The sequence below is a fragment of the Camelus ferus genome, chromosome 27 (genome assembly GCF_009834535.1).
Source record: "Camelus ferus isolate YT-003-E chromosome 27, BCGSAC_Cfer_1.0, whole genome shotgun sequence".
NCBI lineage: Eukaryota > Metazoa > Chordata > Mammalia > Artiodactyla > Camelidae > Camelus > Camelus ferus.
Window position 1 is genome coordinate 3,955,834 of NC_045722.1, and position 119,016 is coordinate 4,074,849.

Consider the following 119,016-nt stretch of genomic DNA (forward strand, 5'->3'; position numbering starts at 1 on the left):
CCACTAGTTTTATTTTAGCAGCAACCCTGGGAAGTAGATTGGCAGGCAAGCTTCCCTGGTTTACAGATGCGACGCACAGTCACGCATCCTTCAAGCCTCCATTCAGCAAACATGGATTGAGCACTTGTTTTGTGCAGGTCAAAGCACTGAGTAGGGGTTGGAATAGGGTTCCAGGTAAAATATAGGATGCCCAATTAAATTTGAATTTCTGATTAAAAAAACGAATCATTCTGTAGTGTAGCTATGCCCCCAATATCATATGGGACGTATTTGTACTAAAAAATTATTCATCGTTCATCTGAAATTCAAATTTCCCGAGTGTCCTGCATTTTTATTTGCTAAATCTGGCAACCCTGCTGGGGACGGAAGGAGGGGATAAAAGGAGTAAGAAACATTTCTTACCCTCAGAACAAGCTCGCAGTCTGGTAGGACACGGAGACCCCAGGCAGAGGGTCCTAATCTGTGTAACCCGCAGGGTGGGAGAGGCGCTTTCCCAGCCTGAACGTGCACAGGAATCACCTGGCAATGTTGTTAAACTGCTCGTTCTGCCTCAGGAGGTCCTAGGCAAGTCCGGAGACTCTGCATTTTCCAGAAGCTCCCAGCGATGTTGACCCCGCTGGTCCCTGACCACACTCTGAGCAGGGAGGGAGTAGAGGGGAGCTTAGAGGCTGCAGGAGCCTCGAGGAGGTACTCGGTCCATCTTTGGGAGTCAGGGAAAAGCTTCTTGGGGGAGATGGTACCCAGGGGTCTTGGCTGGTACGAGTCAAGGGAGGAGTATGGAAAAGATGTGCCAGGTGAAAGGGCACCATTTTTGAGGAGCCCAGGACGGAAGAAAGTCCTGCCCGTTTGGGGAGGGTGGGGTTGTATGTGAATGGAGGATAGGGTTGGAGCAAGCAGTGCTGGACTCTGGGAATCCAGAGATGAATCAGACGAGGTCCTTGCCAACCCAGACTCTACCTCATCTTTTGGGAGAGGCAGACCCACGGACAGACCAGCACAACCCACTGGGGCTAGGGGTGAGCTGGAGGTAAGACTGGAGGAGTGGGGGCCCAGGGAGAGGTCAACTCACTCCTCCATGGAGGCTGGGGGAGGCTGCCAGGATTCCTGGTCACATCGTGGCAGCTACAAAAGAGAAGTCAGGACACTCCAGGAAACCACTCCAATGTCACAGTCACCCACAGAGGCAAGGTGGCCAGAGAGTGCACTGGAGATCCAGCCACTGCTGAGCCTCCCATGGGCCAGAGGCTACAAGCCAGCCATGTCCACTGCGTAGGAGGGAATGGCCTCAGCCTTCTTTCTGCCTTCCAGATTGCACATGGGTGAAGCTCACGGCCTGGAACAAGTCACAACCTGAATCCTAGTCGCAAAGGAGTCTGAGAAATGTGGTATCAAGGCTTCCAGGCTCTGTGATAAAGTGAAAGCATAAGGGAGGGGGAGGGGAGCCGCTGAATGCTGGCAATATTCACTCTCACCCTTCCTGGTGGCTGGGATGAGGACATGATGGAGAAGGCAACTTCCTAGGATGGCAGAGAATCACAACAGAGGTCACAGAAATGCCATGGGCGATGGGACATTTGCAAGGCTGAGAGATAAACTTCCACCTTGTTTAAGTCACCATTTCAGCAGCAAAGCCTGGGTCCTGACACAGCACCATGAAGTGTAAATGAGGCCTCAGAGGTATCGCTTCCAGAATGTGTGGTGTTGACATTCCTGGAGTATCAATTCATATGCCATCGACCGACAAAAGAGCATTCAGGGCTGTGGGTGGACTGGTGCCCAACGTGGGCCACGGAAGCTTTGCTGAGGGAAGTTGAGGGGCACTCAGAGGGAATGAGGGGTTGCAGAAGACTTCTCGGAGGAGATAGAGCTGGAGATGGAGAGGAAGAGAAAGGACTTTCTGGTGGAGGCCACTTTTCTCCCCCTTCCCCAGAGCCGCACTGAGCGGTGAGCCTGCCTGAGAGCTCGAGGGGCAGAAGGAGAGAGGTGTGATGCCACAGTTAAACAGAGGGGCAGGCTTTCCACCTGCAGCAGAATGGAGACCAGATGGGGGCCGAGGAGATGTCTGGGCAAGGGTCTAGGCACCCCTCCAAAGGGAGGAACCTGTGTCTCCGAGACGTTAGCTTCAAGACTCTGAAGACAGGATGGGGATGGATGCGCTCAAGCAATGGGCTCGAGGTCATGAAGTGGTACCTGGTTCTGGCTCGCAGCCTCCCCACCCTGTGGCTCCTCCTCAGGAAGGCACACAGCATTCACCCTTCAAACAGGGGTGCCCCTGGTAGGCCCGCAGCCCGGGGAAAAAGACAGTCACGAGAACCTACGTGCCAGGCACTGGGGTTGTGCCACATCCAACCAGCCATTCCCTCTTCACCCACCTTTAGGAAGAGTGTGTGTTTAGTATGCAGGGATGGGCCTCAGCCAGCCAGGGTCAGGGCTTGTTTAGAGACCGGGCCATACTGTCCAGGGTGGAAGGATAGCCCAGGGCCAGGATCAGAAATTAGACTGGAACAGGGATCAATCTATGATTGGGGTTGGGCTCAGCCTGGGGCCAGGGCGTGACAAGGACCACAGCTCAGTCTGGGACCAGAGTCTGGACTCAGGTTTTGATGGGGAGAGAGTGTTGAACTCGCTGACTCCCTGTGCCTGAGCACAATTTCATTAGCTTCCTGGAAATACACCATAATTAAAGGTTATCAGAGTGCAAGTGTAATTTCTTCATTTATATCATATTTAGCCTTCAAAACCCTTTTTCTTCTAGGCCCTCTCTTTCCCCTTTCCCCAGACTTGTGGTCTAGACCCATTATGCCCTCTGGGAGAAGACGGCAAACAGGCGCAGGGCAAAGCGACCTGCCTCGCTTCTCACAGCAAGTTCAGAGAGAGCTGGAGCCAGGCAAGAGGCCGGCTGAGCAGGCGCCCAGCCCAGGGCAGTCTGGTGCCCTCACAGCTTCCTGCAGCGCTTTGGAGACAAGCCCCAGGTCACCCTGAAACCCACAGGCAGGCGGCAGGCGGGCAGGCGGGCAGGCAGCTGGCTGCAGGAGCTGGCAGCAGGGGTGTCCTGGGTCAGAGCCTTGGGCCACAGCCAAGGCTGTGTAGTTGGGCTGGAGCGGGAGGGTGGCAACTCATTCACACTGCTCTGCAGTGGGCCCCGGGGCCCCGGGGCAGGTGCCAGCGATTTGCTAGTCCTGAGAGACGGAGCCAGGAACCGCGGAGCGGCCAGGAAGGGCAGGAACCCCCTCACCGCCCCCCACCTACCCAGGTCCTCGTGGCCACGCTCAGCCGCTGAAGGAAATCAGAAGTGATGGTAAATGACAAAACCGGGAATGTAATTAAGACAGATGGAACCAGCCGGTGGAGATGACAAAAGCTGTTCCCCAGGCTCTGAGATTTAAAGCAAGGTCACAAGGTGACCTCATCCTGGCCGCACAGCGGGCAAAGAGGAGGCAAGGGAAGGAGTTTGAGGATGGGCACCAAGCCTTGAGGAGGACAGTGAGCAAACTGGGCTTCAGCTACACCAAGAGAGACTTGGGTTGGATACAAGGATGAACTTCCTGAAGATGAGGTGGCTAAACATTGGTGTAAATGTGACATCATCTTCTCTTCCCAAGGACACCTACTTCCCTCCTGGACAGACGTGGACACAGGGGCCTGGACAACCTGACCGCTCCAAGAGCTGTGGGAATAACAATGGCTTTACTGTCAAATGAGGAGTCTGCACAGATGGCATTTGGGAAGAGAACAGAGGGAAGGGGGCTCGGTGTGTAGCAAGTTCCAGAGGGCTTCCTGCAGGCCAGAGTTGGGAGAGTGGGAGTCAGTCAGGCCCCGGGGAGGTGGATGTCATAATGCTTGGATGGCCACATAGGGTGAGACGCACATGGCGGGAGAGGAGGCCTGTGCCCCGCGCACTCTCCTTCCTCCAGGAGCTGGACCATGAGCTCCTCTGGCCCCAAGGCCGCCCCCGCAGTCCTGTTGCCAGAAAAGATGTAATGGAGGCAGGTTTATCCTGCCATCCCCTGACCATCTTTCATCACGGGACACGTCCTTGTTATAGATACTGAGCATAAAACAGGGCAGCAGCACCCCAGAGACTGGGGAGACACAGGGGGAGCACTCCATCATTTCAAGCACACCATCCGTCCATACGTCAGAGACCCGGCAGTTGTGCCTGCAGCTGGAACACTGAACTACCAGACTGGGATTTACTGGTGGGTGTGAAGCCATAATTCATGCCACTCTCCCTCTTAAGGACAGTCTTCCTAAAACGTCTCCATCTCCCTGACTGGCCGTTCCTAATGATCCAAGACATGTGTGTCTGCCTACACGAAGCCCTTTTTGGGGGGTGTTTTCTCTATTATCTCCCCCAACCCCATGGCACAACTGCTCGCCTGGGGGCAGCCTCTGCCTCTGCCCTGGGAGAACAGACCCCCAGCGTCTCAGCTGTATGACGAAGAGGAGATCAGGCCCCGCTCCTGATTTGCCTGCCGGATCCCCTGAGGATGTGAGCGCTCCAGGGGAACCCCACCCCATCACCCCTGGTGGCTCCAGGGGAGCACTGGCAACTCTAGGTCACTCTCCACACCCTCACTGTCTCTGTAAAATGAAGGGCCCTGACAGGATGAGCTCACTGATGCTTCTCCCTACTCGAAAACTGGGTCAGCAACCATGTCCTGGAGGCCTCCGCTCATTTAAGGCAAAGCCTGGCAGAAGGTGGGCTTCCAGGCTTCCAGAGAGAAGCCGGAGTCGAGGACCGAGGCTGCAGCTCAAGGATAACGTTTAGTCACCCCTCACCTGGGGGCCCCAAAGGGAGCTGCTCTTTCCAGGGGGCAGGGGCGGTGCTGGGGCTTCGCTGCTGGTTTCTGCCCCTCTTCTTCCCTCTGCTCTCTTCTTCTCTGTCTCTGTCTCTCTTCACTCTCATCTGATGTATGCCAGCCTCGAACTTTGCATCCTGCTTCCCGCAAACTCCTTGTTTCAAACTGCATGTTTCCAGACTACAAACTGTCCCTGTGCTGACCCAGATGCAAACCATGGTCAGAATCCAAAGCCTTGATCCCCAAATTCTGATTGGTCTTATTGACATTTAATGGCCTTGGAGCCTGTCTTAGCAAGAGACCCCCCTTGGACAAGAAAATACGATGGGAGGCATTCCTCAGCCTGGGCACTGAGCATGGAACGTTCTTAGAAGCTGGGAACCATACTGTAATCTCCTTACTCCACTTTGCACTCTTCTGAGGGCGTAGCTGGTTTTGTCCAAAGCTGTGCGCTCCAGGGCCCTTTCAGAGGAGAGATTGACCTGGGATGGAGCTGTGAGAGGTGAGCATTCACACAGAAGAAACTCTGCGGCTCCAAACACGTCTTAAATACCACAGGTAACGTGGGTTGTGTCACAGAAGCACCTTGTGATCATTTAGAATTTTTTTTGAATCAAAGTATCTTCACATAGTTCAGAAATGAAAAAATATTAAAAATATACAATAAAAGGTTTCCTTTCATTCCTATCTAAGATCCAACCAGTTCCTACCCTCCCACCCCCGCACAACCTGCTATTAATTTCTTATGAAGTCTTCCAGTGTTTCTTTAGGCTTATTACAAGCAAAACCAAACATGTATTCATGCTTCTTCTCTATTTTTCATGAAAGTTAGTATCCTATACGTGCTATTCTGCTCCTTTCGTTTTGCACCTAATGACATATCTTGATCATTTTATTTCTTAATAAGCCCCTTCATGCATTTTCACAGCTGCATAGTATTCCACTGCAGGCTTTATTTCTCATTCAGAATCCTCCTGCATCCAAGCACATTTTGAAGTGGTTTGGAGGAGAGCATACCTTCACCAGAGGATGCTCAAGATAAAAGAGCAACATGACTCATAGCGGTGAGTTTGAATCAGTTTGCATAAGCATTGACTTGGGATGCACAGACCTCTCCCGCCCACCCCGTGCCTTGCCAGGATGCTGATCCAGTAGGTCTGAGATCAGACCAGCAAGCTGCACTTTAGCAAGTTGATTGTGTTCCAGGCATCTATAGCCCTCTCTTTGAGAAGCTCTGTTGAATGGGAAAAGAAGCAAGAACTACATCCTATGCTGAAAATATTGAGGTTGTTGCCATAAATCATTAAATTGAGCTCCAAGGTTCCTGGCAGCTCAGACCCAAGTGGAACCAAAAGGATACAGTGTTCTCCCTGCCAGAACAAAAGGCCAGTTTTTCAGGAGACATAAACACATCCCTGGCACTAAATTCTAAGTGGAATTTATCATGGGAGCCATTACTTAGGGTACATTGAGCTGCACAGCGGGCAGCGTCTTCCCCGACAGCCACAGAAAATGCAGGCACGTTCTTCAGAGTTCCTCTGCAGAAGTCGTGGCCCGGCGCCAAGCTCAGGACAGCTTGGCTCAGGACGGCGCTTCTGCAGGAAGCTCAGCCAGCACTGGCCAGAGAGACGAGAAAACACAGGCCATCAGAGCGAACGTCCAGGACACTTGCACACGGCCAGGAAACCTGAACGGAGGAGCTCAATGTGCCTAAGGGGGGAGAACCAGGAGACGCGCTCCCTGGGCTTCTGAACGCAAGGGGAGGCAGGATCTCTGTCCTCTGTCCCTCGGCTGTGCCCAGTATGAAGAAAGAACCTCTCACTTTGTCTTAAGAAGCTTCTGGAACAGTGGTGGGGGGTGAGGGGAGGATGGACGGCTGTTTCCCCATTTTTCCCACCTAAAGCTCTGAGCATTTCCTGAGTTTTCAGCGATTGGTGACACTTTCTCATTAAGCATACAGCTCAGGGATTGGGACATGGTGATCACTCAATAAATATTGGCACTGACGATACTGATGGAGGAGGAGCAGCAGCCAATGTGTTCTACAGCCTGCTGTCCCTTAGGGTACCTTGGAAACCTCCAGTGTTTTATGGATTCCAAGGGGGCAAATCAAAGAAAGTATGTCCAATATCCTAAACGTGGTCCCTCAACCCTAACTTTTATCTATTCAAACTTAGGCAGGCCAAGACATTAGAAAGCCATTCTCTCTTCTCTCCCCCTGGCTCACTCTCATTCCAAATTGGAAAATGACCTTGGCATTGTGATTGCCATCAGAATGTCCAGGTAACTGAGGCTATGGATGAGTTGGAATAGAGAAGGACACATCTCTGGGGTGCATTTAGCTTACTGGATAAGGCCTGTGACCTGGACAGATGGAAGGAATCATTGTTTCTGTGAGATGGAAGGGACCTAAGGAATTACAGCGGGGATTGCTAGTTATATGCCAAAGTCCATCCTCCTCTTTTTCCATAATGACAGAGTTGTAGCTATCCATCTGGCTGCTCAGCGAGGGACTACATCTCCCAAACCCCCGTGCAACTAAGTGCAGTCAGGGGACCAAATTCTCACCAACAGTGGGTGTGGTTTGTACCACCTCCAGGCCTGGGCCATGAAGCCGTGGAAGTGTGCTTGGCCAACCTCCCTTCCCATGAGCCCCAACTCAGGCATGCCTGTGACCCAGCTGCAACCCAGCAGATAAGTACGACGCCCTGGAGCAGTGGTTCTTAATGTTTAGAGTGCATGAGGATGATCACAGACTGCTGGGCCCTGCCACAAGAGTTTCCGGTTCAACAACTCTGGGGTAGAAACAAAGAATGTGCATTTCTAAAAAAGCTCCGAAGTGATGCGGACACGTTGGTCCAGGGACAGCACTTTGAGCAACAAGGCCCCAAGGTGTGACAAAGAACCTCAATCCCTGAGTGACCACACGGAGCAGAGCCTATGTTCACCTGGAATATTCATCACTGGACTGTGGTTTTTTTTTTTTTAAGTCACTGGATTATTGTTGGGTGTGCATGTTTCAGAGCCCAGCTTCACACTAGTTAACACAGCCATTATCCATTTCACCCCTTTCGAATACAGAAGGAGATGCTGAGGCCTAAGAGAGAAAGGACGTGTCCGAGGCCACACACCCGTCGGGGGCAAGCCAAAATGAGAACCCAGGCCTCCAGCTCCCCGTGGGAGCCCGAGCCCCCGGTAGGTGCTGGGTGTACTACAGCCTCTTTACGTGGTGCGAGAGGCAGAATAACCCCCTCGGCCCCCCAGAGAGGCCTACGTCCTAATCCCTGGAACCTGAGACGACGGTATATTAAATGGCAAGGCGGAATTAAAGTTGCAGATGGAGTTAAGTTTGTTAATCAGCTGACCTTAAAATAGGGAGGTTATCCCAGATGATCTGGGTTGGCCCCACGTAATCACAATGATCCTTAAAAACAGAAGTAGGAGGCAGGTGAGTCAATGTCGGAGTTCTCTATTAGAATGACACGACCGGCATTTCTGGCTTTGAAGATGGAGGAAGAGTCCATGAGTCAAGGAAGGCAGGCAGCCTCTCCACGCTGGAGAAGGCAAGGAAACGGACTCTCCCCAGAGCCTCCGGAAGGGAATGCAGCCCGGCTAGCACTTTGATTTTAGCCAGGGACACCTGTGCCGGGCTTCTGACCGCCCCCCACCCCCAGCACTGTGAGAAATGAATTTATGTTGTTTTACCCCACAAAACTTGCAGTAATTTGTCAGGGAAGTCACAGAAAACAAACCCCTGTGTGAAGCTGATCTGCCCTCCAGAGCCCGGAGCTCCTTGGGGGTGGGGGAGACTCCCACCTCCCTGACAGCACCTGCTCGGGGATGGGTCCTGAGGCAGGAGGGAGGAAGAGGACACATGTCAAGCCATGTGGATAGGGCTGTATGTCCTTTCTTGCTTTCCAAAACCAAAGAGAAAGACCGTGTTTGTGTCCCTGTTTGGGACACCCTCATCTTTAAAATGGGGTTGTTAACCCATACATGTTCAACCATGGGTGATGATTTGTGGGAAGGGCCTTAAAAGTGTCAAGAATTCTTGAAATTAGGAACAGGCGGAAAGAGTGGAGCCTACACGACTGGGCCAGAATGAAGGGAATTATGTCAAACCAGGGACATATGGATTAAACCCCAAAATCCTATATCAAAGTGGACTTCTGGGGCCAAAAGGGAGGTGGGATGTTAGGGCCAAGGGGAAAGGGAACACTAGGGATGTGCTGTCTACCCATCTGGTCAAACAGCCCTGGAGGCAAGAACTGCATGGAATGGCTGCTCAGAGTTCTGTGTTGGGGCCAGCAGGACAGGCATTGATCAGATAGGGAAGAACGTAGCCTATCAATCATTTACACTTTAGTGTGAATTCTGTAGCTGCTTTACCTCTCCCCAAGGGAGAGAGGTACCTATCAGCTTGAACCATTCAGGCAAATGCAAGATTGCATCCCAGGCATCACAGGCCATGGAGCCTTCAACTATGCAGCCACTGCTCTCTTAGTTTGGCTCAGGCATCCCTGGATTCCAGAAATGCATGAACGGTCTTCCCTTCCCTTCCCACCAGGGTGAGCAGTGAATGGCCACACTCAGGAAGTAGTAAGTCCCCTGCCTTTAGGGGCTTCAAGCCTTGGACCAGTTCCTTGGTCCAAGGACTCAACCTTCTGATGCTTGTGTTGTACAGGATTCTTCACAAGCTTGGATTCCAAGATTCTGGGTGAGGGACAGGCACACAGATGCTCTAAGGCCCTACTGCCTTCTCCCCAGAGGTGGGTGTCCCACAATCCTCCCTGGGACCCCTGACCCCTTGGTATGGGGTTACTTTGTGGGAGAACATTGGGGCTGCGGTTCCCAGCCTTGGAGATGTCTCTCCAGGCACCCGGGAAAAGAGCCCTCCACGGTCACCTCCCAGGTTACTGGTTTGCACAGCCTTGCTCCAGCCCTGAGAATGAGTTTAGAGGCAGAGGGAGCACCAGCCTGAACATGTATCTTTCCCATTCCCAAACTCTCCAAACTGCAAGGGGCAAATTTTCCTTCCTTTGGAACCAGAAGGGACTGGCAGCTTCTCTACCATGCCGGCATTGTTTGGATGGGAATTCATGCCAGAGAAGGCTGGTGTGGAATGAAGAGGAAAATAGGAAGGAACTAACATTTAGAGAGTTCCTACCCTGTGCTCAAAGCTGAGGGAGCACATTAAAAGCATTTGTTCATTCTTTCAATCATTATGTCTTCACTAACTACTTCAACAACACATAGTGAGCACCCACCACGTCTCAGGCCTGGCCCTGCCTTTGAGAAATCCAAATGACAAACGCTATGAAGGTTATTTCATTACCTCTCACAAAATCCCTATGATGAAGGTATTATTCTTCCCATTTTATGGGTGAGGAAACTGAAGATCAGGAAGGGTAATCAACTGGCTCAAGTTTACATGATTTGTAGGTGGCAAAGCTGAGACGCAGAACTTGGTCTTCAGTTCCATTACTTCTGCCTCTTCCTATAGTGTGTCTGTCCTCATGTGTATAATGAGGGTGCAGCTCCCTATCTGCAGGGCTGCTATGAAGACTAAATCAGATACAACTGCGTGTTAACCACTGTCGTGATGTGGATACCCAGTCAGTGGTTATGATGCAGTGGCTCTTGTGGCTCCAAGTTCAATGTTGTCTCACTTCCTCACATGTTTGTTGGAGACAGGCTGCCATGAAGCTGGAATTAACAGGAGTTGTGGAAGGAAGGAGGCATTTAAGGGCTTGGGAAAGCCTGGGTCCTGTGGAAAGCAGACATTTATCAGTCTGTCACCAAGTAATAACTGAGTGCCAGTTGTGTGTCCTCAGGATCTGAGAAGGAGATGAAAGACCCAGAAGATACGATCCTCGCCCTCAGGGAACTCAGTGTGGTTGGGGAGGCAAAAAAGACACACACACCCCATGGGACAGAGACCTGGCTATGAGCTCACAGCGTCAAGTGCTCCAGGGACCCAGAGGTTGGCACGAGGAATCAGGAAGCTTCGCGGAGGAGAAAAAACTTGAGCTGGGCCCCCAAAGGATACGATGAGTGAAGAAGAGGCGGTGATAAGAGGCTCTAAAGAAGGCCTAGCCACTAGGTTTTTTTTATTTTTAAGGTTTGAAATGACTGTAGACTTCAAGAAGCTGCAAGAACAGTATAAAAAGGCCCTAAGTACTCATCACTCAGCTCCCCAAATGGTATGGGGGAATGTGGGGACAACTACAGTGATTTCAAAACTAAGAAACTGACATTAGCACAATACAATTAACTAGACTACAAACCTTACTCAGCTTCTACCAGTTTCTGCATGGACTCATTTTTTTTGGTATGTGTATATGTAGAGCCCTGTAAGTTTATCACATTTATAAATCTGTATTACACCACTACAACCAAGATACAAAATAGCTTCATTACCAAAAAAGGAGCTCCCTTGAGGGTGCACCTTTAAATTGCCCACATTATGCTCTGCTCACAGACACCAAGGATGTGGCAGCCCCTGTGCTCCGGCCATCAGACTGGACAGCTCTACTTATCCTGTCCTGCTCTGCCCAGTGAAGGGAGTTGGGGCCTGGGTATCCAGAGGCAGATCTCCTGGTGTTGACTGTAGCCCCCAAGCAGAAACCCTCTGTGAAGAGGCTCATCTTGCTGCTTTCTTGAGGAAGGAAAAACTGAAACTCTGCAATCTTGGACAAACCCCCTGAGATTCAGCACCACGGACAGATCCAGGGTGCCTGGGACAGCACAGAGGGTTTATAACCAAGGCAACAGAAAGGACTGGGTGCTTCTCTGGGTCATCGCTTAATCTGGGGATGGACCAGCCCTGGGTGAATACTGACGCCCTCCCCCCAGGGTCACAGAGCAGGAGAGTAAGAGGACATTCCAGGAGCGCAGATCCCTGCCTGCGCCTGACTCCTCTCCGTTATTCAAGGCGCATCCTAAGTGTCTTCTGCTCTGAGGCTCTCTCCTTGACTTTCCCACCTTGCTGGCTCCCTTCTCTGAATTAATTTACCCCCAAATCTGGCAGAACCATCCAAGGCAGCCTGGGAGCACACCGTGTGCTGCTCTCTGCCTGCTCCCATGTATGAAGATGCACACCACCACCACCACCCCCGCCAGAATGCAAGCTCCTTGAAACAGGACCAATTTGTCCTTTACTTGTCTCTTCCGCCCTCCTTTTCATCCTCCCACTCATTGAAGCTCCACACAGGGCTAGGCACTCAGGGTCTTTCTGGATGATGTAAGCCAGGGGATGACTCTGTCCTCAGTTTAAATTTTCCTTCCAGAATCCCATCCTTAGCACCATTTCTGTCTGGCATTGTTGGCACAGTAAGTAGAGGAGACATATTCAGACTTCAAGTTGCCTTCCAGAACTCCTCAGCCCAGCTTCCTTCTCTTTCTCCAATAATCTGTAAGATCCTTGCCTCTAGGAAACCCTCATCCATGGTCTGTAATTATGCCTGGCTGTCTTCCCCAGCACCTCGTCCTCTGGTGTCACTGAGGAACCTTGTCATGAATGCTGAGCTGCACCGCCCAGGTGGCCCTTACAGCACTTGTTCTCATAGATGCTGGAAGATGGTTCTTTGACAGCTCTCCTCTGTCCACGCTCTATGGGAATTGCCTCAGCTGAAGAAAGTGTCCTTGTCCAAGGTCACATCCCCTTCCCAGGGCATTCAACACCCAATGACTGGTCAGTGACAGGGTATAAGGGCCCAGCTCCCTCACCCCAACTCGAGACAACTCTGAAGGGCCATCCCAGCCGCAGAGCTTCTTCAGGATCAGCTGAGGCCTTCACTGAGACTGCGCTGCGGCCTAACCTCTCTCTCGGCACAATCCTGCTCCCTTCCCTTCCCTGCAAGCACTGGGCCTGAGACTGCTCCCCAGTAAACGTTCTGCATACTGATCATCTCAGGGTCCACTTCGAGGCGAGCCCAACCTGAAGTCTTGGCCCTGTGGGATTAGGCTTCCTGCTGCCACCTCTGCCCACCATCTGCCTACTTGGACCCAGGCCACCAAAGCAGAGCACAGCAGCCTTGCGTATCAGGTTTTCCCCAGTCGCCTAAAGACTGCTCACCCAACTTTCTACAACAGTCCTTGGGTTTGCTTTCAGAAGCAAGCCTTTCCTGATAGTCTCTGGGTGGCCTGGAGTAGTAAAATGGGCTTTGAAGACAAGTTCAGAGTTTGAGCCCCAGCTCTTCCACTAATCAGCTAGGTGAACTTGGGCAAATTACCTAATCTCTTAAGCCACTATTCCCATATCTGGAAGCAGAAATGATAATAAAAACATCACAGGCCTGTTATGAGGATTAAATGTTGCAACATAAGGAAAACTGTTTAGTGCAGTGCCTGGCATGTAAACATGTGCTCGACAAATATTAATTCCCTTCCCTCCTTCTTTTGGGTCTGGGGAACTTTCCACATAATTGTCAGTGAATACTTTTTACTTAACCTACTACTTGAACATCACAAGCACAGATGTGGTATAAGAGGACAAGAGAAGTTTCAAATTTTCTAGGCGATGGAGCAGGGAGGGGGGTGATGGTCAGTCAATCAGCTCAAGTCTCCCTATATGCTAGTCTTGATTTTCATGCTGCTGGAAAATTTTTGGCATCCAACAAAAATTCTTCATAGCAGGCATTTTCATCTTATCCTAAGGGGAAATGGAGTCCAGCCAGACCTCCTTTTAAACCTGGCTGGAGCAGAGGCTCTGCTCAAGACACAGGACCAGCCCTTCTTCCTAAGCAATAGGAGAATGGGTTGGAGAGGGGGTGGCACCTGAAATTGTGGCTGCTTGAGCCCCACAAGTGGGTGCTGGCTTCAGGAAGAGAGGACGTGAGCAGACAAATCAGCCTGTTAAGATCATTTTGTGAAAGTGCAACTCATCCCTAAAATAACAGCACCAAGTATCCAACTTTCCAACCACTGCCTCTTCCCCAAACGCAGTGAGCATCCGCTCCCCTCCACCAGCTCCTTGCTCCTTCAGCCCAATCCCTTTCCCACTCCCCAGGCGAGCAGGAGAGGCCCTGACCTCCCCAGAGCTGAGCCATCTTTTCAGAGCGGCATCCTGTGAGTGAGCTGAGTGTGCAGGGCGGGAGCTGGAGGGGGCGTGGGAGCCTGGGGCAGGAAGCCACACACCCCGTGTACATTCCAGCTCCAGCTGGGTCTTTTCTGTCAACCTTGGCCCAGCACATGCCGTCCTCAGAGACACTTGCACTGGGCTCAGAGAATGCTGAATTCAGCCCCAATTAAGGGGCCATCTCAGGGCAGGCTGCTGGCACCAGCAGCTGCTATTTTGGGACTTGGTGAAGACACTATCTTCTCTCTCCCTCCTTCTCCATCTCTGCTCTGTTTTATTTCTCCCCTCTCTCCTTTCTCCATTTCCATTATCTCCCCAGGTTTTTCTATCTGACGCTGCGTGTCTTTTCATCTCTCTGCTTCTCTGTCTGTCTCCCCCTCTCTGTGACTGTATCTCACTTTACATCTCTCTTATCAAACCAACTTGACACACACTCCCACCTCCACTGCGCCAGGCTGTGCTCTGGGGAAGAAGCAATGTGCAGGCCCCCACCCTAGAGGAGCCCTGGATGTGCTCTGCCTTTCTCTGGCTCTCCCTACCCTTCTCTGCTCCCTGCTCCCCCTGCCCAGGAACTCCAGGGCTTGCTTCTGAAGGCCAAGAAGAAGATTCACATTCCAGCCACCCCTTGGTCCACACGCAGTTTCTGTACCCCAGGACTTCTCCTCCTCTGGGTTCCAGTTCCAGCAGCAAAAGTGCTGGCGTTTCCCAGGTGGGTCTGTGGCAGCACATGCTCCATGATGCCCAAGAAGCCAGAGGCCATGCTACCCCACCATCCTGGGCCCAGGGGGACCTGGTCCAGGGCCTGCAGTGCAGGACTGTTTGGTATCCCTTAGTCAGACCAATAGACATGCCCCTTGTCAATCAAGAGATCCAGGATTCATAGACCAAAGACTCTTCTCTCTCCAGGGGAGAGGGCCCCCTGAAGGGCCCCTGGCCAGCACTACACTGGGTTTAGGAGGATGTCTTGTTTCCATCCTCCCTATCTTTCAAAATGCTAGGCCCAGCTCACTTCCCTCCTTCCTGATCACCCACACCACTGTCTCCTGGCCCAGCTTCCACAGCCCTGGAAGCTTGACCTGTGACCTCAACACTGAGCTCTCCCACCCTGGTACCAGCTGTGGATGTGTCCTAACCTGTGTTCTTTGACACAGGGTGTGGGGCAGGGACATTTAATAGGACACACCTGTGAACTCTTCGAGGTCCTTCCCCTCAAGGACCTTCCCTCCTAGGGCTTCCCCATGTACCAGGAACAGGGGGCACCTGGTAACGTCTCATGTGCATTACTGAATTAGTGATTTTTTAAAATTAGCACCCGTTGTGTGCCAGGTACTGTTAGGCATGTTCAGATGTATCACCTTCTTCGATTTACAGACCAGTCTACTGGGCTTATTAGCCGTGTTCTAGAGCTGAAGGAACGGAATCCCAAAGAGGTTTCCCAAAGTCAACTTACAGGAACCCAGGTCTCCTGACTCTGAGCCAGGGCTTGTTCCAAAACCCGGCTGCTGCCTGTAAATAAAAGAAGGAAAGAAAAGACTTCCAAAGGGCACAGTTCTTCCCTGGGGAATTCTTAACATCCTGGGGCCTCACTGCCTGTAGCAGCTGTTTGAGAGCTGGGCCCAAACCTTCAGGAAGGACAAGCTGGGCCACCTGCACCCTGAGCCAGACTCAGGCCCTGGCAGAGTGGAGAAGCCCTGGCTCTGGGCCAGAGGGACACAGCTAGTGACAGATTCTCAGAGGGAGCCCAGGGGCGAGAGGATCCCGGGGGGAGGAAGGGAAGCTCTGTGGGCCGATGTCAGCCAGAGGTCAGGCGAGAAGGCGCCCAGGTGGCCAGCGGGACAGAGACCTCCACTCCTGACGGAAACAGGAGGCTGGCAGGCCAGGGCTGCTTTGAAGCCCCCCAAGGAGGGGACCTGCGACTCAGTGATCAGCCGGCCCCCCTCAGGCCGTGGCACGAGCTGGGTGTGTGAAGCGGGCTTGGAGGAGGGGAGAGAGCACAGGTCTGGGAAGAGGCTTTGATGCTTCCTTTCTTCAGAGGCTTTTTCAAGATCCCTCTGCTCGTTGTCAGCAGTGCTGTCATGTCAGGATGTACCAGATGAAGAAGAAGTAGGCGGGGGAGGACGAGCTGTGCCAAGCTGCTCGAGGGGGAGGCTGGGGGCCTTGGGCAGGTGCTGTGCAGAGTCAGGGCCTTGAAACCTGTGTGCAGCCCAAGAGTCTAGCACCCTCGCCTCTGGGGGACCCTGGCTCCTGAGCTGCCCTAGTCTATGCCTCACTGTCTTCCAACCAGTGGACAGTCTCCCAGAGCCAGCCCTACTGACCCTGAGACCTCAGGTGACCCCCATGCCCTCGGCTCCAACCTCTGAATGCTAGACCCAAGATGTTTCTGTCTTCGGGGCCACATCTTACAGGTAACCAAGTCCTTATAGTCTAAACCACCTCTCTAATCCACTCCCTCCTCTTTGGTTCCACTACCTCTGTCCAGATCAGACTTTCCTCATCTCCCCCCGGACTGTTGTCACACGTGATCTTCTGGCCTCTGGTCTGCCCCATCCACTCCAGAGCCGGCTTTTGAGCTCAGCTTCATTGCCTCCCTCATCCCACACTGACACCCAAGGCGCAGTGACATGGCCCCTGTCAACCTCTCCAGGCTCCTCCCCACTCTCCCCAACACATCCTCCTGGGTTCAGCCTCATGCAGCCATGGCCATTCCCCTAACATGCCCACCTGCTCTCGCCACCAGGCCTTTGCCCGTGCCATCCCCTCTGCAGAGGATGGATTCTCCCCACTCCCCTACTCAGTCTCTGCTCAGGCTTCACTCTCTTCAGAAAGACCATGCTGCTCTTGGACTCTCCTTGGTGCCCTGTGGTCTTTGTGTCCTGGTCCTTGTCATGCTGGGTTGTCACTGTTGGCAGGAGTGTCTCCTTCAGAAAACTGGGCCTCCTGGAGGGGAGGGGTGTGTCTGATTCACCTCTGTGCTCCACAGCCCAGCACGGTGGGAAGATAAGGAAACAGACAGGTGCTCACCAGTTCCTGCCATCTGGTTGAGGCTGACACACACACACACACACACACAGACACACACACACACACACACACACACGACTACCTGAGCCCTCACAGGACCAAGAAATTGAGCTAAGTTGAGGGCTAAGTCATCAAGGAGGGTTCCCCGAGAAGGCGGGATTTGAGCCAGGTCCTGCAGGCTTGCTCTTCGCCTATGCAGGGATGTGGGTGTTCTGCTAAGCACGGCTGGGCAGAGAATGACTCTGGTGGATCACATTCACGGCCCCAGTGCCTCACCCTCCCTATGGCCACGCCCTTTACCACGTGAATCTGCATTGCTCTTCCCAACCCTACCCTGCCCCTCAACCCTGGGCCAAGCCACGTGACTTGCCTTGGCCAGTGCGATGCCGGAAGACTTGAAATGGGCTTTTACATCAGAGCCCACCTTCTTGTGCTCTGCCATCGCCGCGAGAACATGCCCAAGCTAGCCTGCTGGAGGATGAGAGACATGTGGAGCAGAGCCAAGCCATCTTAGTTGCTCCAGCCAAGGCTAGCTTAGGTGAGCCAGTAGCCAGCCAGCCTCCCGAGACGGGAGTGAGCCCAAATGAGACCCAGAGAACCACCTAGCAGAGCCCAGCCCAAACTGCTGACCCACAGACTAGTCAGTTAAATGCTTATTATTTCAAGCCACTGAATTCAGGGAGGTTGTTACAAAGCATTGTTGAGACGACACAGCGACGAAGGCTAAGGAGCCGGCCTCGGGAGGGGCGGGCTCGTCCACAGTGGTGCCCAGGGCGGGCTGGTAAACAGGGAGTCAGAACAGAGCCCCCCGTCCTTCAGCACTTCCCTCTGCCCCTCCTTGCCAGCCCCCTGGGGTTCTATGAGGCCTCACACATGTTCTGCGTCTCTGCCCAGCCTGTTCTCTCCTCCTGGGATGACTGTCTCTGTCTTGTTCTCTTTGAGTCCTGTTTGCCTTTCAAGGTCAGGTCATGCCCGGGAAACCTCTGTGGACACGCAGCCTCACAGGCGCCCTGAACTTCTCGGGGGTGATGTGAGGCATAAGCACGGAGGCTTCCCTCCTCTCCGCCCCTCCCCAGTCCACCTGTCTGCCTGTAACTCTACCGTGGCTCTTCCTCTGTCACAGTCACTAACCCGTGGGGCTGCGATCGCCCCTGAGCAGTCAGTAGGGCCCCCATTTCCTGGACCTGCCAGGGGGGTTGGCGAGGTGCTGGGAGCTGCCTCTCCTGCAGGCTCCGCTGGACAAGGCTGGGCCCCTGTCCGTCTGAGGAGGGAGGCCTGGCCCATCCTCCGGCAATACACGCACAGACACACGCACGTGTGCGCTCCTGTCTGGCAGCTTCTGCTGGGTCAGTAGGAAGGAACGCTGACGGGCTGTATTTTCCCCACCAAAGCCAGGTGGAAAGAGCAAAAAGGAAGAAAATGGGCCAGGGAAAAACCACCCAGAGAGGGGAAGACCCTTCCCACTCTAGCTTACCAAAAACAAGGATGAGAGACTTCAGAAACCACAGAGCCAACCTGGTGCACACTTAGGGAGCAAAGCTTCGTGGGCTACAGGGCAGGAAGGGAGGCCAGGGCCTCTGAGCTAGATCGTAGCCCCTAGCCAACATCGTTGCTTTCTCCAGCCTCACCCCCAGGCTCATTTTTGGAGCTGGAAGCTCCAGAGATGCTCAGATCGTGTGTCCCCCTGGGACACCAGGAAGGAGCATGGGACAGAAGTTCACAGGGTCTCTGCGGCCAGGGCAGGGGCTGCAGGGTGGAGGGCCGCCAGGCCCACACTCACACCCACCCCGCCCCCAGGGCTTTCAGATACCGTGCATAGCAGGGGATGGGTGCTGACCTGATGCAGAGTCTCCAGCTTTGCTCCTCTGCTCTGCCTCCGTCCTTGTCTGCACCCCCTCCAGCAGGGGAGGCTTGAAGGAAGCACGGAAAGGCTGCAGGTACGAGCTCACTCACTGTTCCCACACCACCTCCCACCTCACCTCTGTGAAAGACAGAGACAGAGATTAAGAGGCTGGAAGTTGAAACCCGAGGCTCTAGCCAGGGTAAATGCCTTGGTACCTCTGTGCCCTGGGGAAGTTCAACTCTTCTTTTAGATTCCTGGGTACCTGAACATTTCTTTTGTGGGTAAGGGTTAATCAAGCCCACTCTGGCCAAATGGCTGCAGGGATGAGAAAACCTTCTGAATCCATGAGGCCCTCAGCACACAGGAGATGTTTTCATTATTGAGACCAGAGAGTGGGCCCAGTGAGCTTTGGGCCTCATTGTGGGGGCTCATGTCGCTCTTTGCAGCCTATGCTTTGAGGAGCACAGCCAGGACCTGGCCCCTCACCTGATGCCCCACTTCATGTGCCCCCAACCAGCCAGGAGTCACCATCCCAGGGCAGGGCTATCAAGGAGGTAGAGAAGGAGGTGCTCGGGGCCTTCCCTGCTGAAGCTCCCACCCAGGGTGTTCATGAGGTGACAGCCACCAGCAGAACAGTGAGAGGCCAGGGAGGAGAGAGTGTGAGTGGGAGCTGAAGTGTGGGGCTCAGACTCTCCAGGAAGGGAGACATGGAGTGGGCTGGCAGAGCCAGGAGGGCTTCCTGGAGGAAGGGAAGGGTTTGAGTTGACCATGAAGGACCTGCTGCTGCAGGGAGCATGGGTCACAAAGGCAGGCAAACAAAACTCCATAGGAGGCCGCCTGTGCCCATGCTGAGAAATAGACCCCTGGCATCGAAGTCCAGCAGCAGAGGAGCCACCAGGGGCTGCAGGGGAGTTGGAGCAGAGGCAGGATGGCACTGATGCCAGGACTGCCCCTTCTGGTTTCGACCTGAAGGAGTGAGCACTGGGCTGATGAATGGGTGCCCAGAACACAAGCCCGCGAGGGACAGACGTCCTGTTTCTGCCCTCGGCCCTGGCCAGAGGGAGGCCAGTTAAGCAGCCCTCGGAAGCACAGGGTGTCCAACTTGCTGTCAGGGTGAAAAGGCACCAGAAAATTCTGCTCTGTCCACAGATCCCCTAGGTCTGTCAGGGCAACCCTCCTCAGAACTAAGCTCTCCACACCCACAGGCCACTTAAGCCATGTGGGTCCAGGGTGGATAGAAGGGGGGTTGTCACACCTAATCTAGAGATGGGAAAACTGAGTCCCAGGGAGGAGAAGGAGTTTGGCCTAAGTGTCAAGGCCCAGGGCTAGAACCTGGCCCTCCTGCTCCTCAACTGAGTCAGTGTAGACAAGCTAACCAGATAACCTGGGTCAGTGTAGACAACTGGATTACCAGAGGCAAAGGAATCCACTTTGGAATAAAACTTACATCCTGGAGATGCAGGAAAAGCACTGTGTGTGCACAAGCCTGCCGCGTGCTGGGCATCGTGCTGCACGCTGCACAGTGCCTGGTTTACAGCTCAGATCCCCCAGGGAGTTCCTTATCCCCAGCTTCATGCCATGGGGAGGGCGGTGGTGAAGGGGCAGAGGCCTGGTGAGTCAGGCAACTTCTCCAAACCACCCGGGAGGAAAGCAGAGCAGGGGTCTGAACGTGGTCTCTCTGCAGCCTTCAGCCACCACCTGGCACACGACAACTGCCTGCACTGTCAGGAGTGGCTGGACCAGGGCGGGAACAGCCGTGCAGGCAGGACAGGCATGGGGGTCCTACTGCCAGCCCCTGCTTCAGTTTGGTTTTCTCATTGCCTCTCCCAGTGTCAGGGCCTGGCACCTCTGGGAACCACTTGTGAGCGTGACAGCAGCAGCTTCTGTCTGCTTCTGCCCCGACGGTCACACTTTCCACGCTAAGCACTTTACATCCACACCCACACGCACACGCACTTTACAAGCATCATCTTATTGAATCTCCAAAACAAACCTTTGAGGTAGGTTCTTTTCAGTTCCATTGTGTAGCTAAGAAAACTGAGTCTCCAAGGAGTAAAGTAACTTTCCACCCTGTCTCTAGAAGCTTGTGCAGTCTAGACTACCCAAGGATTTCAGGTGGAAATAAAGACATCTTTCCAACAGTGGGAGTCGTCTGAGAGTGACATGACCGTCTCTGGAGGAGGTGAGCCCACATCAGTGAAGCTTTTTTGGTGTGTTGGGGGTGGGGGTTATGCACACAAAAATGCTACTTAATAGGTACCTTTTAAAAATTAATATTCAGTTTATTAAGGACATGCATTTAAAAATGTAGCTTTCTTCAGGATTAAGTTCCACTTACTGATCTTATTGTTCTATTTATAAATGTAATAAAATAAGAACAAGACCTTCACTTTTTCTTCAATTAAAGTTTGATTAACTCAAGTTGAAAAAACTAAACTCACTTAAACAATCAGTGCCATTTACAACTTAATTAAATTTGCTTAAACAATTTCAACTACCTTTGAACGTTTAATATACTTGATTTTCCTAAGTAACTTAAATGTCTAATTGAATAAATAAAACCTTTGCATCATGTACTGGAAAAACTGTTGTAAGTCTAATAAATTAAATTTATAAATACAGTGACTTTCACATTCTCTTAAACACTGCAATACTGCTTGCAGAATTAGTCAAATTCTCCCGTACCTTTCAACTTAAAATTACATGTCTACGGGCTTCTGGTTATAGCTCAGCTGCAGTAAGCATGCTTCACCCTCCCTCCCCCACTGATTACAAACGAAAACCCTGGGACAGATACGTACAGCACTGGCTAAGGACTCCAAAAAATAAATACTAGATGGCTGGCTGGGGAGGGAAGTGAACACTCAGAGAATGACCGATATGGAAGTGAGGTGCCTGGGCAGCTTTCCCTCCACCGTGCCCCAGCCTAGACTCCGCAGAGCCTGAGTCCCAGACTGTGCAGTGGGCACAAGCAGAAAGACCTCCAGAGAACCCCTCTCTTTGCTGCCGGGGACCTGGCAGCAGGGTGTGCGGAGAATCTCCATTTTTCTCTTTTACCATCTAGGGTGTGCTGCAGGGAAAGACCGGCACTCCTGCAGGGCTGAGGGTGCAGGATGACACTCTGAGAGAAAATCCTTCTCTCTGGCCCGAGGAACTGAGAAAAGGGGCCCTGGTGGGGAGTGTGGGGGAAATTCTGTTAACGGTTTCTCTTTTATCTTGCTGCTTCACCGTGAAGGTGAACACAGTCAGGGGAATTGTGTGATAATATGGGGAGGCTAAACCCCCAAGTTTCTAGACCAAGGACCAGGAAAAGGACTTCTGGGAGCCTGAGAATGTGAGGGCAATCATGCAAAGCTGGAGAAGGAACTCCCTTAAATCTTGTATGAAGCCCTGGACTCACTCTGGAGCTGTGAATGCACAGAACTGACCCAAAGCAGAAGGCAGGTCAGGACTTGCGGTCTAAAACGAATAGGATTGATCACATAATATTCCATGATATTCAAAATGCCCCAAATTACTCCACATGCAAGGAACCAGGAAGACTTCAACTACTCTCAAAGGAAAAGACAATTAGCAGACGCTGGCCGCAAGGTGGTCCAGATGAGGGATCATCACACAGAGACTGTGCCATCACATAACACACACGTCACATAGGACAGCAGTCTAACTACAGTCCATGAAGTAAGGAAGGATTATCTTGAAATGAATGGAAAAACAGAAACTTTCAGAAAAGAAATGAGAACTATAAAAAAGAACCAAATGGAAATTTTGTAACTGAAAATTCAGTAACTGAAATAAAAGAATTCACTCTACAGCCTCAAGAGCAAAATGAAGATGACGAGGAAAACGCCGGCGAATTTGAAAATAAACTAGTAGGAATTGTCTAATCTGAAAAATAGGAAAAAAAAAAGGGAAAAATGAATAAGGGTTTTGGGGGCTCGTGGGCTGATATCAGAGATTCCAACATTCATGTCTTTGGAGTCCCAGACAGGATAAAGAAAAGGCTTGGTGAAGAAAAACATTAAAGAACTGTCTAAGATGAGACATTTCAGAAGCAGGGCCCAGCCTTCCTTCTTCACAGAGGTCATCCTCACAGCCTCTGTCTGGCATCCACCCACGCAGGCCGAACAGGCAGCTTCCGAGGCAGGAGCGTGCCCCGCCATCAGAGGGGGCGAGTGCCCCGTCATCCCGGAAGAATGAGGGGTTCCCAGGGGCTAGCCAGCTTGTGGCTCTGGGGAGGTCACTTCACTTTGCCTCTATTTCTCGTCTACACAAGAATAGTATCAGTTTCCATAAACGGGGCCGTGACCTTGGGCTGAGCTGCCTGGAGAAAAGGCTGAATGGGGAGCCGGGACCCTGGCTCCTGGCAGCTGCTGCGGGACCCTGGCTGGGAAGGCGTCTCTCCAGTTTGCAGGGAGACTTGGAGGAAGGCCTCAGCGTGACAAGGTGTGGGGCCGCTGCCACCACGGGCCTGCAGTGGGGAAGGGGAGGGCACAGAGAAGATCCTCTGCAGAGACTTTGATCAACAGCCGTGACAGGGACTGTTTCTATTCTCTTTGAAGAGGCAGAGAGATCAACCCTCCTTCTTATCTCAGCCTCTGTGCGCGGTGGCACCACCAGGGAAGGCAGTGCCCGGGCCTGCCGCCTCCCCTCTGCTCCTCCCCACCTCCAGGATGAGACGGGTGAGCAGAACCTGGCCATTTCTGGCCTTCCCCTGGCCTAACTTCAGAAGGGAGGAGAATGAAACAGAAAGCCGTGCCCCAGTAAGAGCCTCCTTGACTCCTTCATTAAATTCCCACGAGCGTCCCTCCTCACCTGGGCACCCCCTTCTTTTCTTCAAAGCCTGGCTTTAAAACATCACGTTGTGCTGAGATCTAAAGATACGAAGACAGGAGGCAGGAGACTGGCTTCTACTTACAGGTCTGCCTTTGATTTGCTGTGTGACCTTGAGCAAGCTCCTGCCCCACTCTGGAGCTTCCTTTCTCTACGTATGAAGTAGAGTTGCTATGAATTTCAGGGCTCGGTTTAAAACAAGACCAGCCTGTTCCCAGGTCAGGGTTCTATGTGGGTTCAGACTGTAAAATTGTCTTTCTCAGATCCTGTGGCAGAAGAATTGTCTCCCGATAACCCCGACGGCCAACTGTTTTCCTGTTTAATCCCATCTGTGCCAGCAGAGCAGCATCCTGAGTCTGCGGGCACTGCCCATGAGAGGCAGGAACAATTCCCATGACAGCGCTGTCCCCAGCTTGCTCAAGGACCACAGAGGGCAGGGATGCTGGCAGGCTCTGCCCCCGGAAGGCTGCGGGAAGAGAGAACGGGGCGCGGGGCAGGGGAGGAGGAGGCACGTCCCGGGACCTTCTGCCCCCCATGTCGCATGTTTATAGTCACACCAGACTGGGGTTGGGAAACCTCTTCTGCCCTGAATGCTGGCTACCGCACGCGGGTGCGGCCCTCCCCAGCTGGACAAGTGACAGTTTAGACACAGAGGAATTAAGATCCTCTACTCATGTTCTGCTCCCTGGAGAGCGGGCCTCAAAGACAGGTACAGAGGCCACAGGCGTCCTGCTCCTCCCAGAAGGACCCGTGAGCTGACGCTGCTTCGGGGCATCCACTCAGTAATAAGCTTCCTGGGTCTGGTCTGGTCTCCAGAACAATCAGGGACCTACTCACTAGGGCAGAGCCAGCGTCCTCAGAGTCTCCCAGGGTCTGGAGGATAGAATTGCTCCAGAAAAGGGAAAGAACAGGGAATGAGGTGGGAAAGGAAAATTTCCAGTGTCCCCGCTCAGTGAGGAGCTGGCGGGCGTCCGGAGGGACCGGGACCTCCTCCTCCTCGAGGACTTGGGGTGTCGGTGCGTCCTCCTTCACCTGCCCAGGCCCAGCTCGGCGTGTCCCCCTCCATCACTGCAGGCCTGGGGCCCCGCTGCACACGGGCCTGTCCTTTGTAATACATACTTCAGAAAGCCAGTTTGGCATAGAAGTGAGGTGCCCTGGGTTGATCTGCGCCATGTTTTGGGAAACACGTGGGCGTGCGTGTGCTGCGGTATGTATCATAGGTGTGTTTGTGTGCACGCTGATAGGGCTGTTTGTGTTTCCATGGGTCTGAATACATGGAAGACTGAATACTGAAGCATGTGGCCCGGCATTTAGGGGTGCCCGTGTACTCCTGAATTTGAGGAATGTTGTGCTTCATTTTGGAGTTTTCATGAAGAGAAAATGTTGAGTGACAGGGGATGTGAACCCACCGAGGGGTGAGCGTGTGGCTAAGAGTGATGACCCAGGGAACCGGCTGCCCGAGGGTGGGGAGGGCTGGGCTCCCGCGGGCCCTTGAGCGTCCTGGTCCTTCTCCTTTGCCTCCTGCTGGCTCTGGCCTTGCTGCCTCTCCTGCACCGGAGGGCGAGCCGGGCCTTTGACCAACAGCCCACCTGAGGTCAAGGGTCAGCAGCAAGCTCAGTGATCCCAGCTGTCCCTGTGGCCCTTGATGCCGGGCCCAGGTGGCCACACCAGACACGAGGGGTTGGCCGAGGCCGGGGGGTCCCAGGAGAGAGTTTCTAGGGAAGTTCAACGTTAGACTGGGTATGCTCTGTAGCAAACAGTAACAACACAAACACCACTCAGACTGCGCTGGGCGCTGCGCTGAGCACTTCACAGACGTTATTTAACCTCATAACAGTACCGTGAAGTACAAACTGTTTCCGCATTTCATAGGTGAGGAGACTGAGCCTGGGAAACTAAATCGCTTGCTCTGGGTCACGCAGCACAAGGTTGTAAGACTGGGGTCTGAGCTTCCGTCGGTTTGACTCTAAAACTCATGCCTCTCTCTCCCCATTCTGATCTGTAGATTATCCCAGAAAGAGGCGGGAATGGGGCTCATTTCCCCCCAAACCACAGATAAGCCTTGATTTCACAGAAGGAGCTTTACAGCCCTGGATTTAAGATCCATGAACCCTGATGGGGAGAATGGAGGGGGAGTGGGCAGAGGAGACAGCAGGTCCTCACCTGGAGAAGGCCCCCTGCTGCAGAGTGACTGATCAGATTTACAGGCCTCGGTCTGCGCTGCTGTTCCTGGAGCCCCGTGTGCGCGAGGTTCCCGCGGCTTGTTCTCGTGGCATCTGCGGGAGGCCTGCTTTGCGGGCACTCCAGGGACAGGGGCGCAGGGACGGGGCTCAGGTGAAGCGGTCAGAGGCACCGCTGGGCACACACAGCTGCTCTTGCCCATGCCGGGAGACACTGCGCATTCCCTTCTTTCTTGGATTTAAGTCGCAGGGAAAATGCATTATTTTTTCATTAAAAATTCATTTTGGAACAGATAGCCTTCAGAGATGTAATTAGCCACATTATTTCTCTCCATTAGCAGTCCCTGGAGTTTGCTGGAATTCCTTGTCCTTTTTCCTCTCCATTTCACTCTTTCCATCCTCCTTATACGCTGGGCTGTGCCACTTCCCCACTGACTCCCCCAACCATCACCGCACACTGGTTCTAGGCTGAATTTAGAGTCTGGACAAGGAGTTGCAGCAAACCCCCTCCTCCCCGCTGGGCCCCTGAGCCAGCGAGGGGCTCAGAGACGCCTTCTGCCAACAGGACAAGGGAGCAGCTCGGTGTGGCGCAGGGCCAGCCAGGCTGGGAGGAGAGCTAGGCAGAGTGAGGAGGTTCCTGGCTCCTCCACTTACCAGCTGGGTAATCCCAAGCAGTAACCTGTAACCTCTCTGAGCTTCTGTTGCCCTTCCAGGGTGGTCAAGGTCGGCGCTGACACACGGAAAGCACCTCCCCTGAGGAATACAGCAGGTGCCCTGTAGAAGGCAGCTGTGGTTGGGACGTCCAGGGACAAGAGGGGGCTTCGGGGGGCCGAATGAGCTGTAGACAGGGCAGCATGAAAGACGCAGCCTGGTCTCACTGAGAATCTGAGTCACGTGCTTGGCGGCGCCCCCGGGCGCAGGCAGGAGTCGGGGAGAACAGTGATGACCACCCCAAGGAGCAGCACCCCTTCAGAGCAGGAGGGAGCTCGCAGGGACTCGGCCTCCGCGCCCAGGACTGAGTGCCTCTCTTCTGCTGACAGTGTGGCTCCCACCCAGAGTTGCTCCTCAGGGCTATTCCTGCCGTGCACGGCAGCTGGGTTGAAGGTGACAGAGGTGTCATCCACACTTGAGTGAAGGGAAGTGGGGAGCATGTAAGGGCTCCCCAAGACAGTGGAGATGGCCCCAAGTGCAGCAAATAACCCCGGGCACTCCAACTAGCTGAGGGGACTGCGGCTGGCTACTGCTCTGAAGACAGCTGTCTCAACCTCCAGCCCCCATCCCTCTGCTCCCCTCACTAGTGACACGTGACATGCAGCTGTCTCCAGCACTGTCGGAAATACTATGCTCTGGGGGGGGGGGGGCGAGGGCAGAAAACCTGCTGCCGAAAATCTAAACCTATCCTTGTTCCCCGCAACGAGGGGCAAAGAGAAAAGAACCACTTCAGCATAAAAGATCGTTGGCACTTAGCAGTGAAATAAAATCAGAATTCATGTGATGTATACCAAGAACTGGCATGCCCCAGTCTAGACGGGCACAGGTAGGAGTCCTTTGAAGGGGCTACCTGGTAACTGTTCAGGGACCTGGCGCATGGCATTTCACAGTTGTGTCACGTCGCGTTGACATGAAGGGAGCGAGTGCACTCAGTTTCTAACACTGGCCTCAACTGGCTTTTATAGTAATCATGGCCCTCAGGCTCCCGGAGAACGGCAGAGAAGCAGAAACTGTCTGGCCCACAGGATCTTTGAACTATTGCACTGATGTTCCTTCAAGCCTCCTGGAAGCCGGCAGCACCTCGACTCAAGTCTAATTTATAGAGATTTTTATGGACACGTCCTGGGCCTTGGTAACACTCACGGTGGTGCTGGGGCTCGGAGCCCACGCCGGGCTCTTCCCACACGCTGCTTCCCTTACTCTCCCGTCCATGAGGCATTATTAGCCCCCCACCCTGGGACATATCAGGATGCTGAAACTTAGAAAAGGTAAGAGATGGTGTCAAACAAATGACACCTGTTACTACCTCCAGGGGAAGAATCTCACTGTGTGGAGGAGAGCAAACACTACAGCGATGCCTTCCACCATCCCAGGATGTCAGCCCACTCTGTGGTTCACAGGTGTGAGGGTCACCAAGAAAGGCACGACTCACACAGGCACTGGAGGAAACAGCGCTTTACTCACACGGAGAAGAGACAGAGCAGGATCAGCTTCAGTGCTAGGTACCAGTCCCCCTCGGCCGGGCAAAGACCCTGTTCCCTCCCCACGGAGCAGAGACACGGCAGTGGGACTGGCCAGGCGCCCTCTGACGCACATGCTCAAGCAGAACAACAGAGCATACGCTGAACCTGGGACGGGGGAAGACGTCCCCACGTGAGGCGAGGTGGCACATCCAGCACGGACAGTGAGGGTGCCCTATCTCCTGGCAAGGCCCAGGGCCCACCCTACACGGCTGAGACGGGGTAGAAAGACAGCGTGCACAACGTGGCCTTTCCCACCAGGCACACCGAGCTCGCGTGGCTGGTGGGTGGCAGGGTCAGTATTTGAACCTGCGTTTTTCTGGCACCAAAGCCCACGAGCCTTCTCACCGCACAGACATGGTAAGTCTGAGATGAGAGAGTCTTTCCCAGGCACGTCTCACCTCTCACCATTTCCGTACAGGAGACTGATGGATGTTTCCAGTATCACTGGGTTTCCCTTGCCTACTTCTTCCATTTAAGAAACTCAGAAGAACTGTACCACAGATCAGCGCTACAAACTACAAATAAACATGCAGTGAGTTGTAAGGCTTAGATCAATAGGCTCTGGTGGGGAGACCCCACGGCAACTCCGGCTTCCAAACCTGCCCTCCCGCCTGCCCACCGCAGCCCCGCAGCCAAGGGACAGCCAGAGCCTCAGAGAAAAGACGGGCTGGGACTTCTTTGATGCAAATTCTAGATCTCTCCAACCCTTGCCCACACTCCAATGCCAAGAAGAGTGTTTTAAAACCTGGGATTCTTGTGACCTGAAGAATCCCCACGTATAGAAATTTAAAGCAGAAAATGGCTCCCATTAAGGAGGATGAAATGTGTAAAAGAAATCGGGAGAATCTAAAGAACTTGGGCACTTAGGCAAGTACACGGACAAGGTAAGGACCATTCCACTCTGGAGAAAATGAGACTGACACATGCAAACCCTTTATAAGAATCAGAAAAATGAGAAAAAGGGATCAGAAACCCTTCTTGCTCCAGCACAGGGTCCTGCAGTCCCATTTGAGTATTAAGCCTCCATGTGGCTGCTATGAGGCTTTTGTAATATGACCAAACTACACGGGCTAATTTGGGGAAGGATTATCATCCACAATGTGCAGACAGGGAGCCAGAGGTGAAAGAATTTCAGTAGATGATCTATGTCCATCACGTGCATTTTAGAAGCCACGTGGGATCTAGCACTCAGATTTCCCAGCTCCCTGCCTGATCCTCAGCTTCTTAGGGCAAAATTACAGTTAATTCTCAGTTGTTGATGTCGTTAATATGGAGGAACAGAGGCACAGATAACCCCAAATGGTGAGTAATGCCCTCCCCATGCCTCCCGCTCCGGACATCTGCTTTGTTAGACTCGGAAGGAAGGCACCCTGCAGTGGCAGGCTGCCCACCCCTCTTCCACCCCTCCCCCCTTCAAAGCCGCCCCACCTCCTGCTCCACAAAGACCTAGAGGCAGCAGATCAAGGGGAAGAGGCTGTCACGCTTTCCTAGGTTGGGATGGAATAAAGAGAATAAAGCGTTTTGATTTAAAAGGCCCCCCCGCAGTGCTGCAAACTAGCAGAACAGTAACAGTAAATGAGACTGTGAATTGTGTCCACTGAAGATTTCCATATGGACTGTGATTCGTTATGTTAACAAGGATGTGCAAGCCAGAGGTTGACTATATTCTGATTTCATGGCTGGGGGATCCATGGCTCAGAATGGGGGAACATCCACATTTGAGGTCAGAGTCCAGATTCCAGTTCCAAGCTCCTAATTCCAATTTGGTTGGTCTAATTACTATCCTCTCCTAATGACTAAGGATGCTTCAGAGCCAGATGGCTTTAACGGCCGGGACCTGAGTAGAAATGCAGGTGATGCTTAAGGTGGAGAACCCGTGGTGCTGGAGCTGAGAGGAGCCAGCTCCTCAGATTCATTCAGCAGACACTGAGCACCTACCGAGGGCCAGGAGGGGGGGCCAGCACTGAGCGGGGAAAGCACAAGGCAGACACTGACCCCGGCCTAAGGAACTCAGGGCAGGCGGGCAGGTGGGGCATGTATAGAAGGCCCTGTCATACGTACAGAGAGGAAAGAAGGATGAGATCTAAGATAGCCTCACTTACTCTCCAGTTAAAGTATTCATTCGGTCACTTGGGCGCTGTCTTATGTGCTCTGGTTACAAAGATAAATGAAACTGATCTGTACCCCTTGAAACTACCATCCAAATACCTGATCTGAGTCACCAAGGAGGGTTTTCAAAATACAGTTCCCCAGGTCCCCAGCCCAGACATTCTGATTCTGTCTCCAGAAGTGGCACCCGAGAAATCTGAAGCTCCTGCTCTCGATGTTCTCCAGGTCTGGGTACTAGTCTGGCCGGATAACAACTGAAGTGAGCCCAGAGGAGGGAGAGCCAAAGATAGGGAGAAAGGCTTCAGGGCCACCTTTCCCAGGGAGCCCTCCTTGACCAGCCCAGTGCACTGGTCTCCATGTCCTCTGATCCCCACCCCCACTGCACATCCTCTAAGTACTATGATTCTTCTGGCTGACTGGTAGGTTTAGTCCCCTTGGTTCTCGGGTGTGTCTTAGCTCCAAAGCTGAGTGCTCCCATGTTCCCAGGTCACTGTGATGCAGATTCCAGGGGGCTTTGTGACACACACTGGCTGGCTCTGTTCCAGCATAAGAGGTCAGAAGAGGCCCAGTTCCTCCTGGGAATGCAACTCATCCCCCAAAGGGAAGATCACCTTCCCCTGCTTAACTAAAGCATCATTCAGGGCTCTGGTCGGAGGCTGCTTTGAAGACAGCCAGCGGGGGCCATGACCACCCTCTCTCCTGAAAATAGCCTTTCTGCCAGGCAGTCGGCCTCCTTCATCCTGGTGGGTGCGCTTCATGGGCCCCAAGTCCCTCTCTCCCCAACCTCTGGTTTGCATTGAGGCCGTTTTCCCCTGTTGGGTGGAGAGGACTAGACCCCTGGGCTGGCCTAGAAGGTGGAACAGGGTAGCTTAAACCTTGGTCTCAGCATCATCACCAACGACAGGACTGAAAAACAAGGTCCCTTTTCACCCTTCTCTCTAAGTTAATTTTTTGCTGTATGTGACATTCTAAATTTAATGAGTCCTGGGTTTTCAAGTTCAGTCCTAAAGATGCTGTGCTTTTACCAACAATTTTGGTATACTGCCACCAGGTGGCAGTAATGCTTCTGTTAGTACTGGTTCCACGTCCAATTAATAAGACACACAATTCATTTGAATTCAGCCTCTGTAGATAGAATTTTCCACACAGTATATTTTTCAAAATCACAGTAACTAATTATAATGACCTTAACCAATCTTGAGTCTCATTAATCACGGTGATTTAGAGAGTGATACATAAAAAAGCAGAAATGCAAAAGGGCGTGCCCCTCCCTGAGTTTAAAATGTTATTGCTTTACTGCAGATTATCACCAGGCCTTCATTTGAATTTTCTTTATACCTCTCTTCATTTCTCTGAACTCAGAGAAGGACAATAATAAAACAACAAACTGTCACATAGCATTTACGATGTACAATGACAGTTCTGAATGCTTTATTTATAGTCAGCCTCATCCTAGCTCTGGGAGGTAGACGATGCTGCTGTCTTCATAGCATAAATGAGAAGATTCAGGCACAGGGACTGAGCAACCTGGCTGCAGCCCCGCAGCTGGCACGTGGCAGCGCCGGTGTTTAAACCCGGGCTGCGGAGTCCGTCTGCTAAATCAGGGGTTCCCCGAGGGTGCGGCCTGAGCCTGCAGCATCTGCGTCAACGGGGGACTTGTAACAAATGCGGATTCTCGAGCCCCAGATCTTCTGAACCAGAATCTCTGGGGTGGGGCCCATCCATCTGTGGTTTAACAAGCCCTCCAGCTGATTCTCACGTGCAGGTAACAGAGAACCATGGGTTTAAGCCATGTTTAAAGATAACTATGCTATATGAGGACACACACCCCACACCTGGGTTGGTAAAAATTACCTGAATAACTTCCAAGTTGCACACGTCCCCCACCCCCCCTCCTTAATCTGCCTGCCCGCCGTGGGCCACCCCCTCTCCCCTTGGTAAGAACCACTGACATGGTTACTGTTGGGAGTATGTCTTGTCCCCCAGGTGAACTGAGGCTTTCTTGGGGGCTCTGTTGCTATGAGTATTCAGAGCAACATGGCATCAAATCCTCGTGGAAAGTTTTCCTTATCCTCCAGTGGCTTCCCTATTTTACTAAAAATACTGGAGAAAATCCTTAAAGCCAACGATGCAGAGGGGGAAGAAGGGTGGGGAGACGTATGCCTCTAGCCAAGGCCTCGAGCAGTAGGAAGCTGTTAGAGTGACCGAACCATTTATGGCCCCCACCTCTGGCCCCTTCTCCAGGGGGAAGGGTGAACAAGGTTCCCCCAGGTTTGCTGGTGGAGAGCTTGAACCTGCTTAGGCGCACCACACAGGTCAGGGGAGAGGTCTGCACCTGCTCTAGCTAGCCGTGCCCTCCCCAGGAGATGAGGACAGGAGCTCCTGCAAGGATGAAGAGTACCCAGCGCCTCCCAGACCACCAGGGCTCCTCCTGGATTACAGGGCATTGCACCCAGCCTGTGGGCAGGGCATTATTGGTTGGTGGAGCAAGGAATGGAGGAATACAAGAGAATGAAGATGGATTTGAGAGGCCACTGAGTTGACGATCTCCATTACTTTGAAGGACCCCAGACACAGATTCTGCGATGTCTGGTGTAGACAGGTGATGTGGACCCAGTGGTGAAAAGAGGGAGGGGACTTCCCGTCAGCCCTCGGCAGGTGGCCAGGGTTTTGGTGCTTGTCCGTGGCTTGCTAACAAATGTCTTAGATATTCTTGTGGGTGGCCTGTAGTTTGCTTGGGTTTGGTGAGAGACAGGGAGGTGGTGGGCAAAGAGAAAAGGAGTTTGCTGGAAGGAGAAGTCAGGGCTTTCTATAAACAAATTCAGCCATGGCGAAGTAGGCAGATGGCCAGCTGTTGCAGGTGGAGGTTCAGTAATGCAAATTCTCTGAGCACTCGGCAGATGCCTTTTGTGATGTTCCTAATTATCTCTGCCTTATTGTGTTGATGCCGTGTCTTTTATTATGGTCTTCTGTGCAAATTACTTTGATGACTCTGCCTCCTTTCATTGTATTTGACCCTTTTTTCCTGTCTTTGTTCGTCATTTATTTTTTCGTCTTCCCATGGCATTTCTCGTTAAGGTGTACCTTGTGTTAACAGCTGAGGTAGGGTGTGTATCGTGTGTATCTTTTACTCAAGCCGAACATCCTTGTCTTTCACACTCCCTGGCGGCCTGGCATTAGGGTTGATCACCCTGGCTCTTGCACCAAACAGCCCTGGTTCGGATCTCAGCTCTGATATTTACTGCGTGACTTCAGATACACAGATGAACCCTCTAGGGCTCTGGTTGCCTAACACGTAAAACAGCGGAACAACTCCACCCACCTCACAGGTGGCTGTGCAGGTCAAACAAGTCTGTAAATATAAGGTGCTTCGAGTACCATCGAGTGCTTTTTAAGTGTTTACAACTAATAAGGGAATTTAATGCATTGATAATCGATTTCTTTGAGTTTCTATCATTTTTATGCTTTATGCTTTTATTGATTCCTTGTTCTTTCCTGCTTTTCTATCTTTCAAAGTGAATAGAAGTAAAATGTCCTGTTCCTTTAAATCTCTAGTTTAAAAGTCAAAAATAAAACAATTTCTTCTGACACCCTCCTTCAATCTAATAAAAAGTTGAATTTGTAGTTAAAAATCTTCCCACAAGAAACACTCCAGGCCTAGATGGCTTCAGTGGTGAGTTACACCAAATTCTGAAAAAAGAAATAATACCAATTCTACACAGACTATTCTTAAAAATTAAAAGGCAGAAATATATCTCTACTTATTCTATAAAGCCAGCATTACCCTGATACCAAAATCAAAGACATTACCAAAATTATAGACCAGTATCTCTCATGAATATTGATGCAAAAATCTTAAATAAAATTTTAGCAAATAATATCCAATGATGTATAAAAAGGATAATACATCACCAGTGGGGTTTATCCAAGGAATGATTTAACATTCAGAATAATTCAATATAATTTACCACATTAACCAACTAAAAAAGGAAAAACTGTATGATCATTTTAATAGATGCAGAACATCATTTGAAAAACTCCAACATCCATTTCTGATAAAAACCCTCAGCAAACTAGGAATAGAAGGGAACTTCCTCAACCTGATAAAGGGCATCTACAAAAAGCCTACAGTTAACATCCTGCAGAATCCTGAAAACCCGCATGCTTTTCCTCTAAGATTAGGAACAAAGCAAAGATGTCTGCTCTCACCACTTTTATTCGACATTGCCCTTGAAGCTCGAGGCAGTGCATAAAACATGAAAAAGAAATAAAAGGCATCCAGCCTGGAAAAGAAGAAGTGAAACTGCCTTTATTCACAAATCATGATCATCTATCTCAGGGTTGGCAAACTTTTTTCGTAAAGGCCAAGACAGTAAGTAATTTTGTCTCTGTGGGCCGGACATCTCTGTTGCGAGTGCTTAACTCTGCCACTGAAGCATGAAAGCTGAAAGCTGCCACAAACAACACATGAGTGAAAGGGCATGGCTGTGTGCCAATAAAACTTTATTTTAGAAAACAGGTTGGAAACCAAATTTGGTCCATGGGTTGTAGTTTGCTGATCCTTGGCCTATGCATCAAATCCTATGGATCTACTGAAAAAAAAGGCTACTGGGACTAATAAGTGAGGTTAGCAAGGTTGTAGGATACAAGATCAATACCTAAAAATCCACTGTATCTGTACACACTAGCAATGAACAGTCAGAAGTTAACAGTTTAAAAATAACACCTTTTACAATAGCATCCAAAAAATGAAATACTTAGGGGTAAATCTGACAAAATAGATGACAAACACATCAAAAAACACCACAAAACGCTGCTGGGAGAAATTTTAAAAGACCTAAATAAATGGAGAAATATTCTGTGTCCAGGGGTCAGAACACTCAATAGTGTTATCAATTCCCCACAAGTTGATCTGTAGGTTTAATCAGATCCCCATCAAAACCAAAGTGTCTTTATTGTAGAAATTGACCAACTGACTAAAATTCATAAGGAAATATATTTCTAAAGTCCATGCAATCCCCCTTCTGAGTAAGGATCCTGGGACACAGCCCGGCCCTGCCTGTTCCCCTCCGCTTCCTGCTGAGTGTGGCAGCCTCTGACTGAGTGTAGGCGGGGAGAACCTGACGGCTGTCGGGGGCGGGAAGCCTGGTTCTGATCAGCTCTGATGACAGTGTCTGGGCAGCTGGGGTGTGGCAGTGTTGGGGTAGACCCTGCTTCCTAAGGTAAGGCCAACATCAAGATTTTTTGTGCCTTCTTGGGCCCGTGTATCCTATTTTGGTTCAGAAGATGGAGCGTGTATGAGTTATTCAAGCAAATTGCTCCATCTGTCCCTACAGAACACCGAACAAGTGGAAATTATCCCAGACGTGGGCCTGTGGGCTCTAATTTTTAATTTCCAGGGCTGTCTTACTTCTAACACCTTTCTACACACGTGGGCAGTGAGCCAGCATCAGCCATCCCCTGCGACCTTGTTAAAAATGCATCATCTCAGGCCCCACCCCAGACCTCAGTCAGAATCCACAGTGTAAGAAGATCCTCAGGTGACGTGTATGCAAATTTAAATTTGAGTCACACACGTGCACATTCAGGTCTATACTAGTGGGAAGTTGGGAGTACACACACCAGACTTGTCCAGTCACCTGCCAAGCCCTGCCCATCAGCACTTCCACGTCTGCAGGTGGCGCTTCACGGTATTTTCTCCAGTGCAAGATTCCTCTAGGAGTCCGCTCCCACTCCAACAGGAATTCAACTCCTAATTATTGTTTTATGAGCATTTTTAATTACTTTGCCTGCAATGCACTCACCTTCCCCCAACACACACACACACACGCACACGCACCCGCACCCCTTATGTTGTGTGAACCAGCCCTTGTGAGGCACTGGTTTACTCTGCTGGGAAAGGTAGCATGGAGCTCATGAATGTGTTTAGTTAGTGCTTACTTCATATTCTTCCATTATCAAAGCAGCATATATTATTATAGAAAAGTTTGAAAATACAAGAAAAAGGGAAAAATTACAATCCTATCATCAAAGAGAATCACTGTTTTGTTTTTAGGTGGGTTTTTTTTTTTCAATCTTTTTTCTAACAGAATTTCTCTAGTGGTTCATCACTACGAAAGAACACAAGGAGCGGGCTCCACAGCACACGACGGACATGCTCGGAGCACAGTGCAGAGGGACTAGACACTGAACACACAATTTTGCTTCCTGCTTTTTCCAGTTAACATTTGTATTTTCCCAGATTATTATTCATTCCTTGTAAGCATCCATTTAAATGCCTACAATATTCCATTGAACATATAAACCACAGTTTACTTAGCTATTCCCTTACTGCACAACATTCAGAGAGCACTAGCATTTTTCATTTTGGTAAGCAGTGTGCGATGAAAATCATTGCGCATACAACATTTTTCTATATACTTTCAGTAATTTCCTCAGGATAAATTTCCAGAAGTGCGTCAGGGGCTGTGAACTTTGATTCATGTTGCAAAATCCAGAGTATATCATTTGAAAAATCACACTTAAAGAAAAGCCAAAGGTTCCTAGCGGAAGGCTGAGGTGACTGTCCTTGCCAGGTGAAGAGAAAACCACCCATTGACAAGACAGAATGGGATGGCTTCTTTGATGAGAATGGTCACTTGGCCAAGTCACGAGACTTCATTTGTGTTAACATCCTGGAAAGGGTAAGGCCCCAAGCTACCTTTGGCCTTACCCTGGACCTGGGGGGCATGGCATTGGGGGAGGGGCCCTTTGGGCAGGCATCTGGGGGGCCCTTGTCCTCTCACCTCCCTCCCCCACCCCAGGGTCTGCACCCCGTGGTGAGGACAGAAGCGTGGAAGTTCCTCACCGGCTACTACTCATGGCAGAGTTCCCAGGATGAGCGGCTCACGGTGGACAGCACAAGGAGGTAGAACGTTCCAGACCCTGTCAGGGAGGGTGGGTGGCAGTGCAGGAGGGCGGGCACGCGCACACCAGCCTGGCAGGTTCAGACTGTCCTGCACACAGACTTCTCACTCTGACTCAGGGCCGGCACCCGGCGGGCATCCGCCCCCTCCCCCAGCCCACCCCCCTAGACCTGCCCAGCCCCATTTACCAGTCCACACACTGCCCGCATGGGCTTGGTCCCAGCAGCTCCTCGCTCTGCCCCCCAGCCCAGCCCAGCCGTCCACCCCTAGGGCCTGTGCAGCCTTCCTGAGGCGGCGAAGATTCACACACGGGCCAGCCAGAGAGTAATCCGGGGCAGCAGGGGATCTAGGGCCCTCCTGGGTAATCCAGAATGATCTCATCTCAAGATCCTTAACTCCATTACATCTGCAAAGACCCTTTCTCCAAATAAGGTCACATTCACAGGTTCCAGGAGGTGGGGTGTGGACATATTTGTGGGGTCACCACTCAGCCTACGACACCATCTCAGCTCATTCTAACGATGTGCACAAAACACTGCCTCATCCAATCCCTCCACTTCTGAGGCTTCGGTGCCAGTGTCATCCCCGTTCTACAGGAGAGGAACTGAGGCTTAGAGAGGAAGGTGACGTCCCCAAGCCCTGACCCTGGTGGCAGACACCCAGTTCTTAAGTTGTGGATCCAGGATTCAGGCACAGTGGTCAGACTGCCGAGCCAGGAGGTTAAACTGTCTGTACGCCGCACTCCAGGGTGCACATCAGAGGACGGTTGGAGGTGGGGACAGAGGTGCCGGGAGGCATCACACGTAGCGGGCGCTTGCCTAGGCAAGGGGGACTCCTGACTCGCCTGGAGGGGGAGGCTGCCTCGTTCAGCCTCAGTTGTGGTCTCACAGGAAGAACTACGAGGCCTTATGCCAGATGTACGAGAAGATCCAGCCCCTTCTGGAAAACCTGCACCGGAACTTCACAGAGACTCGGAATAACATCAGTGAGCCCAGTGCGGGGGAGGGGCGGGCTGGGCAGAGGGCAGGATTGGAAGTCCCTGCCCACCCTCGGTCACATCTGTGGGGTAGGTCCCTGTTCCTGGGAGCTGCCCTGACATGTGTCAGGAATTTTGTCGGCTAAACCTTGGTTAGTCCACCTGCCCATCTCTACCGGGTGTCCCTAGATGCCCAGCACTGTGTACCCCTGGGTGTAGACTGTTCCTGCTGGTTTGTCTACATCTCTTCCCCACTGGCCTTGAGCTAGGTTGGATTTGAATCGAACAGGGGTGGGTCAGAGGGTACAGCCTGGTTGAAGATTTGGAGGCAGGAAAACACCCAGGCAGCTTACGTGGTGGGGAGGGTACAGCCCGGTGGGCTGATGTTTTCACGGCCCTCTTCCCAGGATGTTCTGGGTCCTACCCTCTTGGGCTGAGGGGAATAAACTCAGCCTTGGACCTTCTGCTGGAGGTGATCTGGTGCCACCCCCTCCCCATCCTTTGCCCCCAACCTAGCACATGACATCCAGAAACTCTATGACAAAGACCCCCTGGGCAACGTCCTTATCGATAAGAAGAGGCTGGAGAAGATCCTGCTCCTGAGTTACGTCTGCAACACCCAGGCAGGTGCGCCACTGCCCAGTCTTCTCAGCTCCCTCCTGGGACTGGCCCCACCCCAAGCCCAGGCTCCTCCTCTCCCACCCAGCCCCTCCTCACTGGCCTCCTTCCACCCCAGAGTACCAGCAGGGCTTCCATGAGATGGTGATGCTTTTCCAGCTGATGGTAGAACATGACCATGAGACCTTCTGGCTTTTCCAGTTCTTCCTACAGAAAACGGTGAGGGCTGGGCTTGGCTGAGGGAACCCCCTCATTCCTCAAACAACCCCTTGAGGCTAAGCAGGCACTGGCAGCCCCAGCCGTTTCCTCCAGCCCTGAAACAGCCCTCTGAGTCCCAGAGGAGCCTTTCCTAGAGAAAGGCAACGCCAACCCCAGTGGGGCATGTCCTGGGTGGGAGGTGATGACTGTCGGAGCTGAGAAGGGGGATAATGATACCCTGGGTCCAGCTCTTGTCACACCTTGAGAGGTCTGGCAAGGCCCAGTGTGGGCACCCTCTCCTGGCATTCCGCTCCCAAACATGGCTCTACTCCTGCAAGTCCTCCATGGCTCCCCACGGCCTCCAGAATAAAATCCAATAACCTCAGACAGACATTCAAGGCCTCCGTCTTCAGTCTTGTCTCTCACTGCTACCTTCACGTGACCTGCATCCAGGCCCACCAGGGACTCGTGTTCCCACCCTGTGAGGTTGAGGGCTTCTGAAGGTGCTGTTCCCTGGAACTCTCTTCCTGGAAAGGCTTTCCTCATGATCTGTGAGAGGCTGCCCAGAACCCAGCCCCATCCCTCTCTCCGTCCCTGCAGCGACATGCATTCTGCTCTTTCCTTGTCCCGACTGGTTCAGGCCCATGCTGTGTGTCTGGAAGAATAACTGGGCTCACTGCACTGAGCCACACCTGAGACATCTCCGCATCCCCCCACACACACCCACACACACACACACACACACACACACACACACACACACGTCGCACACAGACATAATGTGTGTGTGTTTGCAGACAGACATCCGCTGACACCCAGACTCATACAGAGACATGGGCCCAGCCTGGAGCCAGACACACACCAGGCCTCCAGAGCTGGGGAGCTGATGACTATTCTCCAAGGGCGCCCCTCCCTCCCGCCCGTCTTCCCCAGGAGCACAGCTGTGTCATCAACATCGGGGTGGGCAAGAACCTCGACATGCTCAACAACCTGATCAGCTTCCTGGACCCCGTGTTCGCCGAGCACTTAAGTGAGCGCCCCCGTCTGCTGCTGGCCACCGCCCACAACCAGGGCGGGCATGGTGGGGCAGCACTGCCCCGTCCTGTGGGGGGGAGCAGGCCCCCGGAGGAGGGTTCATCTGGATGGGGTTGGGCCTGGACAGCTGAAAAGTCCACCCTAAACAGTCTGCAGGGGCAGGTGGAAAAGTGACAGCCAGGTTTTTAAAAACTTCCCAAGGCGCGTTTACCGGCTTTGCGGTGCAGCCTCTCGGGTGGGCTTTTGCTTTACCTCCTGCCCCCTCCACCCCCGACCGTGGCCCCTGACTGGCGTCCCGCCCCTCTCCCCGCAGAAGGGAAGGGTGCTGGGGCCGTGCAGTCCCTCTTCCCCTGGTTCTGTCTCTGCTTTCAACGTGCCTTCAAGTCCTTCGACGACATCTGGAGGCTCTGGGAGGTGAGGGGCTCCCGTGGGGCGGAGGGCAGGCCCCACCCCTTGGGCAGGTGGCAGGGGAGCCCTCTCCTTTGCCTCCCTTTATTGCTGGCTTTGGGTGGAGTTCAGTGGGGCCCCTGCTTCTGCCCTGTCGGAAGACCTCAGGCAGCAGCTGGTCCACCTGTTCATCCGCTCCCACCGCTGCACCTTCTCAGGGCAGGGCGGGCAGGAGGGGTCCGCACGCAGCCTCCCTGCCCTCTGCCTGTGCGAGGGCCTCTTGCTGCTCTCACTCCCCCCGCCACCTCTTCCTCTGTCTTCCCCTCCCCCCAGTGCTGCTGCTTCCAAGCCCCTACTCCTGGAGAAGGTGGGGCCCCCAAAGACAGGTCACACCGCAGTCCTTTGACCCCAACCACAGCAGATGAACCTCCCCCCGCTGCCCTGCCCAGTGGCCGCCACTGCCTGGAGGACCCGACCCACCGCTCAGCCTGGCATTCAGTGCCCCACAAGTCAACCCTCCCCACCTCACCCTTCCCTCCTAGCCTGCTGGTCTCCACATGCTCAAGTCCATGCGCACCCCCAGGCCTTTGGTGACACCCCTGGATTGCTGACTTCCCATCAACCATTGCTTTGCCAAAGCTCCACTCAAACGCTACAGCGAGCTACCCAGTCACTCTTGCCCTTCTCTCTCTCTTCTCACTCCCTGCCTTGCTCCCTCCTTCCCTGCTTCCCTCTCTTGCTCTCTCTCCCTCCTCCCTCCCTCTATCCAGCGAATTCCCTGAAGCCTTTTTCTCAGAGTTCCCTGACAGAAAGCACAATGCCCAGAACCCCAGAGGCTGAATGAACAACTTTAGGGCCGAGCACAGCAGTAGCAGCAGGCCCCATGGGCTGACGGGGCGTGGGCGTGGTGGGAGCCTCCCCACCCCTAGGGCGTCTGCAGCCTCAGGCCACCGCCCAGGCTGAGGCTCCCCCCGCCATCCTGCAGGTACTGCTGACAGGGGAAGCCCTGCAGGAACTTCCAGGTGCTGGTGGCCTACAGCATGCTGCAGATGGTGCGGGAGCAGGTGCTGCAGGAGAGCATGACAGGCGACGACATCCTCCTGGTAAGAGCACCCTCGGGTCCAGCCCCGCCCCACCAGCTCCTCACCCCCACGCCATCCCTGCAGAAGAGCCCTGGGCTCCAGTGGCCCCTCTGCCCCTGGACGGGCATAGTGATGAAAGCTGACATCCCCGATCACTGTGCCAGGCGCTCTGACAGACCAGCTTGTTTAAGCCTCATGACAAGCCTGACCCCAGGGGCTGATAACCACCTCATCGGTACCCCTGTTTAGCATATGGGGAAACTGAGGCCCTGAATGGTTCTTAACTGTCACACTTGACGGACTGACAGTTAACCCTTTGGCCCTAGGGTAATCCTGTTACAAAAGACCTAGAGTTTGTCAACATTTCTGAAAAAACAACTGAAGTCTTTGTTCAAAAAAATTTTATGTGGTACTCCAATCATAAAGCAAGTCCCCTAGAAGCCCATGAAACACTCCATGGGACCTCAGGACTCCCTAGAGCTCAGTGTGAAAACCACATTTACCACATTTCCAAAATTTAAAATTCCAATGGTAAAGTTTCAGGCACTGTGCCAGGCTGGCTGGGGAGAGATCACGAGGCCCCAGAGACCGCCAAGAGCAGTGGCCTTGTTCCCCTGAAGCGGCCAGTTGCGACCTGTGCCAGACTGTGCCCAGGGAGACCTGCTTCTGACCCACCTTCCCCAACACAGGCCTGCAACAGCCTCATCGACCTTGACGCCGACGAGCTGATCTCCGCTGCCTGCATAGTTTATGCTGAGCTCATCCAAAAGGATGTAAGTTACCCCAGTTGTCTTCCTTCTCCTCCTCCTCCTCCAAGAAGCCTTCCCTGATCTCCCAAGCCCAGCCCATGTAGGTGTACTCAACTTCAGAGACGTAGTTTGTGCCACATTCTCTACCACCAACCCATGGGGGTTGTTCTAAGTGGTCGTCCCACCGTTAGCACGTGCACCCCCTGCCTCCCCAGGCAGACTGTGCTTCCGAGAACACGGCCCCGTCCCTCATTCCCTGTGTCCATCCCGGCGGATCCGGCACGGGGCTGGGCACCCAGGGGCTCAGGAGAACTTCAAGGCTGAATGAACTGAAGAAGAGTGACAGACCAATGTCTGACCTCCTTCCTCTACCTGCCGGAACCCTCCTCTCACCCAGGTTCCTCAGCCGTTAAAGGATTTCCTTCTCTGAGGACACTCACAGCGGACAGACGCCCTCACCGGACAGCAGGAAGGTGCTGCTTCACCGTGAGGTCAGGATCAAGTCCGATGGGGCGTTGGGGTGAGGGCGTAGGTAATACAGCTGCAACAGAAACAGCTTGCTGGAGTTGCGGTCTGCGGTGGGCAGTGTGTTTCCGGGGGGCGCGTGAGGGCAGGCGCAGGACTGTCTGACGGGAAGAGAGGCTGCGAGGGCCGGAGAGCGGGCGCCCCGGGAGGGGGCTGCGGGGCTTCCACGCCGGGAAGCAGGCGGTCGGGGTGTAACGGACTTTGCAGACATGAAGGTGAACTCTCTAACAGGCTCAGTCCCTGGGCCTGTCCCCCACGGCTCCCCTCGCTCCAGGCACACCGGCCACACGGGAGGTGGTTTCTCCAGAGCCTCCCGGCAGCCCAGGGGGACACAGCCCAAGCCCCTGGAGAGCCGGCGGCTCCCCTCCTGGTTCCAAAGCCCCCTCACAGCTGCGTCTTCATTCTCAGCCTGGAATGCCACCTCAAGCCAAACTCCCTTTTTCAGCCTTAATCTCTCCAGCGAATGCCATCTTTTCCCTGACTCCAGTCTTTCGCTGGAGCAAAGGCGCTAGCCACCCGCTCCCCTAGACTGTGCCCCAGCCCGACGTCCCCCGCCCAGCCTGCTCATGCCCTGAGAGGTGCCCTGAGGACAGACATGGGGATTGGCCAGAGGGGCTGAACCTACAGAGAGGCTGGCCAGGTGCCCCTATAGCTGCTTGACAAGTGCACACACACACACACACACACACAGAGCCCTGGCCAGCAGCTATGCTTTTTCTGAGGGGGCTGATGGAAGAGCGGGAGGGATCTGTCGGTTTTGCTGCAGATCCGGTCCTCTGCAGTGAGGCACCACCATCCTCCTCTCTCTCCTGCTCCCACCCTGTCACGCTCAGGGACCAGCATGGGAAAGGCACTGTGTCCCCAGTTAGTGTCCGACCTCCTTTTGCTCAGGTAAGAACCTCCCGTCCAGGCCTGGCTCTGAGTCTCTCGGCTGCTGTGCTCTGCCGGAGGGGGTTACACTGAAGGGTGGGGCCCTGTGCCCCCCACCGAGGTCCTTCCTGCGGGGCAAAGGAGCCAGCGTTTGCTGGGAAGGAAGGCACGAGGCGGAATTCACAGAACTGCGTTCCTCCTCACGTTTCTGTTACCAAGACCGTTCATTTAAATGAGGGTTCCTGCACAGAATGCAGCTCTCTGAGAACAAAAGTGTGTTTTCATTTCACCGAGGAAGCAGAGTGACAGGTGTGTGGCTGTGCTACCTGGGCCTCAGTCTGTAGGAACAGCGGACGAGCATTTCCTAGCACTTCCTCTGGCCTGGTGGCCTTAGCTGGCTTATGACTTTTGGTTGGGACACACACACAATGCCAAACATCTATTCCAAAACTAAAAGACTCAAGCACTTGCCTTCTAGGCCAGTGGTTCTCAAACCCGATTTTAAAATCACCAGAGCCTTATTACAAACTCTGCACCAGGAACCCAACAGCTGAAGTTTGGAGGGGAAAGCCCAGAGCCCTCCTGTCTGTGGTCCCCCTCAGGCCCCTCCTTGAAGGTCATCATTTCCTCCAAGGAACCTCCGGCCTACTTGAAAACCTCTGTTGGTCTGAGAGATGAACTGGATTAAGTCTTGACACCAAATGGATCCAGGATCAAATAAATTCCAGGTGATACAGGGATGGAAAAGAAAATCTCGGAAGAGCAGGACGTCCCTACGCCCACCGGCTGTACTCCCGGCTGGTGGGCTGGGGACCAGCGTCTTCCCGCCACGCTGCCACACGTATCGTGGAGCCACACAGGCCCTCCTCCCCTAGCTCATCACTTACGTCACCCGGCGTTACTTTTCTCTCTGGTAAGGTCCTGTGTGGACATTCCTGGGAAGCGTTCAAATCCTAGAGATGAAGTTCCCTTCAGTGTAGAGACTGTGCTGGCCTGAATAAGTTATTAATTCAACAGACATTTATCGAGTCCTTACTGTGAGCTGCCCACTGTCCAGGCACTGAGAACTCCGCAGTGGGGGAAAGAGGAACACAATCCTTGCTTCCACGACACTCACCGCCGAGTGGAAACCATAACAAATGTAAACCTGCAAGTTCCTTCTGTGCTGTAAAGGGAAGGAACGTGGCTCTAGGAGAGGAAACAGCAGTTAGCGTCGGTGGGGGTGATGCCAGTGACAATGGCGGAGATGCGGTGACGATGGCTGTGATGTGGGTAACGATGGTGAATGACATGGGCGTGACGTCAGTGAGGACAGCGGTAGTGGTGTCAGTGATGGTGCGGGGGTGGTAATGCTGATGGTGCGATGGGGCACTGTTGGTGGCAGAGGCGGCAATGCAAGTTCTGTTAGGGGTGTTGCTGGTGCCAGCGGTGAGATGTCACTGATGGTGGCGGGGGTGGGTGTAGTGGTGACGGCGGTGGTGGCACTGCCGGCACAGGTGTGATGCTGACTCCAGCCGCAGTGGAGGTGAAGGTGTCAGCGATGGTGCTGACGGTAGTGCTGACCTCCATTTAGTCAAGAGAAACTGCCCACATGGGCCTTCTCTGTACGGATACTGATGGTGGTGTTGGTGGTGATGGCAGTCATGCTGGAGATGAAAACAGTGATAAACTCGTTCTCAGAAGACTGGTGTGTACACAATTCCCACGGGCAAGACCTAAATGTAGTATTTTTAAATGAGTCGTAGTGGTCCTGAGCATAGACAGGAAGTAAATGGAGGCACCCAGGCCCTATCCAGGCTTTCCAAAACTTGGTCCTAAGGCTGATATGAAAGCCTGGATTGGCCATATCCCTTCTATGACCTCACCCCACTCTCCTCCTTTCACTCCTGTTCTAAACCTCTTTCCTGGAGGTCATTCGTTCCTCCTTCTCTTGCCACCTTGAATGACCCCTGGCCCACTCTTTGTTCCCGGAGACAGGAAAGCGGCTGTCCATCCACCTACAGCCTCACGGAGGTGGCGCGTACAAAGACCCACGTTCTCTGGGCCCCAGAGTCTATGTTTCTGACTCAGGGATAAAGGAGGTGGGGTCGGCACCCGCCTTCCAGCCGGCCAGCAGAGCCCAGTCCTGGGCTGGAGCCCCAGACCTTCGTCCACTGCTCCAGGGGGACGGACACAGCGGGTGCGGCTGAGTGGGAGGGGCCTCCACTGCCCAGGGCTCAACCCCATTGATGTGACCACACTTGAGGCGGGAGCACTGGCCTCTCAAGAGGACTAGGGAAGAAGAAGGGGGTTGAGACAGAAGTGAAGGAATTACAAAAGAAGTTCTAGAAAATCGGGGGAGATAGTGAGATAGGGAATGAAAGGTTTCTTTCTCAACTAACTAAGGCCGTCTTAGGGGCCATCGACAGAGCACCGGTGTTGGCTGAACATGGCAAAGTGACAAGTGGTCCTTGTGCACTGATCCTCAAGGCTGCTGCTTCTCATGGATGTGTTTCCCAGGCCGCTCCCCCATCCCAGCCTCCACACACACGTGTGCACATGTGCGCACATGCTCCATCCACCCACGCTGCAGCCTCGGAGCATCCCTGGTGGTTTCATTGTTACTGAGGTGTAACTATACTGCAAATGTCTGTTTCGTCTGCCTTCCAGAAAAAGGATATTCAGCTCCATTCAGACCAAAGGAACTGTCTACTCCTCCTCCCCTACTGCCCTTGCCACCCCCCTCACCCCACACACACCCCTCAGTCATCACCAAGTCCTGCCACTTATGCCTCTGCACAGACCACTGGCTCAGTCCTGTCACCACTGGGGAGGGAATGTGGCTTGAGCATGCCCTCTGACCCTTTTCCATCTGCGTGGACTCAGGCCAGGGTCTGCGGGTCCGAAGCTCATTAGCACCGCGGCCCAAACTACCTCCTGGTGCGGGACGGGCTGCCCCAGCTTGGGCGCTCCTGCAGCTGTCACCACCAACCCCGATGAGACGCCTCGGGCCCCAGAATGTGGAGCTGCAGCCCCAACCCCAAAAGGGCAGGGCAGCAGGTTTCCCCTGACCCCACCCTCCCACTGACCCCTTGGGGATGCGAGTGTGACAATGAGGAGTGGGCTGAAGCTCCCGGAGGTCAGGAAGGAGGGCACAGTGGCCCCCATCCTCACAGTAACGTAGCTGCACTTGCTGAGAAATGACACTGTCCCAAGCCCGGTGCTAAGCCCATTATAGGCTTCCTCCCCCCATTAATCCTCAAACTCAGAAGACGTGCCATCATCACCCTCTTTTTACTGGTGAGGAACCTGAGGCACAGGACACTCAGCCAGTGATGGCAAAGTCAGAATCTGAACGCTGACGGTTAACCCCAGAGCTCCCGCTGTTACCACCACACTGGTACTGGTCCTGGGACAGCTCCCCGGGTTCACCTCTCTGCCTGCCCACAGCTCCTGCAAGGTGCCACCAGTCTCCTGTCTGGTCCTCTGCCGGGCAGACCCCCATCTCACAGGCCACCTCTTCCCCTGGCCACTGAGGACCCTCAGGTGGGCTGAATGTTCCAGGGCTGGACTCCTTGGGGGCACACGCAGAGGCTCTGTCCCACCTCCTTGGCCTGTCCCATGCATGATACACCTGTTATGACCCCAGGAAGACTCAGGAAGGCCAAATTACAGCCATGTTTACTACAGCTTGTTTTGAGACAGCATTCAGGCTGCCCTGGACATTCCTTCTCCAGGACGGGGGCTGGGCTGGGGCTCTGAGGCTGCAAGGAAATCAGCATGCAGGGCGGAGAGTCAGGAGCCAAGAGGGGCTGCCAGGCCTCTCTGCCAGGCATGGAAATGGCAGCAAAGCCTGGGAGGCTGGAATGAGCCGGACGTGCGAGTCTGGAAGAGAAGCAGCCCTCCTCCCCATCCCGGCCCCTGCAGACCCCTCTCCCGGCCAGCCCCAGGCAGGGAGATAAGATTCAGCAAGACCTAGACGGAGACCAAGACGCGATGGGAGGGCATTTCCAGTCAGTGCCAAGTGCTACCCTGCCACGGGGACCATCAGCCACGTGGCCTGGCGGGGGAGTGGGGTTATTTCTGCGGCTCCAACAAAAGCACTAGCTTCCAAACTGTCTGCCAGCCCCTGGGGCCAGGTGAGCCTACTGTGGGGGGAAGAGTAGCAGCCCCTGGAAATGAGGGAGCTGGCTCGTAGGAGGCCGCAGGAGGCTGAGGGGAGGGTAGGAGGGCAGAGCCACAAGCAGCAGCTTTGATTCTTGGCTGCACATTAAATTCCCAGGGAGCTTTTAATCATAAGTCATGCCCAGGGCCCCTCGATGAAATCGGAATCTCTGGGGGTAGGGCCAGGGCGCTGGTATTTTTAAAACGCTCCTCAGGTGATTCCTCTGTGCAGTCAGGAGTTGAACCCCTGCGCTCATAGCAGACACTGGATGGCAGGGGCTCAGTCGTTTACCACCTCCCTCCACAGGGGATAGGGGGGACTTGCCCAAGGTCACACAGCAAAGAGACGACAGCCGGAAGAGGACAGGCGTGACTGTGCAGGGCACAGTCCTGAACTGACCCTGAGGACCAGAGCTTGTCTCTGCAGCCAGCCCCGCACCATCGGCTCCACCCTGGACCACACCTAAGCCTCTGGCTGCCCTCTTCCCACTGGCTTTTACCTGGACCTCCCCACCTCCTTACCTCCAAGCCCTTCAGCGGAATGACTCTAGAATTAGGCATTCCAAGTTCTCTTCTGAACTGGCACATAAAAGAATCTCTTTAGGGAATTAATAAGTGCCCAAGTCTCAAAGGCCTGACCCTCACCTGCAGTGATATGCAAATGGCACCTAAACACTCACAGTGTCTCACTCAGAAGCTGGGAGCAAATGAAATGCAAATGTATGCAGTCATTATGCAAACAAGGGCAGCCCCGGATTAATGGCCTCCATCCCTCAACCAGACAGCAGCTGTCTCTTCGTGTACAGGCATGGCTGACAGGGAGGCTGAGCTGTCCCGTCAGAAGTACCCTGAGGAAGGGTCAAGGGGAGGGATTGTTCTGAACCTGGCTTGCCGATGGTCTTCTCTGAGAAATCTGGGAGGGGGCGTCTGTCAGGCAGGAGAATGTTCTTCTCCAACAGGCTCCTTGCCCACGTCCCCGGTTCAAAGCCAGGCCCTGATCTCTCAGGGGAGAGTGGTGGTGACGGGTGGTGGAGGTGGCGGAGGTGATGGGAGAGACAATAATGGAAGTGGTAGGGATGGAAATAGCTGAGAAAGTGACAGAGGTGGAGGGGAGGGTGGAGTGATCCTGGCACCAGCGGTGATGACAGAGGTGAAGAGGGGTCTGGAGGAGATGGCAGCCGTGGTGCTGGGGGCGGTGCATATGATGGAAGTAATGGTGGTGGTGGTGGTGGTGGTGACAGTGAGCAAAGGTGATACAGGGTGTGGTGATGTGGCTGAAATGGAGATGACAGAGGTGACGCTGATGATGGTCGCGGTAGGAAGGATGGCAGCAAGGAGGTGCGGGCGGAGGAGGAGGAGGACAGTGATGCAGGTGATGCTGGTGACAGTGAAGATGACGGTGGGGGCGAAAGTCACTGCGGCAGTGGAGGAGGGGCGGGCGTGGCGAAGGTCAGGTCACTGTCTTGACCAGTAGGAGATGAGGACAATGGAGGAGTGACAGAAAAGGCGAAGGTGATGAGGGAGAGCTGTGAAGACAGGATCTCAAAACTCTTAGCTCAGCAGGCGAGGGTGTTAGAGAACCTGTCAGGACAAAGGCAGGAGGAAGGAGAGAAGGAATCTGAGGAAGAGACACGAGGTCTGCGGAGATGGGGGGGCAAGGTCCCCAACCACAGACCTAGACAGAGCTCAGAGACAAGTCCTGACTTCTCTCTCCTTGGCAAAGACTCCGCTACATCACCCAGTCCCCTTCAATGAGGGTGGTGGGCCTGAGGTCTTCAAGTGGCCATTGGGGTGACCTGTGGTTGGGGAACTCACAGCCCCCACTGGGCCTCAATTTCCTTCTCTGTGAAATGGGAGGAAGCGTGAAAAACAAGTGTTCTCTCCTTCCACAGAGACCCGGTGGCTGATCAGCAGAGTGAAGCTGCCTTATTGAGAGCTGGGGAAGCAGGGGTGACGTTGGACACAGCACATGTAGCCGGGCTCAAGAGATTGACAGACATCTTGTCAGGGGACCTCAAAAATGTCCTGATATCGCTCCTACAGCAGGGCCCAGATCCCCTCCACTTCTCCATCACCCTCACCTCACCTCGGTCCCTACAGGGAAGGTCACCAGAGCTGTCTGCTCTGTCTCCCTCCTGGGAGGCTACACCCCAAGCAGGCTGCAGAGTGACCTGGTTTGGTCCAGAGGCCCTGCAGTCAGACTCCAGGGAACAGCTGTGTGGCCCCTGGACAATATACGTAACCTCCCTGAACCTCTGTTTTCTCATCTATAAGGAATAAAAATGACCTACCTTACAGACTATAACACGGATGACTATAAGTGTGTTTAGCCCAGCAAATGTCAACTCACAGAACTGGCAGCTGTTGGGCAGATGCTGCCGGAGTCAGGTGCACCATTATCGTTTATTCTTTAACCCAAGAAGCAGTAGCCACAGGAGACAGGGCCTCTCCAGGACTGTGGCTTCCCACAGCCCCAAGGTACAGCCTCCAGAATAAGCCACTTCCTCCTTACTGTGGAACCTGCACCTGCATGTTAGCCCTGCAGAGGGCGTGCCCCTTCCGTGAGCTAGGACTCCGCCCCTGGGAGGAGGCACCCAGCCTGCCCACAGTCCCTCTCCAACCCCTGTGTTCTGGCTGGGGTGGAGGGGTGGCAGGGGAGCCAAGCCCCCTGGGCCAGAGTTGCTTTGCAAGGCTGGTAGGGGAGAAGGGGGGGACTCTGCTGTTGTTCGTGGCTCTCACTCTGGCTGCAGATTTGCTGGCAACCAGCAATTAGCTTGGAAACATCTCTTGACAGCCCCAGAGCCCTGTGGGCAGGTGCAGTGAGCACCAAGCCCCCTCCACACCCCCTTTCTTGGCTGGGAATCCCCTCCCCACCACCGTACTCCCCACACACACTGTGGTGCAGCGTGATTTGCTGTGAGCGGCGATAACCACCCTAACGGCCCAGATGATGGCCTCCTTCACGCAGGGTGACCCAAGGAGAAGGGAATCTGGATGAGCCACCTCTCAGAATGGTAATGAGGGCCGCCTGGAGAGGATCTGCCTGTCAGCCTCCTCCCAGGCCCAGAGTCTTCACCCGCACACACCGCGCGCTCAGATACACTGTGCATCCGCACACACTGTGCGCTCAGACGCCCAGGACGCTGCCGTTCCCACCAGCAGAGGCACCGGACGCACCAGGGAGCAGCTGCACCAGCCGCGCCCTCCGGCCACGGGGCAGCAGCGGGCCAATTCAGCACCTGCCACGGTCAGGGCTCTGTGTGTCGGAGCCGCCTCTGTTTTCCCTAACCCAGATCTAAACATTACCTGTTTCACAGCGTGAACGACCATCCGAGGACTTCTCCTATGATTTCTACACCCAAGACGAGTAATGTCCAACAGAAATATCATGTGACCCACAAACGTATTTTTTAAGACTTCAATAGCCACATTCAAAAAGTAAAAAACAGATGAAAATGTTTATCTAACCCAATATGACCATAATATTACTATCTGTTATTACAATACACTTCAACTTATCGTAATTGGGATGAGCCACACTTCAAGTGCTCAGTAGCCACACGTGGCTAGTGAGTGGCCCCTGTGTAGGGCAATGTGTGTTCAGACAGTCACTCACACATGTCACCTCCTGGTGCCCAGGCTCAGTAAGGCTGTGCTGACAGACTGGCTCACAGGCCGGTGGCCTCCCGGGGACCCTGCAGCAGCAACGGGTACCAGGAGGTCCCATGAGCTGCAAGTTTTCCACCTTTGATCCTCCCAGGTGGGGGGCCCTGGGAGACTCTGGGGGACCTGGAATCTGCTCACAGCTCAATGGGCCCTCAAGTCCTGCCCAGGGAGCCCCTATTGCAGAGGAAGCTGCCATCTGGTGAGGCCCCACTGAGCACCTGCTTCCAACCCAGTCCTCAGGGCACTCGAGGCACCGAGCTTCTTGCCTGGCCCACAGCCCCATCGGAGCTTTGTGCAGCCCGTAGGGGAAGTTACCGTCTAGAGAGTGAAAGAGAGGGTGAGAGAAGGCAAAGGTCTGAAGGTGGGATCTGGGGACAGGAGACGACAGCGAAAGGGAAACCAGGGAAGAGAAAGGAGCAGCTGTTGACTTTGGAGGGTGTGTGTGTGTGTGTGTGTGTGTGTGTGTGTATTATGTGTGCTGAATGCCAGTCTGGACACAGTGGGACTGTGTGAGCCAGGGAAGGAATGCAAGGAAGTCTGGGTTTGAGGCATGTTAATCTGGAGCCCATGGAGAAGAGGCCTGGGAAGGGAGAGGTAAGGCAGTAACCACTCCAGGGCAGTTAAAAATGTGGACTGGGACCTTCTGTGGTTGGTGCTCCAGGGAGCTCAGCCTGGGGTGGGGGCCTCAGTGCAGAGGTCTGCAGAGAGCAGTGGGCTGCAGGCTTCGAGGTGGCCAACCCAGGAGCCCCTGGGCTCCCTCTGCGTGTGTCTGGGAGGGTCTGGGCAGCTCCCACGGAGGGATTCCAGTGGCTTCTGGAACTGCAACTGTGAGTTGGGTGGGGTTTGTGTCTCTCTCCCCTTCTCTACTCTGGATTCCAGAGTCTGAGGGCTGAGCCGCAAGCCCTGGGCTCCGGCAAAGCCAGCACATCCCCAGCCCACTGCCAGCTTATGCGTGGATTTTGTAAGACTTTTAAAAGGCTGCCCGCTCTGGGCAGATGTAGCCCCTTGGTAGATGGTGCCTTTGGGCCAGGTGAGAGGTGCCCTGCGTGGGCTGGATTTCAACCCCCAACTCCTCCTTGGCCAAGCCCCAGCACATAAACCACATGACCATTTACAGCGGTCCTGCAGGATTCCTAGCTTTAAGGCCAACTAACAGGTGGTAAGTCAATCTTGAAAACCACGAGCAGCTAGAGATGAGACCTTTCCCCTTTGCTCAGGGGCCCAGAGGTACCAGGGGACCGGCTGAGGGGGAGGCGTGGGGGTGGGGGCACAATTGCTGGGCCCAGGGAGTCAGAGCAGCAGGGGGACGGCCCAGGCACAGAGCCTGCGACACCTTGTCTCCTGGGACCCAAGTGGAAACAGCCCTGGGAGGAAGGCACACCAGAGGCTAGAATTCATTTTCCAAAAGCTGAGGCCAAAAGGGGTTAAGTGACCTGTTTAAGATGACACAGCTACTAAGGAAATGGTGGATGGTGAGAGACAAAGCCACAGGGCAGTGAAGAGGCACGAGGCAGACCTAGGGAGCACCCTGACCCTGACCTTAGGCGCTCGCTTCACCTGGCCAAGTACCCATCTGCTCATCCATAAAACACAGGTGGTAGTTAGCGCTCCTCCTAGGATTGAAGCCGGCAGCGCATGTCAAGCACCTACTGACAGTTACAGAAACCCATTTCTCTCTCAGGGAGAGGTGCGGACACACCATGGAGCTCCTGAGTAGATGGGGAAGTCCCGGTGTTAGAAAGCTGTCCACGCACCAGGCCCGCAGACCTAAGGAAGAAGACAGAGAGATGCGCCCTCCACCGCTGTAGGAACCCTTCAGGACCAGGGAGAGCGTGGCCTGCTGTGGGCTCACCGTCCCTCCAGGGCCACATCCCCTGCCCAGGGCAGCCCCCACCAGGAACTGCTCAGCGAGGGTCATAGGGCTCTCTCGGCTCATCCGGGGCCGCTCTGCAGGGCCATCTGGAATCATCGGTGACCCCATAGCCCTTCGGCTGCCTGGTCTGCCCCCCTCTGCTTCCTTCACTCCCTACAGGCGAGGACATGCCCCACTCACATCTGAACACGCACACTGTTACCACCAAGCCTGCTTCCCGGGTGCGTTCACTTCCTCGGGCTGCTGCAACACACCACCGCACACTCGGTGGCTTAGGACAGCAGCCATTCACTCCCTTCCAGCTCCGGAGGCCGGAAGTCTGGAGCCAGTCTCGCTGGACTGAAGTCAAGGTGTTTGCAGGGCTGGTTTCTCCCAGAGGCTCCAGGGGAGAAGTCGTTTCCTTGTCTTCTCTAGCTTCTGGAGGCTGCCTGAATTCCCCGGCTGGTGGCCCCGTTCTCTCATCACTCCAACCTCCGCTTCCACTGTCATACTTCCTACTTCCTCCCTTGACCTCTTCCCTCCTCTCATCAGGACCTTTGGGATTACATCTGGGGCCCACTTGAGAGCCCAGGATAATCCCTCCATCTCAAAAGCCCTCGCTTAATCCCATCTGCAAAGGCCCTGCCGCCAAGTAGGGTGACACTCACAGGTCTGGGGGTTAGTACGTGGGTATCTTTGGGGGGCTGCCTGTGACACCAAGGGACCAATGCAGCCTTCTTCCTTTATGGTGGAGGCTCAGTGTGACACTCATCTTCTTCCAAGCATCCTTTGTGACCCATTCCTGCAAGGGAGTCTGACCCATCAGAGGACGGGGGACAGGGGTCTGCCTGTGAAAGGACTGCTTCTGGAGGCAGTGGGTCCCGAGTCTCAAGGGCGTGTGATACCCGGTTACCAGGAAGGGGTAAGCAGGCTAGGAAGCCTTTAAGGTCCAGGAATGCCTGCCCACTCTTTTCGCTAACTCTGTGCATCCCTCATCTTTCTAGGCGTGGCTGCCCAGCCCGGGCAGAACAGCTGTCTCCTCCCTGACGCCTCCGCTGGTGCGCGCCCCTGTCCTAGGCTATGTGCACAGGCCCTTCTCCTTTTCTTATTCCCTCTGATTCCACCCCCATGCGCGCTCCGGCTCCTGCCCTCTGTCAGGAATGCCCTACCTCCCTCCCCGGAACCCCTGCCTTATGCTCAACCCAGGCATTCCATCTTGAAAGCCTTCCTTGGCAACTGAGGAGGTCGGTCCTCAGGCTCCATGCCCCTCCCTAAGGTGAGCAGGCTGTGAAAGCAGCTCCAAGGAAGAATCAGCCGGGAAGGAGTGGGGCGTTGGCCCAGAGTCCAGCCCCATCAGGCCCAGCGAGACCTTGCCCTGGGGAGGCTGCCGTGGGCTGCTCTGTGCTTAGTAGCCCCCAGGCCCTGCGGGCAGGAAGGAATCCCTTTCCCCTTGCCTGCTAGTAGCTCAAACCAGCTTGCGTTGGTTCGAAAGAACCAAACATGCATCTCTTCCCACTTGCGCATTCAGTGACATGCTGGGAGCCTGGATCAGCCAGGTGAGAGCATCTACACCACGGACATTGGAAATGCCGCAAAGCAAGGGCTTCGTTTTCTTTAGTCACCACTGCCTTTGCCCCGTCCTCACCCCGGCAACCTGTGGCTCCCAGGTGTAATGAGATCCCAAGTGTGTTTGTGGGTTCCTAGCACAAGCTCTGGTTCTGATCTTCCCTTAAGGGCAGAGTCAGCTTGGGGGAGGAAGGTAAAGCAGGCCACAGGACGTCAAGAGAAATGCGGGTAGGAGCCAGGGACCAGCGTGCAGCTGGGAAACCAGAGAAGGGAGGGCCTGGGGCTGGAAGTCAAGGCCAGGTGTGTGTGTGTGTGTGTGTGTGTCAAAGACTCCATGAGAAACAAAGAGACCACAAAGAAGAAGCAAGGAGGGACGAGAAAGACAGAAAGACACAGAGAGAGAAAGCAAATACAGACAGACATCACAGAGGAAGGCAAGAGGACAGGGTGGGAAGGCAAACGGAGACAGAGGCGGAAATGGAGAGGACGAAAGACAGAAATGGAGCGAGCCAAGGGCAGAAACTGAAGGATCCAGTGACAGAGCTGAGAACTGGGGAGTGAGGGCCCAGGAGATGCCTGCTCCTGGTGCACGGGGCCACCTGCTCGGGAGAGAGGCCGGGTCCCCGCGCCCCAGACCGGCCATCGCGGTGGATACCTCCTCAGGTGTCATTCAGCTCCTTGATTCAAAGATGCAAATATTTGATTGCTTCTTCAGTTTAGGCACTAAATTCCTCAGTAATTCAATAATGCATTGCCCAATTACTACAGGACGAGAGATTTTTAAATTAGGTAAAAAATATTTAGGCAATTAAATTGCTAAGTGATTTGATTGTTTCTGAAAGAAATTCCCTCATAAACACACCCTTGAGTTTTTTCTGCTCCCTTGTTAAATCTACCTGTGGAAAGGACGTGCCGATTTCGGGATTTGCTCAGTGGCTCTCCCCAACTGAAGCCAGCACATCCTTGAGGTTAGGGTCCCAGATTCATGCCCTTCCCCTTGCCAGATGGTGTCAGCTGGTGCTAGCTCAAAAAACCAAATTTGCACATCTCTTCCCAATTCTGCGCATCATGCTGGGAGCTTGTAATTGGTCATGGGGGTAGTGTTTATGCCAAGGAAGCTGGCAACTGCCGCAGACCAGGCCTTCTTTTTCTTCCTCACCTGCCCCCACCCCCAGCCATCTAAGGCTTCCAGGTGAGCTGAACTCTGAGCACGCCTGTGGATTTCCAGCATTTGTTCCAGGTCCTGGCTGTAAGCCTCCTTCAGGGGCAGCGCAGAATCCATTGTGGACACATGGTGTCCACCTGGACGTGCCGGCGCCTGTCCCCAGGGTCCTTGTGCCTCCCCTCAAGGCAGCGCGGTCTGGAGGGAAGAAGACTCCGACAAGGAAACCCAGGCCCAGCAAGAGGAGCAGCCAGCAATGTGCCACCTGCCGGGTGGCTGGGGTGGGGGTGCGCGAGCAGGTCTCCTGGGCTGCAGCCTCGGCCGCTCGGGCTCAGGGTCCCCGAAAGGCCACTGGGCTGCTTCTGCACTGAAAGCTTGCGCTCTTATTTGTGACTGTCCACGCCTCTCTGAGCAGCTAAGCCCTGGGGCCTGGTGGCCCTTGGGCTGCCTGCCTTGAAGGCTCTGCGTAGGCAGATTTGAGAGGCCGACCTAAGAGGGGAGAAGGGTGGAGAGAAATGTCAAAGAAGCATCTCATGTGTTGCACTGGGGTGTGAGACCCTCTTCCAGGTCTTTCCACCCAAACTGTCAGTAAACTCCACCTTGCTCTTTAAGTGAGTGAAATGGGGGTGGGGGGCCGTTTAAAGATAAGGATGAGGCTCCAGCCCAACTGGTTACGTGAGGAGGGCGGACAGAGTGGGTGGAGAAGGCGGGCAGGCTGGCCAGAGCCACAGACGTGTGAGGAGAAGGCAGGAATGCACCTCTCTGTTCCTCTGGGAAGCAGGCTGTTTGGGAAAACCAAGCCCAATGCACACCCAGAGCATGTGCCTCGACTTCCCTTTGCGAGGAAGGAGAGGGATGTCCTAGCCCAGGAGGAGGGCCAACTCAGGTCACTTACTCAAGGGGACAGACCTAAGCCCAGCCCGTCCAGGAGGTGGCTGCAGTGCCGAGAAACGGTTCTGTGAATCTGAGCTGTGCCAAATGTTGGTCTATGGACCCCATCACCCCCAAGCTGGAATGGCTCATGTATATGGAGAAGGCACTCTGAAAGGCCTGGAAGATTCTCCTCTGCAAGCCCTGTTCTCTGTCCCACCAGCCCTGATATAGTCAGGATTCCCCTTCATAAAGAGACGCTGACCAGCCATCGTTCCAGGCAGAGCTGGCCACAAGGACCTGACTCAAAGGCGAGGAGCCAGGCCAGGCAGTTGGGCACCTCATTCTCTCTCACTCTCTCTCTCCTCCCAGCCAATCTGGGTCCTCACTCCCCATTAGCTAACTAGCCCTTATTCCTTGAATCCCAGAAACCATCACTGTCCATCAACATTCATTACTCAGCCATTCCAACCAGGAGTCAGTTGCTGCTCCTGGAACTTCACTGGCTGCTCTCAAACCAATTTTGAAGGGGTCAGGGAGCTCTGTATGTAAGAAAAACACAAGTTTGAGAGAGCAGCCTTTAGAAGGTGTGAAATCAGCATGGACTTTGGACTCAGAGAGATGAGGGTTCAAATCTTATCTTCACCACTTCCAAGCTGTTTGACCTCAGGCAAGTTACTTAACCTCCCTGAGCCACGTCATCTTCATCTTATAATGGGACTAATATTGCCTGGCTTGCGTGACTGTTGGCATGGTCAACCAGGATCACAAGTGCAAAGCTTCTAAGCCAAGAGCCAAGACCTGGCACAGACAGAGACCTGGGTAACTGTTCATCCCCCTCCCTCCACGCAGTCATTCTTGGCCTGTCCCAAAGGAGGACAGAAACTAGAATTATAATGCCTGCCCAGAAAAAGTGCTACTGAGGTCTGTAAAATCTGGCTTGTTATAGACAGAGTATCTGTCCTTATGCACACACACACACACACACACACAAAGACTCGGGACGGCATGTGCACACCTGCTGACTCAGGGTGCAGCACACAGAGGACGGGCTGACTGAGTAAGAGGACCAGGCGGGGAGCACGCAGAATCCCCCACCCCTCTGCCTCTCTGCTCTCCGGTCCTGGGCGCTGGGTTGTGAAGAGGCTTTGGCGCCCTCTGCTGACGGTGGCGCTGCCTGCAGCCCACATCCGACCTAGCTAGAGCCTGAGCAGCCAGCCCTGGTACGGAGGGGAACTCTCCTCCCTCCAGTGCTGGAAGAGGGAAAATCAGAAGGGAGGAGAGAAGGAAGATGGGAGACAGAGGGAGAAGCGAAGAGTGGAGCCTGGGCCCCTTCTGCCATCAAAGCCGCCAGAATGGAGGGTCAGCTATGCAGCGCCTCCACCAACCGCAGTAGCTGCTCACAGCAGTCACCCCTTCAGATGCGCATCACGACCTCCCGCGGACTTCACAGTGACACAGCCAGGCCCCAGGGGTTTCTCAGGCTCTGGCTATGAAGCCTGAAAGTCCACACGACAGGCTTTACCCCAGACCAGGAAGACTCTTCCACTTTCTCTGGAAACACCAAAGCCCAGATCTTCTCTCTTAGAGGCAGGAGAGCTGGATGGTAAAAAAAAAAAAAAAAAAAAAAAAAGGAACGTGGACTGGGAGCCAGAAAGACCTGGACAGAGGGCCAGTACCAGCCCTCACTAGCTGTGTGACCTTGGGTTCCTAACCTCTCCACATCCTCATCCTCAGAATGGATGGAAACAATACAGCTGCTGCGAGGATTCAATGAAAATTCACATAGAGCACAGCCCGGGGCCTGGCACATAGTAAGTGCACGACACATACCAGCTACTGTGATCTCTGTGCTCATTTCCCTTGCCGTGGGCTTCCTGAGCGGGGAGGGGCACAATGTCATCAGAACCTCCGCAGCCAGCTTGGCAACCCGGTGGGTGGGGACGGTGGGGTCGTCAGAGCCCCATCCTTACAGAGGCCACAATGTCAGACAGTCAGATTCCTGCCAGGAACACCAACTGCTGCTACCTGACAGCACCCATCCTCTTCTTCCTGGGCTGCGCCTTCCCTGCTCCTCTGCAGGGCTGACCGTCCAGGCCCGACCTGGCCAGGGAGGCCCCTCCTCTGGTATTTTCAGACTTGAGGCCCCTGAGAGTCAGTGCCCTCTCGTGGCAGAACCTCCACATTACAACACTTGGAAGCTGTCAGTGGCCATATTTTCTGTCTTCTGGACAAAACCAGTGTACAGGGAGAGGAAAGAACAGGGCTGACCTGCAGCAGGAAGTAAAAACGAGGGCTGGGAGAGGCTGCTTCCAGGTGTCACTCGTGCACCTGCATCTCCACCCCTCCTCTGGCTTAGCCATTGAACTCTCACTTGGACTCTGAGATGCGCTGGGATCCCTCCAATGAGTCCCCACTTCCGCTTAAGCCAGCACGAGTTGGGCTTCTGTCACTTGCAAGCAAAAAGCCAGGGACGTGCTCCTCGACCCCCTTGGTCCCCTGCTGAAGGTGCCCCTCTCCATCTTCACTCACAGACGCTCCCATCCCATACTTTTATACATTCCCTACCCCTGAAAGTTTCCAAAGCTGCTTTTTCCCCTTTTGCTTTTAAGAAAGAGCTTTTCAAGTATAATATGTTTATTATTACAGAGTCTCAATTTGTTGGAGTATGAACATGAAATTGTTTCCTAACAGTTAGCTGCCCTCCCAGCTACGATCTGTCGAAACCCCCTCTCCCGCAGGTGCAGGGCTCCTAATGACAGCCGGGCTGCACCGCCCAGCTCCCCGACCACTTCCATCCATTAGAACAGCCTAGTTTCAGCGATCAAGACTCGTTCCTGCTCCCCTCCTCCAGTCACCCCCACCCCTGCTCCGGCAGAGCTGCGACCCCGGCTGTGTGGCCCTGAGGGAGGGGAACCTGGCTCTGGATCTGTCTTCCCCTCTGGGGGGTCTTGGGAACTAGGGGGCCAGGAGTGGGGTGTGGAGGCAAATCCCACCGGCCTGTTGTCTCCTGACTGGACTGCCACAGCCTCTCTGGCTACTCCGACCCACCCTCTGCTTAAAAGTTGACACCCCGCCCACCCCAGGGCCTGTGCATTCCTTGAAGCCTTAGAGCGAGGCCCTCCTGGGCGAGGCACCAGCTTGTCAGCTTGAGCCCAGCCACCTCCCACAGTGCTCTCTCCCCCGGCCCTGCCATCTGGCTCTTATTTCCCCTTCCCCTACTCAGGCAGCCCAGAGCTGTGCCACGGAGTCCACAGGGCAAGAAGGCCCCACCTGGGGGTGTCATGCTCCTCTTGCCTTGCAAGAGGTTCCCTGTGTCTTTAGGGAGGAAAAGCACCCTCCTCCTCCCCTCAGGAGGGGAGAGAGTCGCCTCGGCCACATGCACTGCACTCCCCATACGGCAAAGGACTCCCCACCCTGGCTCCCCTTCCAGTCCCTGTGGGCGGCCGTGGTGCTGATCAGGAAGAGTCAGTCCAGCCCCCCCCGCAAGCCCTCCCGGAAGGGAGATGCTGTGAGATCCTGGTCGCTCACTGGCAACTCTGAATGTAGGGACACAGGGGCCCCGATGTCCTCTGTACTCAGTCTGGGGTCTTAGCTGCGTCCAGAACAGGAGGTCAAGTCCCACACAGCACCCTGTTATGCTGGTGCAGGGCTCGCCTCCCCCCAAGAGCCCAGCTGAACTGATCAAAAGAATATAAAAGGAAGGGAAGCCCAAGTAAATAAATATATATGTAAATTGCTTTCACTTTAAAAAAGAAAAGAAAAGAAAAGAAAGCCTGAGTTGGCCTGGAAGCCAGGGGAGGCAGGTTCCTGTGCCAGGATGCTGGGGACCTGCGGAAAAGATGCAGGATTCAGACTGAAGGGAGACCCCAAGGACGGGTTCACAACTCCAGTTTCTGAGAAAGCAAAAGTTCCTTCATGAGAAATAAGTAGATGAGATCCTGGCAGCATTTGCCAACTGCCTCTGAACTTGGAGGGCAGGGGGCGGGAAGTGGGCTTGCAAAGAGCGCATCACCTGGCAGCCCTTTCACTGCCGTGGGTCAACAGCGTGACAGGGAGGCCTTGGGGTGCGTGTGGTTGCCAGGCCGAGTGGGTAACTGGGGGGATCTCCTCCCTAAATCAGTTCTGCCCTGATACCACGGGGTGGGCGACAGTCTTGTCACGGCTACATCAAGTACTTAGAGGAGCTGCCCAGCACACAGCTGGCCCTGGTGCAGAGGCAAGGGTCCCCTTAGGGCCTGCCCCCACCGACTCCCACTCCTTCCCCTCAGCTAGATCCCTGAGCTGGTTACGGCCCTTGGAAGGCTCTGCTTGAATGGAGAAAGAACAGGGCACGCGTGCACATGCACACACACGCACGCGCGCGCACACCCTACAGCCAGTAAGACCCACAGGTCAACTCTGGAGCTGAGTGGGGCACATATGTCACAGGCACTTTGTGTTCACAGCCAACTGGTGACATGAGTTTGCATTAGCCAGTCCTTCAGCCTAAAATATGACAGGACAGTTGGAAAAACATCCAGGTACATGGTGAGCTAAAGAGAATCCATTTCTTCCCCTCTTGTTTGGGGGGAAATAATAAGATTTCACAAAACACTCAATTTTTTAAGGAGGAGCAAAAGCAAACATACACCCACATGCACACAAATATGCCTGCGAACACACAGAGGCTTTCAAAAGATTCTGTATCATGAAGGGGAGAAACCGAGGCCCTAAAAGGGCAGAGGAAAACAATTCCTTTGAAACAGATTTATCACAGACACACAAATGACTTTCAGACACATCTGCTTTGTACTCACCTCATTTAATTGAAATGCGAACTCTAAGAAAGGGGAGTCGGAAAGACAAGACGGAAAGAATGAAATGAGAAGCTTGTTGGCGGACAGGCAGGTGGAAATCAAAAGCAAACCATATAGGAGGAGGGACGGAAGGCTGTAACGACACTAAAGAGGCAGCAGGCGTGTTTAAAATTGCATCACAACGGTAAAGAATGGAATTGAAACTACAGAAAAGTGAATCTGTAAATGTGGAGACAGACACGAGAAGTCCTCTGAGAAGGCGGAGGAAAAGCCCCGGGGGATAAAAGCAAAGGGAGAGACCATACTGGACATCGAGGCCCAAAGAAGAAACCAAACAAATGGAACAAAAGCAAGAATTAAAAAAATAAAGAGAGAGAGGGTGGTAGCCCTGAGCTGATGGGAAGCCTGAGCCTGTACGTTTAAAAGGTTCCTTTTTATCCAAGTCAAATTAATAATGAAAAAACTTAGAAATGCCATGCGGGGTTTTGTCCATTGTAAGGATGAAGAAGTAATCTGTAAGCACCCATGCAGAGGGGGAAATGGGGAAACACCTACAACATTTCTGAAAAATGTATGTTTGGAAGAGCAATTCCATGGAACGTTGGGAAGTACGTATGCTGGAGAAGAAAGCTTCTGTCGTAAAACCAACCTACGAAATGCTGAATGAAGTCAAACAAGACAAGATCCTAGACTGAGGCTTTCTCAGGGCTTTTCAATTAACCATGCATCTTGTGAGATCAGCGATACATGCAAGCACAGGCTTCCGAGTTTACTTAACGACGAGACCCTCCTCCACGGGCTGCGTGGTGAGACCCGCTCTGCGGGCGCACTTTGGGAACTGCTCTTCTGCAGACTTGAGAGCTCACAGTTGTGACCCAAAATCCCAGCAGCCTGCAAGGTGCACTCATGCAGGAAGACAACAGAAAGAGGCTTCCTGCACACCCCGACTCAGGATACATGCCACGTGTGGTTCTACCTTCCGTGGGGGGAAAATGCTCAGGGATGCACTCTTAGCAAGCAGCAGCCAATCAAAACAAGCAAAATCACAGCAAACAAACAAAAAATCAGTAGGGACGAGTTGTTGTATAAAGACATGGAAGTGAATATTTAAAACCTGTTAGACACGATTATGCATGTATCTGCCTGAGTCCCATCACGAGATAGAAACCACAGCAGAAACCACATCCTTCCCCCCTCGTCCCAAGCCCCAGGGGGCTGACCTCCACAAACCGCATTCTTCCCCGGGGCTCCTGACCCTCCAGCTTCTGGCTGGGCTCTGATCACAGGAGGTGGGGCAGGAGACTGGAGGGTGGGAGGTGGTAAGGGTTGCTGTATTCCTGCTGCTCTCTTCCTGTTTTAGTGCCCTCCTGGGCAGCAGCAGTGTCCCCAACCTTGGCTCTTGCCTGGACCTATTCTCCAAGGTGCCAGCTCTCCCTGGGTTCCTCCCTCATCCCGGCAGCCCTGGGGATGGGGACACCTCCCCATTGACGCTAGTCCCTAGGGGCCTCGCCATCCCTTGTTTGTTCCCTTCACCTTGTCCACACTTCTGTACGGAGTCCCTTCATTAAAGTCTCTTTATTTAAACCATCTTGGAGAAAAGTTTCTTGCCAGGACCCTGATTCACACACTTCTCAACTCTTTTTGTAAAGCCATAACAACCCTAATACTAAAACCTGACAAGTGGCACACAGGAAAACAGAATGAATGGATGAGTCATACACTAGCCTCCTTTATATAGATGTAAGGACCTAATAAAAATTTAACCAGACTGAAGTCCAACAACTTATTAAAAGAATGCGTCCAGTGCTTTCGCTGGAACCATCTCTGTCGCAGAAACCTTTGCTGAAAGCATTTTTTTGCCACAAACATTTTGCTGTATAACCAACTGGCCGTAAGGCAATTTTGCTGAGAAAGATAAAGTAACTGACTGACAGTTTTTGGTCTGACAGCTTAGTTTCCACTGATTGAAATGTGTTAGCACTTCTTCCAGTTAGCAACCTTGTAGATGGCTTCACGGATCTGACAGATGACAACAATGTGTCTCAAGAGGTGGTTTCTTATTCTGAAACACACTCCACTGGAAGAGAAGGAGGCCTCGAGGGCCTTGAGTTGAGCCCACTTTTCCCACAGAATCTGGAATGACTATCAGTGGACCTGTGACATCGTGCCAAGAACAAAGGACAGTGTAGAAGCTTTCACAGCTCAACACAGAGCTCAGGTACTAATGCGCATCCTAGGATTTGGAAACGGATACCTCTCCTAATGAAGGAAGACATTTTAGCAAGAAAGAAAAAGTGCGATGCCGATGGAGGAGACGAATCAACAAGCAAAAGTACAAAATACTGTGAATGACAGACTTGGAAGACAAGCACACGGGTACAGCCCACAAAATAAAAGTCAGTGATGTGAGGGGATCGCCACAAACCTGCACACACTTTAGGTGTATTCAAGTATCCTGTATTTTGCAACAAAGTCTTTTTAATTTTGTTATTCATTTTTCATGTTTCATGTTTCTATCCTGTTTAATGCCCCTCTTTTATTTTTCATTATTTCATCTTTTATGGTGAAATTGCCTTACAGCCAATTAGCTATGCGACGTAAACATTTGTGGCAAAGATGCTTATAGTGAAAGTTCCTAGAACCATTAAAAGAAGTCACTGTGAGCAACCATTCCTAGAATGCATGGACGATGCTATGTCAAAACTGCAGGAAACTGATTGACCACAGCAATAGGTCAACAGAGAAGAAGATCATTTTACACACTGAAAAGATGTTTGGTAAATTTCAACATCCATTCTTGATTTTCTTTTAAAAAGCTCCAGTGAACTAGAGATTGAAGTATACTTATTTCACATGATAAAAATATTAGCTTTCAAACCCACAGTTACCACCAAAATAGTGAAATGCAAGAAGCATTTTCATTAAATGTGGGAACAAGACAAAAATTTCTACTGTCTTGTTATTCAACATTATTCTAAAGATTCTAGTTAATGCAATTAGAAAAACATAACAAGAGGAGAACAAATTATAAGTATTTGCAAATGTGATTGTCTTCTTAGAAACACTAGGGGAAAAAAAACCACAAAATTACCAGAAGAGTTTAATAAAGTGGCCAGCTATAAAATAACAACAAAAAAGTTAGTATCTTCTCTACTTCCTGATAACTTGTTAGAAAATACTATGCAAAAATAAATAAAGATGCTGTATTAGTTATCCATTGCTGCAGAACAAATTATCCCCAAAGCTTAGTGGTTTAAAATAGCAACATTTATTATCTCACAGTTGCTGTGGGTCAGGAACCTGGGTGTGGCTTAGCTGAGTTCCTTGTCTCAGGATCTCTCACAAAGCTAACACTTAAGTAGTTAGCCAAGGTTGAGGTCTCATCTGAAGGTTCAAACAGGTAAGTTCACTCACATGGTTGTTGGACCGAGGGCCTCAGTTCCTTGCCACACAGGCTTCCCATAAGGCAGCTCACAACTTGGCAGCTGCTTTCGTTAGAGCAGGCAAGTGACAGAAAGAGAGTTCCAGCAAGACAGAAGTCACAGTCTCCCACAACCTAGTCTCTGAAGTAACACCCCATCCCTTTTGCCACATTCTGTTCATCAGAAGTGAGTCACTAGGTCCCGCCCACACACAAAGGACAGAGACTCTACAAGGGCGTGACTAGCAAGGACCACTGAGAAACATTTCAGACATTGATGCCATTGCCATGTTTCATGAAAAGAAGCATCAAACACATACTCACCTATCAAACTTCACTGAAGAACAACAGTTAAAAAAAACCTTAATAATAGAAAGATACACCATATTCCTGAATGGAAAGACTCAATGTTACAAAGAAGTTAATTATCACTACATTAATCTAACAATTTAATCCAATTCCAATTCCCAGAGGGATATTTTGTTTTGTTTCTGTTTAACTTGGCCAAAAAAAAAAAAAAATCTAGAGTTCATCCAAATGACAAGAAGAAAGAAGAATTTTTAAACAAATAAATAGGACTTGTACTCTTAGTTAATGACCCTTATTTAAAAGTCACAATTATTAACACAGGGCAATAGTGTAAAAATGACCTGATAAGACAATGGAACAGAATAGAAAGCCCAGTCAAATAGAAGAACATGGAGTATACGATAAGAGGGCCTTGTAGATCACTAGCAACTCATTCATGGATTCATTTATGATTTATGTGGGGAGAGTGGCTTGTTTTAAAGTTATATTCTTACCCCTCAACACATATGAAGATAAAATAAAGAGTTAAATAAAAATATGAATGAAATTATAAAATCTTGGCAGGAAATTTAATTGAAAACATATATTCTTGGTGAAGGCAAAGGTCATACAACAATGGAGTCTGAGATCATAAAGGAAAAGCCAATAATATGACAGCTTAAAATGAAGCACTTTGGTACATCAGGGAAGTATTAAAATATTGATGCAAATGACAAACTTTAAAGATCACTGGCACAAAATGTAACAGGACATGTGAAAAGATGCTAAATATAGTGCACCCTATAAATCAATACTAAGCAGACGAATGTTGCAACAGAAAATAGTCCAGGAATTTCACCATTCATTCATTTATTCAACAAATATTTGAGTGACTCAAAGATCATGCAGACTTAGCACAATGATTCACCTCTACTCAGGACTAGTCACTATGTTCCTGCCTGTTTATTTGTGTCACCCCCACTAGACCGCAAGTTCTTTGGGGACCCCACAGTCAGCACAGGGCCTGCATTCAGCAGGCACCCAGGGAATATGCTGGCTGAATGAGTGGACAAATGAAGGAATAATTGGGAGACACAGATAAGATGGAGTGAGTAAGAGGGATGTGAAAGATCAGAAACAGAGAGTGGAGACTGCAAGCCACAGAAACGGACGGAGACAGAGAAAATGAATGAATGAATGAATGAGAAAATGAGGGTATTGAAAACACAAAAATATAGAGAGACCCAAATGAAAGTTAAAGATAACAGAGGCAGAACAACAAAAGCAGAGAAACGGAGAGAGAAAAGAGCCTCCCCTCAGCTCCACCAGGCTGCTATTAGAACCTCGGGGTTCCTGCCTCAGTCTCCCTGCCAGCTGTCCCGGGTTTGCGGGGCTGCAGCCCAAAGGACTGGCGTCCTTCTTGGCCTTGACCAGCTCTCTCCTCTGGGCAGGGACTCTGTTACCTCCTTCTTCCTGCCACGTGCTGGCTGAGAGCCCCCCACAACCTTGATGTAAGGGGCTCTCCCACCCAGCAAGCCCCAGCCAACAACTTCAACAAAATCCCTCCACCGAGGAAGGCCCCTGGGATGCGATCCCCTCTCCTCATTCCTGTAGTAATGATCCTCCCTGCCTCTGCCAGCTCCGGACCCTGGGAAGGGGGGGCTGGGAGGCGGGGTACGGGGAACAGGGAATGTTACCATTCAGCAGGCCGCAGAGCCACGCCTGCCCGGCCTCTCCGGAGGGGGGGACAATCAGGAAGGGGAGAAACTGGCTGGGCTGGTGGCCGAGGGGATCCAGGAGGCTTCCTGCCTCACAGAGCTTTGCCTTAAAGCCCAGACTGTTGTATCAGCGCTGGTATTTCCAGTTCCCCAGGGAAGCACAGGGGAGGGGCCCCAGAGAGCTGGGAGGGTGACCAGAGCCACCAAATTCCCTTGGGCCCCAGAGGAGGGTGGGTTCCTTCCCTCTATCCACTCGATTTGTCCCTCAAAAAGGCTCTGACCTCACCTCCCCCACTTCCGGGCTTCTCCGGAGTTCCAGCCCTGAAGAGAGGCACTTCCAAACCAAAGGGCCCCAGCCCCCTCCGTGGGCCCCTCCACGGCTGCCTTGGCTCTAGGGACTGAAGCCCCCCTGTCTCCCCCACCATTGCGCCAGATGTGGCCGCGGGGGAGGGGTGGGCGCAGGGCCCAGCTGGCAGCGGTCACTCGGTGGTCCTCTCCCTGCAGAGTAAGCACATTCTGTGCCAGCTCGCCAGGCCTCCTCACTCGGCACTTCCTCCAGCCCACTTTCCAGAGGCAGCAGCTGGGCCCGCACAGTCCAGCACTGGCCGGCCTGGGGCTTCCATCCCCCGTTCAGCATAAATCCCATCAATGGCCTGTCCTGCGCTGCCTACCCAGGTGCAGGGGCCTCGGCTTAACAGCCAGTGATCATGGTTGGTGGGGGAGACCCAGCCCTGCCCCATGTGGGGGACAGAGGGCAGGGGCACCCAGAGCCTGCCTCATCCTTTCCCCCCAACCCACAGTGGGCCTCCTGGTCCTTTCCTCTGCAATGTGGTAAGGCATCCCTCTGCTTCTGTCCTTTCTCTGCTCCCCAAGCCCGCTGCTAATCAGGTCTGATGTCTCCTCACTCCCCCGTGGATTTTCCAGAGCCTGGAGTTCTATCGGGGGTCGCAGGACACCGGCTGCCTCTTGGGAAGCCCAGAGACAGAGCAGCCCAACCCAGAGCTGAGTACACAGTAGGCTCTTAATAAAGTCACATACTACTTACAAGCTCTTTCAGCCCTATACCCGTGGCCTTGCAAGAATCCTTCCAAGGTTCCTAGTGCCAGGGACTGGCAACAAGCCTCAACCGCATGGCTAGGTCTTAAAACTGTGGGTGTGAACCCAGCCCGTAGGGACAGGGCCTAGAGAGGAGCTGCCTGCCACCCCCTCACCTCTAGACAACTCATGCCCAGCCTAGCCCAGTGACTCGAAGCCCTCAGTTGACCTCAGCTCTGCACCCTTTGCAGCCTGCCCAGGTCTCCCTCGGGCCCCCCCTCTACAGGTTCCAGCCAAAGGATGCCAGGAGACCTCCAGCGTGGAGAGGAGGAACCAGGCAGGCTCCTTTGGGCTCACAGAGCTGAGGGGGCCTTGTCAGCAACTTCAGGAGACACAAACTGGAAGGGAGAAGAAGGCAGAGGGAGGGAGTGGAGAGGAGGGAACCCCCGGGGTTTGCTCTGGGCTGGGTGCAAGGAAGGACAGAAATATAAAAGAAATAGAGAAAATTGGGGGGAACACCCTTGGAGATGAACCCCTCCCTTCTTTCACCAGAAGAAAGAAAAAATAGTGGCCACATGCCTGGCACTGTGCTGGGTACTTCCCATAATCCTCTTATTTCATCCTCCCAAACGTACCACGAGAAAGGTATTACTGCCCCTAAGTCATAGATGGAGACTCTGAAGCGCTAAGAGCTTACCAGGCTTCCCTGGGGAGCGGCTGGGGGCCAGGCCAGGACGCTGGCTCAGTCATCCTGGGGACCCCAGGTCTCCAGCCTCAGCAGAGAAGGCTGGCAGGGCCACAGGCCTGGCCCAGGGAGTCCGTGCAGAGGCCCCAGCTATGTTCAGAACAGAGTTTATTCAAACAGAGCCTAACAGGAAACTTGGCTCCTCTGACTCACTCTGATTCGACCTTATTAAGAAAAAAGAAAGAGGAGCAGGAGCCAGCACTGGGTAGGGTTTCACACCAAGAGCTGGCTCCCAGGCAGAGGCCAGTTGAGCATGATGGCCTGTGCCCTGATCTCCCCACAGCTCCGAAGCCCTGAGGCAGCCCCTGCCCACTGCCTGGCTCGAGAGGAGTGGTCCTGCTTCCTCCATTCTGCCAGTGGGGCTCCCCTACCTCACAGCCATGCTCTGTTCTCCCTCTGTTCCTCCTCTTCCCTCCCCATCCCCGCCTGGGGGTACCCCGAGGAGGCCTGTTTCCACTTCTCCTTCTCCTTCTCCTCCTCCTCCTCTCCTGGCGCTTCTGCCCATCTGGTTGGCGGGAGGGCCCTACAGGACCCCAGGGATTCCAAGCAGCTGAGGCCTGCACTGCAGGGGGCAAGCCAGAGGGACGGAAGGTTTAACCCTCCTGGTGCCGGCCCTCAGTAAGCCTTGTTCAGCACCTGGCTCCCTGTCCTGAGCCAAACCAGTTGCTTCTTGCCAGGGGTCTGAGATCAGGCCCCACCCCAGGGGAGCTGAGGGACCTGTGTTGAAAGGCTGCTGGCTGGATTATGGGGGTAGACAGATGCCCTGAGTCACCTGAACTAAGCCTCACCCTGAACCAGGGTGTGATGGGCAACAAATGCTGGCTGGCAAGGATGGGGGGCGGGGTCCAGGGTCTCTGAAGAATTCCCACTCTGGCTCTCTCCTCCCAATCTGGGCTCCAGGTGTTTCCAAAGTAGAAGGGGACTCTGGAGAGACCACATTAGGGGCAGGTTCTTCCTCCTTGGTGTACAAGCACAAGAGGGGAATTTCTGTCCTCCAGTTCCCATGGCCAAGTGAGAAAGCAGCCCAAGGGAGGCATTCAGAGGGTGATTTCTTGGATGCCAAAGTGTTCAAATTTCTGAGGCCCCTCCTTTTACTGCTGAGAGAATAACGTCCCAAAGCACTCTTGGGGACCATCTGGTCTAATCCTCCATTGATCAAATGTGGTGAATGGATGAGAATGGGAAAAGGACTTCCCCAAGATCACCCAGCAACTTAATCACAGCAAATGGACTAGGCTCATTCTCCTGAATCCTCCCTTCTGCTGCTCTATGCTTGCAGCACACGGTGCCTTCCTCTCCCACATCAAAGACAGCCCCTGGGTTTCATTTTATCCATGTGCACACTCGGGTTATTAATAGGCTATGTCGACCCCAGAGATGCAGGGCAGATGATGGGTGGGAACTTGATCTCTCTCCCATGATTTCACAAGTTCTATTCAGCACAGGGCGTACTCCCATTCTACAGACTGGGGAGTAAGGCCCGGGGGTGTGCCAAGAGGGAAAAAAGCTGAAGCTCTGGCTTCTTTGCATTCAGGCCCAATGAACTAAGGTGCACCTGAGGTCCAGAGTTAGAGGGTAGTTCAGCTGAGAGATACAAGGAGAGTGTCGCAGCAGTGGCTTTGAAGAACAGGAGACCAGGGGTCCTGGGAAGAGGCTGAAGTGGAGTCAGGGGCTCATTCAAGCCCAAACAGGAAGCCAGCAAGGTGAGACCAGGAATGCTGGGTCCAAAGTAGAGACAAATGCCCAGAGTGATGCGGACACTTCGGCCCTGTTATGCCTGCCAGGGCCCCACTCAACAGGCCTGAGTCCCCAGAGGCCCCCTCCTACTCCCTACTTCATTCCCTTCCTCAGAGGCAGGTCTGCGGCTTGGCTGGGAGCTGCAGGGACTGAAGGAGCCCAGCAGCTGGGGGACAGACCACATAGCTAAAAGCCGGCGGGCCGTAGGGCCCCGCGGAGGAGGCCTCAGCAGGCGGACCAGGCTGCTCGAAACCTCCCAATGCTCTCAGCCTGTTGCTTATTCATTCAGAGTGGGAAAGCGCCAGACCAGCGGCCAGCCAGTGCCGGGCTGGCCATGTAAGGCCCCCAGGCGGTCTTGCCTGTCCGGTGCCCTGCGGAGAGCCTCGTGCAGCCCTGGGCACCGCCCCTGCCCTGCCCTGACCCCTTGGCCTCGAAATGCTGTCATCGGAGGAGCGGTCCCGCTCGGGACAAGGCCAGGATGGACAAAGCTAGAGCTCGGGCAGGCAAGGAGCCGTCCTGTCCTCGAGGCCGTGGGAAGAGAAGCACGCACAGGGGGCCGCTCTTGAGAGCCTCCTGGTCCACCAGGCCTCTGCAGAGGACCCACCATGTCTCTGGCCCGAGCCCGCTGGCAGCTGGGAGCCCTGGTGTGGGGCGCCTGCCTCTGTGTTCTGGTGCACGGGCAGCAGGCGCAGCCGGGGCAGGGCTCAGACCAGGGGCGCTGGCGGCAGCTGATCCAGTGGGAGAACAACGGGCAGGTGTACAGCCTGCTCAACTCGGGCTCAGAGTACGTGCCGGCGGGGCCGCAGCGCTCTGAGGGCAACTCCCGGGTACTCCTGGCGGGCGCCCCGCAGGCCCCGCAGCGGCGCAGCCAGGGGGGCCTCCGGCGTCGGCAGGCCCCGTCCCTGCCCCTGCCCGGCCGCGTCGGCTCGGACACAGTGCGCGGCCAAGCGCGGCACCCCTTCGGCTTCGGTCAGGTGCCCGACAACTGGCGCGAGGTGGCCGTCGGGGACAGCACCGGCATGGCCCGGGTCCGCACCTCTGTCTCCCAGCAACGGCACGGGGGCCCCGCCTCCTCGGCCTCGGTCTCGGCCTCGGCCTTCGCCACCACCTACCGCCAGCCGCCCTCCTTCCCGCAGCAGTTCCCCTACCCGCAGGCGCCCTTCGTCAGCCAGTACGAGACGTACGACCCCGCGTCGCGGACCTACGACCAGGGCTACGTGTACTACCGCACGCCGGGCGGCGGCCTGGGCGCCGGGGCCGGGGCCGCGGCCGTGGCCTCGGCGGGGGTCGTCTACCCCTACCAGCCCCGGGCGCGCTACGAGGAGTACGGCGGCGGCGGCGGCGGCGGCGAGGAGCAGCCCGAGTACCCGCCGCAGGGCTTCTACCCGGCCCCGGAGAGGCCGTACGCGCCGCAGCCGCCGCAGCCCGCCGACGGCCTGGACCGCCGCTACTCGCACAGCCTGTACCACGAGGGCACCGCGGGCCTCGAGCAGGCCTACCCCGACCCGGGCCCCGACGCCGCGCAGCCCGGCGGCGGCGGCGGCGGTGGCGCCTACGGCGGCGACGCCCGCCTCGGCTGGTACCCGCCCTACGGCAACGTGCCGCCCGAGGCCTACAGCCCGCCGCGCGCCGTGGAGCCGCAGCCCCCCTTCCGCGTGCTGGAGCCCCCCTACCTGCCGGTGCGCAGCTCCGACGCGCCCCCGCCGGGCTCCGAGCGCAGCGGCGCGCAGCAGGGCCGCCTCAGTGTGGGCAGCGTGTACCGGCCCAACCAGAACGGTCGAGGTGAGTAGGTCCCTGGAGCCCAGCCCCTCCTCCGTGCTGTACGGGAACGCGGCTCACAGCTGCCAACGAACGACCCCCGCCCCGCCCCCATCGACAGCCCCAGCCCCCGGGCTCCCACCTCCCACCCAGCCTTCCCCTCTCCAGGCCCCACCAGCAGTGCCAGGATTTGGCCAGGCAGGCCCGGGCTCTGACCCTGGCTTGGGGGTTAGGGAGTGGAGGGACTGGACAGGCTTTGCAAGGAGGCACCTTCCAGACCCGGCTTGGGTCATCCAAGGATAAAGTAAAGGAGCCCCTCTCCCGACCTCTCCTTCATTGCAATCAGGGCATGTCCTCCACTCTTGGAGGTGCCCCTCTGCCAGCCACACAGGGTGAATCAGGAGCATCACAGTCAGAAAGGCCTTAGGGGATGGCTCTGGGGGTGTGGCAGGTTCCTGGTCACTGGGCATATGTGAGCTTGGCCTGAATGAGCAGGAGGTTAAAGAGAGGCTCTGGCCCCAGACAGGAGTCCAGACTAGAAGACCAAGAGTTCCTTCAGGGGGACACTGCAAGGCCCGGACTGGAAGGGCGAGTGAGGCACTGGCCTGGGCGCCAAAAAACCTTAGTAATTGAGGTAAGTAATATTGTAATGCATTTTTAGATTTAAAAATGCAAGAAAAGATGAGCAAAATATCCAAATTTTAAATAGAATTGGGGGTGGGGGAGGTGGGTATAGCTTAGTGGCAGTGCTTAGCATGCCAGAGGTCCTGGGTTCAATCCCCAGGACCTCCATTAAAAAAAAAAAAGTACACATCCCTTTCTAAACAGAATCAGTGATGTTGCCATGCCAAGGTGTAGGTGAGCCTGAGGCAAACTGAAAAACCGTCAATACTGGTCAGTCCTCATTTGAAATTTTGATGTTTTGTTTGTCAGATTTTTTTTTTGCGTTAATTTTGATTTTTTTAAAATATTGCCTCAAATATTACTTCTCTTAGTTACTGAGTTTTTAGGCACCCTCTTAAATTTTGCACCCCAAGCCAGTGCTTCACTCTCTTCACTCAGTTCACCCTAGTCCTGGCTCTAGGGGAGAGTCCCAGGAGGCAGCTGTGGACGGGGTGGGGGTGAAGATATGACCTAATCCTGGGAAAGCCCAGCCACCTGCTTGCGAGGACGCAGCAGAAGGGCAGCCTTCCTTCCTGTGACGGGCACCTCCGCACATGCCGTTAGCAGACGGGCTGCCTTGCAAGGGCCCACTAGCGGTCCGGCCGGAGCTGAGCGGCCACTGACCTAACCTCTGTCCTAGAACCCCTCTTCCTGCTCCTGTCTGCAAGTCCAAAGTCAGCTTTGGTCAAGGTTTTCCTTTCAGCCCCCAGTGTGTATGCATTCCACGCCAGCCTTGCCTCTTTCAGGCTGCAGTTAAAGCCCTGATTCTCTGCTCCACACCAAGGTTGCTGTGCTGGGCCCAGCGGTAACGACTGAGCACTGCGGGGGCCCAGGGGCACAGGTACTGCACTCCCAGCCTTTGCTTCTCTGACTGTGTCCGCACGGGGGCACTGCCTTGTCTCCAGCCATACTGTCCTTGGGTGAGAGGCTGCTTCTGGGGTGGAGAGGGGGGGACTCCTATCTCTCTAGGGTCTACTGGAGAGGAGTGTCCCCACTAGTAGCACTCACTCCCTCACATCCAAGGCGTAGCACCCCAGTTGAGAACCTGCAGGAGCTCAGGACAGGAGCTAGATGGAGGGCCCTTCTGTGATGTGACGTCGGATGCGTCCTCCTGCCACCGTGGCCCCACCCACATCTGGACCTCACCAGGACTTGCATCCCTGCAGCAGGGCACGTTACAGCTGTGCGCCAACTAGTCCTAGAGCTCCGTGGAGGAGAGCACATTTTATCTACAGGCTGAACTTTCGTGGCAGCTTTTCTTAGAATGCAAGACTGCAGAGTGGGGCTCAGCCAGAAGCGGTCTAACTCTGGGCAGAGGAGAAAACCGAGGCCTCAAATAGCCCTGCTGGCAGAGCTAGGCCTGGGACTCAGCGTTGAAGCCAGCGGGTTTTCTAAGGCTCCTCTTTGGCCTAAAAGTTCTTAAGGTTCAGAGAGGGACTGGCCAGGGCAAAGCCATATCTGGAATGGGGCTGCTTGGTGCTTAGCAAGGCCTCTAGCCATTACCCCTGAGCCCCAGGGTTCACTTGAGATTAAAGACATTTCTCCCCTGAAGGTAGTATACCAAATGCCAAGCTGAATCCAGGCCCTGCCCTGGGGAGGCATAGAAAAGGGGGCACCTTAGTGCTATGATGGAGCAGGCATGTGGCAGATGGGTTGGGGGAGCCCAGGGGAGGGCCTCCCCAGTCAGAGGGTTAGGGCTCAGAGAGGACTTCCCAGAATAGGAGGCATCCAAGCACTGCATCCTCCAGGTGCCCCTTCCCAAGTCATGGGGGGGATGGTGTTGGGGGAGGAGCAGAGTGCAGGCCTATTCGGATCTCACAGAGAGGCCAGAGAGGGAGCAGTACCTTCTCCATCATTTGTTCCTCTTCCCACCCTGCTAGGCCGGGACCATGGAAAATCTCAGTTCAGGGAAGGCCAAACCCTGTGCTTGAGATCAGACCCCCAGGCCTGGTGCGGGAGTCCAGGGCGGATTCTCCGAGACTGACCTCATTCCTCCTGGCCACACACCCAGGGGTCTGAGGCTGGGCGCTGGCAGCCGGCGTGTGTGTGGGCGTGGATGTGTCCTCACAACACCAAACACATGTGCGCACCGCCTACATCCCTCCATGTTTGGGCGGTTTCCAAATGCCTGTCGGGAGCCTGGTTTCTTCCTTGGGCTCCTGCTGCACCCTCTTTCCTCCTTTCCTGGGTGGGGGCTGCCCAAGAACTCCTGCAGTGCTGTTCATTGTCCCTGAAATGTAACTGGAGGGAAGGCGGGGAAACAGAAGCCCAGAGAGGGTCATACACCTGGCCTGGCTGTCACAGCAAATCTGTGCAGAGGTCTGGAGGGTGGCCGGTGGCATCCCCTGTGCTGTGCCTCTCCCTTTGCCGTGGCCAGGCCCTCTTTTCTTGGCCTCCTCACCCCTACTCCTGCCCCCCACAGCCTCAGCTTCTCTGAGCTGATGGTATCCATTCACCTAAGATGACCCCCAACCCCAGAAGACCACAGTTCTTCTTGCAGGGCATCCCCCTTACACCCCAACCCAGCCTGATTCACTGGCTCTGGCAACCCTGTGAAGGTCACATGGAACAGGCCACCCCGGCTGTCCTCCCAGGGCATCTGTGGTGGCTGTGCCAGCCTTGCCTGGCATGAGTCCTCCATCCCTGCCCTCACACAGCCAGTGGGAGGCCAGGAGGGAGCTGTGGCTGCCTCCTCCCTGGTCACTGGCCCCCAGCTTCTCCCTTTACAGTCCACACCCTACACACGGGGCAGATACACTCTTGCGCTGCTGAGCATGTTACTTTTCAGCTCAGGAAGTTTCTGTGGCTCCCAAGGGCTTCAGAACCAATCTCAACACCTTAGCCTACCGCTCCAGAACCAGAGGCACCTCCTTCCTCTCCTCCCCTGCTTCCTCTCTCAGGCCTCCACAGCCCCATGAGGGCCTGCTGCTCCTGTTCCATCTCCCTGTGTCCCACACAGGGGTTGTAGGATGCTCCGCTCTCCATCCAGCCCCCTGCACCCAGGAGTCCTGAGGGAGCCCCTGAGGGTAGCCCTGCTCCCACCGCCACCCCCACTGCCTGCCCCCCTCCCCTTGGTGGCCTCCTTGCCTCAGGACACCCACCCACTCCCACAAAGCTTGTAGTAAATGCCGGGAAGGATGGAGCAGACCTCCCCTTGACAAGCATCCAGAGTTAGAACCCCCAGGCGGGGACAATAACAACCTCAGCCACTTACTGACCAGCACATGCTGAGTTTAGTGGCTTGAATGTGCAGCTTCGCTGACACGGCCTCCTAGAGTGGTGGGGGCTTGTCACCCTCTGGTACAGATGAGAAGACTGAGACCCAGGGAGGTGTCACAGCTGGTGCGGCTGAGCCAGAATTCAGACTGAATCTGTCGTCTCTGCATTGGCCCTGGTTTGACCCAATAAGACCTTCCCTCTACCTGCGAGCCAGGCGGGGCAGGATTTGAGCCTGGGCCTCGGTTCCCCCAGTTGGCCCTGGGGCAGGGGGGATAATTCTGCAAGCATAGGTTGGACACTTTCTATGTCATCTCCCTTAATTCCCACAGCCACCCCACCAGCCAGGGGCTGTTATTTGTCCTATTTTGTAGATAAAGTGACAGGCTCACTAGCTGATTGTCACACAGTCTCTTAGTAGTGAAACCAGGGTTTGAGTCTGTATGACTCCCCATCCTGAGTGCTTAACCATCATACATTATTTCCCCCCCCCAATTTTCATGTATTAGGCTTTGCCTTGCACATCCATTTGGTCATGCAGCACATAGTTGACTTGTACCATGGCCTGGGCACTAGTTGCGACAGTGAGATGGAACAGTGAGGGCGCCTGGCTCCGGAAGCAACGAGCACTTGCCCAGTGTGGTGCTAGCGTGAAGCCTTGTCATTCCCACTCCAGACTCCAGATCATTTGTTTAACAAACACCTTTACACGGCAAACAGTGTTCACTCAGTGCCTGACACTGTTCTTGGAGCTTTACAATTAAAGTCCTTCATCATAACTATTATCCCCATTTTGCAGATGAGGAAACTGAGGCCCTTGGAGGTGGAGCCCAAGGTCACGTAACTGGTGACTGGTGGAGGCAGAATCACAGCTCAGCACCTCTCTTTCCTTCCCTGAAGTTGTCTCAAGTTGCTCCTTCAGGAAAAAATGGGGTCTTTAGGCCAAGGAAGCTGTGGGAAAGGGTCAGACAGCTGTGGAGACAGAGGGACTTGGATCCTCTTCCTACTTCCCTGTTTGGCAATCGAAGGTCACTAGTGGCAGAACAAACAAGTCGTGTCCGGGGCGGCCTCATCGCCGGCGGCTGACTTCCTGTCTCCTCTCATGTCATCCAGTTGCAAGGCCACATCCTCTCTCCCCTGCTCTCAGACTGGACCATTCCTGCAATAAGAGCTAGCTCCCACCTCAAATAATCATAATAGCAACTAGTATTTATTGAACCCTTAATATGTCCCAGGCACTATACCAAGCATTTCACTTTCATTTCCTCAGTTAATCCCCCAGCAATCTTGTGAGGTAAATGGTATTATCCCCATTTTACAGAGGAGGCCACTGAGGCAAGTAACTCGTCCAAGGTCTCAGAGTTCATCAGTGGCCAGGCTTGGACCCAGGCTGACTCTGTCCCCCACTGAACCACCCCAGCCTTCCCTCCACTTCCCTCTACTCAGGGAAGGGCATGTCTCCATGTTCATTGTTTCTCTCAGGTCTAAACCCCTAGGACACCAAAAGTTGGGTTTTTGCCTTGAGTTTGCAGGTCCCACAGAGACTTTCAGGGTGGTGGCAGAGCAGGGTGGAGGTTCCTTAGGGCTTTGCAGGCATGAGGCTCCTGCTGCACTTGGCCTGGGGGGTTCTGACTTTTTGTCCCCTCCCCTCCCTCTCTCCTCACCCCAGGAGCCCCCATCTCAAAGCCCGCTAACCTTCAAAGGGGCAACTCTCCCCAGTAGTCCCAGCCCAAGTCCACCCTACTCCTGTCCAAGCCAAGAACACATGGAAAACTCCCCAGGGCAGTGGCTGGAACGGCAGGAAAGGAGCGGTGGGGGGAGGAGCGGGTGGTCCGCCCAGGCAGCCCACACCTGCTTCCAATTCTGTGCCCAGCATTCCTGCGGGGCAGCGATCTGCTCAGGAGGGAGGCCGGAAGGAGAGGCTGGGTCTCTGGGTCTCGTCGCTCCCCTGCCCTGACCTCATGGCCTCACCACAGGTAGCTGGACCCAGGGGGCATTTTTGTCTGGATTTGGGATTACAGGGGCTGCACCTGGGTCCCTCTCCCTCTTACTGATGAGCACCCAGAAACCGGGCATTTCGGGATCACCTGAAAATGGAGAGAGGGTGTCAGAATACCAGAGCAGGAAGGTACTCAGATGGGAAAGTCAAGGCCTGGGGGGCCTTTGCCACCAAAATCTCCGGAGACAACCCACCCTCCTTCCCCTTCGTGGGCGAATGGGAACCACAGGTTTTCCAACCCCAAAGCTAATCCTTTTTCAAAAGAAAGGGCTTTTGGAGTCAGTCCCAGCCTCTGCCTGATAATGAAGGCTGTGCTTGCACAGGCAGTGCCAGCAGGCCCTTTCTGGGGTGCCGGTGTCTGTGCGAGTGCTTGCTGAGGGCACTCAGGGGCCAGGCCCTGAGCTGGGTACAGAAAATTCAGGGGTGCCCTGGACCCATCCCTGTCCTCACCGAGGTCCCCGCCAACAGCGAGAAAGCAGGCAGGCAGGATGTCATGGGTCAGGCCCACTTCCATCTCGCCCGGCTCTCCGGCTCTCAGAACACGCTGTACCCTGAGTCCTGCTGGGCCAGCAGCTAGGTGGCAGGCAGAGGACAGTCTCACCTTCCCCTGCCCCCAGGGGCTCTCGTCTGGCTGAGGAGAGCAGATAAACCTCTCCTGAGGAAATTCAGCCATTCAACAAACGCTCATTGAGCGCCTTACTGTGTGCTGGTGCTGGTCTAGCTTGGGTATTCACTAGTGAAAGAGAGAGAGAGAGGGAGAGGGAGACAAAATCCTTGCCCTGGTGGATCTTGTATTTTCATGGGGTAACATAATAAAGTAGAAGGTGGTAAGTACTGTGGGGAGAATGGAGATAAGTAAGGGAGACCTGGAATGTTGAGGGAGGTTGCAAAGGCCACCAGGGTGGGCCTCATGCAGGGGACGTTTGAGCAAAGACTTGAAGGAGGCAGATGGGTGAGCCATGCAGCTGTCAGCAAGAAGAGCATCCCAGATGGGGAACAACCAGGGCAAAGGCCCTGCGGCCCTGTGGTTCTCAAGTGTGCTCCAGTGTAGTTAGAGCAGTGTGGCGGGGGAGTAGGGGCTTAATAGGCAACAGGGCCCAGGCCATGGAGGGCTTGTAGGCCACTGTGAGGACTTTAGCCTTTACCCTCCATGTATTGGGGAGCTTCAGCAGGGTTTAAGCTGAGCAGTGACATTTAAACAGGGTCCCTGACTGCTATGCTGGGGAGGTAGGCAGTTGGGTCAAAAGGGGGCTGGTACAGAGATCCAGGCCGAGATGATGGTGGCTGGGCAACAGGTAACAATGGAGGTGGTGGGCAGTCATATTCAGGATGTGTTTTGGAGCTAAAGCTGATGGGATTTCCAGATGGATTGGATGTGGGGTGTAAAAGAAAGAGAGAGGTCAGGCAGAACAGAAAAGGTTATGCCTGTGCAGCCGAAAGGATGCAGTTGCTATAAGCTGGGATGGAAAGGCTGTGGGCTGAGCAGGTTTTATAAGAAAGATCAAAAGCTCAGGTGACTGAAGGGTCTGAGGGGCAGGGAGGAAACCCAGGACACCGCAGGATCTGCAGAGGCCCCTGACGTCAGGGGCACTAAGCCGGGCCTGCAGGCTGGGCCGAGTGGGAGCGTGGCGGCTGTGTTCCAGGAAGAGTGTGAGTGAGTGAGGTGTGCAAGGAGGCGGCAGAAGGCTTGGCCAGAGGGAAGGGTAGCTTACTCCCCCAAAGGTGAGCAGTGGCCTCCTCCCAGCCCCACCCCAGCTGCTTCCTGGGCAGTTTGCTCAATGGAACAAACACGGATCCCCTCCTCTGAGTCAGGTCCTGCCACCCAGAGGAGCAAGGCCATCGCTGTCCCAGACTGCCTGTCCCAGCTGGTGGGGGCAGCAGGTGTGTGCCAGAAGAGGGATGAGGGAGGAACACCAGTAGGGGCAGAGGGGGGCTAACAAGGTAGGCTTTGGGGCCTAAAGACTGTATTCCTCAGTGAGGGCATATGTGCACACGTGTGTGTGTGTGTTTAGCAGGGAGCTCCAGGACAAGGGCACTGTGGGTCAGAGGTCAGGGGCAGAGAAGTTTAGGTGTACTAGGGATCTGCCTACTGACCCTTAGGATTAAGAGCTCTGGAAGGCCAGGTTGAGGCCTGACCACAGAAGGCCTTAGCTGCCACCCTGAGAAGTCTCGGCTTGAAACCGCAGCAATGGGGGGCCGCCGTTGAAGGCTGTGGGCCAGGCTTTACGGCCATCCTAGCTCCTTTGCCTGGGCTGGGATTGCCCTTCATGGGGGGGCCACGCGGATCCTGCAGCCACTTGCCTGCCTGCCCATCACGCAGGTGTGGCACCGCCAGGCCTGCGCTGACAATTTAATGTCCTGGTTATTAGATGATAATTTTACAGGGCACGGAGCTGCCAGCTCCTGCCCTGGAGGCCCTCCCGGCTCATCTTTATTCAAGGCCGTGCTCTCTGCGCTTTCTGCTTCCCCACCTGGGGGCTCTGCTGGCGTCTGGTGGCCTGAGCCAAAGCGCCCTGCTCTGCACGTATTTCACAACCCGCAGGCTCAAGAGATTAGGGCTCTTTTGCATGCCTCTTTCCTTCATCTGCTTCCTGTGAGCAGGAGGCCTGGGGAGGAAAGATTTTGCAGGAGACAGGGTGTATGGAACCCACAAAAAAGGGGAAGCCAAAAGGAAAGCAGGTGAAGTGTAGGCAAGCGACGGGAAGGCAACCTCAGACCCTGGGAGCTGGGCAGCCTCCAGGAACCGCGGAGCAGGAGGGAACAGATTTCTCCTAAAGCAGGAAGGATTTAGGTCAGATGGTGGGAGAATTTCCTGGCTGCTGAAGTATCGTCTGCAGAGGTTGTGAGAGGTCTTGGGCCCCTGCCCGAGCCGGGGAATGGACTGAATAGCTCCTGAAAATATTTTAATCTCCAAATGTTTATGGAGCCATCAAACCTGCACTCAAGGGACAGTTAGTCTAATCTCCCCACCATCCACGTGGGGAAACCGAGCCGAAGAATGCGAAAGGGACCCGGACGACGGGGCACTGGGCAGGATGGCGAAGTCGCCTGCTGGAGTCTTTCCCATAAGAAGGCCCCAGCTGAGCCCTGCCAGGGAAGGGGAGGACAGTGCTTAGCTTTCCACGGGCTGGCACGTGGGTCAGCCGGCAGCTCCAGGCCCAGCCCGGGGAGTAGGGCAGGAGGACGGGGCTGGCTGGTCCAAGCACGTCGGCCCCTCGAGAGGCAGTGTGAAGGGGCCCTGAATCCCCAGCAGAGGAAGGCCTGGGGGCAGAACAGGAAAGCAGAGTGCTGTGTCTTCACCTCCCTGGAGGGTCTGATGAGGCCACCAAGGCTGAAGGGCTTCCTCAAGACCAGAGGCCGCCTGCAGATGGCCTCGGGACCTGATTCAGTCTCACCTGACCCCTCCCCAGCCAAGCAGCCTGGCTTCGTCACCCCAGGGGCCTTTGCTGCCCTGACTCAGTGCCCCCTCCCCCCCATCCTGGTCCAGGTTCCCTGCAGCCTGAACCTCCGTGAGCAGCACACCTTCTGGGGAAGCGCTCCCAGGGGCTCAGCCCCAGGCTCCAGGGCATGAGTGAGGTAGAAGATAACCCATCTGCATAAATGGAGGCCATGAGGCCTCGAGAGGGGCCAGGCCTGCCCAGAGCCACAGAGGTCTGTGACGGAGCAGGGCGAGAAGTCAGGCTCCTGCCTACCTCCTGGGCACAGAAGGCAGGAGGCTGATAGTGACCAGGCTTCCCTGGGTAACCTGAGCAAGACCATCCATCTAGCCTTTGAGCGGTCGGCCACGGCCCCAGGGGTGCAGCCTCTGGAGTCTGGCTGGATCAGCCATGGAGAGGGCATGCTGTGTAACCCTATCTCACAATGACAACAATGAACTAGACAGATCTTAAAAGTTTACAGAGTGAAAAATCAAGAAATGAAATGAGTTCTATAGGGACAAAGTCATTTATATACTTTAAGAATATATACTCACTTCCAAATCACTGCAGATGTTATACAGACAAACAGATGTCAAAGGTATGTCTGAGGGTCAGGGTGAGGGTGATGGTTAAAAAAATTTAATTATGAGTGGAGCCTGGCAGAGACCAGTGATAATGGTTAGTTTGCTCTGAAATGAGAATGATGATAAGTTCAGTTCTCTCCATTCATAAAAACAGGCGTCTCTGGAAAAAGTTCCCATTGGAACCTGCTTTCTAACATCTTTGGTGCTAGGCCCAGGGGCTGATGACTCTGTGTGCTCCAAATAAGAGATCCCAGCCCCCACCACAAAATTATGTCCCTTGACTGATGGTTCTCCCTGTCTTCTCAGAAACCCTTACCCTGTCTCCAGGGCCTTCCTTTAAAATGCACACTTTCTTGGGACGTTGGGAAGGGAAGGTGAGCACAGGGTCTGGTTGTAACTGGACTTCACCCAACATTGGCCACTTTGCCTAGAGTCCTCGTTGTACCCCGCAAACCAGGGAGAGCAGACTAGCACCCCTACCCCTCCATCCACAAGCCCCCACTCAAGCCTGCCCTCATCCCCCTTCCAACATCACAGAAGCCACCGGCTTACCCAGGCCTCTGTGGAGGGGCCGACAGCCCAAGCCTGCGGGCCTGGCTGCTGATGGAATGCCTCCTGGGAAGGTGGGCGGAGAAGGAGGCATTTTTCCTTCCTGGAAAAACATACCAGCTGAGGGAGGGGGCCTGCTGTTCCCAGGGACCTCAGCAGGGGATCCTGAAAGGGGGGGGGGCCCAGCCCGAAATCTCTAGGCTGCTGTCTTTTCCAGCCGCTTCCCCCAGAAAAGTGAGGGTGTGACAGAGGCAGAGCTCCGGCAAGGGGAGCCTGTTAGGGACATCACAGGACCCTTGTGATGGTCAGAGATGTAGAACAGAAGAACCATAAAATGGTTGGAGTGATTCCACTGAAGTTCTGGGGAAGGCACAACGAAGCTGAAGTGATTGAAAAGCAGATAAACGGTTACCTGGGGTGGCGGGGGTAGGAGGGGGATTTACTGAGAAGGAGCAGGAGGGAACTTTCAGGGAGGGCGGAAAAAAATCCATAGTTTGATTGTTGTGGTAGTTACGCCGTGTATACATTTGTTAAAACTTATCAAACCGTATGCCTAAAATCTGTGCATTTGACTATATATAGATTATACTTCGAAACCTCATTTTTATAAAAAGAAGAATAGCAAGTGGTATCCTGGAAGGAGGCTGGGACCTGGGAGCTCCTCTTGGGGCCAACCTGACTTGCTATGTGACTGTGGGCAAATTCATTGCCCTCTCTGAGCTTCCGTTCCCTTCAGCACTTCTGTGTGCTCCAGGATCTTGCAAGGGACAGGGTGACATGAACTCTCGTGGATGATTGGACAGTAAAATATTAAGCCCCTAATCGTTAAAGAAGCTTGCCTGACAGGCTGACAGGACAGGGAAGTCAGTCAGCCTGGGAGCATGGGGAGTTACCCTGCTGACGGGTGACTGGGACCCAAGGCCTGCCTTCTGGGAGCGCATAGTCTGGAGGGGAATAGACACAGGTAAATATGATGAAATATAATTATAGATCAATACAGATCTAGTAGTGAGACAGAAGTGTGTGTAGCTTGGAATGTCACTGCCAATCAGGGAAGACTTCCTGGAGCAGGAGGCACCTGCCTGAACCTGAGATTCCTCAACAGTAAGAGAAGGATGGTCATCTTTGGCTCAGTACAGGACCAGGGTCAGGGCTCAGTGTGTGACCAGGATCAGGACTTAGTATGTGGTCATAGTCAGGGCTCAGTCAAAGGCCAAGAGTGGCACCAGCCCTTACCGGCCTTGAATACCCTTGGCCTCTTAACTGGCTCTTCCAGCTTCCTTGGACTGCATAAATCAACTCATGAAATGGCCTAGAGAGGAAGGGTCGGGCCAGAAAAGCTTTGTGGAGCCATCTGTGCAGTGTTTATTGAAACCAGGGCCTGGGGTGGGGGTTGCAGCCCGTCTGGTGCCAAATGCTGGGTCTCCTGAGGCTTCAGGCCCAGCTGACCCACTGCCATATGTTGCTGAGGGAAAGGCTCTTAGATGATGGGAAAGGGGACCATTCCTGTCTTCTTCACCCCCTCCCCCTCAAGCTTCTGGGGACCAGAGAGTGAGAACCAGCTTGATACCAAGGTGGCCCCTTGCTATCAGGGCCTGAGGATCCCTTGGGAAGTGACTGCAGGCATTCCTGGGGGCTTGAGTAATGGGGCCTGGGCTGGCCAAGCAGCCCCCATCAGCCAGGAGCCACCTCATCCCCACCCACCCTTGTGCTCGAGCTTCCTCTTCATTCCGAGTAGGTGAGGTCACGCTGGCGGCTCCTGCGTGAGGCCCAGGCCCGGGCGAGCAGGGGTAGGGTCTGGGAGCCCCAGGGATGTGTTTGTGAGGGGTGGCGTGCAGGCAGACACCTCCGTGGAAGGCTGAGAAGCCAGAGCCCCATCCTCTGCCTCATCTTCTGGGCCTGTGAGCTGACAAGAGGGTTTTGGCAGTGGGAAGAGGGGGCTGGAATCCTGTCCGTGTGACTCAAGCCCCCTCACCATTGCCTGTCCCCCAAGAGCAGAGGGCTTGCAAAGCTAAGAGAAACTTACAGCTTCATTTTATCACTTATCTGCCAAAATCCCTGCAGCCTGAGAGGGGAGGGGACATAGAGGCCCAGGCCCATTCCCCTTTAAGTCGGTGGCTGAGCTGGGATGGAGCCCAGGGCTCTGGAGTCCCCCCACCCCCCACCACTCCCACACTCCCAGCATCAAAGTCTCTCCTCCATTTCTCATGCAGATGGGATCTGCACACCTGAGTTTGGTTTCTGTTTATTCCTAACAACTCTCACTAGGGCTAAGTTATGTATGGAGAGGGGGGAGGCGAATGAGCAGATCCCCGGCTCTAGCAAGTCCTGGGGGACAAGCAGTCCCAGAGGCGGGGGCAGACCCCAGACTTCCCTCTGGCACTGGGCCCTAGGCCCTGCAGGGGAGGAAGCCAGACCTTACTCAGATTGGAGGCCAGAGGCTGCAGATAGGGGAAGGTGGGGTCAGGTCTGGGGGCCAATGACAGGAAGAAAGGAACCCTGAGAAGGCGGGGCTGGGCGTGCAGGCCAGAATCCTGCCGCTTAGCAGCCTGCTCTGGGGAGGTATTCGCCCGTGAGCCCTTCCCGTCCTGGCCACCCCTACTTCTGCAGGCCACTCTTTACCTGGCTCTGCCTCGGAGCCTTCTGCCGCCCAGTTCACACCAGAAGCCCAGGGCTCTCTCTCGGCAGTTCACAGAACACCAGCTACGGGGGTGAGAGGAGAAGAGGGCGTCTGGGGGTGGTGCCCAGAGGCCCGAGAAATAAGGACACGGAGAGTGTCTCAGCCAGGAATTACTTGGTTCACTCAGTCCTGCCTCCAGGCCCTTGTTCAGGCTACTCCCCCTGCCAACAATACCCTTGTATCTTCTCTGCTCTCCAAATTACCCCTGGGCTCAGATCTTGCTCCCATCCCAGCTCTTCCAGGAGGCTCAGCGGCTCCCACAGCATGGAGCTCCAGAGGTGAGCCCCGTGCTCCTGACGCCCTGACGCCACACATGAGCTGAGGGAGAATGGTTCAAATCACACACCTAGCTCAGGCTGGGAGGCTTCCAGGAGGAGGCAACAGCTTGGGTTCCGGGAGGAAGGAGAATGGCAAGGGGCATTTGGGGTTGGGAAGGCCTCTGGGCCTTAACCATGACTGGCCCGACCCTTTCCAATGCCAAGCACGCCTCCCCCTCTCCCTCTGCCCACTGCAGGTCTCCCTGACTTGGTCCCAGATCCCAACTATGTGCAAGCATCCACTTACGTCCAGAGAGCCCACCTGTACTCCTTGCGCTGTGCTGCAGAGGAGAAGTGTCTGGCCAGGTAAGGACTGAGGACGAAGCGCAGACAGTGTCTCAGAGCCATCCAGAACCCGTGCTCAAGCCGGCCGGCTGCCTGCGGGCTGCACGACCCTGGCCAAGTGCCTGAGCCTCTCAGGACCCTGGCCTCTTCATCTGTGGCCCTTGCCTGCCCCAGGGGGGTCATGTGGGGAAGGGAATGTGTGTGATCCAGCATTTCTGTCTATGTCATTATATGAGGAACTTAATGGCATTTCATCTTCACACCAGCCCCAAAGGTACGTGTTCCCCTGTCAGTGAGAGGAACTAAAATCTTCTGATCTGAGCTGCCTCATCAGAAGATTCCTCCTGGGGAGCCCAGGAAAGTCGTATGTGGGGGGTAAGCCTTCAGGTTAGAGGGCAGGATTAAGGAGCCATCTCCACAGAGGACAGGTGTGGCTGTCCAGCAGGGGCAGTGGGCATGGGTGACAGCGAGGCCTCAGTTATGTGTTTGCACTAGAGAGAAGGGAAGGACACCAGTTTACTCAAACCTGGGAGGTGAGCACAGCCACCTCTCTGTTATTCCTGGGTGATTCTGCCTCTCACAGAGCTGGCTTCTAAATTTAGTGAATATTCTGTTCAAAGATGTATGTTTTGGGGACATCTTCCTGTGCTAAAAGAACTAGTTAAAGATTACGTTGGCCACCTTCTTTTGTTGACATCCCTCTGTGTTGAAAGCACCTATTTTTCTTAATTATTTGCTTTTTTTTTTAACATTTGAACTCTATTTACCTTCACTTTTTTAGTATCTGGGAAGCCCTTTGGAACTGAAACATTTTCTCACTTATGGAACCTCCAGTTCACTGCCACTCAGAATAGCTGACCACAAACTGTTACCTATCTGTAGCAAGATAAGGAGCTTGCACCAGAATGTAACTCAGCTCACTGCTTCCTTATCAAGAAAGTCTCCCTTCAGAAAAAAGAAGTGTCAGCTGAACCAGACAGTGTGACGAGCGATGCAGCTGATTAGCGTGCTGGTGCAGGTTCCCGTCTCATTACAGACGGGCCACAGACAGCGGCCAGGCACCAGCCCAGGGCCCACACATGAGTTCCACTCACTCAGCCTGCCCACTTAGGTCTTATCCTTGGGAAGAGGGCGTCATGGTGCTGCTCCTGCTAGGATCCCTCCAGTGGGGAGGGATTCGGCCTCTCTCGCAGTCCACTGAGGCTGAGTTTTGAGGAGTTTGAGTCAAAACCAAACTGTCACCGCATCTTCACGGAGCATCCTGTGCGCCCACACCTGAGCTCCTGGACAGGCTGGGGAGGAGGCAGCTGGGGCCCCACCCTGGGGGTGGGTCTCCTGGTCTAGCTGGAGAGAGTGGCCCACCCATGGCTGAGCGACCGAACCGAGAGACAGGGAGTGGGAGGAGAGCTAGAAGGGACAGTTGGCAGGCAGGAGCTGTGTGAGGTCAGCGCAGGGAGCAGCTGGCCGGGACCGAGGCATCAGCGGAGGCCGGGCGTGGGATCAGACCTAGAAAACGCAGCAGAACTAAGCCCTGGAGCCCTCGGAGCTCGTCGGAAGTGTGGGCTGCAGGCTGCGCCAGTTCACAGACAGCAGGCGGAACCCAGATGAGGGAAGGGACTGGCTCCAGGTCTCCCCAGGAGTCTGTGGCCAAGCTGGGCCTAGAACCCAGACCCTGATGGTTTCCCACGGTGTGCTGAGCCGAACAGAAGGGCAGGATTTAACTGAACAGAGGGAAGGAGGATGTTGTGTTCCAACACAGACACAGACAGATTCCAAGCCTCCCTCAGACAAGGCCAAGGTCCTTACATCCTGGCAGACAGAAGCCTGCACCGCCTGGTGTCCAGACATCCTCTCAGAGAGAGCTAATCCCCATGACGGGCTACCTCCTGCCTCTGGCCTTAGGACCCAGACCTTAATGAGTGCCAGGGAAGTGCCCCTGAGGCTGGCCAAGACAGCTGTCATCGGTCAGCTGGAGAGGGAGGAGCCTCCAGCCAGCCGGGCTCCTCCAAGGGGTGTGCGCACGCGTCCCGCCCTGCCGCCCCGCGCGTCTCTCGCTTTTCCCTTCTCCCCTCACAAGGCTCATCTCAGTGGGCGGCTGGGATCAGCAAGTGAGTTGTGAGCAGGCAACCTGCTCCAAACCTGTACTCCCCAAACAAAGAAGGGCAGGTCACTGGCCTGAAGCCACACAATCAGGGAGAGGTGGCCTCATCACACGAACCCAGCTCGGGGCGGGGGGTCGCAGGCAGTGCTGTTAGAGCTCACAGGCAGTCAAGATTTCTCTAACTGGGGCAATCAGGGCAGACTTTCTGGAGGAGGGGACCTGATGTGGGTCTAGGAGTCTGGGTGAGTTCTGGGTCAAGTGAACAGCACAGTCGGAAGAATAGTTTAGTGAAAGTTGTCTGTTTGGGAAACAGTGTTTGAAACTGGAACCCAGGGTGTGGGGCAGATGGGCAGACAGGACCAGGGAAGTGAAGAGGCTTTTGACACTGAAGAGCCAGAACCCGTATCTTAAGCCCACGCCCGAGACGGCATACTTTGGACAACAATTAGGGCTCTGTCCAGAGGAAGACTTGTCAGAATCTCCTGGATATGGCCATTTCTAAAAAGCCCTCCAAAGACTTTGATGTGCCCCCACCTTCAGGAGCTGTCCCCAGCTGAGAGGCGCTGCAGGCATCAGGGACCCTCACAGGGTCATCGTCAGGCCAGATGCTGCTTTAGAAAGACTCCCCTGGTGGCCGCCAGCCACACGGTGGGGGCAGAAAGGAGGGGAGGAGAGGCCCGAGCCTTGGCCGCCTCAGGGGCAGCCGTGAGGCTCTCCGTGCTGGATGTGTGTGCCTGGCACCCGACCCCGCTCCGGTCTCCCGCGTCCCCACAGCACAGCCTACGCCCCGGAAGCCACGGACTACGACGTGCGGGTGCTGCTGCGCTTCCCCCAGCGTGTGAAGAACCAGGGCACCGCAGACTTCCTCCCGAACCGGCCGCGGCACACCTGGGAGTGGCACAGCTGCCACCAGTGAGTGGGCGGCCCGGGCCCGGGCCCTGTGCTCCCCTCCCCTTGGGCACCCCGGGAGGGGCGGTCCTGGTGGGGCGGCCCGTGAGGTACTTTCTGCCCAGGAGCCATCACCGGGGAAGAGCTTTTCAGAGGAGTCTCAGCGAAAGCTGGACTGAAAGACGAGACAGAGAAAGACGGGTTCTGACAGGATGGAAGTGTCTAGAATACGGGAGGTGGTATGGGCGGGAGCCCAAGAGGGAGGGAGGGGTCCTGAGGAAGAGCCCTCCTAGGGTGACTGGCTCAGTGGGGACAGCAGAGATGCCACCTGTGGGACACAGGGACTAAGGAGCCCAGACTGGTCAGGAGTGGCGTCACAGCAGGGTCACCCGGGCCCGCCTCAGGAGGGGGACGGGATGGGAGGGCCGGGCGACCCCGCTCTCCCCCTCCCCACCCCCAGACACTACCACAGCATGGACGAGTTCAGCCACTACGACCTGCTGGACGCGGCCACAGGCAAGAAGGTGGCTGAGGGCCACAAGGCCAGCTTCTGCTTGGAGGACAGCACGTGCGACTTCGGCAACCTCAAGCGCTACGCCTGCACCTCTCACACGCAGGTCGGGCTGGGAGGCAGGCGGGGGCTCGGGAGGCTGCGGGGAAGCCCTGGCCAAGGGTGGGGCTAGTGCCAAGGCTCCCGGCCGCTCAGCTCGGGCGGGCCATAGTGTGGTCTCACACGCAGGTTGGGCTGGGAGGCAGGCGGGGGATCGGGAGGCTGCGGGGAAGCCCTGGCCAAGGGTGCGGAGGCCGGGCCAAGCGGAAGATGGGCCATTGCCAAGGCTCCTGGCCGCTCAGCTCCGCCGTAGTGTGGGTGGCGCCAATCCTCGGGCCATCACGGGGCCCCTCGGGGACCCCCCTCCGCCCCCAGGCCCCGTCCTACATCATTCCCAGGGGTGTCTGAGCAGCCACCCTGGGCCAGGGTCAGGACGAAGCACAGAGCAAGGAGGGCCCCGGGCTGCGGCAGGGGGCGCGGGGCGGCCCTGAGGGGCGCACAGCACCCAGCCTCTGCTCCTGTCCCATTCCCTAGGGCCTGAGCCCGGGCTGCTATGACACGTACAACGCAGACATCGACTGTCAGTGGATTGACATAACTGATGTGCATCCCGGGAACTACATCCTCAAGGTAGGGCCGTAGGTCCGGGCACTCCTCCAACCCCATGCTCACGCTCAGCGTCCCCGCCTCTGAGATGGGCTTCACCCTCCGGGCATGTTCCCTCCACCCCAGCCGCTGAGCAGCTGCTGGCATTCCTGGGGGGCCACACCTCCCATCTGAGGGTCTTCGCCTCAGACAGACACAGCCTCTTCCACAAAGACACCAAGGAATCTTCAGCCCAGATGTGGTGATGCTAGAGGAGGTGGTGACTCTGTCCTCCCTAAGTGACAGAGGACTTGGAGAGCCATGTGGTCCATCCCCCTGTCTGTGGGCAGGGCAAGCTCTGTACCATCCTGCAGAGACCACTGCCCTTCCCTGAAAGAGACCCCCAGCTCCTCACAGGACCCCTGAAAAGTCAAGGGCTCCTGTTACCAGTAGTCCCTTCTGGCCTGAACCCCTCCTCCATGTACACTCACTCCAATGCCACTCCCCTTGGGGGCAACAAGTAGAAAAGCCCGTGAAGGACGCATAGCCCAGTGTGGTACATCCAGGCAGGCTGGGCGGGGGCAGATCATAGTGACCTTCCCCAGGGAAGCCAAATCTCAGCCTCATCCTTGCAGGTACAAAGTGAGGGTGGGGCGCACTGCTCCACGCCAGAGTAAGGGAAGAGCAGAGAGCTTGGGCCTGGGAGCTTTAACTGGGAGCATGAAGACGGGCTGCTGGGGGGCTGCGTTCAGAGCCCAGCAACCTCGAAGCAGTTGGTTGCAGCCCCATCCCCTCAGCGGGCTCGGTGGGGCCTCTGCCCAGCCTCACACAGGGCCAGGGCTGTCAACGGTATTCTTCTCCTTCTCTCGTTCATCCACTCACCAAACTCCTACAAAGGCCCCTCTGAGTTCTAGACACTGAGGATTCAAGACACATAAGTAATGCGCGGTTCCTGCCCCTAAGGAACGTAACTTAAATGCAACACCACTGCGCCTGTTTTTAATGTACTGCAAATAAGGCTGGATGTAGTCTGCCCCAGTGGAGCTCCCCTATTCCAATCAGTCCAACATTTAAAAGATTTCCTTGTGTCCCAGCAGCTCCTCTTACACGTTAGGCTTGGGCCATCATTTCAGTGAGTGTCAGGTGCCTTACGCTCCAGGGTAGGAGATGCCACCTGGCATCAGACAGGCCTTCAACAGGTCATCTAAGCAGGCATGCACGGTGAAAGGGTGTGAGCCTCGGAGTCAGGGAGGCCAGGCATAGGATCCTTGCTCAGCCCCCACTCACTGCTGCGTTCCCTGGGGCAGTGGTTCAACCTCTCTGACCATGAATGCCCCATGCAGGGTCCCCCTGGCCTGGGGTCTGCGGCTGAGGGAGCTTCCCATCTTCCCATAAGGATGCTCCGATGAGGTTTTCTTTGACTACGAGCTGTCTCTTCATTCCTTCCTCTCTCTGCATGTCCCCCATCTCTCCATCCGTGTGTCTCTGTCTCTGTCTCTTGCGCTCTCCTGGTCTTTCTCCATCTCCCTGTCTCCTCTGCATCCGCCTGTCGGCCTCTCCAGCTTCCCTGTGGAGGCACAGTCCCCCCACCAGACCCCTTCTCCCTCTGTTCCTCTTCCCCTTCAGGTGCACGTGAACCCAAAGTACATTGTTTTGGAGTCGGACTTCACCAACAATGTGGTGAGATGTAACATCCACTACACGGGTCGCTACGTTTCTACAACAAACTGCAAAATCGTCCAGTAAGTGCTCGCCCACCCTCCTCCCCGCCCCAGCCCCTCCCCTACCTGAGGAGCAGGCAGGGCCGGGTGAACACGGAGGATCCCTGCACACAGCTGCAGCTGGGTCTGGCCCACAGGCCGAGTGGCGGGGCCTTGAGCGTGCCCCGCCCAGGCCGCGTGCTCGCAGCGGGGCCAGCGGGGCCAGTGGGGCGGGCGCCCCAGGCCTCCTCGGGTGGAAACCAGCTTGCTGGGTGGAGTCGCATGGGCTCTGCAGTCCTGGTTCTGTGACTCCCTCGCTCTGTGACGTTGGGCAGCTCGCCTCACCTCTCTGAGCTATTTATCTCTTAGGCACTTCCCACGCAGGTTCATGAGGACTTAAAGGCCTGATGTCTGTGTGTGTTCTGGAACCCATCAGTGGTGCTCCATGAATGGCTGCTGTGTGATCACTGGTGTCCTTATCAGGGGGACTGAATTAAGCAGTGCCAGACTAGAAGTGATTCTGCTTGGAATGAGCCGTCATCAGCCCCTGGGCCTGGTTGTGGGGGGAGTGGATAAACTCTGGGCCCACGCCTTTGGCTCGTGGCTCCTGGGCAGGGTCCTGAGCTGTCCCTGCCCGGGGCTGGCTGTCTTCTGCCTCTCTCCTGATTCCCCACATGAAGTACTTTACAGAGGGACCCCCTGCTTACAAACTCACTAAAAAACCCTACTCCACTCCATGTGAATTTTAAATGTTTGATCAGGTCAAAGCAACTCTTTTCCATTTCAAAAGTAAAGAAAAATGGAGTAGTCTCCTAAAGCTTTAGTCCATCAGCTGGGGGGACAAATGGCAGAGATTCTAAGGCCCAGAAACACATCTTTCCCCAAACATGTATGCTTATGAATGGCCGACAGGAAGGAGAGGTTTAGCCTATGACCAGAGTCAGAGCTCAGTGTGTGCCCAGGATTAGGGCTCAGTGTGTGTCCAGGGTCGGGGCTGCATGTGACCAGGATTGAGGCTCAGCATGTGGCCAGGGTCAGGGCTCAGTGTGTGTTTAGAGACGGCCCTTTCCCCTTGGCTGCTACCACTAAGCTGACTTCACAGCCCCCACCATTCCGTGGGAACAGTAGCCTCTGGCTCAGTTCAGAGATGAGGTTCCTCGTCAGCAGAGTGAGAACAGAGTCATCCAGGTCACAGGGTGTTTGAAACGACAGAATCCCGCCCCATCCCTGGCAGCTTAGCCCTTTTGCAGGCCTGGTTTCCGGCACCTCCTCACTTCTCAGGGCCTATCTCTGTTCACTTAAAATCCAGGGCTCACCTAAACGGCAGAGGTTTTCGGAGAAGAAGCGCGAGGGAAAGAGAGGGGAGGGCGGACAAGAGCAAAGGGGGCCGAGGGGTGCAGGGAGGCCGGGAGCCGCCTCCCCTCCTGTCCTGCTGCTGGGAAAGGCGCGAACAGCACCCCACTTCCCAGGCGGCATCGTGGGCTGGGCCCCTCAGCGAGGCAGACAGAGCAGCAGCATCCCTGAGCCCCCCTCCTGGGGCCTGCGGGCGCAGGGAACGCCGGGGCCCTTCCTTCCGAGCCCTTTACATAAGTGCTTGGAAAGGCTCGCGTCTCATTAGCGCGTCTCCACGACCCTGACCGCAGGCGGGCGGCTGGGCCAGCACACAGGAAGCCGGACGGAGCCTTCCCAGAAAGGCCACGGGACTGACGCCTGTGGGTTTCAATCATGTTTCTGAAAAGGAAAAAAGAGGCCTTTTTTTCAAAAGTATTGAGATAGAAAAAACAAGAAAGTATTTCCAAACAGTAGCAGCTCTGCTAATGGCCTAGAAAACAATTTGGAACTCAGGGCATGGGGGGGGGGGGTGGGAGTCCACAAAACCCCTCTTCTTGGAGCTGGGGGTGAGGGGTCCCGTCCCCAGAGCCAGGAGCACTGAGGGAGGTGGAGGCCTGGGCTGCCCTCCCACGAGGGATCTGGGCGGTGGGAGGGAAGCGCTCTGCCGGGGAGGCAGTTGGGGGGCCCTGCTGAGTTGGGCCGGGGCGCTACCCCTGAGCCTGCTCTCTTTCCTTCCTTAGGTCCTGATCTCATGGAGGGTGTACAGACGGCCAACCTCCCCACCTCCTAAAGCAGGCCCTGCTCCCCAGGCAGCCTCCCGCCAGGACAAGCCCGGCCGGGGGGCCCAGACCCACCACCCACAGGCAGGGGCAGCTGGACCCCGAGAGCATCCTTCCCTGCCCGCCTCAGGGAGCGAACGTGGACTGAAACCACAGGGATTCCGGATGCCAGGCCCAACTGTGTACTTAACTTTCCCCTACAACGTTGTTTTGTCGGTCGTTGGTTTTTATTTTTTATATTTTGGCCACACCACAGCAAGATTGCCCAGGCCTGGGCTGAATAAAACAAGGTTTTTCTACTCTGTGGTTCTGCAAGTGGCCTGCTGGTCGGGCTGGCCAGGGCTAGCTTGGGCTCAGAGGACATCCTTGGGCTTCATCCCGCCCTAGCAGAATGCGGAAAGGGTAGCCACAGCCCTGCAGGACCACAGCTTGACCGAGAGGGCATCACACCCACTGTGGAAACCCCGCAGGGTTTATCTCGGGGCCAAGCCTGCTGCGAGGGAAGAGGCCCACGCCCCACTAGGGGAGGGGCGCAGGTATCTCATCCTCCACCCCCATCCCCCCTGCAGCCGCACACTCCCACCCCCCTTGCTCTCTCACACAGTCACCCACTCCACCAGCCACTTGCTCCCTTACTCACATATTGAGCGCCTACTGATCGCAGGGCCCATGCTGGTGCAGAGCACACACCAGAAAATCAGTTCCTGCTAACAGGATGGGGGGGTGCACCCCTCAACGTGAACTCATACCTAGTGATAGCCCTTTGGGGCAGCAGTGGAGCTGTCACATGGGGGGGTGGTGTCTGCCTGGGAAGGGAAAGAAAAGTTTACTTGGCAGAGGCTGATGGGGGTGGGGTGGGAGGTGGCCCTCTCGCTCCCGCCCTGGCATTGGTACCCCGAGCTCTGGATACTGAATACTCTGCACCCACCTGCCTCCTGCCAGCTCCCTTCCTTCCCTGGGGAGTAACACTAGTGAGAAAGGGAAAGAAACTTGGTCCAAGAACCAGGGCTCTGGGTTCCCAGGGCCAGTTCTCCTGCTCAGTGGCTGTGTGGCTTTGGGCAAGGCATACTATACCTCTGTGCCTCAGTTTTCCCATCAGTAAAAGGGGAATGCTCTCCTGGCTGGCCCACATGCTGACACAAAGAGCCACTGAGCTGCTGCTGCAGGTGCAGGTCCTGGGCGAGCGGCAGGGTGTCGGACCCCCCAGGTCACGGTGGACTCCCCAGCCTGCTGCAGCCAGCCTCCTCCAAGGAGAAGGGGCGCCCCCAGCCATTATGGCCATCACACTATTCACGCCTCAGGGTCCCAAAGGGTGGAGAGGGAGGGCTTCTTGGAGCCATGCTATGCTTCCAGAAGGTCCTGGCCCCAGCCTACTGTAGCCCTTGGGCCACTCACCAGCCCAGGCAGAGGATGGAGTGGAATGTGGCTGCAGCCCCTCTTGCCTTCCCTCACTGAGTCTTGCTGGATTCAGCTCTTTCCTGGCCCAGGGTGAGAACGGCAGCCCTGCCCTGGTTCTGCTGCACCCGAACCTACAGAGTCTCAGACATGCTGTTCTAATTGCAGCCCCACCCCTGGGTTCCCCCAGGAGAGCAAGGGAGGGCTCAGACTCGGTCACCAAATTCCATACTGTCAGAAGGACCCTGGGGGGTTGAAGCAAAAGTCCCCAGTTCCCAGGTCAGAAAGCTGAAGCCCAGGATAGGAGCCTGTCTGAGGCCACAGGCTTCAGCAGGTGCTCAAGGGAGGCTCGTGGGGAGGCACAGTGCTCCTGGCAGGGCCGGGGGCTGCCCGGCTCTGGAGGGGGCCGGATGGTGAGGATGAGTGAGACCACAGCAGGAGGAGCAGGAGGGAAGGAGAAGACCACCTTTGTGCCTGAACCAAAAAAGGGTTATTCCTTAGAAGTCACATTATGGGGCTTGCCTGGTTGGTGAGGGGCTGGTACAAAAAGGTTCCCTCTCGGTCCACAGCAATGCCTGTGTGCCCCGCCCCTCCCCTCCGAGGTGGAGGTCCCTCTCCCGCCTTCTGCAGCATCCACACTGGCCCCACACCTGATGCCTGCCTCTTGGGCCAGCCTCCTGAGGAAGCTTCCTGCTTGCCCCGCTGATTCCAGACTGAGTGAGATTAATGACACGTGCCCCTCTAGCCTGGGGCTGGGGGATTACTCCCCAGCTCCCAGCAGGTATCTCTCCTTTCTCTCCTTCATGGTCGATACCAAGGCCCCCTTGGCCACCCACCATAGCCTCTGAGCCCCACTGGTCACCCACAGGGATGGGCCCTCCCCAGCTGCTCCTCACTGTGGCTGCCTCCGGCACACGCCCACCCACAGCATTTGCTGGGAAGCCCCGCACACCTCCCCACAAACCCCCTGCCATCCCCCAGATTGAGTCCTGCAGGCAGAGTCCGGCGATAGGGTTGGCATCAGCCGGCCAAGCAGAATGAGAGGCACTGGCCGCACCTCGGAAACTTCACTGAAGCCCGTGGGTTCCGGTCAGGAGAGCAGCCAGAAGCCAGGACTCGAGGGCATGCCTGACACATCACCCTAGAAGCTGCAGTGGAACACCCTAAGAATGAGAAAGTCCCGACAAAGCTTTAACAAAGCTCAAAGCATGGAAGGCAGGTGAAGCCGGTAAGGAGCTCGGTTCCCACATGCCCTGGCTATGTAAAATCACTTCTTTTAAAAAATTTTTTTAAATTAAATTTAATCTGCTTTGAGCCCCTGGCAACCAGGTGGGAGATTCAATGTCCTAAGTCATTTTACTCCCACCCTGGAGGCCTCGAGAAGTCCAGAAGATCAGAGAGAAGCTCTGTGGTCTTTGGTTCCCTCCAGTCACTGCACGCAGGCTCAGAGACTGAACCTGAGGGTGGGTGTCTCAGCTTCCTGTAAAGCTGCGGCACAAGGGCACCACACAGCATGTCCCTCAAGGTTCATACATCCTCAGGGCACCACCAGGAGCAGCAGGCTGTCCCTGCTACTGTGTAGCACGGCCACAGCCCGCATCCCCCTCTGCTGGGGGAAGCTGTCCCCACCTCCTTCCTCTGCCTGCTTCCACCACCATCCCCCTAACTCCTCACTCCTTTCCTCTTCCTCTTTTGGGCAACCTTCCATCACCCCACAGTGTGCCTCGGCTCACAGAAGCGACCTCAGATCTGGCCCTTGGGGTGGGGAAGCACAAGCACAAGGACCTCTTGGGGGCTTGACGGGGGGGGGGGGCGTGAGGGGGCCAGCAATTAGCATGCACCAGGCTCAGCCCTAAATGCTGTGTAAAAGGTTTGCCCATTTCTCACACTGACCTTGCGAGGGGGGCACTGTAATTATTCTCATTTTGCAAGTGGGGAAGCTGAGGCATAGAGAGGTCATGTGACTTGCCCCAGGTCCCTCAGCTAGTAAATAGGAGAGCCGGGATTCAATCGCAGGCACATTTCTGGAGACAGGGGAGTGGCTTCCACCAGATCCTCAAAGGCATCTGAGACCAGACAAAAAGCCACATGCCTGTGCTTTGAAGCACAGCCAGGGCGCTATTCAAACCTTCATCTCCTTCCTCCGCAGCTCTCTGGATTCATGACTCCTGGAAACAGCAGCTCAAAAACTGGCTGGGCGCAGAGAAGCATAATTCCTCCTCGAAGTAGTATAATTCATATTTAGATTGCTCTTTACGGGAAGGGGAAGGTAGAGACAAATGAAAATAGACAACCCACCAACTGGTCTAGTCAAGAAAAACAATGACACAAAACACGAGGTTAGAAAGGGAATATCAGCACAGCGATGCAGATGACTTTCGAAATCTAAGAGAACAGTACCTCCAGCTCCATACTTACAGAGTGCTGCAACATGAAGTAACAACATTCTAGGGGTATACGTGTTAATTGCCAAAACTGCCTCCATGAGTGAAAGACCTGTAACCACAGAAGAAATTTTATAAGTTGTCTCTAGAAAAGACACGAGATGTAGAGTTTTAGCATGAGTCCTTTCAAACTGGAAAAACAGGTTATTTCTACTTCTCTATTTAAACTTTTTCAGAGCCTATGGGGGAAATGATGGATGGATTTTGTGCTTCCAAACTGATCTGACTGAGCTCCCGACACCCAAATCTGACAGAAACAGGCATCCTACCCCACGCACCTTCAGTGTGATAACCACAGACCAGTTTCATTCTTGCCAGTGGGTGTAAAACCCTGGACCAAAGGCCAGCAAATGGAATCCTGTATTATCTTGCTGCCTAATAGAGTCAGCATTGCCCACAATTGTCCAACACCCAGTGTTTGGCATGCTTTCCCATAACCCAGACCTGTGCTGGGGGAAAACCAGACCTGATATCCATGTCCAGACAATCTGTACACACACTTCCTTTGTGCAGTCTTAGGTGCCCCTCTCAGGAAGCAGACAGAATCAAATGGGGCAGGTGTGCAAAACTTGCAGAAATACAAAAAGGCTACAGCTTGAATTATTGCTGGAAACTTGTGGTCAGCTGGAATAACCTGCTAGGTTGATAATTTGTCCTTTCTTTTCCTTTTTGAGAAGTTCTTAACTGTTTGTTTTTAAATAAGTTACAGTCTTTCTCCCTGCTGCGCTTGGTAACATCTGATTAAATAGTCAAGTCCTGGTGGAACTCCCTCTTCGCTGTATCAATATGCATACCCTCCAAAAACTCAGGGATGGTGCCTGCAGAGACCTGGGCAACAGAACCCTGGGCCCAAGGGACTTGATCCAGCTGGCAGTGCACCCATGGCAGACAAGAGAAGCAGGGCTTAGCCTCTGTCTGGAGTCCCAGCAACCCGGGAGCTTCTCAGGCAGGAAATAAGACTGTCACTGCCCCTTGGAAGCCACCAGAGGGCGCATGACTCTTATTTCCAGGATATGTGATCTAAAAGGCCATCTCATTTCTGACTACAGCCATTGTCTCTTTCACTTTTAAAATATAATTCAGATATATTAAGGAATAATCTGCACCCGGTGAAATTCAGCCATTTTAGGCATACATTTTGATGAGTTTTGACAAGCATGTGCAGTCGCAGAAAACCCTTGACAATCAAGATTTAAAATATTTCCATTACCCTTAAAAGTCCCCCTGTGCTTACTTGTAATTTCCTACCCCTATCCTCATTCCTGGCAACCACTAGTCTGCTTTCTGTCCCCATAGTTTTGCCTTTTCCAGAATCTCATATAAATGGAATCATATAATATATGGCCTTTTGTATCCATCTTCTTTCAGTTAACATAAGGCTTTTGAAATTCATCCATGTTGTGTGTATCTATAGTTCCTTTGCATTGCTAAGTTGTATTCCACTGTGTGGACCATAATTTGTTTTTCCATTTATCAGAAGATATACATTTGGGTTGTTTTCAGTTTGGGGCCGGAAAACGGCTGTCAATATTCACACCTAGGTCTTTGAGTAGACACACATTTTCATTTTTCTTGGGTAAATACCTAGGAATGAGGTTTGAGTCATATGATAAGTGTATGTTTAACTGTACAAAAAAACTGCCAAACTCTCTTCCAAAGTGGCTATTGTCCCACAAAATAGCTATTGCCAGCACTTTGTAATGTCTTTTTTCTTTTTAAAGTCATTCTAGTAGGCATGTAATGGTATTTCATTGTGGTTTAAATTTTCATTTCCCTAATGTTAGTAATGTCAAGCATCTGTTCACATACAGATTTTCCATCATATCTCATGTCTGCTGAAGTTTCTTTTCAAATCCTTTGCCCACTTTTAATTGGCTTATCTGTCTTATTGAGTTGGAAGAGTTCTTCATCTATTCTGGATACAACTCCTTTATCGATTACGTGTTTGCAAACATTTTCTCCCAGTCTGTGGTTTGTATTTTCATTTTCTTACTAGTACCTTTGGAGGAGCATAAGGTTTTCATTTTGGTGAAAGCCAATATAATCATGTCTTTTCTTGTGTGGATTGTACTGTTTATCTTATCTAAGAAATCTCTACCTAAACAAGGTCATAAAAAATACTCTCTTCTATTTTCTAATATAAACATGTGATGCTATAATTTCCCTCTGCCCTGCTTTAAATTGTGTCCCACAAATTTGGTATGTTGTGGTTTCATTTTCATTTAATTAAAATATTTCTAATGACTCTCATGATTTTTCTTTGAATCATGAGTTAGTTAAAAGTGTGTGTTTAATTTTCAACTATTTGGAGATTTTCCAGATATCTTTCAGTTATTGATTTATAGTCTAATTTTATTATGATGGGAGAACATACTTGCATGATTTTAATTATTTTTAATTTGTTGAGATTTGTTTCTCGGCTCAGCATATGGTGTATCTTGGTGCAGTTCCATACGCCTTGAAAAGAATGTGTATCCTGCTCTTGTGGGGTGGGCTTTCCTATAAATGCCAATCAGGGTGAGCTGGTTAATAGTGCTGTTCGAGCTATCCATGTCCAGGCTGATTTTCCGTCTATTCACTCATTCTGTCGAACATTGGAAGGGAAGTGGACTTGCCTATGTCTCCTTTCGGCTCCTCCCAGTCACACGTGTCTGTGTCCTGAAGTGCAGCTCTCCAGTGTGTGGACTTTGAGGTTGTCATCCCTCTTGACGAGTCTGACCTCTTGTTCATTGTGTGTTGTCCCTCTGGATCCCTGGAAATGTTCTCTGTCCCATAGTCTACTTTGTCTTGTGTTAATATAGACACTTAAGCTTTGCCTTAGTGCATGTCTTTTTTCCTTTTTACTTCTAACCTACCCAGGTCTTTATATTTAAAATGGGTTTCTTGTAGATTACCTCGGGTTCCAGAGGGGTTTCTTGCTGTTGGCTTTTGGGGGTTGGTGCAGGCCTCCACCAAGGAGCGGGTCCCTCTGCAGGCTCTTGCTCGCCCCCTAGTGGTAGACTGCTGCTGCTGTTTCTCGGTCCTCCTGGCTCCCCCTCACGAGCCTGTGCACCTGGGACAGAGAGAGTCGGCCTTGGCCGTGTTCCCGACTCTCGCCTGGTATCTCTGGCAGGTATTGGACAGGAGAACGTTTCCTGCTGCTCCCACAGGGGCAAGTCGGGGCGTTGACTTTTATCCTTAGATGTCCCAAGATCGTAGAAGCAGTGGATCTAGTTCCTGCCTCTCCTCCAGCAGCCCTGGGACCAGTCTACTGCGCCTCATCCCACACCCCTCTCCTCCGGTGGCTGTGAGAGAACTGCCTCTGGAAAAGTACATGACGTTGTGAGCCCGCCTTCCAGCAGAAGCCAATCAACTCTTGCTCGTCTGTGCCAACAAGGGGGTCTCTTCCCTCACCCACTCCTCCTGCTCTGCCTTCAATCTTCCTCCTGGGAAAGTGGGGGGTGGGCAGCAGCATATCTGGCTTTCTCTGCCCAGTCCCACCCAAGTTGGAAGCAGGGACAAAAATTGTGAAGCTGCCAGTTATTAATTGAGTCCTGACCATTTGGGGCTGATTGCTATGGAAGTCACCCTTTAGCTTCCTGGATTGTCACTCAAGGTAGCAGGCTGGCTTCCTGCAAGTCTGACTTCCAGCAGGCGGCTCCTGCTGTAGATAAGGGGTTGGTGTCCCAGGCAGGCTGCTGTGGGTCAAGAATCAGAGCTCTATTTTTACGGGTGGTCTGGCCTTGTCCCCTTGTACATTCAGTCCCTTGCCGTCCTCTCCTAGAACTCTCCAGTGGCGGCCCACAGCACAGAGTCCTTACAGTGGCTCCAAGGCTCTGTGTGAACTGGCTCCATTGTCAACTCCAGCCTCAGCCCCCACTCTCCCCTGCTCTCACTCCAGCCACACTGGCCTCCTTGCTGTTCCTGAACATGCCAGGCCCTCTCCCAAGGCGCTGATGGCCTTCTAATGTACTGCATGACTTTCCTATGTTTAGCGCCTCTTCTTTATGTCTGTCTCTCCCAACTAGAACGTCAGCTCCGCAAGGACAGGCACCTGGGTCTGTTTGTTGCCCACGACTCAGCACGTGTGATGTCGCCTCGTCTAGCAGAGTGAGTGCCCCATACAGCGTTTTAGAACGAATGATTGAATACGTGATTATGAGTGTGTGCAGATGTATTTGATAACATCAACTACTTTTGTTGGGTGCCTGGGGCTCTGGGCACTGTGCTAAATGCCTTCATATGTCATCCCACTTGTATCCCTCATAGCCCCCTTACAGAGTAGGTGTTATCAGGGCCACTTACTGTTCAGGTAAGGTGGTCCCAAGGGACACAGGGCCCAGAGTCTGAGAGCGTCTCAGGAACCTAGATAAATGTTTAAAACCTGAGAAAAGTCTGGCTCCAAAATGCAAAAACTATAGAATAACCCGAATTAATAAATGTTTAATCAAATACCTACAAAATGTTGTCAGTGGTTCATTTATGTCATTAATTCTGTGTCATCTTCTTTAATTATTAAATGCAGTGTTCATAAGAGTTTCATTATATTTGGAATTAATTTGTGGATTCATTCTTAAACTCTCAGACTACTTCCAGAATGCAAATGAATGCCCACAGAGTGCTGAGAACTTGCAGATAATTACACTGTGAATGAATTATTCTTAGCCAGATAATCTCCAAGATAAACCTACAAAAATCACTTCATATTATTTTACAGTAATATGTTATATTTAATGCAGCAATTCTGTGCATTTTAATAATTGATTTGGGGAGGAACCTCCAAAACTAACAGCATCTCATCCTAGGAAGGTCTTAAAATGGCCTTGGGTATAATTAGCCCCATTTCACAGATTTAAATCCAGGGTCTACAGTTTCCCGATTGTGCTAGTCAACCTCCCCCAGTTCTCCTGGCCAAATCCTCACCTTCCTGCTCCCCACTTCCCTCCCTGCGCAGCTCCCCATCGCCACTCTGCCCAGCCCTGGCCGGGGAGGATGCAGGGATGTGAGCACGTGTGAATGAGTATGGGAACCCCAGGCAAGGTGCACGTTCCCTGGTCCTGGATCTGCTCTTCACTTCTCTGCAGGGAGGGAACCCCACTGCCCCCTAAGATGCTTCCCAGCCCTGAGAGCGCATCTGGAAGGAGAAAGCCAGCTATCGCCCAAATCGCCACAAGGTGGTGCCACAAGCCCGTGACTGGGCTTCTATGGCCCCTGTTCAGGGAGAGGGGATTCAGACCAGGAGGACAAGGCACCGCAGGAGGCCCCTGGGAGCCCTCCTCACAGCATCTGCTGCTCCTGGGGGCGACTCTACCCCTTGGGGTGTCCCTCGGGGCTCTGTTTGCACCCCGGTGGCAGGCACAGGGGTTTGGCTCCTACTCCCTCGCTGTGCCTGTCTCCCCTGCTGTTCTGTATCCTCTCTCCATCTCTCTGCCTCTCCTCTCTCCCCACCCCATTCCTCTCCCTCTGTCCTCCGTCTGTCTCTCTCTACCTCCATCTGCCTCAGCAAATCTAATGCTCCTTCATCTTATTCAACAAGTCTATGGTAAAAACCAGTTGCCGGTGCCTGACACACAGAAAGGCAATGAAAGCACACAGGAGCCACAGTCCAGCAGAAGACATTCCCAGCAGATGGCTGTGGTGGGCGGGTCCCCTTCCCCTCCCTCCCTCTCCCATCCTCTCTCTCTCCGGGCTGTCTCCTGGCTGAGAGGCAGAGAACCTGGGGCAGCAGATGGAGAATGTGCCTCTGTCCATCCCTGCTCCGTCCACACATACCCCGGTACAGTGGAGTCGGGCTCAGCAGAGCAACACAAAGCCCCAGGATCTTGGGATGTTTATTCTAAGCCAATCCCACTGCCCCAGAGTCCCCACTGTGCACTGTCGGAGTCATGGGCTGAGAGGCCATGAGACAAAGGTTTGGGGCCCAGCCCTCCCACAAATCCCTCTGGGAAGGTTTTCTCTGGGCCTCAGTCTTTCCACCTGTGGATGGATCATCTCTAGCTCCCTTCCAGCTCTGTGCCCTGCAGTTCTCCAGGACTGTCTCTGCCTGGCCCTGGAGGCTCACCTCGCACTCCCAGCTTCTCCTTGTCAGTCTTGAGGACGCTGGTCTGAGGTCATCACTAAAAGACTTGCTGTCCAGGCTGGGGAGCTGGACTCCACTTGGCCTAGGATGGGAATCAAGAACCACTCACCAGGAGGAGCCAGAAACTTTCTCCTTCCAGCTTCCATTCATCTGATACCCAGATCTCCCCAGGCACCCCCGCCTTCACTCTCACGTCATGGTTTTGGCTTGGAGGCTCCACCGAGGGGCTAACCCAGGAAGGCCTGTGTGAGTGACCCGAGGACTAAGGCTTTACCAGCAGCACTTCTTTTCCTTGAAACTGTTACAGTTAATGGCGATCCCGGAGCCGCACCCCGCGTGCTAGGCTGCGCAGGGTGTGCAGGGTGGATTTTGCCTCCACCCTCACTTCCTCCCTTTTTCTCCAGGGTGAGATATCACTCTTTTTGTCCACAGCTACTCCCTCCTCCATCAGGGCTCAGGGACCTATTCCCTTCTCTTCCTCTAGAATCTCCCTCTCACCCTCCCTACTAGGTCTTTTGAATCAGCATCACACCCTCTCGCTTCCATCTTCAAAATACCCACCTCCATGCTAGCTGATGCAACCACACAAGAGAAAGCATTTTAAAGCACTGAAATAAGGAGGCGACGTTATCAACATTTGCAGGTGATTGTATATTGAGGATGAAGCCCTCTGAATAAAAATAGTAAGGGAAGAATTAAGTTAGTAAGGTACAGAATTCCTACAGAGCAGTACATTGCATTCTGGTCAGATAATATAATGAAAGGAAAGACCCCACTTATAGGAGTATCAGAAAAGATAAAGTGCCTGGGAATAAACTTAATAAGAAATGTTCAAGACCAATACGAAGAACACTGTAAAACTTCTGAACAGAAGAAAAGACACAAAAACAAGCCACGTTCATGGATCAGAAGACTCAGTATCATAAGGACTGCAATTTTCTGCGTTACTTCACACAGTTAATGTGATCCCAATAGATACAAATTTTTTTAACTAGACTGGGTAATTCTAACGTTTATTTGAAAAACAGCAAGAATAGGCAGGGAGAAGTTCTCAAGCACCGAAAAGAATCTTATAGATACTACACATTTTATAGAGTCTTAATAATTAAAACCATGTGGCCCCAGTACACGGACAAACATTAGTCCAACGGAACAGAACAGAAAGCCCAGATAGAGGCCCCAAGACAAACAGAAATACATGGTGTTGAAAAAAACATGGAGCTATGTTTTATGCTCATTTAAATCCCAAGTGGGTCAAACAGCTACATGTAAAAAACAAAATAATGGGAGTACCTGGAATTCCTGTATGATCTCAGAATGGAAATTAAAAATCTAAAAGCCATAAGACCAAATATATATCAATTCAAATACATTTGTTAAATTTCCTGGAAAAATATCATGAGCAAAGTCAAAACACAAATAAATGGGGTAAAAAAAGGTACGATTCACATCAAAAAACATCTACTGTCCCTAATATTTAAAGAGCTCCCAGATGTCAAAATAAAAACAGGAACAACCAACACTAGAAAAGTGGACAAAGTAGATGAAGTAACAGTTCACAGGGAAGGAAGCGCAACGGTTTTTCGACGTCTTACAAACTGTTCAACTTCAGTCAAAATGAGAGAAATGAAAATTGGAAAGTTTTGAGGTGATTCAATAGGGAAAATACATCTTTTCAACAAGAAGTTCGAGAACAACTGAATACCCATGGAGGAGGGACATCTCAACCTTTTATTTCATACCATACACCAAAAGTAACTCAAAATGGATCACAGGCCTAAAAGTAAGAGCTGAATCTATAAACTTTTAGAAGAGGACATAGGGGGAAATTTTTCAAGACCTTAAGATGAGTAGAGCTTTCCAAGACAAAACCCTAACCATCAAAAAATCACAGACTGGACTTCATCAAAGTTAAAAGCTGTTGCTTTTCAAGTTAAAGCATTAAGTTAGAAAGGTAAGCTACAGACTGGGGGCACATAAAACAAATACACTTATCTGCTAAAAGACGTGTAACCAGGAGATACTAATAACTCTTAAAGCTAATACCACTACTATGCCAATGAGATAAATAAGCCATTTTTTAAGTGGAGAAAAAAATGTCTGACCAGACACTTGACAAAAGAAGACGTGCCCAATGGGCACGTGAAGAGAGGCTCAAAAGCACCCGTCATGCCTGCTGGGAAAGATCGACGCCACCAAGTGCCGGCACAGCCGCTCTGGAATTGGTTTGGCAGCTTCTTGACCCAGAAATTCTACTCCTAAGTATTTACCCAAATGAAAACGTATGTCCATAAAAGACTCGTGCACAGACAGATGTTCAGAGCTTCGATAATCAAAACTGAAAACTACTCAAATATCCATCAACAGCGGAATAAATTGTGCACCTATCCATAAAGAGAGTATCACTACCAATACAAAGGAACAAACTACAGACACACACAGTAACATAGACGGCTCTCAGAAACACTCCAGGGAGAGAAAGAGGCGAGACAAGAAAGGGTCCACATGGTCTGGCTTCATTTGTATGAAATTGGAGAAAAGTGAAATGTCATCAACAGTTACAGAAAGTGGAGACCCGGGCCGGGGGCGGGAGGAATGGGTTAGGGGCAGACGGGCAGTGAGGACTGACGTGGAAGGGACACAGGGAACCATGTGAGTTGATGGAAACGTTCTGTATCTTGATTGTGGTGGGGCTGGTGGTTACACGGTGTTCACATTTGTCAAAACACATCAAGCACATTTAAAGTGGGTGCATTTTATTATATTAAATTATACGTTTAAAAAAAGTAAATGCTGGAGGAAGACAGCAAAAACCTTGTGCTTTTAGTGGGACCGAAAATCCAAGTCTTAAAAAACAATAGGTGGGGAGGGTATAGCTTAAGTCGTAGAGCGCATGCTTAGGATGCACGAGGTCCTGGGTTCAATCCCCGGTACCTCTGTTAAAGATAAATAAACCTAATTACCCTTGCCCACTCACAAAAAATTTTTATAAAATACATTTAAAAACATTTAAAAATAAAAAAGCAATAAACAACTGAGCAATTAAAAAAAACTATACTGAGATATAATTTTTCACTTACCAGACTGTCAAAAAATCCAAAAGTTTAGTAACATACTGTGTTCGCATGGCTACGAGGAAAAACAGACTCTCAATCACTGATGACACAAGTATAAATTGGAATAACCTCCAAAGAAGGCATTTGGACAATATTTATTAAATTAAATACTTTGACCTAGAAATTTCTCTTCTAGGACTTTATCCCACAGGTGAACTTCAACCACAGCTGAAATAGCATATGTGAAAGGTTATTACTGCAACGCTGTTCAAAATAGAAAAACATAAAAAATAATCTAAACGTCCATCAACGCAAGCCATGTTAAATTAATTATGATACATCCACATAATGGAATCCTATGTAACTACAAAACTGAACGGGGGAAGTCTAGGTGTGCTAATCTGGAAAGATTCTCAAGTGTAATGGGAAGCAAACGAATCAACAGTGTGTTGTCATTTGTGTAAAAAAGAAAAAACCAAAAAACAAAAAAGCCCCAGAAAATAATATTTAGATTTTCTTGTAAATGTATTTTTTTTAAAAAACCCAACTTCTGGAAGAATAATCAAGAAACTAATACCAGGGGTTCCTGTTTGAAGGAAGGGTGGAACTACGTGGAGTGGGATGAGGGGCACTTTTCACAGCGTGCTTTTTTCATCTTTTAAAACGTTCCAACCATGTGACTGTACTACCTATTCAAAATGACTTATTTTAAAAATGACATCAGAATAATCCGTTATATATTATACACCAACACAGCGGGCGGTAACTATTTTCATTATCATCATTCATCAGGTTACCTCGAGGGAAAAACGCAGTGTCTACAGCAGTGCAGGGCACACCCGGCACCAGTAACACCTACTGCTCATCCTCTCTCCCCAAACCCCTGCACAGGCCCGCTCAGACTTCAGGTTCCAGTTCCCCAGACTGGGGCAGGGCTGCCTCTTCCTGTGCACCCTCGCCCTCGCCCTCGAAGGGGCTTTCCTCTCCGCCCAGTGCCCTTCCGCCATCTCCTCCTCTCATCCCCACAGCTGCCGGTCTTGGCATCACCTCCTCTGATCAACACTTGTTCCCTCCCTCCCTACACCCAGGCCTGGTTGTCCCCTTGTCACCCGCTGTGGACTGCAAGGTCTGTTCAGAGGCCTTGAACCTGTGGGCTCCCTTTCCTGGAGGGCTGGCCTCACCAAACAATGAGCTCCCAACAGGATGAGGGTATTAAAGGCTGCCTGGGCTGGTGGCAAGCCCTGCTCTCCACCCACACAGACATCTAGAAGTTTCAGTTTCCCCTGGTTACACAGACCCTCTGAACCAAAGAGAGAACGTGAGTTTCGGTTTTCCTTAAGCCTTCAGGAGGAAGATGCCTGGGGCTCCCCCTCTGACACCTGGGGCACTGCGTTCCGCAGCAGCAGAGGGAAGAGCTGCAAATGGCTCAGGCATGAAGCTCACAGTCCAGCAGGAAGGGCAGGCACTTTTGGAAGAACAGTGACACAGACAGTGAGAAATGGGCACGATGACAGTCCCAAAGTAGAAGGAGAGCCCAGGTGAGAGCACAGGAGACCACGTCCCACTAGGGCTCATGGGCGGTGGGAGTGTGACCCGCGGGACTGGAGGGAAGGCTTCTGAACAGGCAGCCCTGGCTGGGCGGCTCCAGGGAAGTGGAGAAAGGGACAGAGCGGGGGCAGCAGCCTGGGGTTCTGGCCTCCAGGGAAGGGCCCTGGGGCTGAAAGCTGAACTCAACTGCGGTTTGGTCCACACTATGAGGACCTACGAGAAAAGGGACAAAGCAGACACTGGCAGGAACAAAAGGGCAAACTGGGTAGAGCCTGGTGCCAAGGCAGCTGGGGAGGCCCTGAGGGGGAAGGCCTGGTGCCAGAGGACAAGCCAGAAGCTGTTCCTCAAAGACGAGGCTCATATTTCAGGGGTTTTTCACAAGCCTCTCCAGGAAGTGAGATTCATTTCTTAGAACTTTCAACATCTAAGGCCCCCTTCTCTAGGGCGCCTGGGGCTTGGGCGGGAGCAGCGGGGAAACAGTGACCTGAGGTGTAACAGGAGGGACAGCTGACCCCGGCCTGACTCCTCTCCTGAAAGTGGCAGGAGCCCCGCCCTGCCCCTCACAGGTTAACGTTTGCCAGACCAGCTCCGTCACACCCACACCTACTCTTTCCTGGCAAAACTCTCCCCTGACCATAAAGAGGAACAGCGCGCCCTGCTCTTCTCCCAGGGGCTTCAAGACCTTTGGCAGGAAGGGGGACTGTGGGTGATTCAAGGCTTGTGTCAGGGCTTGTCAACCTTCAGGGATGGGGCCCCGGCCTGGCAGCAGGGCTTCACCTTGGGGGCCCTTACCCACCCTCACAACCCACTTCTCTCCAGTAAGTTGTAAACGCCACATTTATTTGATGTTTTCAAACCTCCAGTAGGAAGCACAGGAATGGCAGGGCTCTCTTCATGCTGCCCTGCGGCCCAGCCCGCCAGGCATGCAAGACAGAGCTGGCAGAAGGCTCAAGATCCCTTCAGGAGCAGGACCAGGGGAGGGCCAGGCCCTACTCTTCCCCACCCCCACCCCCCACTAGCCTGGGCCTGGACTGCAATCAGCAAGGTGGGCCCAGCCCAACTGCCAGAGCCCTCCCACCACAGGGACCTCTTCTAGGTGGCTGCCTCTCCGACCCTCCCTACTCCCTCCCACCCTGAGCTCAGAGCTTGAGCCACATGCATTGCTCCCTCACACTGGTTCCAAACCGGCTGCTGTCAGGCTGTTTCTGTTGGCCCTGCCTCTCCAGTCAGGTGGCCAGCAGAGCAGAACAGGCCTGGCTCTCCTGTCATCGCGCTGTGTACCCAGCTCAGGCTGGCCCTGGGCAGAGGACCAGGGTGGGCAAAGGCTTGTCCAGAAAACCACTGTGGGTGAGAAGGGCAGGGCCGCCTCACTTGGCCTCTCCCAGCCCCCACTCACTGGCCCCCGCTGAGCCTGAAACTTCTCAGGGCCTCAGTAATCCAAGGTGTAGTGCCAATGCCTCCTCCTCCAAGATGCGCCCCCCTGGCTCGGTACCAGGCCCAGGGCTGGGCTATGGCCAGTCAGCCAAGCTTGCTACTTCAAGGCCCTGAGGACAGCCTCCAGCTTCATGGCCACGGCCAGGTCGCCCTTCACCTTCAGCCGCCCGCTCATGTAAGCGCCCAGGGGCCGCAGCTCCCTGCACAACAGGGCCCGCAGGTCTGCCTCGGCCACCTCCACCACCACGTCAGGGATACCATCAGGGACCCCGTGTCCCACCCTCCCTTGCCCTGTAGGGGGAGAGAAAACTGAGCATTAGTAGGGGGACAGCTGTGCTGGGGGCGGGGGCGGGGGCGGGGGCAGGGAGGGTTAGCATGACTCACTGGGATGGGTGGAAACTAGTGGCTAAGAGCTCAGATTCTAGTACCCTGGCTTCAAGTCCCATTGGCTGTGTGATCACTCAGAGCCTCAGTTTCCAATTGGTGAAACAGGGATGATGACAATCCCTAAATTACAGGCTCCTGATGAGAAGCAGGTGCACAAAAAGCACCGAGCACAGAGCCTGGCACGAGCAGGAGCTCTTGGTATAGGAGGCGTGGCCACCTGAGCTGTGCTGCTGACGAGGACAGGGCAGGGAGACGGAGGCCTGGAGAGCCACAGTCTGCAAATTGTGTCTGAGCTTCTGACTGCTATGGGTTCACCCTCGACTATTAACAGGAACAGGGCCCAGTCTGAAAAGGGACCACGGTGGGTGGGAGCCCACGAGCAGCCTGGGTGGGAAGGAGAGGGCAGGGAGGGCAGATGCACCTGTGGTGAGGTCCAGGAAGTAGATGCTCTGGGTGCCACTGGGCAGGACGACATTGAACTGGTAGCAGGCCCCGACCTGGCTGACCAGGGCCTCAGACAGGAAAGGCTTCAGAGCGGTCAGCAGCCCCTCGGCCACAGGCTGCTTGGGGCTGGGCCCGGCACCATGAGGGGCAGGCGGCTCAACCTCACTCACCATCTCCAAGGTATCTGCTGGGGGTGGCCAACAGGATGGGGGCGGGGAGGCAGAGAGAAGGTCAATATGCTGCCAAGGTCAGGATCACCTTGGCCTCTGTACCTTTACAGCAGTTCCCTCGTATCCCCTTCAGGCCTGTGTTCAGCTTCCTTGTCTGCTAAGAAGCTGCCACAGAGTTTTCAGCCATGACCCAAACCCCATTCTAAGCTCCTCCAGCCTTGAACCCAAAACTCTTTTCTGGATGCTGCCGCTTCCTCCCACGGAGGCTCCCAAAGGACTCCACACACTCAGACACCTGGACTCTTCTCACCAGCTCAGCGCTAGTCAGCTCTAGAATCGGAGTGGGCTGAACAGCTGGGCAGAGTGAGCACTGCACAAGGTGACTGGTTAAGGGAGCAAGCAGCATAGCTGAGCCTGCGCTGGACACCAAGCTGAGCGCCCTGGAGAGCACCTTCACCCTTTCCCTGAGGCCCCTCACCTGGCCCAGGGTGCGGGGCACCTCCTGCCGCTGAGGACGTGCCTCCTCCCAGGAAGTGGAGGGCCAGCTGCTGCAGGGTGCTGTCCAGGTTGGGCCCAGTCGGGCTGTCCTGGGGCAGCTGGAGCACGGCCTCCACCGCCAGCTCCATGCGGTCCACCTCCAGCCCCCAAGCCCTGGTCACATCGTTGATCTCCAGCTGGAAGACAGTGTGGGGAGAAATGGAACTCATTCAACAAATCATTCCAGACACCTTCTTTAGGTGGGCTGGTATGGCCACACAGGGACATGAGGCACATGAGGTGCCAGGCCTGCCCTTGAGAAGCTCCCAGCCTGGATGGGGGCAATTACAACCTAGTGGTAGGCAGTTGGTAGTGAGCAGTCAGGAGAGGGCCTGACCTACCTGGAGGTCTGGGAGAGTGAGGAGCAGGGAGGAGAGAGTGAGGCCAGGAGGAGGAGGAGCTATCCAGGTGAAGTGGCATAAAGGGAAGGAAGACCCTCCCAGGCAATGGGAACAGCATGTGCAAAAGCCCAGAGAGAACCAGGAATGCCTGGGGAACTGGCATTAGTAACCAGAGTTCCACCTAGCTGGACCTCACCTGGGCTGGGAGGTGGGGCCAGCGAGGCCCGAGGCGGCTGCTCCTGCTCACTTGGATTTATTCTGAGGCACAAAGAGCCCCAGAGGGGAGTTTAACAGGAGAGCAACAGAGCAGTCTTACTGGTTGGAAAGATCCTCTTGGCTGGTGGGGTGGACACTGGATTGGAGGGGCAGAGGGTGGAGGCATGGAGACCAGGTAGGATGTTTCCAATTGCAGGCAGAAATGATGCAGATCTGGTGTCAGGCAGAGAGGTGGCTGTGAGCCAAGCTACACCAAGGGAGGGGCATAACTCCATAAACAGTATTAAGCTGCAGAAGGAGAAACAGAACCACTAGAGAAACAGAACCACTGGGCTTGGTAGCTGCCCGGACGTGCAGAGACAGGGAGGTGGTGAGGAGTCGAAGGAGTCAGGTTTCCAGCGTGGGTCCCTGCGTGGACCGTGAGTGTGGGTGTTCACCCAGAGACCACACACAGAGGAAGGCACAGGTTTGGGGGTGGGTAGCAAGGGATGATGACTTTAATACATTAAGCTTGAGGTGTCTATGAGACAATAGGCAGTTGGATATGTGAGTTCAGGGTATAGGACAGAGTCAGGCTGGATCACTGTTATGAATAATTGGTGTCCAGCAGTAGCAGAAAGTCCTGGGTGGATAAGCAATCCCTGAAGGTCATAGGTGAGACGAGGCCATTGATAGAAACCTGGGAACAAGGAATAACCAGGTGTGTAGAATAACGGAAGCCCGGGGAAGCAGAGGATCCGAGAGAAAGAGAAGGATGGGTGCAGGGAGTCCAAGGCTGCCACCAGGTGAAGGAAGGAAGGGAAGGACTGAGAAGTGCCCTCTGTGTGGGCCAGAGGGAGGTCACCATGAGGTTGGCAGTGTAGTCTGTCTTAGGAGCCTGGAGGGGAGACTAGACTAAGGACAGGAGGGGAGGAAGGAAGTGGGGGAGGAAGGAAACGGGGGAGGGGGTGAGTCAGAGAGGGACTGGGGCAAAGGGAGAGCGTGTGTCTATGCAGAAAGGCAAGGAGGAGGATGAGTGGAGGGAGGGAGCCGAGTCCTGGGCCCAGAGCACTGCCCGGTGCAGATGCTTCCAGAGAGGCAGGAAAAATAGCACAGACGTAAATGCGTTTGCAGGGGTGATGCTGGAGGAAGCTGAAAGAATTCTGGTCCTCGAGTGTGTTCTCCTGAGGATTAAGAGGCAAGGCCTGTGGTGAAGGGGGTGTAGGGATGGCAGTGGGGGCGGCTGGGCCAGGGTGGTGAGGGGTGAAGCGGCTGGCCTGGAGCATGAGTGGGTAAGCGGCCAAGGAGGGCCCAGCAAGCAAGAGGTGGAGAGTGTGCAATCTCTCCAGATGAGAAGTAGGCAGAAGGGGGAGTGAGAATGAGAAATGTCTGCCTGAACCAGGGAGCATGCTAGATCTCCCAAAGTACCATTTTAACCAGGCGCTGACCCCACTTTACCAGGAGCCAGCTCGGCCTGGGGATGGCCCCACACGACTCTAACGCTCTGGTGTGGGACTGACTCCCCAAACTGCCTCTCCTGGCTTTGCTGCACTAAAGCAATGTGCAGCGAGGCCGAGATCAGTGTTCTCTTCTTAAAGGTAAATTTAAACGAAATGTGGTTTCACGAATAAAAATTGTTCCCAGCTTGTGATCAGAGCTGTGTAAGACTGAACACCGGGCTGGGGGCGGGGCAGCTATTCCAGCTCTGCCCGTGACCATGGCTCTCTGAGGCAAGTCAAATAACTTCTGAGCCTCAGTGTCCTTCCTCCAAAATAAAACAGTAACACTGGCCTTCTTGCAGTAAAATGTAAAGCTGAGGTACACTGAAGCAGGCAAGAGGACTCTTTAAACTACAAAATGCTACACACGTGAGAGCGACCCTTACCATCGCAAACAGAGTCTTCCTGAGAACTTCACCCAGTTGGTTGACTTACTTCTTGAAGGGACTGGAACGACCAGAACTGGCACCGCCCCTGCCCCCTGCTGTCCTCTAACCCCGGGGAAAGCAGAGCTGAGGGGAAGGAGGGGAAACTTCAACCACGGGGAGCGTGGGGAGCTGGGGACACACTGCCACGTGTATGTTCATTACTACCCCATCTAGTCACAGAAGGGATTTGAGGTGAATTCCAGTGCAGATAACTGCTCACACATGGAGAAGAGGCAGTAAAAAAAAGTCCAAATGTCCTCGTGTCCCTTTTGTTCTGTTCAGAACAAAGAACACAAAACCACAAAAATGCACATGCTGTCCTGGGGAGCATGGAATTTCTTAGAGGGTGACTGGGCCAGGAGGGCCCTACTCCTTTCACTCACCTGCTTCCCCCATGAGAATGCTCAGTGCCTCTGAGGCGTGGTGTTGTCATGGTAACAGCTGCACAGCAGTGGAGGATAAAAGCAAGGGCAATCAGGGGGAAGGCCCCATAATTTCTGCCAGGCCACTCCCCTGTCCCAGCCCCGTCACCTCTCAGGGACGGGTTTGCCCAAGGTCACTATGGTCTGTGCCCATCCTCCCGCTCTCAACTAACAGTCCCACTCAGACCACAGGCTCTTCAAAAGTTGTTGCCCACTTGGGACATAAGGTAAACTGAGGCCCAGAGTGATCTGGTGCTTTGCTCAAAGCGCCCTGGCAGGCAGAGCCGGGCCCGGCTGCCGGCCGCCCAGCTCTGTCCTGTGCGGAGCTGCCTACCAGGAGCTGGTCACCGATCTTGAGCTTCTCCATCTGGATCTCCCGTAGAGGCCTCTTGAGCAGGGCCTTGGTCATGGCATTCTGAGCCGTCATGCGCGTGGCTGTGTTCAGGTCCTTCACCGTCATCACTGACAGCACTGGGTCCCAGATGCGGAACTGGACGTCGGCTCCCACGGACAACACAGCACCGTCCTTAGAGGCCAGCTATTGGGGGGGCCGTGAAAGAGGGAGGCCAGGCCCGCTGAGAGCACCCAGCTTGACCCACCTGCCCGCCTGCCTGGTCTCTAGCTCTTAAGAGCAAAATGTTGTCCCCAGGTTAGGTATATGGAGCAAGGATGTCCTCCCAGCCTCCCTCCTCCTTTTTCTGGTGTCTTTCTCATGCCCCGCCCCTGATGACTACTCATTGGCCAAGGTACTGGCACCCATACTGCACCCTGCACAAGCCCCCACTCCTCTGTCCAGGAGAGCCGAGAAGCCCCTCACCTTGCAGGGAGGGACACTGAAGGCTCGTGTCCTCAGATCCACCCTCTGAAAAGAGTCAATGAAGGGCAGGAGCAGAACCATGCCGGGTCCCTGAGGGGTGCGGATGCGGCCCAGTCGAAACACGATCATGCGCTCATAGGTGGGCACGATCTGTCCATGGTAGTGAGGGAAAGGGTTGAAAGCGCTGAGCTGATGCTGACAATGACATCTGCCCAGGTCCCTCCCTCGTTCTCTCCCCTGGCCTTGCTCAGTGTCAGGTATCCTTAGCTCTGTTTTCATACGAGTAAACCACGGCTTTGAGAGGTTAAGTGACTTGCTCAAAAATCACAAAGTCCCCAGGTGAAACAGGCAAGATATGAATGCAGTTCTGAATGACTCCAAAAGTCATGCTCTCACCTGCCTCACTGTATTGACTTGATCCTCAGCAAAACTTTTCACCCATGTGTCTGAAGCTTGACATGACTCAAACCAGGAAACCGTCTGCCCTTGTCATACTTAAGGGAAAAGCTGGGCTGCTCTAACAGCAACCCAAGCAAAGGGCTTTGCCAACTTTAGGTTCCTGGAGTCCTCAAAGAAGGAAATGTGTCCAAATTAGGAATGAAGGCCCAGAGAGGCAGTGACTTGCCTAAAGCCACGTGATATTTGTTTCACTAGCAGCTTTAGGACTAGGATTTAGGACCTACTAAGGACTCCCTTCCAGACCACACCAAACCCCGAGCTTTCTACAGAAGCTGACTGTTGCTTGGGGCCGCACAAAGGGAGGCTTCACTGCAGCTGTCAGGTGCGATTCTCAGCTATAGCACATCCTTTCCCACCTGCACCATCCATTGTTGAAAACAAGGCCTGAACTCCTATTATTCATCACTTGCTGGGCCAAGTCGAGTGTTTTTCACTTCTAATTTAGCCTAACCCAAAAGGACAAAGATTTGGCAATGGTATCTGTGTGCACCTTAAAGCCAGTGCCCAGACCCCCAGACTTGGGAGTTTGGGAAGACATGTTTCTACCACTTACTGGTTCCCAGTATAACTCTGGACAAGTCTGAGCCTCAATTTCCTCATCTGAAAGGTGAGAATGAACAATTCTTGCCCAGCCCATTTCACAGAGGTGTGATAATATCTAGGGGGAGGGGCAGAGGATAAGGAATCCATCCACCAATGCCAAAGCTCTCAATGTGGCCCAACCACCCCGGGGGGCTGACCCAGCCAGCCTTACCTTTAGGGCAAACCAGCCAGAAATGGGGAAGGTGATCATCAGCAACAAGAAACCCAGGAAACTGATAAGGCCATGGCAGAAGCAGGAGGACCAGCTCTGAGGTGCATCTGAGACAAGAGAGCAGAGGCAGTCAAGGAATACCAACTGGGTCTGGCAGGACAGCCGCACACTGAGTGAACTCGGCCAGGTGTACCTTCTGCCCACCTCCCCTTGCAGTGGCTCCTTCCTTTTCAGGGCTAAGATGTTCTTTCCCAGCTCACAGTTCTTCACCTACTTTAGTGCCTTAAGGACCAACAAATACTTGCCTTGCCTAACACTACTCCTTAATCTTTGGGAAGGGGCTACTTAAGGACTTTTCCTTCCTCCCACGCATCAAAACAAATCGGTCCCAAGTCCCACCTTCACAAGGCCTGTTCTCTGCTAGGCAACAGCCAGTGGAGCGGAGAAGCTAATCACGTGATGCTCTCCTCACTAGGCTGAGCAGGAGTCAATCCTTTTGTCTGATTTATATTGCCTCCCACACACGGAACTGGGAGCACCTAAGCATATGTAAATACACTCTGGGTTGAACTGAACGCTGCTGCCATAACACTTCCCCTACCAGCAGCCCCATAAATGTGCTTTCAAGGAGTCCTTTTGGAGATAATACCTTAACCTAAGAGGATGAAGCATCAATGGCTCATCAGCAGGAGAAAGAGGTGAGAGCTAAGATGTTCTTTCCTAGCTCACAATTCTTTACCCCACTTTGATGCCCTCAGGACCATCAAATGCATGCTTCACCTGAAGTAGCTTCAGGTGGGAGGTGGCAGAGGGGGAACTAGGAAGACGGAACTAGGAAAACTCATCTGAGCCAGAGGTCCTGGCCCCCGGTGAACCAGGTGCCCCGGATGGGAGCCCAGGAATCTGAGAAAGCCCCAGAATCTGGAATGAGGTTATTCTCTGCCTTCTATCCCCTTCCAGTCCTGGACAGGAAGCAGACAGGATCCTCTGCTCCACCCATCCAGGAATCCCATACCCTCTGGGCTCTCTAAGCCCCAGGATACTAAGTCTCCTTTTCAGCCTAGTTCTGACACATGTGCCCCTGCAGGAAAGGAATCCTTGGATAGGGGCAGCTGTCATTACAGAAGGGTCAGGGAGGGACCAAATCCTCCGGGGTCTGGTTGTCAGGCTGAGACATGTGGGATCTGGTCTGTGGGCCAAAGGAATCACTCAAAGCTTTGGAGCAAGACAGGGCCTGAGCACACAAGCACTTGAGAGCCTGCTTTTTTTGGCCTGCGCATCTCAACCAGGAAACAGGGAGATGCCGAAGATCAGGGAGTCCAGAAGTGCCCCTTGGGGTGAAGATTCTGCTATTTCTCTGCAGCCAAGTGCCCTTGTGCTGGTGACCTCCTATGCCTAGACCGTAGTTCTTCCTAGGCAGAAGGGAAACTTGAAACCTCTGGGCTGATAAAAGCTGAGGAGAAACGAGGTGAGGCGAGGCTTCCTGGAAGATGCAGCCCTAGGAAGGGCGGATGAGCAGCAGCATCCCAGCGGCTGATCCAGGCCCTTCTCCACGTCGTGTCCCCTCTCGGCCCCTCCTCTTAGGGTGCGAGGGTGCAAGACCGGCTGGCTCGCGAGAGGCAGACAGTTCGGGCTCGGGGCTGCCAGCCAGTCCCCCCGGGTCCGCTGTGCTGGGCGGCCACTCACCGGCCCCCGGCCCCACGCCGCCCTGCTCCGGGGACAAGCAGCCCTTCTGCGAGCCCAGGAAGCCGAAGCTCGACTGCTGGAAACGGTCAAAGTCCCCCAACGGCAGCGCCCGGTACCCGGACCTGCCGAGCATGGCTCTTGTCAGGGGGCAAGCCCCGCGCCCCGGCGCGGCGCAGAGCCTGACTAGCGGGCCGCTACACTGCCCCGCCCCTGCCGGCCGCCGCTTCCGGTTTCGCCTGCGCGGCCCGCGGCGGAGGCTCGCGCGCAGGAGGAGGCAGGCCCCGCCCGGCTCCCGCCCTTCCACAGCGCCCCCTGCGCTCGGAGGACCGAACTGCGGCCCGCCGTGGGAAGAGGGACCGTAGTCTGCCTTCCGAGGAGCCCGCGTCAGTCCTCTCCTCCTACGCCCGGCTCCCACTTGGCCTTAGGAAAGGAGCAGGAAGGAAAGTCGAACTTTGTAAGGGGTTGTTCAGGAGCAGAATCTTTTCCAGAATCAAGGAAATACTACCAGCCTTCTCAGCGCAAACTCACAAACTAGGGACGGAATTTGGGGGAGGTTGCCCTTATGTAGAGTTAGAGTTCCTCCAAGGCATGATCCGCAAATTATTCCTCTTTGTATCCCCCCACCCCCACCCCCTAGCCCAACAAGCAGGGCCGGGCACAGAGTGGATTTCAGGGCTTATCGGTTGAATGAAGGGATAGCCAGGTCACTGTGGGTCAAGGTGGGGCAGGAGGGCCTGAACTTGGGCATTAAAAGAAAGAAATTTCATGTGCAGACCTCAGGGAGCACGGCCGAGTAAGGAAGGAGGGGACTGCACAGCGCTATCCCAGCGCAGCCCTCCAGAGCATCACAAAGGTGAGATCTTAGGTCCTGCAGAGGCAGAAACAGCCGCCCCCTTGATCCAGGTACCCACAGGTCACTTGCTTCTCCATGGCTTGAGAAAACCCAAGTCCAAATGGTGGATTTACTTTGAGAAGCATTACTTTCCAAGGTGTTGGGCAGGCTGTCTTCCAAAGCAGGCAAAGAAATAAAGCTTTCCTTGTCTCACACATGCCAGGCCTGCCCCGTCATGCCCCTCAGCCATAGCCCAC

At 54.0% G+C, this 119,016-nt stretch overlaps 3 protein-coding genes across 9 annotated transcripts; 2 read left to right on the forward strand and 1 right to left on the reverse strand.

Annotated features, from left to right (window-relative positions):
• Window positions 1–30,784: 30,784 nt before the first annotated feature.
• Window positions 30,785–42,576, forward strand: TBC1D21 (TBC1 domain family member 21). The gene is given in 12 exon segments (XM_006182024.2): window positions 30,785–30,844; window positions 36,677–36,784; window positions 36,905–37,008; window positions 37,897–37,991; window positions 38,499–38,609; window positions 38,719–38,819; window positions 39,732–39,828; window positions 40,147–40,247; window positions 41,206–41,217; window positions 41,219–41,323; window positions 41,992–42,075; window positions 42,449–42,576. Coding segments are annotated over 12 exon segments (1,011 nt in total). The 3' UTR covers window positions 42,482–42,576.
• Window positions 42,577–70,712: 28,136 nt separating this feature from the next.
• Window positions 70,713–94,153, forward strand: LOXL1 (lysyl oxidase like 1). Its single transcript, XM_032469373.1, has 7 exons — window positions 70,713–72,230; window positions 85,831–85,939; window positions 88,794–88,931; window positions 89,368–89,524; window positions 89,992–90,087; window positions 91,669–91,784; window positions 93,815–94,153. The coding sequence occupies exons 1-7, from the start codon at window positions 71,054–71,056 to the stop codon at window positions 93,819–93,821; spliced, it is 1,800 nt and encodes a 599-aa protein (XP_032325264.1). The 5' UTR covers window positions 70,713–71,053; the 3' UTR covers window positions 93,822–94,153.
• A 9,548-nt stretch (window positions 94,154–103,701) lies between these two features.
• On the reverse strand, window positions 103,702–118,161 carry STOML1 (stomatin like 1). 7 transcript variants are annotated; one of them, XM_032469378.1, is made up of 7 exons: window positions 117,928–118,161; window positions 116,242–116,348; window positions 115,029–115,178; window positions 114,546–114,749; window positions 111,268–111,463; window positions 110,597–110,806; window positions 103,702–103,832 (listed from the first exon to the last, which is right to left on the reverse strand). In XM_032469378.1, the coding sequence occupies exons 1-7, from the start codon at window positions 118,058–118,060 to the stop codon at window positions 103,756–103,758; spliced, it is 1,077 nt and encodes a 358-aa protein (XP_032325269.1). In that variant the 5' UTR covers window positions 118,061–118,161; the 3' UTR covers window positions 103,702–103,755. The 7 variants fall into 7 exon arrangements, with proteins under 7 accessions (XP_032325269.1, XP_032325267.1, XP_032325265.1 ...); XM_032469376.1 differs by lacking the exon at window positions 103,702–103,832 and adding an exon at window positions 106,947–110,079 and having other exon boundaries at window positions 110,597–110,803; XM_032469374.1 differs by lacking the exon at window positions 103,702–103,832 and adding an exon at window positions 106,947–110,079.
• Window positions 118,162–119,016: the final 855 nt, after the last annotated feature.

Coding starts and splice junctions, on each gene's coding strand:
- LOXL1 (XM_032469373.1), top strand. CDS start 71,054: ATGTCTCTGGCCCGAGCCCGCTGGCAGCTGGGAGCCCTGGTGTGGGGC. Junction 72,231..85,830: donor GCCCAACCAGAACGGTCGAG/GTGAGTAGGTCC, acceptor TGCCCACTGCAG/GTCTCCCTGACTTGGTCCCA. Junction 89,525..89,991: donor CCTGCACCTCTCACACGCAG/GTCGGGCTGGGA, acceptor CCCATTCCCTAG/GGCCTGAGCCCGGGCTGCTA.
- STOML1 (XM_032469374.1), bottom strand. CDS start 118,060: ATGCTCGGCAGGTCCGGGTACCGGGCGCTGCCGTTGGGGGACTTTGAC. Junction 114,750..115,028: donor TCAGTGTCCCTCCCTGCAAG/GTGAGGGGCTTC, acceptor CCCCCCCAATAG/CTGGCCTCTAAGGACGGTGC. Junction 110,807..111,267: donor TGCCCCGCACCCTGGGCCAG/GTGAGGGGCCTC, acceptor GGCCACCCCCAG/CAGATACCTTGGAGATGGTG.